Source organism: Chanodichthys erythropterus, chromosome 12, assembly GCF_024489055.1.
Source record: "Chanodichthys erythropterus isolate Z2021 chromosome 12, ASM2448905v1, whole genome shotgun sequence".
NCBI lineage: Eukaryota > Metazoa > Chordata > Actinopteri > Cypriniformes > Xenocyprididae > Chanodichthys > Chanodichthys erythropterus.
Genome location: NC_090232.1, coordinates 16,104,597 through 16,248,775, shown reverse-complemented (window position 1 = coordinate 16,248,775; position 144,179 = coordinate 16,104,597). Strand labels below are relative to the sequence as shown.

Below are 144,179 nucleotides of genomic sequence, written 5' to 3'. Positions count from 1 at the left end.
TCTGAAGCCCTTAGCTAGCCAGCTAATACACGTGTGCCTAACACAATGCACTGCACACACACAAACATGTACCTGGACACACTGTCTACTGCACATCATTCCATCCATCCATCATCTGTCTGTCTGTCTAATCATGTAAGTTATTTTATACCTTCTTTATTGAATTTTCGAATCATTGTCATGCTCACATTCTGATCAATGGTCTGATCATATAGGCTAATCCGACAACGAATCCAAACTTACTGTCTGTCTGTCTATATGTTTGTATGTACTGTATGCCAGAGGAGTACTTAAGCATGTTCCAGGGAATAAAGATCAAGATTTTGATATCTTGAACCTACAAAACAAAACAAAAAATCATTTTATATATTGTAAATATGTGAGAAAAACTTAAATAATAGATAAATAATAAATTTTATTCAAAATTAACTAGATTTTAGGCAGATAAGGTATGTCCAACTCAAACAATCACTTAAGTGATATTCAGAGATTATACTAAGGTAGCATAGCTATTTATTACTGTGATATTTACAAAGCCACTGTATTATTTTAAGAGGGTAGACAAAGATAGTCTGTTTACAATGTTTATACCAGAGATATTGCATCTTGATAAAAATGTGAGTTCTTGCTGTGTCAAAATTTGGAGTTTGCCAGAGGGTCTAGTGCATATGCTTTGCATGCGCATTCATGTGTCTGGTGCCTTTAATTGTGGCGATTTTTTCTCTGTTCATGAGCAAATACACTTAAAGAAGAACAACACCACCCCTCTGTGCTCAGAAGACCTCACTGCATCCCTTTTATATTCAAAGTTAATGTCAGTCACCAATTGCAACTCATGTCAAAAAATCACAATTAATTTAGATTGGAACAGTTTTTCAATTGCAATCTGAGCATAACAACTGTCAATCACATTATGGGTGCTATAATAACTGCACGTCTTTGTTGCCCCAGGCATGGCTAAAAATTACTATTTAAATCTATATTCCTCCACATGAGATTTTTATTTTTACCCTTGTTTTAATTTCTACTCTAAAATGGAAGCAGTGGGTGGAAACATCGGTGTTGTGGTTTAACAGCACAGTGGCAATGGCCTTGCTGTCAAAATAAAGCAATAGTGAATGAGAAGACTGGGAGAACACAAAAGCCAGAGGAGGGTGGGGGAGGGGGGTTAATTAACTGCAGCCAAGAGGGACACTGTGTTGTATCTGCTCACAACTACCAGACAAACACATCTGAGCACAAACAGAAAGCGAAAAATGAGGAGATGAATAGTAAGAAAGAAAGGAAGAAGAAATGGAGCCCTGTGCTTTTTAACAAATACAGCTTGAGCTGACCACTACGGCTCACGGCTACTATTTGTACTAATGATAGCCTACCAACACATAGTTCCTTTTTTTTCTCTCTTTTTTTTTTTCTTTTTTTCATATCTTCTTGTCAGAAGATATGTCTTGTCAGAAGATAATGGCATAAAAGGAAGTTGGTGGTCAGGGTGTTGAATGGCTCCAAAAACGTGTGCTCACTGCTCAATGGTCTTGTGGGAGCCTGTTGGTTGGGTAAAAAGAGAAAGTACACAGATGAGAAGAAAAAGAACAGAGAGAGGAGAAGAATGAGGACAGAGAGAGACTAGATTGGATGATATCTGAAGAGAGAAGAAAGTCATTAGGGTTTGACTTGGGTACTGTAACAATTAAACTTTGCCAAAAATAGCGCCGAATGCACGTGCTGTGCATCGCAGTCCACGTTTATGACAGCCCTCGTGCCCAGCGAAGAGATAATATGAGGATTGTTTGATGCAAAACATTTGATTATTATAATTATTTGATATGATCCAGCTTGGCGATTTAAAATATAAATCATAGACTTTCCCATAGTGAGATACCAAGTGAATGTTTGAAAGAGAAATGGGAGCGTTTAGCGGAAGTTCTACCCGGAAGACTCTAATGCACGTCATTGCTCATTATCTAACCAATCATTACACGTCCCCTGAGTATATAAGATCTGTTCCACCCACTATTGTGTTCGCAGATACCATCGCCGGCGTTCACCCCCATCCTCCCCACCACCACCAGGTCGGTCCCTGTCCATACAACGGGGTTAGGCTCCGCCCCTGCCTTCATCTTAAGGCAGGATCTGCAAACGTCTGCTACCCTCCGGATTGTACTATGGACGGGGCCTACGCCAAAGAACTTTATCATTTATCATTGATATTTACATTCATACTGTTGAATAAATCGTATTCAAACGTTTCTTTGCTTCCCAGGTCTTTCTGGTAGAACTACATATAATAACAACATATAGGCTAGTTATGTCACAAAAGAAGTAATGATGTTTTGATGAACGAGATTCTAAGATCTAAACTAATAAACTAATCACTTTGCGCAGCACATACAGTGAGCGCCCTCGATGCCATATAAGGAGAAGGTGGGGTAAAATAAATTGCGCTCAAAATTCATTGGTTCCCACGTTTCATCGACATGGGGTATATTTGAATGTGTGTTAGAGAACAAGATTTCAGAACTAGTTAAGGACGTAAAAATATTTCATCTGAACAGTTTTTTTTTTTTTGTAATGCCATCAATTCTAGAAAGATTCCCTTTGCAGTCAGATGCTGTAGTTAAGGAATCAACCAGCAGAAGCCATGCAAACAGCAAAACCTTGGGCAATCCACTCTATGTGCAATTTAACAGGCTTTTGTTGGCCACTAATATGACTGATATGTTTATTTGAGTGTTTTCTCTTTATTTAAATTAAATTTCTGTTTTGGATAAAACTCATGTGAGTGCATATTTAATTGTTAATTCACTCATGTTTTCATATGTAGAGATGTATTAAATGATTACACCATTCAGTGCTTTGCATGTCTTTTTAGATAGCAACTCATTTTTGAACACTGGATAATTGTTCATTAATTGAAGACATTGCAGAGTGACATTAATTCCCAGACTCTTGTATCTCCTTAAAGGAACACTCCACTTTTTTTTTTGAAAATAGGCTCGTTTTCCAACTCCCCTAGAGTTAAACAGTTGAGTTTTACCGTTTTTGAATCCATTCAGCCGATCTCCGGTTCTGGCGGTACCACTTGTAGCATAGCTTAGCATAGTTCATTGAATCTGATTAGACCGTTAGCATCGCGCTTAAAAATGACCAAAGAGTTTTGATATTTTTCCTATTTAATACTTGACTCTTCTGTAGTTAAATCGTGTACTAAGACCGACGGAAAATAAAAAGTTGTGATTTTCTAGGCTGGTATGGTTAGGAACTATACTCTCATTCAGATGTAATATCATTGCACTGCTGCAGCCATGATACAGCAGCAAAGTTCCTTGATTATTATGCCGGAAAGAGAGTATAGTTCCTAGCCATATCAGCCTAGAAAATCGCAACTTTTCATTTTCTGTCGGTCTTAGTACACGATTTAACTACAGAAGAGTCAAGTTTTAAATAGGAAAAATATCAAAACTCTTTGGTCATTTTTAAGCGCGATGCTAACGGTCTAATCAGATTCAATGAACTATGCTAAGCTATGCTAAAAGTGCTACCGCCAGAACCGGATGTATTCGAAAACGGTAAAAATCAACTTTTTAACTCTAGGGGAGTTGGAAAATGAGCCTATGTTCCTTTAATGACTCAGATCAAACCATTGATCTTTTTCAGCACAGGTCATTATTTTCTGCATCATTTATTCTGAAGTTGTCCCATAATTGTAGACTTTTTCATGCTGACCTATAGAATGAGGTATGAGCATTCATGTACATGTGAAATCAAACATTCTTTATTCTTATGGTGTATGTGCCATATGGTGAGTGTTTGACTAAGTATTTGTGTGTTGATGACACTCACAGCTAAAGTGCAAAATACCAAACTAACCAAATTTTACATGGGACCTCAAAGCAGAAAATGAAAATGAGACAATAAAGATGCTTGAATAGTATTTATAATAATTAGTAACTTGTTTCTCAAAATATTACTACATCTTTAGTTATTAATTTGTGCAAAATTACAAGTAGACAGAGAAGACATTAAAATTATTTGCCAACATTTAATCCCACGTTAATTTAAGCATGGATTAAATATATAATTTTATTTCAGAATTTTATTAATTTCATCATATTAGTTTCTTTCAGTTTCAGTACTTTCAGTTACAGAACAGTTTCACTGCTGAAAAACAGTACATGTATGTCAGTGTTATTGTGTGTGTTAATACTCTTCTGACAAGAATTCACACAAGATGGCAAAACCTTATTCCAGAATTGTTTAGAACAATAATGGGTAGGTTTAGGTGTTGGGCTTTATGGTTACATTTAGGTTTGAATCATACGCTGTAGAATTTTGCCATTTCATGCGAATTCTCATAACACTGGGTTAGCTCTGTGTGTTTTAGCGTTTTCTGCGCTCCAATGTGATCCAAATGCCTTGCTCTGGTCGCAGTACCAGTTCGCCCAGTGGCCGGAGTTCCTCCCTCTTCTGACATGCCACTATGTTAAAGTAGCGCAGAATGAAAGCCAGAATAACCTTCTCCTCCATTATAGCAAACCGCTGACCTGAATACACACAAACATAATTCTGGTTATGTTTATATATATATATAACAGTCAGCAGTCTTCCCCATGATTGTGTAGCCTACAGAACTAGACTGAGAGACCATTTAAAGGCCTTTGCAGGTGTTTTGAGTTAATTAGCTGATTAGAGTGTGGCACCAGGTGTCTTTAATATTGAACCTTTTCACAATATTCTAATTTTCTGAGATACTGAATTTGGGATTTTCCTTGGTTGTCAGTTATAATCATCAAAATTAAAAGAAATAAACATTTGAAATGTATCAGTCTGTGTGTAACAGATGAATATAATATACAAGTTTCACGTTTTGAATGGAATTAGTGAAATAAATCAACTTTTTGATGATATTCTAATTATATGACCAGCACCTGTATATGATGTTTGTGTGTAGGTCTCACCAATGCAGTTGCGAAGACCGGCAGAGAAAGGAAGGAAGGCATAAGGATGTCGACCGACGCAATTCTCTGGCAGAAAGCGCTCAGGACGGAACTCTTCAGGGTCAGGGAAGAAGCGTGGGTCACGGTGAAGGGCATAAGTTATGACGATGGCATTTGCTCCTTTAGGGACTTTATAGCCATCTACAGAAGATACACATACATACACACACGCACACAAATATCATGTCAGATGTCCATCCTTACAGCTCACCAAGAGATTATAATTATATAATTTAGAATATAATTTATATAATTTAGAATATAATTATAATGATATTAATGTTGCTTCAAACATGTATGCTGTTATTTTCTTCAGTGGAAAGCAAAAGATTATGCCCTCATAATCTTCAGTCAAGATAACTTCCCCTCCCTCTTGCAATGTCATATCTTTTCTGACAAGTTTACTGGTGCGAGCGTGGGACAACCTGTCACTCACATGAGATCACAGCAATAGCAAACCTCAACCATCCAGTCAATTTCAGATGGACAAAATTAAGCCTTGTTCTACATTCTGTCTTGTTTGAGAAGCCTTTTCACTCTGGTATACATCACAATAGGGATGAAAAGACCTCAGTTTCAAAAAAAAAAACAAAAAACTTCAGTTTCATGCTGAATTTATTTTATTAACTGATGGATAGACAGGGCAAAATGGACACACAAAAAAGATACTAAACAGTGTAAATTAATTAAATGCTCAATGCATGCATGACTTAAAGAATTAATGAATATGTGAGAAGACTAATAGAAGCAACTCACTGATCTGTGTATCCTCACAGATGGTTCGGGCAAAAAATGGAACAGAGGGGAAGAGACGCAGAGACTCCTTTATCACACACTCCAGATAACGCAGTTTCTTCAGATCCTCTGTGTTAACAGGCCTCTCAGACTCGCCTGACACACACACACACATAGCAAAATGTTAAAATGGGTTCCAAGTTGTTTCAGGCTCACAAAAAAGTTTCAACTATTCTAAATGTTTAACTGCATAATATGAAACACAATTGGGCTTAACACACCAAAAACTTCAAATAGTTCTTGTTGTGCCTTTCTTTGGACTTCAGGATGGGAACCTAACAAGTGTATGGCCCAGTTCATGGCAGCCGCTGTAGTGTCATGACCCTGCAAAATGTTGCAAAAATGCTAATTGGAATCATGCCATCAGTATATAACAGCACTCTAACATGAATATATTGTAACAGTTCCTGCCTCAAACATAAAGGTGTCCACTTCCTCCTGGATATCTTTGTGAGTTAACTTTTTCCCATCCTCATCTGTTGTTTTCAACAGCATGTCCAAGAAAGCCCGTCTTTTTTTCATCCCCTGATCAGATTCACTGTCGGACTCAATGTAGTGGATGTACTCTGCCCTCTCATAAATCACCTGTGTGACAGGAAAAAAAAACAAAAAAAAAAAACAAAGGCAATCAGAATGCAGCCTTGACCAGAATTAATGTGGACAGATATCACATTGATACTCACACTCTCTGTGAAGGAGTGGAGGATCTTCAGACTACGGTTGTGTTCTCTGCCTTCGCCAAAATAGTTATACACAAAGTCAGGCCAGTACCAGGGCATCCTCTGGCGCCTGGTGATAATGTCACTCATTCTGAAACAATGAGAATAAAAAAGAGACTTGCAAGCAATGAACCCTTTTCCCAGACTGTGATGATGTGTTTCCACAATTCTCAACATAGCAAATCTAGTAAAGTTTCATTTTATTTTTTAATTAATATACATGTATAGTGGTAAACTTTGTCTTGTATTACCTTGGCAATAAATTACAAAAAACAAATTAACACCACTGCGAGGGTGTTACTAATATAACGGTTAAGGGGGTGATGGCAAATTTCACACCAATAATAAATCTCTCAATATATTTTACCTCTTTTAGAAGGTTGTGGAAGCACTATCATGGATATCAAGGGTCCATACATATATGCATGTATAATTATTTAATAATTTAAGTTTTAATTTAATTTAAGGGTGGTCACATTGCACTTTTCATTCCATTGACTTCCATTCAAATTCATGCAAATGCATCAGACCGGAAATGCAATCTTGTGCGAAAAAAGTTTGCATTTCGCTGCATTCCAAAGTTCAAGTTTTGTGAACTCTGACCTGCAAATTCGCATCATGTGAAGATGTGCAACCAGTAGAAAATCAATTTGTCACGGCACGAATTATATTTTTGCAGTAAAGTCGAGTATGTTCTATATTTTTTACATTTTGAAGGTATTACTTTAAGTTATATGTTGAATTCATGTTTATAAAAAAGACCCTGTAGACCGTGAGGTCATATCACAACCGTTACACCATCCGAAGTAGGGATGGGCGATACCACTTTTTTTTGTTTTCGATACGATACTGATACTTTCAAGGCCAGTATCACCGATATTTAATTATTGAATTAAAATTGAATTTAATTGAGTAAAATAGGTAATGATATTGACATATTAATGGAAAAAGTTTCATTACACTGTATTCAGCACAAACTAGGCTACCATAATATGTGAGGAACATGTATGCACATGTTTGTGTATTTGAAGGAATAACATTTATGCGTGGTTATTGAAAAAACAAAAAAATTAAGTCACTGAAATAAGCTCAAAATATATATTAAATCTGAGTTTACAAGACTTCTGGGTATTGGAGGTTGTAGGCTAGAGTTTTTGCTTCAAAATTATGTAAAAATTATAATGCCTACTTGTTCATATAAAACAATATATTGATTTAGTTTTTGTAAGTCACTTTTTGTCAAGAAACACAGTATGCGTGGAGACGTGAATGATCATGAATAATGGGTCATTTACACCTAAGAAGACAAAAGAATCACATAATAATGACCTGAAATGACTTGCATATAAATGAGGCCTTTCAGTCAGGTAGGGTGTGAAAAAACCCTCTGTAATCATGTCTCGGCTCAATTTAAAATAATGGTATTCTATTATATTCTTTAAAATATAATGTATTTTTGTGATGCAAAGAGTCTGACTATAGGTTTTTAGTTTAAAAGAAGCACATTTGGAGAAATATTGATGGATTCTCATAAGTTTATGTCAATTTTCTATACAGATTTTATTCTATACAGAGTTTATTCTGTATTCATTGTCATTACTACGAGCACTGGTGTTTTCAATTCATACTTGCAGCCGGAGGGCGCTCTGTACACCTTTAGTCCACAAATTATTCTAAAGAAGAAGAGGACATTTCAGGAATGGTGTTTTCAATTCATACTTGTAGCCGGAGGGCGCTCTCTGTGCACATTTAGTCCACAAATTATTCTAAAGGAGAAGAGGACATATCAGGAACTAACGGTATGTCTTCCAGAGGTCGTTAACCATGGCTTTTACATACAGATAAACACTTTTCAAGACAATAAATACATGATTGAGACGATGTATGCCTGTATTGCCTCTGAATAGCGCTGGCTCCGTGGGCGTGGCCGCATTAGCGGATAATTAGCTGAAACACGGACTTCTGACATGGCTCTCTTTTCATACAGATTACATAAACACAGAATTTTTGTTTTCGATTTGACTTGCACGATTTAAAACCTGACATTTCAACGTTTCTTTTGACATAAGTCTAATTTTTTTGTCATTAGTTACAGTTCATTTTCGGAGAATTGGATTTTCAATCAGATTAGACTTTGTTCAGAGGGAGACGAGAGATCACGCATCATGTTAGTTTTCTTTATTTTGCAAAAAGCACAACATTTTGTTTTTACTCTGAGTGTACACAAATAAAAGAAGACATTCTATAGTTTCAATTGATATATTACTTATGTCTCTATGACAAAAAATGACGGAGTATTTTAAGTCTGTTTTGCTGCAATGTGAAAAACCTGCAAAACGCGCCGGCACGTTTTCAGACCTCAGGGAGTTAAAATGTTTACTTGTAGTGGTAACCATATGGTCACTGTAGTAATGGTTCATTATCTTTAGGGACTGCCAGTGACAGGCTGTTGCACCCTTAAAATGCAACCTTTGTATTCTGATAGTGTATCAACATTTGTTACAGAAGAGAATATCAATTTAATGTCTGGCTGGATTTTTTGAAGAACCAAATCCGAAGAAATCGTGGTAAACCAAAACTTCTCTACCCGCAGTACATAGGCAAACTGATCAACAGTGAGATACCACCATCAGTTGACGAAATGAGAACAGCAGCAAGAAACAGAACGGAATGGAAAAAGATTGTTGACGCCTGCAAACCACAAATATTTGCAGCCGACTGATGATGATGATGACATCAATATAAACCTTTAACGTTCAATGTAAATAAATGTAATTGCACAAACTATGTAGGCTACTATTTCATTTTGTTTATTGTGAAATAACATATGTTTTTCTCTTATCCCAGCATTGTTCTGGGCTGTGTTTCCCAAAAGCATCAATGGTTTCTTACAATACTAAACGCAGCCCTGTTTGAATGTAATGTCAGAATTGAGCATCAGATGGGCAGGAAATAGTTCTACTACACAATTATTCGCTGACATAGGTTATTTGTCCAATGCATTCAATTTATTGTTAAATAAAATTTAAAAAAATAAAAAAACACACCTTAGTATCGATATTTTTATCCGAGTATCGATATTTTCGATAACGTCAGTATCGATATATTGATACTTCATATCGATACGCCCATCCCTAATCTGAAGAAATTTCGCATGTTCAAAGTCTAGTGACTGCGGCTTTAGAGTGTTTGAAGTGTTTTGAAACTTTTAGAACACTGACTGCAGACTATTTGATAAAAACACGGTAATCTGTTGCATGGCCTTTACTCTATTCAAACAAACATGACGAGTAATAAAAGCGACCTTGTCAAACCAGATAAATACACACAGTCATTTGCACAGTTACAAACCAGTATTGATTTGTACTCAGATGGATGGTCCTATATCTCTTTAGTATCCACCTTATATGTCCCTGACATATTAAAGGATTAGTCCACTTTCAAATAAAATCTTCCTGATAATTTACTTACAACTTACAATAAACACGGAACCAGTTCTGTTTTTTTTTTTTTTTTTTTTCGTAAGTAGAATAGGGAAGGCGTAGGACATACAGCGTAAGCTTTTTGAAGAATACAGAAAGCGGAATCATGTGCAAGACGATCATTTGTGTTTATAAATCATATACAGTTGTATTTTGTTTCGAAAATGACCAATCATTTCACTAGATAAGACCCTTATTCCTCGTCTGGTATTGTTTAAAGCCCTTTGAAGCTGCACTGAAACTGTAATTTTGACCTTCAACCATTTGGAGACCATTGAAGTCCACTATAAGGGGAATAATCTTGAAATGTTTTCATCAAAAACCTTAATTTCTTTTTGACTGAAGAAAGAAAGACATGAATATCTTGGATGACATGGGGGTGAGTAAATTATCAGGAAAATGTTTTTTGAAAGTGAACTAATCTTTTAACAATAATAAATGTAAAAAATAAATAAATAATAATTATAATTATAATAATAATAAATAAACACACTTACTTGTACACACTGCGCACATACTCAGAGTCAAAGTTGCTCTGTGCATAGATCTTCTTTCCCATGGCAGTCTCTGAAATGCAACAATATCTGTTTTGAAATTTGTCCCTTGCCCCACATCCTCAAACAATTATTTCACATTGTCATCAACACTAAAAACTAAAACCACCATAAACACACAAAAAATGTGTCAATTAGTTGTGTTTAACATCAGTCCAAAATGTATTTGTAAATGATCAACCCTGAAGCATACATATCAGACTGTCAGTACCCATCGCCTGTTAACTGTCAGTGTCCTGGTAGCGTGATACTTGGGGCCCTTTTTTATTGACTTTATTGCCTATCACCTATTTGAGTGATCCTCATAATTAAGGTATAATTTGAAGCCTTACTTGAAATTCATCCTATGAAAACAGTTTTGAAGTATCAACTACTAATTAGGATCATAACTTGGTTAGACATGGCTTTGATTTTCTAGCAATTTTAGAGTCTAAATTATTTTGTAAAATATATATTTTGTATAAAAAAACGTTTAGTTTGTACATTTGTTTTACAGTAAACTTGAAGTGCATTCACTTCTGCAATGATCTGCTGAGTGTTCTTTCAGATCTATGTTTAAAAAGACGGGTGACAGTTAACAGGTTAAGGTTAAAATGTACACTGCCAAAGGTTAAACTGCACTCAGAAAATCACACAAACCACAGATGATGTCAAGGGCGCAAAGAGTGATGTGGTTAAAGCAGTTGAAAGGTCCTTTTCCAGCTTGCTTCTCTAGTTTCTCTATGAGAACCTCCGCCTGCTCATTCATCACCTCAAGGAACTCAGTTAGTATAGAGAAATGAAATGTTGGAGTCAGCATCTTACGTCTGCGCCTCCACTTATCCCCAGTACTAAGAGAAGGAAAAATAAAAGGGGATTTTAGACAGATCCAGTATACTTTATTTGAAATGAATGTATATATATTTCATTATGAATATATTCACTAATCTTCTTTATGGATAATTTGATAATTATTTGCAATTTTTGCATAATAAGATATCTACACTTTTATTAAGATTAAGTTAGTAAACTGTTTACCTGGTGAGCAATCCTGTTCCCAGCCATGGGTGCAGAAATTTGTATGCGTAGGCCTTGTCCATGTGAACAGGGTTGTTCAGCAGGGTCTGTATAAGTGGAACATTTTTCCAAAAACAACATATAAAACAATTGAGGACTTGAGAAACTTTGTAATTAAACTTGCATTAGTGTTACCACAGGGTTAGAAGATATACTGAGTATTCATGAGTTGTCTGCAATGTAAGCATTTTGTTAGCAATATAAAATTAAGCAACATTTTGAATTTTGCATTAAGTTCCCGAAAGACTGTCATTAGACTAGTTTCACAAGTGTGAGACTATTTTAACAGCAAGCAAAGTATCCTGAGATTATTTTAAACTAGATTTTTACTGTATTTTGTTCCTTGCATTTTGAATCTACTTTGCACTAACGGCTGCTGAAATGAACTGAAATAATGGTTCCTCTGATCCAGAACCCAAAACTAATCTATAAACATTTTTCTTATCCTGTTGCTGATATGTGTGTCTTTGGTACACAGTGAATCTATTTACACTTTACCATGTAGGACCTTAATATTTTACTGGAAATTCTCTGAATATTCTCTTCTGAACTTTAACACCATATGTCTTTCTTTGTACATAGATAGATAACATGCATAAATTATCTTTTCCTGATATTTAATGCATACTTATCAACTTTGTTGTGCCGTCAGATAAGTTCACTCACCAAGGTTAACTTAATCTTCAAACATTCGCACATATTATGAAAGATAGTGATTCTAGGCCAGAGACTCTGATCATAACAGGTGTGTGTCTGTGTCTGTGTGTGTGTGTGTGTGTGTGTGTGTGTGTGTGTGTGTGTGTGTGTGTGTGTGTGTGTGTGTGTGTGTGTGTGTGTGTGTGTGTGTGTGTGTGAGTGTGTGAGTCTTTCTGTCAATACCTCAACAGTCTCAAGTATTGTAAGTATTGTATTGCGTTTAGTATTGTAAGAAACCATTGATGCTTTTGGGAAACGCAGCCCAGAACAATGCTTAACATAAGAGATAAACATATGTTATTTCACAATACCTCAACAGTCTCAGCATGGAATAAGATGAGAAATGGGACAGGTCCAATCCATAATTTAAGCAGAGGAGAATTCTGGAATTCCTTTGTGTAGCCAACCAACTGGCAAAAGAAATCTGAAAGACATGTTTTCAACTTTTTTACTCAAAACCGAGTTTGAATGCATTTGAAGGGTTACTTTAAGTCAAGTGCAACTGACATTGTTGACAGTATCATGGACATGAACTTTTTATCTTAAAATTTATAGAGACTGGGGGCAGTTGTCATATAGGAATGTTGTCACAATTATTACTAGATATTTCAACTACAAGGTTTGTGTAAGTCTAATTATCGCACAAGTTTATGCAAAAATATTTACTATACAGTAAATAGTATATACTATATAAATAGTATATAAATATACTGTACTATACAGCTTACTTTTAAAATTTAGTGAGGGAAACTGTAAATTTTAGATGTTTTGACTTGTTATCATTTCTTTTATTCTCTTTTATAATGAATAAATTATGTTTGTATTTTTATTGGCCAGGTTAAAGCAGATTAAAGTAAACGACCTAAAGATGCAGGGGGTAAAGGAAAATGGACCGATATAAATCTCCTCTTACCTCCCGCGTTCGATTTAAACTGCAGCGCATTCCCAATAAATGGATATGTGTTTCCAATGCTCGGGATGGGCTTCATCTCTTTCCAGTTGTGCAGGTAGTTTTTCAGCAGCTGGTAGGTGATATATGTCAAGAGAACAACGCATACTGTCGCAGCCACAAACCCAAAAGTATACACACCGACAAACACAACCATCTTGACAGCAAGATGCACAGTGAGTCGCCTGTGTCTCTGTCACTATCAGCTCTCCAGTTCATAGTGAATCTGCTGGACTTTGGATCATCCTGACAATAATTCTGCAAGTGCTGTTACAACCCACTGAAATTGCTAAAGCAGTGCAGAACAGATCAAAATCAAAATGTCCTCTGAAATTAAGAAATGGGAATTATTGGAAGGACTACAATAGAAAGTAGAAAGTACAACTGACACATACTGTAGAAGAATGTTTGGAATGAATGACAATAATTTGTAGAGATCTGCCAGAAGAAGCAGCCATGATGAACAACTGATTCGTACAGAGGCATTTGATGACCAAACTAAATTGCGAATTTTAAATCAAGTGATCCTGAAGCAATTTGTGTTTACAATGCAGGTTTTTAGCGACCCATACTCAGACCACCTCCCAAGATGCTCTCTTGGTGGTTCGCTGATCGTTTGCTTTATCATTAGGGGTCAAATATACAGCGAACAGTGCTCGGATACCTGAAAAGAACCAAGTGTAAAAACACGTTTAAGGGTGTATTCACACTTGTTGATATCACACGTAGGCGTAAATCACGGAGACGTCCAAATGATCTCTGCATCTTTGCTTATCTGTAATGTCTCTAAGATGTTTCCTGTCAGATATCAAATAGACTACATGTCTTTAAAATGTTCATGATTTAGAATACAGATGTTTTTTTCTCTTCAGCAGACATCTGTTGCATGTTCTAATCAGGTTCTTTGGAAACAGAAAATTATACATTCCTGGTTCACTTAGCATTCATACTCTCATTTTAACACAGAACCTTACAAACAAACAAACAAACAAACAAACAAACAAAAAAGGCTTTTATGATGTATATTTTCAATGGAACTTACTGAACATCCAAAACATGATACTGTGTGCCGGGCTAAATGCAGTCATTAATGTGCGTACATTCAGTAAGGTGGTATTTTTACCAGCTGAGAACTCACAAAGAGCTTATAAAAGAGTCAAAACAGCACCAGGAATTCCACCATTACACACACATAATGAAGATCTTCCACAAGGAGACCAAACTCCAATATCTGTAACAAACTCTAATGGGCAAGGGCAACGTAGCTCCCATCATGAGGAAAACCTGTCCTTTTTAGGTTCGCATTTGTGACATCATGTCCTATTTTTTGTTTGTTTAGAAGTTTTGGTTTGTGTTGTGTTCATATTTCAGTCAAACCGCACCAGAGTTTGTTTGTAAGCAGGCCGAGACCCACCTTTTCAGGAGTCTTGGTCCGCTTGTTTGGTGCGCACCATTGCTCGGATGGCAGTGGTCATACATTAAATTGAACCGCACTAACAGAGCAGTCCCACCAGAGTTTGTTTTAACCCTCTGGTGATGTTCATCTGGGAGTCACACTTGTGTTGTTCACGGTCAAAAGCGAACACCGAACACCTGAAATGTAACTTATTTTTATCCTGAAGTATCCTGCTCAAAAACTGAATTTACCTCGGCATAGTTAAATAACAATTCAGTACATGGAAATTACATACAGTGAGTCTCAAACTCAATTGTTTCCTCCTTTTTATATAATATATTTATATCTCATTTGTTTAAAAGACCTCCGAAGAACAGGCGAATCTCAACATAACACCGACTGTTACGTTACAGTCGGGGTGTACGCCCCCAATATTTGCATATGCCAGCCCATGTTCCCAACATTATGAAAGGCATTAGACAAGGGTAAAACATCTGGATCTGTGCAGAGCTGAAGCAGACTAGGTAAGCAAGCAAGGACAATAGCAAAAAATGGCAGATGGAGCGATAATAACTGACATGATTCATGATAACATGATATTTTTAGTGATATTTGTAAATTGTCTTTCTAAATGTTTCATTAGCATGTTGCTAATGTACTGTTAAATGTGGTTAAAATTACCATAGTTTCTTACTGTATTCACGGAGACAAGAGCCATCGCTATTTTCATTTTTAAACACTTGCAGTCTGTATAATTCATAAACACAACTTTATTCTTTATAAATCTCTCCAACAGTGTAGCATTAGCTGTTAGCCACGGAGCATAGCCTCAAACTCATTCAGAATCAATGTAAACATCAAAATAAAAACTGTACTTGCGCGATTAGACATGCTGCATGACGAACACTTTGTAAAGATCCATTTTGAGGGTTATATTAGCTGTTTGAACTTTTTTTTAATGTTTATGTTTTTATGTTAAGCTCTTGGGTCATGGAGCACCAGATTTAAAGGGCCACACACCCTGAATCGGCTCATTTCTAATGATGCCCCAAAATAGGCAGTTAAAAAAAATGAATTAAAAAAAAAATCTATGGGGTATTTTGAGCTGAAACTTCACAGATACATTCAGGGAACACCTTTGACTTATATTACATCTTTAAAAAAAAAAAAAAAAAAAAAAAAAAAAAAAAATTTCTAGGGCACCTATAAGCTGTGAATATTTCAATTCAAAACATTTCACACATTTTCATTGTCGAAAATGCAATAATCCATATTCAGATTTCACTTCCAAAATATTCATTTTGTTTAAAAATACAAACTATATTATTCAGCAGGCAATTTTCGGTCCATTTTATTTAGCATTAAAAAATTCAATGGTTCAATTTTCAACATTTCACATCCGGGAACTGCAGGAAAAGCAGTAGAGTACCAAGCATAATCTGTAGAGAAAGCTGCTTACATGTAGGCTACACAGGGAAAGTAACAGTAAAGACATTGAATTAAATGTAAACAACATTTGTCTCTTTTTCAGCTTTTATGCATATATACTGTCCCAGATAATCATCACACATGCACTTACTGTTTGCTCCGTTAATGTAAATCCATTTAAACTGTTGCTCTGCTCTTTGTTAACACACGCTTGCACCACCTGTTGGTGAGGTCGACTAACAGCAGATGGAGATTATGCTCTGTACTCTACTGCTTTCCCTGTAGTTCCCAGATGTAAAATGTTTGAACCATGGAATTTGTGGACGCGAAATAAAATATATAAGTAGTGCTATTAAAGATGCTTTTTGTTTCAAAAACATGTGGCATTATTTTACTTCCATACAAATATGAAAACATATTTGGATTCTCGCCAAATGAGATCTCATTTATATTTCTAGTTTTATAAGTATACCTTTTTAAAAATTAATTACAGAGAAATGAACAGCCATAATAATGATCAGGTAATCACAAAACTGCGCACATGCTTTTTCTTGCAAGGTAAAAAGATAGGCCTAAATACCCGAGGCCTTTGCTCTCTTATTTCAAAAGCATATTAGAAAAGAGAGCCGCAAATGCAAAAACACTGAGAACATAGCCTACTTCACTGTATATGGCAGCAGTTTTGCAATTAATCATTTTCACTTCTTTTTCGTGTTGAGACGACTGTGAAATTTTAAAACTTGATAAAAGTTGTGGCTGTTAGTAACTCTGAGAGGGTGTCTGGATTTAATATCTAATGTGTGAATACTCTATTAAAATATTCATATAGTTTATCTAGCTACGTGCATGTGAAGCATAACCTGAAGTTTGGGTATGTAATGCTATTATATAATTTTCCTCCGTCATTAAAACATGACAAAAGAAAGTTCTAGGTTGCCAGGATACGGCCATTAGTTGCAGTTATTCAGCTCTGCGCAAGAGGGAGGCATTGTCCTCGTGAAAGTCCTGTTGGGTCGCCAGGGACAGACAAGCGCATTCCATGACATGTTTTGTTGGTTTACTTGTTTTTTACCATTCGTACATGTTTATCATAAATGGTAAACTATTTATTTTTAATTTTAAATAATGTCAGAATGAACTAAACTAGCTAAATTATTATTACTATTACTAAATTATTATATTATAGGCCTACTTTAGTTTATATTATATCCTGTAACGATAATAATCGTATTATTTGCACTTACCTCTTCTGTTAGACTTAAAGTTGAGCGCGTTGCCTAGGAATGGGTAAGCTGGACTAATCCCGGGTACAGGTTTTAGTTCTCTCCATTTATGCAAATAATCTTTAAGCAACTGATATGTTGTGAAAATCAGCACCAATAAAATTGAGACAAAAATTACCAATCCGTTCAACAGTTCCCCAACTTCCACATTCATTTTGATGTTGTGTTATATGTGTAGTGTAACGGGTTTTCAGAGCTCCTCGCCTGTTAAATGACTTGAAAATGTGATGGGCTACACCCCCTTAAGACATAGAACGTGCTTAGGTTTTCAAATACACAAGACGTATTTGTTCGTTGTTTATTCTGCACAAGCATTTGACCACAATTTTTATTTTTTTTAATCTTTCATGAAAAAAGAAACACACACACACACACATACATACACACACACACATATACATTGTATATATATATATATATATATATATATATATATATATATATATATATATATATATATACACACATACATACACACACACAGATATATATATATATATATATATATATATATATATAAAATATATATATATATATACACACACATACATACATATATATACATATATATATATATATATATATATATATAAAATATAAAATATATATAAAATATAAATATATATAAAAAAAAAAATAAATATATATTTATATATATATATATATATTTATATATATATATATATATATATATATATATATATATATATATTAATTAGCATTTTTGAATTTCAAAGCATGTGCCTAGAGAAACAGACAAAAATAAAAATTTACCAAGTAAACAAATGAAATGGCCACTAGGTGGCTGCATTGTACAAAAAAAAAAAAAAATTAGTTGGTTTTCTAAAATACTCATACATAAGCTTCTTTCTTAGCGACAAAAGTGTTTGGCATAAACACTGATACAATACAATACAAACAACGAGCAACATTTATCCTTTTTTTTTTTTTTTTTTTTTTTACTAATTACCCCTTCTCAGTCTGAAACAATAAAATAATTAGTACCTGCCAACATGCCAAAACTATTCAACTTACAAAAACGTATCCCCCGCTGGTGTATTTTGTTGGACTTAAAACTATTAATAAACTGACCTGACCTGAAAATTCTTTTAAACTGTAAATGTGTTAAGAAATGTTAAAGTGATGGAACAGAGAATCCAAGTAAGGACTGTAGTATAAATATTGAGGACCTGGCACAAAATAAACATTATAGGAAAAATCATTTCTAATTAACTTTGTTGGTAGAGGCTAATGCTGAGCGGAGTTTCTCATGAAAAGCTGGGATACGTTCCTTGTGTAAAGGCCAGTAGAGAACACAGCGAGGTTTCAACATGCCACGGCGAAGATACAGAGAGCGGTTCAAATTGTAATCAGTTACATCTTGCAAAAAAATCAGAATCAGGGAGTCACGATTGTTCTCCATTACCTGGTGAAGTGCATGATGTGCTTTGAATCTGCAGAGAAAGAAGGAGAAAGTGTAAATACTTCTGAAATGTTTAAATGGCTAAAATATCTGTGCATTTCAGTAACTTGCTGAAAAGGAAGCTTGTGTTTGGTGAATATCTTTCAGGATCCAAATCTTTACCTTAAAGAACTGAAACTGGTCAGTGGTTTGCATTTAACTAATGGTGACTAAATATTATTGTAGGTATTCCTTTTTTAACAATTTAGAGATAGAAGAGATAGAGTAATTTTACTTACTGCCTACACCATGGATCCTTTAAAAGCATTTCTGTGATAACAAAAATGATCTTCCTGGATTGTCCCATGTTTTCAATAATGGTGTTAAGTTGAGAAAAGCCAGGTATTGCATCTCTGTCTTCAAGGAAAAAATTAAATTTTTCATCCTCTAGGGGGAGCAAGCTTCGTTCCACCCATGGTCTGTCCTTAGCAGTGTGAATGATATAAGCATCGTACACATATCTACCTTCAGTAACACTTTCATCTTTCAGCGACCCCAGCATGCGGTTTACTATTATGTTCCAGAAGAACTGGATTCTCCATCCCTGGAAGTGCATCAGGAAAGCTGTAAATAACAACATTAAAACAGCTGTGCTAGTCAAAATGTACAGTGCCTTAAAAGGTGTCATATCCTTGCAGGACAATGGGTCAAAGTACATGACGGAGCGGTTAAAGTAGGCATTTGGGGTATTGCAGATGTAACTTTTAGGAAATCCAGGAACGCTTGTGTTGGTGGAGTTAAGCCACTCGGAGAACCACAGGATGCTCTCGCAGGTGCAGTCAAAGGGGTTGTGGTCCATGTCAAGTACTGTCAGGTTGGACAATGGCACACCAAATGTGGCACGTTGGACGGATGTTATAAGGTTCTTCTGAAGATGAAAATACTTTAAAGACTGTAGGTCATGAAAAACAGAGGCATGCAGCTGATCCAAGAGATTACCACGGAGACTTAGCTCATGTAACTCAGAGAAGCCACGCAAAGCATCAAGTGGAATCTCATCTAGGCCATTGTAATCCAGATCCAGAACAGACAGTTTTGTGGCATCCTTGAGGAAAAACACTGGACCACCAGGGTTGGCCGTCTTCCACAACCTAGCCAAGTTGTTGTGCTGCATTTTCAGCACTTTCAGATTATACAGCCCTCTCAGCATGCCAGCATTTATGTTTGCAATATTGTTATTACTGAGATCTAGAACTGTGAGGTTGACTAGTGGCCTGAATGGAGATGGTTCAATATCTAGGGTCCCTTTTAGGGCACGACCTAGCTTTAGAGTCCTCAACATAGGAACGTGGATGAATGACGTATTTGTAAGGGAAATACTTTGTTGGTTTATAGACATGTCAATCTCTTTAATGCTAGTTAGGCCCTCAAACTCATCCCCTTTCAACTGCTGATTAATGAAGTTTCGGCCAAGTAGGAGTGTAGTGAGGTTGCCCAAACTTGAGAAGGCACCAGGCCCCAACTTGTTTATACCCATAGCTGTAAGATTAAGCGTCTCAAGCAGTGGGGATTTGTACAGAGAAGCAAAGGTTTTGTTTGTGACTGTCTTCAACCCTGTGCTGCTCCAGCTTAAATCCAGTGTCTTCAGGTGCAGAAGTCCAGAGAAGATGTGCTCCGTTATCTCTCGGAATGCAGTATTTGCCATACAAAGATGCTCCAGTTGGACTAAATGGTGAAATGAGAAGTCTTCAATAATTGGTAAGGATGATGTATGGCTCTTAATCAGTGCTTTCTGCAGGTTAAGCTGCCTCAGGTTTCCCAGTCCACTGAAGGTGTCCTTAGTTAGGTGTCTAAGGGCGTTATGCTCCAGGGATAAAAACTCCAGTCGGGGAAACCACTGAAAGGCACCATCAGCAATCTTGGACATTGTGTTGTAGCTGAGGTCAAGCACTGAGATGTTAGTCTTGTCTAGACCTTTAAAAGTCGTGTTTGAGAGTGTCACCTGGAAAGTGTTCTTAAGGGAAAGGTTTCGCACGGCTGTGCTAGCAAGTTCTTCACAAAGATTAGTGGTAAACTGAGTGCTGAGCTTGCTCCAATCCAGAACCAAGTCAGATAGTCTAGCAATAGCCTGGAAACAGCCATTCTCGATCTGAGTTAACAAAACAATTGAAAAAGAAGACAAAGTTTGTTGGAGTGAGAATGGTAGAGCTAAACCAGGTTCAAGAAACTACACTTTTTTAGCATGACATTGAGTTTGTTTACATGCAGTTATAATCCAAGCTACAGCAGGTTTGTGCATAGTGCAGCAAACAGTCTCACCTGCCTGTCCAAGTATTTGTGACAGTGCATAATCTAATATTTGTAGGATTAACCATGCATGCATGTCATCTTTTGGAGCAACTTTAGTCTCATTAGTGTGTATACATGTTTTACAAAGCCAAGCTACAATCACATTATCTAGGTTTATTAGGCCGTGTGTCCACCAAAGCGTTTTTAGCCAGCTGAAAACGCCTAGCTGTGTGTGCTTGAGTGCTCCCATTGAAAACAACTGGAAAAATATGCTAGCCTTGGAAAAAAAAAAAACACTTTGGTGGACACACGACCTTAGTTCAACTTTGTAAAAATCAGACAATTTAAACTGGACTAGAGCGTTTATATGACTTTTTAAAAGACAAATAATTGTTTCAAGTTCAGCTAAAATTGAACATTTAAAAATGCAAATAAACATACTAATTGCCTTTTAGTTCAAATTGAATTTGTTTTTTAAAAGTCTCATGTTACGCAAGCATTTGGTAATATACACTTCATAAGTTAACATGAGATTTTTAGGTCATGCCAATAATCAGTCTCAAAATTAGTTATTCAATATTATTTCACCATGAAAACATCAAAGCAAAGTCCAACTGTCGCCAAAGATAGAAATATCGTCCCAACAGCTTTCCAAGAAAGATAAGAGTAAATTTGAGTAAACACACTGTGGCAAACATGTATATAGAGTCTGAAATTCTGAAAGGGTTTTTATACATAGATTCTGATGTGCAGTCAGTGAAAGTAACCTGACATGTGTCAGATTCTGTTCCTCTTACCTTCTTAAGAGACAGAGACGAGAGTATCAGAACCCGAAATGCAGAGGAATTACTGAGGAATGAGAAGTCATTCTTTTGCAGTACAGAAATTTCATTTCCAGAAAGAATAAGGGTCACCAGGTTTGGCAGCTGAGGTTGTGTGCCCAATTTAGCAGATTTCAGTTTGTTTCGAGATACATCCAACCATGTCAAATTCTACATAGGGAGGAAATATTAATGAAATGTATTATCTATAAGACCATAACAGACTGGAAAATGATATTTCTGGTTAGAGGCTATAGCAAGAAATCAGTAACTGGTTTATCTGTGTTAGTCAGGATTTTAATACTGGTGCTTCCTTATACCAATAAACAAAAAACAGGCAAGAGAGGAAGGGGTAGAGTGTCTTAATTGTGGACAAACCATTGAGATTGCAGATACAATTTTCAGTTATAGGGTAGACCAGGTACAGTTGGTACACTTTTTGCTTTCACCGTTACCACACCAAAATTATGGGACTGAAAATAAGTGAAACGAAGTGATTTTTCATATGGCATTTCTTGTCTACTAAAATATTATTAGTAATTAACATCCATAAGTAGGTCATATTTTTCACAATTAGCTCATAAACACAAGAAGCTTTTTGTTCCAACTGTACCCATGTCGAAAACAGTCAGGTACAGTTGAAACAGTACCCTAGTACAGTTGAGACACCCATCCGGAATGCTGTAAAGCTGCCTAACCAATTCACTACAAATGTAAAATACCTTTAAAAATGAGAATTTAACAGTTTTTATTTCCATTTAGTATTTTATTTTATTATTTTGTTTAGTTAAATGTAGTCCATTTGTAAAACATAATGGCAAACAGTGATACAATATTTAATTTTAGGCCATAAATGTAATATTAACAGTTGAAAAGTTGAGTAACAGTAAAAAACATTGAACAACTGCAAACAGCAATAATAAAACAGATGAAATCTATTAATTTTAATAGATTTATAGATCTTAATAGAACTTACATCGTGCAACTAAACTGCATGTGCCGCAATGGTGTGGGTATGTGTCTCAACTGTACCCCGCTGACCACCTCGAACATTTCTCTAGATTTTACGATGACCTTGTATGACACAAAGTCATGCAATATGTCAGTGTTTAGAGCACAAAATAAGGTTTACGAAAATGTAAGTTAACTTTAACAGTCATGTAAGGATGAGAAGCTATTCAATGTGGAAGCGACGTGGTGAAGTGAAAAAATTACCTTAGAAAAAAACTTTCGCTGATATCTTCGGACTGGAGAAGCGCATGTACTTCAAATTTCACACGATTGAAGAGGGTGCTAATATGCATGTGCTAAGAAAATTTCACAGATCAGACTTGTTGCGAACGCAAGTTATTTAAGGTGTTTCAACTGTACCCTATAACCAACTGTACCTGGTCTACCCTACATTATTATCATTCAGAGGTGACAGTACTGACTATATCTTTTCAAACACTTATAACGTAACCCATCCCTCTATGCAAATATTAGTGAACTAGCTGAACCTGAATGAATTATGCTTTAAACATAGCTCAAATAATTCAATCAAAAAAAAAAAAAAAAAAAAAAAACAAGTCCATAAAAAGACACATCAAACTTTTGATTGCATTTCATTTTTTTTTTTCCCCCTGCGTCTTCATAAACATACCTTTAGAACAGAGAAAGGCTCCCCTTGTAGCTTCAGCCTATTGACTGACAGGTCAAGACGCATCAAATGAAAACAGTTTTTCAGGACTTTCTCGCTCATCAAATACACTTCATTGTGTTGCAGATTAAGAATTTGCAGGTGTGGCAGAGAAATACATAGATCCTTTTCTATTGCAGTTAAAGAGTTGTAGCTGGCATCCACATTCACCAGATTTGAGTACAAATGCAAGGAAGACAGATTTTTTAGTCTATTATGAGACACATCCAATGTGGTGATATTTCTGGGTAAGTTCGTTGGAACTACATCCAGATTCATATGACTACAGTCTGCTTTGGCATTTTCAATCGTACATGTTGACTTGTGTGGATATGCAGAGCCTGCACAGTGGGCATGGAAGCAAGTGTAGAACAGGGGCAACAGTATGAGTTTCATCAGTTCCATATATTTTCCTTTCTTCCAAGCTTTTTTCAAAGTCAAACTGTAAAAACATAACAATACTGTTGACATCAATATTTCATTCACAAAGTATAAGTTTGCCTTAGACAATATGGCTTGTACCATAGAAAATATCTAAAAAGGTCCAGGGCTAGTTGTCACATGGGGAAGTTGTCACAAGATTTTAACCTAAAGTTAAAACCTCAAGATAAGTGTACTTCTTTCTTATGTCTGGTTGGGTCAGGTTGTCACACTGGTAATTTTATACAATACAATACAATACAATACAATACAATCAGCTACAATTAATATTAGTTATATTTTATGGTGCCTTTTCCATTTTTGCTGTTTCGTTAGTTTCTTTATAGCTATTTGCTGATACAAGTCATTAAATTTAATATACTTTAATGCTGTTTAAATACATGCATTTATACTTATGAAATAGCCTACTGTGTATTTAAAGTATTTAAATTTCACAAAACGTGTTCAAAGCAAAAACTTACAACAAGCCATCCACTCTTACCATTAAAGAAATATTCTACATCTCAGAAAAGTTATAACAAAATAATTGTTTACTCTTTCCAAAAAATTTAACATGATGCTGCACATGAACGTATTCATTTGAGACAAAGTGCTGCTGAATTTAGCATGTGTTCATTTATCATGGACTTACTTGAAATGTGACGATCTAATTTCTCGCGTTCAGCTCAAATATCTGCATGGTTAAGTGGTTACAAAGTGAAGTAACTCAAGTCAGTCTTCTTGTATAGCAATATAGTCTTTGCATGGTGGAAAATAACCTTCAGTAGGGAACAATTCCTCTTTCTTAAGAAGTGAAACAAACAGAGAGGCGGATCCTTCACGCAGACGTGTCCTAGATATCAAATTTCGTCACTCAGATTCGGCAGCGAGGTCATATAAAATATATGGCAGATATTACATGTTCCCCTTATGATTTGAATGCAGATTTGATCATGTTGCAAAACCCTTAATGACAATTGCATTCTAATCTTCTATTTCATCTGTCAGCGACTAAGATAAAGATATAGCTACCAAAACAGCTTCCTCATGTTGTCATAAGAACGTGCGATTAATTTCATATCACTTCTGCTTTTTCTAATATAGTTTTCCCCCTCAATATGTTTTATTGGCCTCCCAAACGAAAAATAGGAAGTGAGTAAACTGAGAGGGATTTCCCCCTTCTCCCCCCCTCAAAACATTCGACGAAGAAGAACAAGAAAACTTGATAAATAATTAATTGCAATAACTATTTTTTTAGTTTAATTAGAATATTTATTAATTAAAAACTGATTGTTTAAAATCATTCATATATTATTTTAAATGCAACATCGCTTCAGCAGTCATTCATTACAAATATCCGGCTGGGGGCGCCAGAGATTTCAAAATGAGATCACGTTGGTCAAGATTCAAGAAAATACTTCGTAATAACGTTTAATAAATCAGCATTATGTATTTGAATATAAATATCAAAATAAATATGAATCTGGTATTTATTACTATTTGAATGTATTGGCTAGTTAAACAAATGTCTTGCTACTGCTCAAATGGCTGAATTCTGAGGTAGGCTATATGTGTTCACAATCTCTATAATAATTTTGATTAAAATTTAAATTAGAAAAATTATTAGAACTGGTCTTTCGTTTCATAATACTGCAAAGAACACCTTGGTGTCAGAGTTCAGCAGGTGTCTGGAGGAATAGCCTACGTGTGCATGCAGTTCCTAAGATTTTGGATTCAGATGTGTGTTGTTACCTAGCAACTGCAGCAGGAAGTGGAACAGCACCTGGAATCTGATGACTCATTGACAAACAGCAGGTTACCACTCTGCATCAGTATGCGTGCGAATAGCATTTGGCCTTAAGACAGTAGACCTTTCAGGGTGTTTATTCAATTTAGCATTTTTAAAATACAGATAAAGTGACAAAACAGATGTCATGAGCGCCAAATATGTATTGGTAAATATGTTTTATGCTACCTATTTAATTTCAGCCACATCAATGTAGCCCTTTCTTTCTCTTTTTCACTCCATATGTAACCCTGGACCACAAAAGCAGTCATAATGGTCAATTTTTTGAAATTGAGATTTTTACATCATATGAAAGCTGAATAAATAAGCTTTCCATTGATGTATGGTTTGTTAGGACAATATTTGGCCGAGATACAACTGGAATCTGAGGGTGCAAAAAAATCTAAATATTGAGAAAATCGCCTTTAAAGTTGTCCAAATGAAGTCCTTAGCAGTGCATATCCACTCACAAAAATACATTTTTTATATATTTATGATAGGAAATTTACAAAATATCTTCATGGAACATGATCTTTACTTAATATCCTAATGACTTTTTGGCATAAAAGAAAAATCGATAATTTTGACCCATAGAATATATTGTTGGCTATTGTTACAAATATAACAGTGCGACTTATGACTGGTTTTGTGGTTCAGGGTCACATATATCTCTCCATGCTATAGTGACTGAACAGTGCTGGACAGGTACAATGTATTTGTGTCCTTTCATGGTCAGCAATTATTCACTCCACACAAATGATCAATATTCTGCTGGTCAACCTGTGCATGTTTCGCTGACACTGTTAATAGTAACATGCAGCTATTCTCACAGATAGTTACTGCAGGCAATCCATCAGTCCAGGCACCCACACAGACTCTAAAGTATGCTCTATGATTCTGAAAGAATCAGCGGTAGGTAATGTCTCAACCATTTGAAATTTTGCATAATTTATGGGGTGTATAAATTTGCATATAAATGAGGAAAAAACGTTTCTGTGCAGATCAGAGCTTATATCATTTTGTTTCCACATATAAGAGCATCAACTGCAGGAATGAAGATGTGGACTTTGCATTACAAGATGTATATGACAAAGCCCTTTTCATATATACAGATTTTATTGCATCAATCAAAACCTTTTTGATCATTCTCAAAACATGATCCATCAGGTTTTGCATAGACTTTGCATAGAGTTCAAAGTGCATGAATCTGTCATTAAAGGAAATACTGAGGCATTCTTAAAAAATGGATAATGCTCTGCTGATAATACAATTTGCAATGAAAAACAGAGAAATATATTAAAGGTGCCCTAGAACCAGTTTTTACAAGATGTAATATAAGTCTAAGGTGTCCCCTGAATGTGTCTGTGAAGTTTCAGCTCAAAATACCCCATAGATTTTTTTAATTCATTTTTCATTTATTTTGGGGCATAATTAAAGGGTTAGTTCACCCAAAAATGAAAATTATGTCATTAATGCTCACCCTCATGTCGTTCCAAACCCGTAAGACCTCCGTTCATCTTCGGAACATAGTTTAAGATATTTTAGATTTAGTCCGAGAGCTTTCTGTCCCTCCATTGAAAATGTATGTATGGTGCACTGTCCATGTCCAGAAAGGTAATAAAAACATCATCAAAGTAGTCCATGTGACATCAGTGTGTTAGTTAGAATTTGTTGAAGCATCAAAAATACATTTTGGTCCAAAAATAACAAAAACTACGACTTTATTCAGCATTGTCTTCTCTTCCGGGTCTGTTGTCAATCCTAGGGCACCTTTAAAGCTGCAGTCAGTAAGTTTTTCCTCTTTGCCGCCATCCAACGCTTCAAATCGGATCACGTCAAACTGTGCAAATTATTATAATTGTTATACTTTGTTCTCAAATTGCTAATGATCCGCCATCCTCACGATATAACCTACTAGCTGGGACTCGTTCTTTATGTAAACAGACGTGACGTAATGACGCAAAAACGAATGACTGCATGCTCGAATTTCCTGCGGAAACCCACCAGTACCACCCGAATTATAAAACATTATTACAAGCTTACCGTTGTGAATCGGGCTAAGGAAATGAGATAGTTTTGAATACTGGCTGGTTATGTAGTTGCTCAAAAATTGATTTTGGATCATTTTTAACCAAAAAAGTTACGGACTGCAGCTTTAAATAAATAAAAACCTTTCACTTCTGGTCTCAGGCTTTTGGATCCTTTTGAAATATATTTTATTTTAGCATTAATTATAACATATCCATTGTAATTTAATTTTACAATTTTACATTTATACAATTTTGAGTATATATTTTGTCTTTTCCCTGTATGGTCTAAATAAAAACCTGCCTCTATACCTGTTCAACTCATGCATAATTGAATTGATAACATAATACGCTTTCTTTCTCTTCATCTCTCTAGACTCTTTTGTCTGCTTCTTTTATCTCTCCTCTCAACAACTTCTTTCAGTTTGTTATTCCCAAGCATTCTTTCAGAGATCAGAACAGAGAGATATGACCTTTGATTGACCTCGAAGTGATGCCAGTTCTGTGTACTCTGTTTGCTGCTTACTCTGTATATTCTACATCAATATATTATACATCCATAATGTGTATAATATATTGATACATTATATATTCATTATAAAGTACATGGGCACTCAAACAGTATTCTACTGTAAAATGGGTCTGTACAATGCAGATTTAGCATGCATACACACAGTCTTTATAATAAGTTTGCACATTGTATAGGCCAACTCAATGTATACTCTATACTAGTCTCTATCTGAGAAGAAAAGTCAAAATTGCTACATTTATACACTACCAGTCAAAAGTTTTAAATAATTAAGATTCTTTAATTGCTTTTGAAAGATGCCTCTTATGCTTGTTATTGTATTTATGCCTTTTATTTATTTATTTTATTTTCATTTAATTTATTATCACAATTTAAATGAACAATTTTCTATTTGAATATATTTTAAAATGAATATATTTGTGATATGGTGATTTGGTTTCATAAGAAACATTACTTATTATCAATGTTGTACAGTTGTGCTGCTTAATATTTTATGGAAACCGTGATACACCACTGTTTAAAAGTTAGGGGGGTTAAGTTTTTAATTATATGATTTAATAATAAGAACCATTATTGATAATTGAGCACCAAAAATGTAATAATTGTCACGGTTGGGTTGTAGTCTTCACACGCACGATGAATGAGATATCTTCAAGAACATTTAGTGGAGTACTATGAACAAGGAAAATCACCAGGAAAATAACTTACAACACCATGTAACATAAATAAAGCTAAACAAGGACTAGACAGAAACTGAGGGCTTTTATACAAGGAGAACAAAGGACTAAACGAGACTAATTAACTAAACACACCTAAACTGGAGCCACTAATTAAACTGTAACCAAGGAGACAAACAGACGGGCATACAAGGAGAAGTGAAGTTCCGGGGTTTTTTTTTTTCTGTAATTTGAATACGGAAGGTGGTCTGGTGGAAGCTATATATTATACTTCATAACTTGTTAAATATGTATATATTTTTTACACAAATGCATCACTTCACTTCAGAAGGCCGGAGCCTCCCAAAGCCGTGTGGAGTACGTTTATGATGGATGTGAGACACTTTCTTCAGCTCATACTCGTTGATCCTCACTCACTGCCATTGTAAAGTTCGGATGTGTCAGGACATTTAATAATATTTCTCAGATTGTGTTCATCAAAAAGAAGAAATTCATATACACCTAGGATGGCTTGAGGGTGAGTAAAGCCTGAGGCAATTTTCATTTGAAAGTGAACTAATCCTTTAATAGAAAAAAAGTTGCATTAACTCAAAATTTAATTGTAGTAAGCTGAACTTAATATGATTGAGTTGAGGTGATTTTTTTGTGTGTTTGCACAAAATTAAAATAGGGAGACATACGTTAGTGTTTAATGTTGTGTTATGTTAGGATATACAGGGGGTTCTGTTATGTCAGTTTTGTAGGTTTACTACTGTGGTTAAGAGCAGAGCCAGTGGTTAGGTTGAGGATGTGCTGCAGAACTTTTAAGACCATATACTGTATGTTGTTTGATTATATACAACTATATAATGACAGTCTCTTTGATAGTTATAATAGCATGTGTTATTTGCTATCTAACATTTAACCAAGATCTGAATGTGATGCTTATATAAATGAACTGTATGTACAGAAATTAACATTATGATGAGTGGGGCGAAGCTGAGAACTGTGGTAGCGAAGGGATGCTGGTGACGTGATTGTTAATGAGAGACACATGCACCACACTGACCTTGCTCCGCTTCCACGGCTCTCGGCCCCGCCCCACTTGTCAAAAAAATGTAAGTTCTACTAACTTAAAAAAAGAGGTAATTTACTTAAATGTTTTGAGGTAAGACATTTCCTCAGATGTTTTGAGTATTCAAAACATTTTAGTTTTACGGTGCAGTAATTACGGTAGAGTAATATTAAAAAAAAAAATTACTCCTAACCTTTGACCGGTATGTAATTTCAAGGCATTGTAAAGTACCAATGTAAACCCCCTGGCAGCATCCCTCCATCTCTATTGTTTCACACAACCTGGAAAAAAAAAAAAAGGAAAGCAGTTCTATGTCTGTCAGATTTGATCTGTTGGCATTTATAGTACAGAGATCTAGATTTAGTACAGAGATCTGCACTGTGGCCTTTTACTGGTGGAAGGATACAGGTAAAAAAAAAATATTCCTACGGGGAGAGAGGAAGAAAAGGGAGGTTTAGAGAAAATTGATGGACAATTAGGTGAGAGAGAAAGGAAACTGAGAGAGCGAGAGCAAACCTTGCAGAAATCAGCTGTGCATTGGAGTCAGCAATGGAGAGGGAGACAGAGAGAGCTGTTGTGGGAAAGATTACTGTCACATTCACAGGCTGGAATCTACTTATGAAGAAACACATACTTGGATACAGTAGGACATTTCTGGTCTGAGTGCACGTGTCAAAAGTCCACTCATGTAGATGGAATAACTACAGTGGTTGCTGCTGAATCAGAGTATGTTTCAGAAAGACACAGAGAGAGAGAGAGAGAGAGAGAGAGAGAGAGAGAGAGAGAGCTAGTGAATGCATAACAGCGTGTTTAAAGTAAACCCTCAATCTGAGCTTCACACACACTCATACAATATAAACGCTTTTTGGATTTGGATCGTATTGAAACTCTAGACAAGGTAAGAGCTCTGTGAGTTTGTGTGTATGCATATTACTGTGGACATGTAAAGCAGACATATCTGTCTATCTATCTATCTAGAAGTGTATGTGTTTACACTTTTCCTAGAATATTACACTGCGGTAGCAATTCCACATTCTCATTTGCTGACAAAGAGCGCTTAGAGGTCACTGTATGTGATTGTGGGTGTGTATAGAGTGTTATGTGAATGTCATGCTGAAAAAAAATTGTGTGGGTTATTAGTGGTGGGCAATTTCAAGTCCTATTGGTTAAGCAATGGTACTGAAATTGATACAGGGCATGTAGACAAGGCAGATCTACTGTCAATATCTAATAACTGAAAACATCTCAGCACAGCATCAATCACCTGATAAAATGTCTTTTCAGTGAAAGGTCAGGAAGACATTACAGTATGGGCCATAAAAATCTTATAGCTTTATATGTGGATAATTGGTGGAGTCAGTGCTTTGTGATGACGTGTGTGTATGTGTGTGAAAACAATAGCTCATGGCGCTTTTTTTCACATCAGGAGCTGCAGTGCAAACCAATCGCTGACTCAGCCACACAAACACACACTGACACACACACACTCACACATAATGTGCCCACTGGGGCAGCAGAGCATCAATACTACACCCAGATCAGCAGCATAGCTCAGCATAGAACAGAGCAGAGCAGGAACACAGCCTCTAATACAACACAAAACAGCAAGAGTAACATTAAACTAAATAGGAAACACCAGTCGGATTTCATTGAAGGCTTTTCATGACATGCTCTGATCTACAGAAAGGCCCTGGATCATCCTTGCATCTCATTTTACATCTCTTTTTATGTTAATATTTACTTTACCTATTGTGTTTAGGGTCCCAGAGCCCTCATGATTTTTTCAAATTAACTAATAAATATTATTATTATAATTTTTAATTAATTATAACAAGTTTAAATGTTTAATATTAATTAATATTAACAATAATAATAATAATACGTAATGTTGTATTTAATAATTATAAATTATTATAATTATTTTCATTTTTAATTGATTATAACAAGTTTAAATGTTTAATAAGTTCTCATAAAATTATTGACAAATGATATTATTATTATTATTAACAACAACAACAACAATATTAATAATATTAATGTTATATTTAATAATTATAAATTATTATTTTAATTTTAATAGATTATAACAAGTATACTTCATTTTACTTAAGAATCAGTTCTCATAAAATTAACAACGGGTATTATTATTATTAATATTATCATTATTAATGTTGTTGTATTTAATAATTCTAAATTATTATTTTGATTTTTAATCATTTATAACAAGTTTACATGTTTAATCTGTTTCCATAACATTTTCAGTGGGTATTATTGTTATTGTATTTAATAATTCTAAATTATTAATATTTAAACTTTTAATAGATTATACAAGTTTACATTGTTTAATCAGTTCTCAAAATTATGAAAAACCTATGAAAAACCATGGATTTTGTACTCAGTATGCCAAATTTAGGATTTTTATTATTATTATTTTTAACTAAGTAAGCCTTGAAGTTTCTCAAAATCCAAACAGAACATGAGGGTTAACATGTTCAATAGGTGTATCCTTTCTTACACAATCTGATTTACAAGTACAGAGAATAAGCATGTCAAAATGTTTTTTTTTTTGTTGTTGTTGTTGTTTTTTTTTACTTTTTCTTTTAAGTATTATTTCCTCCTCTCTCATCTCTCTCATTTCTCGCATGAGAAGGTCAGGCACAACAGATGCTATGAAACATGCCCTTTTATTCTGATTAGGTAAAGGAAGTAGTCTAGTTTACCCTCCCAGGAAATTCCACTTTGTTCACTGTGGAATGTGTGGGAATGCATTCTTCGATCCATTCATTGCATTTTTGTCCTGCTTGACTTCTGGTTCTATGAAAAACATATCCGTCCTCAATCCCTTTTTGGATGACAATAGTGTGTATATGATAGGATCATTCTTTTAGTCATGTGACAGATGATATATAGAGTTGCTACCAAAGAAGGAAAAGAAAAGAAACCAGATTCCATTTAGTACAGCTGCTCAGAAGACCCCTAATCCTGTTCATCAAAAATCTTTAATTTATCATGCTGAAAGAAGATTTCAATGGAGAATGGGAGATTTTACATTTTTACATTTGTTAATAAATTCTGTATTGTAATGCCTCTTTTGTAGTGGGTTGCTAGAATTGATTGAGCCTATCTAGTGGAAAAGTCAGCACACATAAGTAATGTCTTTGACCTTGTGCTGTATCTCCCTTTTGGTGACCATGATTTTGCCATGTAGGATGTGTTCCTGGATCAACATTCCTAAATAAACATGTTGTTCCGTATTAAAGGGATAGTTCAAAATAAGATATTTTCAAGAATGTTGGTAACCAGACAGTTGATGCCATTGACTTCCATTAAAAAAAAAGTCAAGGGCTACCGTCAACTGTCTGGTTATCAACATTCTTCAAAATATCTTCTTTTTCAACAGAAGAAAGCAATTCATACAGGTTTGGAGCAACTTGTGGGTGAGTAAGTCATGACAAAATTTTCATTTTTGTGTGAACTATTCCTTTAAATGTCATCTTACATAACCAGAACTTTTACTAAAAGCCATAAAGTCTGGTCCACAGCTTATTCTGGCCAAGAACCATGAACTTAGACAGAAAGATACCATCTGGTTGACATGTTGTTACAGGCCATTAATGGAAATCATTTATTCCTCAATAATAGAATGGCATGAGAATAAATATTTCAAGTAATGTAGCATCAGCCCTGCATGGAAGCCAATTACAGAGTAAAAAAAAAAAAGCTAAGTGGAACTTTATTCCTTGTAATTGCAACTTTATTTCTCGTAACTACAACTTTATTTCTCGTAATTGTGACTTTACTGTGCATCTCACACAATTGACTATAAATAGCTTGCAATCTGTAATCTGAGAATGCAATGTTATGTCTTCCACTGTGACTATATCCAACACAATCTCATGGCAATTTGTAACTATTTTACATTTTGGCGAATTGGTTGCTATTCATTCCTACACTTTCATATGAACGCCTTTCATATGTTCATATGTTATGCTTACCTTTTTTTCTAATAATTGTATGGTTTTGTATGATTCACATCATACAAATTTATTTCGGCTTGCTATCTGTGTTTCTCATAATTGTGACTTTAACTCACAGCTGCAATTTTATATCTCATGTGACATACTGTATCAATGTGATGCACTGTATCAATTATGTCTCGCAGTTCCAACTTTTTTCTCTCATAATTGTGACTGACTTTCTTATTTTAAAATTTGTCAAGATTATCTTCTTTTTTCTTTCTTTCTTTCTTTTTTTTTTTTTTACACAGAGGTGGAAACAGGCTTCCACACTCAGTTGTAAAAAAAATGTTTACCGATTTTTTTTTTTTTTTAATTTAAATTTCTTCCCATCCAAAATGAATAAGTACGGACTAATTCACAGGCATAACTCAGAAAACAAACCAAAATATATCTTAGGAATATCTAATTATCTATGGAGCTAGAAATATGACAATATGATCTGAATTTGAATTGTGTAAATTTGTGTCATTTAACAGAATTGAATATTAAGTGCCCTTCCTGGACATTTGATATTTAACAAAATTAATATCGCAGTCTAAGAATTCAGAACAAAAAATACACTGTTTGAAATTTGTAGAAAATTATGCCTTAAAAAAAAAAAAATGTGTTAAAAATCAAATGTCCAAGATTCAAGTTAAAAAAAATTCAAATTCAAAACTATATAAGATGGCACTTAATATTAAATTATGTTAAATGACACTTGTCTATAATTCAAATGTACTTAAAAGTATCTCAAACAAAACTGAATATCTTTATAAAGATTTGTTTCCATTAATCTAGCAAATCTAATGATTTGAGGTTTCATCCTCAAAAGCATTTGTTGTATCAACTCTATTCCTTTTTAAAAACAATTTTACAAGTATATTAATAATAATAATAAAACTAGTCCTAACCTAAATTTAAAATCTGGTTGACAGGAATGTTGTTCCAGGACTGCAAAGGATGTTGATGTGGGAACACATCCTACTTGGCAAAATCACAGTAAGCCTTTTGTCTCCATCTGTGATTCAAGAGAGATAAGATGTTCAAACAGACATGCAAATTTGACACTCATACAATGCTTTACTACAACAGAAATGATGTAGTGTTTTGTTTGCGTGTATGTGTGTGGGTGTATTTACATATTGTGGCAGAGAAATCCAATTGGCAGCTTCATCTCCTTATGCCAGTGTGCCAGTGCCAATCCACAGCATCTGTACTGCTAATGAGAGAACGGTAAGAACAGGAAAAATGCTTCTTTCTATAGTGAATTAATCTAAGTACAGTTCACCGAAATGACCTGCAGCTCTAAACAGTGTGCATATGACCAGACTGAGTGTGTGCGTGTCTCACTCTGTCTAAGTGTGTAGGTGCTAGCCATCATAAGTGTGGGAGAGAAGCTGATTGCTAAGTGCCGCTGAGAGCTGGCTCTATTATTATGCTCTATTATTCTGCAGAGGTGGCTTTGATGCCTTGTGAGTGAAGTATGGTAAGTGTGTGTGAACCACACCCTGGCACAGCAGACAATTTATTCCAGACATTTATTTTTACATTCATCACAGATACGAGATATGTGAATATATACTTTGAATTACCCAAAAATGGACAAAGAAAAATGTCTTTATAAAGAAAAGAAAAATAAGCTTGCATCAAACATTTGAACATCTTAATACATGCTTAGTTACAACAAATTGGGGACATTCAGGCAAGTTTGTCCTGTTTAAAACCTTAATTCAAATTCAGAAATGTAATTCTCAACTCAGCTCTGAATGATGATCTAGGTTTGAGTTAGCCTATGAGAATTATAAATTACTTTATATTAAAGGCACGCTATGTACATTTCCACCACTAGAAGTCGCCTATTTAAAAAAAGGCGTAGCTTGATGACACTGAGATTGAGCGCGAAATCTTGGGAGTTGTCGTCTTTACCTCGCAGCTGGTGGAAAAGAATCGGGATGGGACTCGGGCAGAAATCATGTTCATGGATGAGATTATTAACGTTACTATAGTATGAAGCAGAACAGTGCAGAGTGATTTCGGAGCTGATCGAGGCCGCTGGAGTGATTGCTAATGAGAGACGAGCACAACACAAGCCTTGAGAGCAGCTGAACTTTTATTATGCCACTTTCGCTTCTTCCAGTCAAGCATATGTTGGGTAACGCAGCTCTGTTTTATCATATTAAATACATTTGAGTGTGTTAAAAAATTATGTTATAACGTTAGCATTCGCTCGGCGGCTGCTATGAGACACTTGTGATCTTCCACTGTGAAGGCCTCATCGACACGACAGCCAGTGCCTCAGTTCCTCAACAAACCATCCATACCGGCGTGATGAATACGATCCTCAACTGGATGCAACTGAAATAAATACTTTGAATGTTGCGATCCTATCATGTGATAGCATGATAGCAACCTGATTCGTAACAAAGCACTGTTCGCCAGAGGAGAACTGGCCCCCCGACTAAGCCTGGTTTCTCCCAAGGTTTTTTTTTTCTCCATTTTAACACCTATTTGCCACTTGTTTGTCACCTGATGTCACCTGTTGGAGTTTGGGTTCCTTGCCGCTGTCGCCTTTGGCTTGCTTAGTTGGGGACACTTGACATTTGACTTGACTTTTGATATTCAACAGTATTCTTGACATTTATTCAAAAATGATGTACCAGTTATCAATGTAAAGCTGCTTTGATACAATCTGCATTGTAAAAAGCGCTATATAAATAAAGGTGACTTGACTTGATTTGACTTGACTTGCAGTAATAGAATATCATATTAATAAATGCTGGATGGCTAAATGGCATGCAATTCATTTAAAACATATTGTATGATGGGGAAAATACTGTATTACTGTTATTAAAAATAAAGCTGTGTCTGATTATGCTATGTTAGTCACTTGACAAAATAGTGTTTTTCTCTGAGGCATGATGAAATCATGCAGTCGCGGAAAATCAAGGAAACTAGATTCAAACAATAAGACTAAACATGTTGAGTTATATAACAATAATTCGTTTTCTGTCTATAAATGTAACCAAACAGTTGTTCCCTTGTCTAATAAAACATGTAATATATTAAAGTGTCTTTGGTGTTTCTGTGGTTTCTACAAAATAAAACCAGAAATCGAGGAAAACGCAGGTACGTCACTGATAGGCGACGCACGGACACGGTCCATGTTCTGGTTAAAATTGCTTATTTCTCTGGATTTAAACATTCTTGGAAACATCTGGGATAATATAAGTACACAAGTCAACAAAATATATAACACTGTTCTTGTGGTTTTTTGGATATTTTAATCCAAATATCTTACATATTGTGGCTTTAAAACAATAGAAGTCTATAATATGCCCTTATTTGGATAGTTAGGTAAACATGTTTGTGCAAGAGTGCATTCATGTGTGAAAGTGGGAATGATTCCCCTTCCCCCAAACACTCATCTCTCAACTGTGAAAGTGATAGAGATGTTAAACATGACAGAATCTTACTTCTGTTCCATTCTCACTTCTGCTCTCTCCTCTCTTCTTTCCTTCGGTGTTGTCGCTCTCATTGCATCCTGTCATAAGAGTGTCTCTCTCTTTCTCTCTCTGGATCACTTTCTCAGTATCAGGCACTGAATTTATTTTATATTCAGACTGAATGCTTTCAAGACTATGTTTTTAATGAGAGTTGAAGTAGATGGTATAAATAGGCCTTGAGGTCTGTACAGTGGGATGAGTGTGTTTGAGAGGGTAGCCTATTATGTATAAAAGAATAAAAATGAAAGAATTAAAAGGTAACTGTGACCTTTATATTCACAATTGCAACTTTATATCTCCTAATTGACAATAGGTTTCTCGTAACTGACTTTATCACACAATTTAATTTTATATCTTATTGCTTTTTATCTCACTGTTACAACATTGTTTCTCTGTTTCTCATAATTGCGACTTCTAAGTCACAGATACCAGTTACTTTCATAGGTAGCAGTGCAAACATGCCCACAAATTTGACTGGTGCAGTTTTGTATTTAACCTTCATTTTTTTCTGAGAGAACAAAGAAGTGGGGAGAGGGAAAGAGCGATAATCCACTCCTGTATAGCTAGAGCAAGATCAATACTGCTCAGTTTAATTCTGCTTGAATGCAGAGTCAATAAAGTTCAATGTGATGGACAAAGGGGATGACATAAAGAAATGCAGAGAATAAGACAGAAGACACCAAATTAATCAGCTGAGGACAGAGGAAGTGCTCGACCGATATGGGATTTTTTTTATGAATGATGCCAATATCTGTAATTCTCAACCACAGCCACCATCTTTGAATTGCAGATAGTTTAGTGAATAAGCTATGTGTACAAATTTGCATATGTTTATTTACAGTCTTATAAAAGCTGTTATATTTTATATGTAGCAGGTCACTGCATGGAGGCACCATTTAGAGATCACATGACTAGCTGAATGCTATATTTTATTTCTATAAACCCCCTGTTATTGGACACTCATGCTCACAAAAATAAATAAATAAGATAAAATAAATTAATAATCATGACTGTGAATAGCGCATTTCTACAATGGCTTTGTTAGCTGAAAACCTTTGCTTTTGGGTGAAACCGCTTGGTGTCAGTACAAGTCCAAAATGGCTGTCATATTGGCCAGAACAACATACAAAAGTGCACATTCAGTAAAGATTCCACCATCTCAAGATCAAAGGTGAGCCCAAGTGCTCTTGAATCCATTACTCTTTGGAAAATGACCTCATGCTGGAATGTTTCTGTCTGGAATGCTATGTGGCTAAAGCTAAGCAGACAGAGATAAAACCACACTATCAAGTGCAGGGAATGCAAAGTGAACAGTAGCAGGAGATAAGGGTGTTATTTTTTTCCTGTGTATTTCATCACATATGGAGACACAACAAAGTGTGGCTGTGTGTGTGTGTGAATAGAAAGCATGCAAGCCACATTCTGTGGTATTTTTGGTGCTCACATGCGAGATAATTAGAGACTAGGGCATGACGTCGTGCTGTAAGTGGTGGGCTGTGACATGTGCCATGCTCTGTGTATGTGTGTACTCATGCATGTGTTTTCACCATGTAAACTAGGTTGTTTTCAGAGTGTATACTGTGCCACAATCTAAATGAGGTAAAATGGAGGCACAAATGTTTAGATAAAATTGTGCTTATTTAAACTTGTCATTCAGCAGATAAATAATAAAATTCTTGCTTTAAAAAGTCACCAGCATGTTGATTTTGGAAGCTAGTGTCCTTTTCCAAATCCTTGAACTATCTTAACCAGCAAAACATTCATGATCATTTAGTTTCACAAGAAAGACCAGGCTGGTGAACAGCATGTCTATGTCAGTCAAAGAGCTACTGTAGACTAGCATTAACTAGCTAGGACTAGGAATTTAGAAATGTACTGTATGCTGTATTTTTGTATGGTAAAGTGCATTGTTCAAATGGTTATAGGTTCTTTCAATATATGTACATTATATTTACATGTATTCATATAGCAGATGCTTTTATCCAAAGCAACTTTCAAACAATGAAAAATAGAAGGAAATACAAGCAACTTACCAGGAATTGAAAACTAAAACATTTGCTTTACCGACCCAGACTCTTAAACAAGTTTACTACCTGTGGAAACGCTTTAAAATAAGGTTAACTACATTATTTAACACAAACTATCAGTGAAAAATACTTATAAAGCTTTATTAATATCAGTTAATGTTAATTTCAACATTTACTAATACACTATTAAAGTCGAAAGTTGTATCTGTTAATATTATGAACTATCAATGAACAGTTGTATCATCAATTAACATTAACAAAGATTAATAAATACTGTACCAAATGTATTGCTCATTGTTAATGTTATTTAATGCATTGCATTAACTAACTTTGCTACAAATCCTGTCTTGTTTCCCCTGTTTTGTGTTTAAGGGCTTTTATTTTGATATGTATTTTCTGTCCGCATTGTTCCAGTGTTTCACTACCTGTGTTTATGTTGTGTTCACGCCATGTTGTAATTACCACAATTGCAAGATTTCAATTTGTAAAAAGCATTCACGTTCTCATAGAGCTCATAATTACAGCTTGAAGGAAGGGAATTTTCTGAGAGCTCCTACTTGTACCACATGACTGCTGTACCACCTGACCACTGCAAATTAATTTAGGCATTGATAGTTTTGAGATAGAAATGCATAATTCCCAGTCTGAGGATGTGTGTTGACATCTCGAGACTATGGTAATTTCGACATGGCATGAACGCAGCATGAGTTCCTGTATTTGGCTTGTTTTCTTAGCTCCCTTGTTTGTTCCCATGCATAGTGATTAATTGCTCTCACCTGTCCCTTGTCAGCCCCTTGTTATCTTTTGTATATATACAGCTGTGTTTCAGTATTTGTTTGTAGGTCATTGTTTTCACATCCCTCTAGTAAAACTGTTGCGTTCGTCTTCTTCTGATGGTTTGGGTTGGTGTTTTTGCATGGATTTTCATCAGCCTTGGTTTGTTGTATGATTCTTGTTTGGATTTTGGTATCTGCACCCCTGCTTGAGTCTAGTTTCAACTCTCCTCTTACCTGTCACTGCGTAACCGAATGACCAGCCTATGAAATGGATATAACAGCAGTAAGCAGACACTCAAAGTAGCCATTGGGCACCATTTATCAAAATTCTGGAGTTGTTGTTGTTGTTGAGTTTCTCAGGTATTGCCATCTTGTTTCTTGGGATGAGGTGATAATAATGCTGACTGATACCAGGGGAAAAACCAGCTGGACCTGGTGCAGTACATGGATCTGGTTCTGGAGATGAGCAGTTCCTCCTACACCCTATGAGAGGTGGAGGAGGACTTGGACACTCACATGCCATGGACCTAGAGCACTAGGTAGTGGGAGTAGGTAAGTCTACTCCCACTACCCACGACACCAGAGTCTCCTCATATCATGGCTGTCACGCCAGAGTCCTCAGCTGTCATGGCCGCTTTCCAGAATCAACAAAGGCTTGAGGTGTCAGCACATGTGGCTGTGAAAATGTTGCTGTGAAAATGTTGCTGGAGGTTCCAAGTCTAGTGGTCTCCGTGCTTCTAAGTCCAGTTATGTCAGCGCTTCCAAGTCTTGTGGTTTCAGCACTTCCAAGTCTGGTGATCCCAGTGCTTCTAATCCAGCGGTCCTGAGTCTGGTGGTCTTAAAGGTCTATTCACTGTCGGCTGCACCTGTTGTGATGACAACAGCCATCTTGTGTTTAGTATACACACACTTCCTCTGCTCCTCCCCAAGGCAGTGGCAATGCCACAGCTCTTCCCGAGATGGTGGTGTTCCTACCCCAAACTCTCTGCCTGCCCTGTCATGGCCAACAAGGCCATCTATTAACTTTTTGCCTGCCCTGTTATGGCCAAGGAGGCAGTCTCTGAACTCCCTGCCTGACCTGTCACAGCCAAGGAGGCCGTCTTTGAACCCTCTGCCTGCCCTATTGCAGCCAAGGAGGCCGTCTCTGAGCTCCCTGCCTGTCCCGTTATGGCCAAGAAGACCATCTTTGAACTTCCTGAGCTCGCTGTTACGACCAGTGAGACTGTCAATAAAATTTCTGTTTCAGTTCTGCCTTGATGGCTTTCAGGTCCACCTGTTGTCGTGGTGATCTCCTGGTCCGCCGTGGTGGTCTCCAGCTCTGCCTGCTCCACCTTGATGGCCTTCTGTTCTGCCTTGGTGGTCTTCAGCTCCCTGTGCACCTCCATGGTGGTTTCCCATTCCGCTGGCTCCACCCTGGTCACCTGTTTGGCCGTGGTGGTCTTCAGCTTCGCCTGCTCCACCTTGGTGGTCTCCTGCTCCGTAAGTTCTGCTATGATGGTCTGCTCCTGGACCCTGGCTCCCCACTCTGCCTGCTCCACCCTGGCTCCTTGATCCTTCTGCTCTGCCCTGGCTCCCTGCTCTGCCAGTCTCCAGGACCTCTTCCACTCCAAGGGCCTGGCCCTCCATCCCTGGCTCTCTGGTTTTATTTGCCAGAGAGCATCTGAAAGCTACTCTTAAGAAGTGGGTGGGTGGGGTGTTATATGTTCCCCACATGTCAGGACTTTGTTTTTTGTATTTCCTGTTTTTAGTGCCATGTTTGTAGTTTGTAGTTTTCTCTGATTAGTCTTGATTTTTTTTTTTCCCCAGGTGTGTCTTGTTAGCTTGTTACACTTTTTTTTTTTTTTTTTTTTTTTTTTTATTTATAGTCCTTGTGTTTTGCTTGTTCCTTGTCAGTCAATGTTTGTTTGCTGTTTTATTGTAGATTATCTGCGTTCTTTTTTTCCTTATGTTCCCTAGCTCTTTGTGTTCCTTAGCTCTTAGTTCTTTGTTTTGTTTGTTTGCAATATTAAACCCTGCGCATAGATCCGCTCTATGCCTGCCATTTCTTTTGTTCCTACCAGCATTAAAAACGTTAATTAATGGGACCTTGTTTAAGCATTATTAAATCACACACTCTCAGAAACCTTTAATAATATAACAGCTTGTCTGTGGAGCTCTAAAATGCACCTAGAAGTAGATAAGTTAAAAAGTTGTTCTCTGTGTGTGTGTATGTATATTTATATAATACAAATATATAATAAAAAAAAAAAATTATATATATATATCTTTTTTTTGTTTTTGTTTTTTTCCTCAGTTCAGCTAGAGACCTGGCTATCTGCTGAGACTAAACATGCTCATGGTCACTATTACATATACAAATGTAGAGTCAAATTCTATTGCAAAGGTCAGTTGTGAGTGAAGAGATTATATTTGGACATCTTTGATCTGCAGTAGCCAGAGGTGTTACTGATGTGGGGTATTTGAGACTGAGTCTCCACTGCAGCATAACAGTACAGTGGGGCATTTGTGACAGAGCTGAAATCTCAGCGTAAATGCACTCTGTTGTTATTGCTTCTTAGTGCAATTATAAGGATTCAATGTTTTCATATTTAAAATATTCTATAAAAGTTTAGAAATTGTAAAAACTGACAAGTTCCATGCTATTTGCATGCTATTTATACAAGTTAATATATTACAATAACATGAAAACCTGACAAAGCTGTCCTGCATCTACTGTCTTTCAGAATCTCACCAGACTGTGGTTAAATCTCTTTTGTGGAAAAATATTTTAAAATTTCATGACAGCATGGCATTCTGCCATAACCCCCCTAGATTCGTCAAGTCTCTATAATTCTATTCTATTCTATTCTATTCTATTCTATTCTATTCTATTATATTCTATTATATTATATTATATTATATTATATCCACTGTATATCAACCAGAGAAAACAGTACCGTTACACTAGTTTGGTTATTTGTTTAGTGTTATTTATGCAAATATATTTTCCAATAAGATAACATTTTAATAAAATCGAAAACAATAAACATGTTATTTCTTATGCATTAGCATATGTAAGAACAAGTTAGGTGTACTATTTTGCATGTCAAATAGGTAATTATCAAATCTGACCAGATAATGAGAAAAAAGACAATGTGATGCATTGTGTAATATTAGCTTTCAGACTCCTCTCTGTTTCTGTGACATTATAATTATATACTGGCAACAATGAAACCATTCTGTTCTAAATCCTGTATGATAAGATAAACTATCAAAATTCCTCTTAACAGTTGCTCTGAATGATGTATTCCCATTGCTTGCAGTCCTTATAACGCACAAGGGTTCTGAGGATAAATAGACTACTAGTGTTATAGTGAATGCTTTGTGAATTTATTTGTCTGGTTATGCAGTTTAGAGGTTTGTTTGGGTTGGTAGGTTTGTATTTGTGAGGGCTGCATGCTGTATGACTTTGTGTTTTAATATGTGGGTCAAACTGTAGGGAAACCCACCATGCTGCCACTGAATAATATATTACTGTGTGTGTGTGTGTGTAATGCAGAAGAAGCCTTGGTAGAGTTTTGTTTAATGTGTGCACTACTTGCACTGTAAAAAATGTGTTACATGTGGTATCCTCTATTCTAAATTAACTGGTTTTACCTAATGGTAATAATGGCGCTTTCATAAAAAGTTTCACTACTTATGGTATGGCATCATTTGTGCATATCCACATAATATTTGGGATGTCCAGTTTTTTAGACATATAGTATGGAGACAGGTTAAGTAGGACACTTTCTATTAATGTGTAATTTGCATTGTTTAAAAAATAGTCAAAATGTTACAAAACCCCCTCATACAATACTATTTTAATGGTAAGAAATGTTAAATACAGCTATTGTTGGCAAACTGGGACACATTAATAAAGTGGGACAAGTAGTTATTTTAAATACAGCAATATTTGATTGTATATGTAATCAGTAAATTGCATAAATATTATTAGATTTGCAAAATTAGATTTCATTTATTTTTCCTGGCTGCTGTCTTGGCTTTCTTCCCTTTACTGTATTTCTTAATAATAATAATAATAACTATTAATAAACATTACTACTACTACTACTACTACTACTACTACTACTAGAACAAGTCTTGAGCATGCATACATAACATATAGTCTTAATCCTCTAGGCTGAATAGGATTAGAAATAATATTTATTTGATGGTGAAATACAAATAGAATTTATTCCCCCTCTATTAAAATGACTTAAATACTGTCCCAATTTACCAATCAATACCAGTTTGCCAAAACATTGTTGTCAATGTCAACGCTGCATCAAACAAGAATAAAATATTAATTTGAAAATGATTATATTTTATATATCACATACTGTTTGCTGCCAGAAATAATGTCAGAACCTGTATTTCACCCCGTGGAATATGGTTTATTGGAATTCTTTGTTAATAACTCCACATTCCTATAGATGACTAGTAGGCCTACATTGGTGGCAGGTCAAACGGCAGCAATAATATTCTGAGATGCCTCTCAGTTCTACTCTGTACTTACTTTTCATCCAATTTAAAAGACTGATACAACAGTTCAATGCGGTGCTTTTGCCCTTGAGTGGCAGAGGTGACCTCAGCATCTCACATCACAGTTTGTGCTCCCCTGAGCCCGCGCGCTGATTGAAGTGTTCTGGTTGCCATGACTACTGAGAACCTGCGAAGGACCAATGCGCGGCGCTGCTCTCCATCTCACACATGAGCGCGCAGACTCTATAGGCTGTGCTATAAAATACTCCTCTTCCCTGAGAAACAAGCGACGATTGGATTATGTCTGGATAAAGTCTCTATTAAGGACTAGCCCCTCGCGTTCGTGACGTGCTCATAAGCGCTCTCTCGCGCAAGCGTCGCGTCGTTTAGAGTATGCAAAACGAATGTGATCTTGCATTCCCATCTACTCCTCCTCCTCCTCTTCCCGGAGCCGACACGGAGAGGTGTTTCGTCATGAGTAAAGAGACAGTTTTACCGCAATGCTATTCCAATAGCTCTCCAGCTCCGCACGAGAGCCACTGACCCAAGAGGAAAGGGTGGTGCCGCGCAGTGGCATAGTCCATGCGCGTTCACGCGTTTATCTCGAGTCGGCACAGCGGACAAGAACCGAGCGGAGCAGGTGTGCGCTTTCAGTCTGGATTCAGACCTCCTCTCTCTCTCGTCTCTGACTTTGATGGACTTACATGCGGCGCGTTAGTGTGTAACTGCGGTGGATGACTCCATATGCGTGTTTATTACTCAGGGTAAGAAACGCTTGTTTCACGGCCACACACAGAAGTAGCGCAGATGGAATGAGCAGAGTTTGAGATTACAGAGGGAGATTTTAGAGAGAGATTTAAGAAACAACATTTTAGATGCATATTTAGAAGACAAAGTACAGAAACAACATTTTACTGACAAACGACAAACTAGAAACAGCAGTATATTAGAGACGGTAGCTATTTTAGATGTAGAATTCAGAGGTACAGAATTTCAGACACAAGCTGCAGATTTCTAAAGGAACGGCATTCCAAAGGCAGAATTCAGAGGCACAACATTTTAGAGTCAGTTTTCAAAGGCAGATATTAGTGATGGAGGCAGAGCATTTCAGATACATAATTCGGCTGCACATTCCAGAAGCTCATCATTCCAAATGGAGATTTCAGAACATTATAGAGCATGCATGCATTATAGAGGCACAGCATGGACCCTTTAATGGAAAGTCTATATGTAAAGCTAAGCTAAACTGTTTAAGACCTGGTTGATGACCTCAAAACAAACTGTACAGCTATCAGATGTTGCTCATCCACTTTCTCATCACCTATTTTTTATTCTCTGCTGCTTCTCAGTTTGCAGTATATAGCACTGGTTACAGTAGCACTGCTGCACATTTGGATGGTGCTGTATTCCAGCTTCCTTTTAAGATGTTTTGCTCTGTGATGTGTTGTAGTTGACCCGACAATTGTAGTCAGAAGTATATAATTGTGTCGGTTTTGTCCTAATTCCGACGCTTTGGCTTGTGAATTGAGTTTGTGCAGAGAGTGAAACTGATTACCTGTAACTCAATCTAGCATGACCTTCCACAACAACAAAGAGCACTTGTGTCCCAAAATCCTGCGCCAAGATCCTTTGGCTTAATTGATTAACATAACAATTAAGAGGCTTGTCATTACTAGATCATTAGTGAGGTCCAGGACCGATCTAGATATGTATTTTTGTACTTTTAATTATATTTTAATTTAAGTATTTACTTTTTAAAAAATATATTTAAAGGGTTAGTTCACCCAAAAATGAAAATTCTGTCATTTATTACTCACGACTTACTGTCGTTCCACCCTTGTAAGACCTTCGCTCATCTTCGGAACACAAATTAAGATATTTTTGTTAAAATCAGATGGCACAATGAGGCCTGCGTTGCCAGCAAGATCATTTCCTTTTTCAATGCCCAGAAAGGTACTAAAAACATATTTAAAACAGTTCATGTGACTACAGTGGTTCAACCTTAGTATTATAAAGCAACGAGAATACTTTTTGTGCGCCAAAAAACAAAATAGCGACTTTAATCAACAATATAGTGATGGGCGATTTCAAAACACTGCTTCATGAAGCTTCGAAGCTTTACGAATCTTTTCTTTCGAATCAGTGGTTTGGAGTGCGAATCAAACTGGCAAAGTCACGTGAACTATTAACATTTTGAAACACTTATGATGTAACGAAACCTTGTTTACTGAAATCATGTGATTTGGGCGCTCTGAACCACTGATTTGAAACAAAAGATTTGTAAAGCTTTGAAGCTTCATGAAGCAGTGTTTTGAAATCGGCCCATCACTAGATATTGTTGAATAAAGTCGTTATTTTGTTTTTTGGCGCACAAAAAGTAATCTCGTCACTTTATAATATTAAGGTTGAACCACTGTAGTCACATGAACTGTTTTATGTTTTTAGTACATTTCTGGGCATTGAGAAAGGAAATGATCTTGCTGGCAATAGAGGGCCTCACTGAGCCTCACAGATTTTATCAAAAATATCTTAATTTGTGTTCTGAAGATGAACGAAGGTCTTATGTGTGTGGAACGGCATGAGGGTGAGTAATTAATGACAGCATTTTCATTTTTGGGTGAACTAACCCTTTAATGTTTTATTTCTACAAACCTGTTTCCTTTAATAGTAGTATCTTCAAATGGTGCATGTACTGATGAACTCACTGCAGAAGTCAGATTAAATTTCTTGTTTAAATGGTGATGTTTCTGTAGTCAAATCTGATGAGCTGACTATGGCCTAGGGACAGGATGTTAATGTGTCAGGACAGAGAGAATAGAGATGCTTTAATCTCTTGTGAACTAGATCTGTGTGATATTGTATAGGATGATGTAATGATGGTAAAGAGGTTATTTGGATTTCCTTCCCTCTCTCTTCATCTGTATTACACATTCATTGTGGGAGATTAACTAGCATGGAAAGGTCATGCCAGATCACACCATTGACCTCACACACAGAGATGTGTGTGTGTTCAGCAGTTCCAGAATTATGCAATCAATCAACTGTAAAGATTTTCAATACATTAACTTGAATAACTTTTATATAAAGATGCTTAATTGCAACCCTAGTGGCTGCCTTTCTGAAGTATCTAGAACACATGAAACCGAACGCTTTCAATCACTGTCAAAAGCAGCTTGGGAGGGAAACTCCTGAGGCAAATGAACTTCTCTCTGAAGTTACTTAAATTGAATTCCTCATCATTCATATTTAATGCAGGCTTTATGGCTTATTCTCAAAGTTTATGAGCTCAGTGCTGTACAAAACTGCCCTAAATTGGCATGTTCAATGAGAATATAATTTGCAGGACTGTGTAGACCAGAACTTCAATAAGACAGACAGACAGACACATGCAGTGTCCATGTCAAAAAGGTGTGAAGTGCTAAAGAAAGCAACTCCGTGAACCCAACGCTGAGTGTTTGTGTGATGAGATCTGCATGCCTGAAGCCAAGGTGCCTGTGTACATTTGTCTAATGTTACTGGGTAGAGATCCCTAGAATAGTGCCAGATAAATTGCAGATTACTTGTAGATATGGTGATTTTAAGTGCTACTTACTTATGATGCTTTTGGGAAACAGGCCATAAGGCTAAGATGATTTTATGGTTTCTACTACACTTACAATGATTTTGGTAAATGTGGTCCAGAGCATTCTGATTTTTGGTTAGATGTTTAGTTGTACATTCCATTTATCATCTCCATATAGTGCTGCCATATACGTATAGGGCATATGGCAATACAGTAGCAGTGACTGCTGTATCGACCCACAGATATATGATTATACATGTGTTTACTCAACAGCAACGCTTTTTATAACCTCTCACTTTCCGTGTCAGGAATGTTAAGCTCGTATTCACTGTGATAATGGATTGAGTGTTGAGATGGTTCAACAGAGGTAATGTCTATCTATTCCCTCCACTGTGTTTGAACTTAAGTTTGTTTAATCGTAGACATTTAATAGTGTATGTGTAAATGTTTGACTATTAGCATTTGTAATAGTTTAATGATATAATGAAGACACTTATGTGTGATTCCCTTGTGAAAACAGGGATACGTTGTTAAATAATTTTTAAATATAATTTTTAATTTACACATTACCTTGTTTTCAGCATTTTGCTGCATATAGCTTATGATTTGGCAGTATTTTTTTTTTTTTTTTGGGAGATTTAAGAATGCTGTGTCAGAGTATCATGTTCTCCGGTGAACTGATGATGTAAATTAAATAACATAAATCAGTGGCTTAGGATCAGCTTTCCTCTTAGCCATACTTTGTTGCCTTTTATCTGTGTAATCTCTTCTTTAGAACAGCTCTCATTTGTATTGTTCATGACTGTAGTTTTATCAGGCTACTGGAACATTTTCTCACCATTACATCATTGTTGTGCGTAGTATCAATTTGCAGCTTGTTGCGATATCACAGTCATCCTTGGCATGTACAGGACCTGTGATCGAGTCCTTTTTCATCTAGCTGACCAGCCAGCAGGCCGTTGTATCAAAGGTCGTGTCATGCATCACTTCAGACTAAACTCACACACCGACCTACTTACAGATGTCTGATTCTCTACACCTCACATTGACTGATCATATAAATAATGGACATTATTTTTGCTAAAAAAGTTTTTGAAATGTATTAAATATTTTAGTAAATCAGTTGTGCATTGACCAGGGAAAAACAGCAAATTAGGCAACAGAACTGAATTCATTCTCCAACATTGTTTAAAATGATTAAGCAAATTAGTTTTGTAGTGGATTTAAGTTCACTTCACACAGGGTTGCCAACTTTGGGACTTTGGCTGGAGTGAGACTTTGTAAAAATTCAGTTTGCGCGTGTGCGCGGAGAAAATGTTTGGTAACCCTAATTTTAAAAATCAATGTCAGTCCATGTTTACTTAGTATCATTGGGGTGAAATAATTTATTTTATTTTTTGTCAGTTTTGTTACCTGACAGGGGCGGAGCCAGACATTGTAAACATTAGGGGCTTATTCCAAATCTATATTTGTCCAAACACATTTGAATTTTCTATGAATAGCTTTACTGACATGAAAGGAGCTTTTGTTGTCGTATGAAAATGTACATTATTTGACACTGTAATTTGTAAAACTTTGTTGGACGTACCTCCGCTAGGGGGGTCCGGGGGTATGCCCCCCCCCCCAAAGAAAATGTTGTACATTTACATTGTAAATGCATCAATCTGGTACACTCTGGAAACTCAAAATTAAGAGCTTCAACCCATGTACAGTGTGCAACTTGAACAAAGAAACAGCATTGACTTGTACCTGGACATTAAAAAGGGTTCAAACATTTTTTTTTTTTTTTTTTTTACAATACTTTTGTACTCATTTCTTTTTAAAAGATATCCTTGAGCTTTTATTTTGATCACCAGCTGATCGCGTGCGCAAATGCGCTCACTTCTCTTTAAAACACGCAGCACAGACATACTGTATATACAGTATACTTAATCACTGTCTTTTGCTGTTTTATAAAGGCACAAAGCCATATCACAGTTTCGATTTTAGTTCGTTGGCAAACGTAGTATGTTTTAAATTTTCAGTTCATTATGAAACGGTGGCGGCAGCAGAGGGTCATTAATGGAAAACACTGAATGAATGTATGGCTAAATGTGCAAAAGTTGTCATATCGGTTGTTATATAACAAAACGTATATAACGTACTCGGTTACTTACGTAACCTCGGTTCCCTGAGAGATAAGGGAAAGAGAATTACGTTGCAAACGCTATGAGAAAACTCCTTTTCTCGAGAAAATAACGGCCATGGTGTGTAAAGCAGAAGTTCTGTGCTTGACGCTTTGGCCGCTCTGTATATTGAGTGCGCGCGCGCCGCCGGGGCTCTCTCTCACTTCTCACACGCAACTGACGTATCAGGTGCAAGGTTTTCAGCCAATCAACGATCAGAGAATACTGCAGTGAGAACGTTGTAGGGAGATGTAACAGCTGTGGGCCTTAAACTCCTCTTCTGTCATTAATACGCTGTGGTCTAGTCATCAACAGAAAGTAACGGATTGAGAAGAATGGATTTTGGCGTGACATTTCTTGCGTGTGCGTGAGAGCGTGAGATTGATGCTGAAAGCGTGAGTGTCACGCCAGATGCGTGAGAGTTGGCAACCCTGTTTCACATGCATAATTATTACGTCTAATCATAGAATCCTATGAGATATGTTACATAACCTTAAATGACAGTTTGGTACCACAACATCAGACCTAAGAGCACTACAATATAGTTGTTGAACTTAAGATTCTAGAACTCAAGATATTAATATCATAATTCATTACAAATGTATTACCATTGTTTAGTTGATGTTTATTGCATAATTTTAGTGTTTTGTTGTGTGTATGACACTATGCACCATCTATAGGACTGACCACAGTATATGGAAAGATGACATATTAAGAATTTTAAGTCATCATTATGGTGGTTATTAGTACTATCGGGAGTATGCTTTTTTCCATTGCATTTGTTCCTGTCTTGACCTAGGCTGCATTCAAAAACTTAGCTGACTTGTTGCCTCGCTGCCTTACTTCTGAGGCAGTGTAAGAGTTTAATGATCTACAGCAAAATAGAGCAAGCTTTGGTGAGAACTAAACAAATTTTTAATTACTACAGTAGTCATTTCTCTTTAGAAATGACATCAGAAGTGGAAAACATTGGTCAAAAATGTACATTTGAACACAAACTGACCAGAAACTATAACTTTCAGATGACCATCTTTCTTTTTCAACTGTCACTGAATGGAACACATAGGATTGTGGGATATCAAAGGCAGCGAAGAATACATCTATGCTGCCTTTAAAAATTGATCAGATTAAGGTATCTCAAGAGACAGAATGTAAAGCTAACATTGGATTCGGATGTGCCTTGATGCCTTCCTACTTTGGAATGCATCCTCCGAAGGCAGCATTTGTTAAGTTTTCAAATACAGCCCCAGTTTCTGGTCTCTTTCATTTAGTTCACTTGTTGTTCATTAATTAACTCATTAGTTCCCTCGTTTAGTTCTGGTAATAAGTACTCCCTATTTTGTTTTGTTCTTTGTCCTGTCTCCTCAGTATTAAGAGGTTGCTTCCTGTGTTTTGCTTTCATTGTTGGGTTAAAGACTATTTCCTGGTATTCTCATTTGTCGTTCACTTCCTTGCAACAGCCACCCCTGACAAGTACATTTAGTTGGAATATTAAGCATATATTTAATAAATTGATAAAGTGATGCAAAATACAGTCAAAATTACACTTCTACAGGAATGCATGAAACAAAACGTGAGAAACAGTAGAGGAGAGGAGATTTCTCTCCTCTCATAACTGAAACAAACATAGGGCTATACACAGGGACATCACCAAAATGTGACATCACCAAAATATCTGTAATGCCAAAAATATTGTTACCATATTTTTTTACAGGGAATTTTTGGTAACAGCTGCTAGTGTTTATTAAAAGTTAGACTTTTCTTTCCTTTTTTTTTTTTTTTGGTATATATATTATATATATTATATATATATATATATATATATATATATATATATATATATATATATATATATATATATATATATATATATATATTTACAACACATATTCACACATATTAGCCTGAATTCTTCATTTGCAGACAACATTTTGATGTGGTGATGTATGTCTCTTAAATGATAGGTCAGTAGATAAGGCATGTACATTTCTAAAACTGCCCTGTTGTACATTAGAGTCTCTCTTTGGGACCATCATTTAAATGTGAAGCAAAATCGCTTGACACTTTAAGGTGCTTTATGGCTTGTTAAATTTCCCTGAGGTCATTGAGACGCTTACAGCGGATGTGAAGAGGTTGGCTCACTGATTCAGACATGACAGGTGTAGCCATGCAGACCCCAGAGGGGAACTTTCTATCCACCACAGAAGCATGTCCAACTACCAAAATAGACCTATCTGATCTCTCCCTTTTTCTCTCTCACCATACCTATCTTTTGCTGTCTAACTCTCCTGTCTCCCCAGAGTGGTGCTCTGCTCTGGATGGTAAGACTTGACAAGCCTGAATACAGAAAAAAAAGAAAAAAAAAACCTAATTAAAACAAAGAATCAAAGTGGTTCAAGACAAGCAGAAAAGTGCCATGCTGACATTTCCCTGACTTTTGAATAAGTGTGAGAGTGGAATTTATATGACGGTAGGATCATGCTTGTTCTGCTTGTCTCTGTCTCTTTTTATTCCCCCCATGTCTTACTTTCTCTTATTGTGCTGATCGTGCATCTTTACTTGAATGGAATGGTATTGTCTCTTCGTGTATCTGACTACATCTCTATTATGATAAAAAATCTTAATAATCTTAATCCAAATAGTTTTACCATTTACTGCACTTACTTATAGTGGCTAATGAATCGGATGACTCAGCAAATGGCGTACTTCCGCATTGGAAAATATTGGATAGGCCTACTAGTATTGTGTTGTTAGCTTAGCAATATGTTCTATTGAACATTATTGTCAAGTTGTCTATGCGAAGCACTATTTGAGTTGCTGCCTATGTAGAGCATTCTAACTTGAACACTATGAGTTTCCTTGACACTTGGATGCTGTTAGAATGTACTTGCCTATGTAGGAGGAACTCAATAGATTTTGAGTGGCTTGGATATTGAAAAAATAACGATCTTTACAGTATTACTGAGTCACTGAAGTCAGAATTAAAGAGCAAGTACACCTTTTAATGGAAAATATTCAGAGATGTGACTAGTGAGTAGGTCAGCACAGTGCAAGTCATAATGCTGCAAAAGCTGCATTAAGTCTCCCAGGGAGTATATGCAGCAATCCAGTCTGTGCTACTATATGTAAGAGGAAGTCTATGCTAATACAGCAACTGAACACAGTTGTCAGAATTGTTTCAGGGAGCTTCTAATACACTTACTTTCACATACAGTGACAAAAGATATGTTTCCAAAGTTGCAAATTTAACTTATGCACAAAATTGGAACATTGCATAAATCATTTGCGAATAAAGCACTGTTTCTATCCCATGGGTTAAAGAGAACAAAATCATCACTTTCTGGGAAACTAGTGGAAAATTTCTGTAATAGAAATGGAAGTTGCTGCAATCGGAGAAGCCAACTCTTTTTTCTTACATCATGAATGATTTGCACCTCAGAGCGGGCAGATACACAATAAACACTGTGATGTTATCTTGCATTGGAGGCGGATACCTGATGTTATGGGAGATAATTATACCCAACTATTTTGATGACAGACTTTGGCTCAGGCATTTCAGAATGACCAAATCAACATTTTAGATACTGTGCAATAACACTGGTTTGCTGGTTAGTCCAGTTATCCAATCACACCCTCTGCCGAGTTTTTTGTTGCACATCGAGTGATTTATTTGGTAAATGTGTTTCCATTGTAGTTTATGTGCATGACGTCCAATTGGATAAAAAATATCAGCCTCAATTTATGCACGTTTTTAGAATTTTTGTATGGAAACATAGCTAATGAGTTTCTTTCTTTCTTTCTTTCTTTCTTTCTTTCTTTCTTTCTTTCTTTCTTTCTTTCTTTCTTTCTTTCTTTCTTTCTTTCTTTCTTTCTTTCTTTCTTTCGATTACAGAATAAAGCCAGCGTCAAAACAAGGTTGTGGTTCTAGCCCAACACATTCCTAGAAATAGAACACAAAAAGTCAGCCTGCATTTTAGACCAGAGACGTCAAACAAAACCAAAAGACTTTTTTAAAAAATAAATCTGCCCATATGTGGAAATTCTTTCATTTTATGAGATAAATTATACTTGTTTGCATGCACTGTTAATTGTTTAGATATTTACAATTTGTTCCATAAAGTAATATTATTATTATTTTTATTTAATTTTGGCCTTCATTCATGAAAAGCGAGGAGGACTAATTGCGGCATAAATCAGTCCATTCTAACATTGTCACATTCAGTTGAACAAAACAATGTAAAACTGAGATTGTTTTACAAACTTTCTCGAAAGTCCATTGGGAGCACAAAATGCTATCGGATGAGAGCTGTCTCTGTCTTTAGTCTTATTTCTGTATGGGGAGTATGTAACTGTATGTTCTGGAATGTATGTTCTGGTGATGAGGTCACCTTGACCTTATCACCCCTAAAGTACATAGAAAGTGAGATCTCTGATAGCATTATACACACACAAACACACGTGCACACCTGCACCCAATATCGAATACAGCATCCCATTTTCTCCCAGGAACAGGTGGAATTCTGCCATTTTTAATGATTTTTCTGAAAAAAACAAACAAAAAAAAAACTTAACCTACACCAACATTTTTTTTTAACTTTCTCTGTGTTTGTGTAGTAGAGATACAGCAAATGGGAAGGATGTGTGTACCGGCTCTTTATGTGTATTTTCCCACTCTTCCTCATTCCTCTGTTTGTGTGTGATTTGTTTAAGCTCTGTGGCTCTCACCACAACAAAGGCCTCAAAAGGGAACACAGTGAGTTTGAGTTTCAGTGGTCTGGGAATACTTAGAAACCTGGCCAAACAGGGCATGCAGGCACACAAACACACACACACACCTACACACACACACACACACACACACACACACACACACAGGTTTGTTTTGCTATCAAAATGAGGACATTCCATAGGCATAATGGTTTTTATACTGTACAAACTGTATATTCTATCCCCCTACACTACCCCTAGCCCTAAACCTACCTATCACAGAAAACAATCTGCATTTTTATGTTTTTAATAAAACATTTAGTATGTTTTTAAAGGGTTAGTTCACAAAAAAATGAAAATAATGTTATTTATTACTCACCCTCATGTCGTTCTACACCCGTAAGACCTTTGTTCATCTTCAGAACACAAATTAAGATATTTTGATTAAATCCAATGGCTCATTCACAGCAATGGTACTTCCTCTCACAAGATCCATGAAGGCCGATTTCAAAATCAATTCCGAATCACCCGTTCGATTCGTAAAGCTCAGAAGCAGTGTTTTGAAATCGGCCCATCACTATAATGTTGAAAAGTCATTATTTTGTTTTTTGGAACACAAAAAGTATTTTCGTCGCTTTATAATATTAAGGTAGAACCACTGAATTCACATGAACTGTTTAAAATATGTTTTTAGACGTCTGCCTTTACATGCATATGAACTTAAATGACATCCCATTTTTAATCCGTAGGGTTTAATATGGAGTTGGCCCACCCTTTGCAGCTATAACAGCCTCAACTCTTCTGGGAAGGCTTTCCACAAGGTTTAAGAATGTGTTTATGGGGATTTTTGACCATTCTTCTTTTTGCACTGGTGTGCAGTCAAGTTGGAACAGGAAGGGGTCATCCCCAAACTGTTCCCACAAAGTTGGGAGTATGGAATTGTCCAAAATGTCTTGGTATGCTGAAGCATTAAGAGTTCCTTTCACTGGAACTAAGGGGCCAAGCCCAACCCCTGAAAGACAACCCCACACCATAATCCCCCCTCCACCAAACATTACACTGGGCACAATGCAGTCAGGCAAGTACCGTTCTCCTGGCAACCGCCAAACCCAGACTCGTCCATCGGATTGCCAGAAAGGGAAGCATGATTTGTCACTCCAGAGAACAGTGCTTTACACCACTTTTTCCGACACATTGCACTTGGTGTTGTAAGGCTTGGATGCAGCTGCTCAGCCATGGAAACTCATTCCATGAAACTCTTTACGCACTGTTCTTGAGCTAATCTGAAGGCCACATGAAGTTTGGAGGTCTGTAGCTATTGACTCTGCAGAAAGTTGGTGACTTCTGCTCACTGTGCGCCTCAGCATGCACTGACCCCGCTCTGTGATTTTACGTGGCCTACCACTTAGTGGCTGAGTTGCTGTTGTTCCCAATTGCTTCCACTTTGTTATGATACCACTAACAGTTGACCGTGGGATATTTAGTAGTGAGGAAATTTCATGAATGGACTTATTGCACAGGTGGAAACCTATCACGGTACCACGCTTGAATTCACTGAGCTCCTGAGAGCGACCTATTATTTCACAAATGTTTGTAGAAGCAGTCTGCATGCCTTGATTTTAAACACCTGTTGCCATGGAAGTGATTGGAACACCTGAATTCAATGATTTGGAGGGGTGTCCTAATACTTTTGTCAACATAGTGTGTGTATATATATATATATATATATATATATATATATATATATATATATATATATATATATATATATATATATATATATATATATATATATATACACTCTATTACAAATAAATGCTGTTCTTTTGCACTTTCGATTAATCAAAGAATCCTGAAAAAATAGTATGCATATTAGAATGATTTCTGAAGGATCATGATGTGACACTGAAGACTGGAGTAATGGCTGCTGAATATTCAGCTTTGCCATCATGGGATATAAACTACATTGTAAAATATATTAAAATAGATAACACTTATTTCAAATTGTTTTACTATTTCATAAAATTTACTGTATTATGGATCAAATAAATGCAGCCTTGGTGAGCATAAGAACTTCTTTAAAACAAAAATAAAAAATCTTACTGATCCCGAACTTTTGAACGGTAGTTAAGTATTATCAGTTGAATCAAAAGTATGCCCTCCAAACACTTGTAGAAATGTATTTTTGTTGATGATTGAGCATGCTTTTCAGACAGGACAGAGGTGCAGGGCTTTATATTTAGACTCATCATATCAGTGGAATTTGGACTGGAGTGGCTGGGTGACGTTATTCACAGACTGAAGTATGATGGATGGATTGCAGGTGATTCTGTTCAGGCTTCCTCTGTCTACCTATTTTACTGTGATCAAAGTTAAGCATGTGATGGCCTGTACTGTCCAGTGACTGTTAGGACTTTCCCATCTGAAGTAAGTTTCAAGTAAGGAGTGTTTGTGTACATAGTACATAGATGAGAAGACAACAAAATATTTCACACCTTTGTGTTTTGCCAAAGCAGAAACACTGTATTGCACTGTGTTTTAACAATAATCTACACATTTAGACTTTAGTCTGTGGAGTATTCTGTTTGGTGCTTGCGTGCATGTGTGTGTGTGTGTGTGTGCATGTGCGTCTGTGTGTCTGTGGTCCATGTATTCCCTACATTGTGGGGAATAAGGATAGTATAATCTTTCCCCATAAGGATAGTAAACCTGAAATTTTTGATGCTGTCGGGACAAAATTTCTGTCCCCATGAGAAAACAACTTATAAATCATACCACAAAACCCATCCTGTGCGTGTATGAATAAAAGAGATATTGTTCATGTTCCTTTCATGAGCCAAACTCTTATTGTCTTTCATGGTGCACACAAACCACAGCAATTAGTGCAATTAGCACTGAGCCCTAATGAAGTTTACGCTGTGGTGTGTATGTGTGTGAGGAATTTTGTTAATATCATACACCGAAGGAACTCATTCATCTTACATAATACTGCATGCCACAGGCTCTCACTGAATTTCTAATTTCTCTGTCCTTGTGGTTTCTTTTGGTTAATCACCCTTCTCTCTCTCTCTCTCTTTTTCCCTGTTTTCATCCTCTTCATATTCTGCTAAAATATATTAATTCCTTTTCCTCTACTGCATAATACAATTTGATAATTTTTCATTTCACCAAATTAGATTTTACAAAGCTCAGGGCTAGTACTTGTTTATTTGTATTCTCTTTCTCTGTCTGACATGCTTTTGTTGTCCCCAAGCTCCCTAATTTCCCTTTTCATCAAATCATCCCTTTTTTACCCTAGGCATGAATATTTTGTCAACTCTGTGAAGAGTAACAGGTTATCATGATGAATATGTCATCAGGCCTTACATGCTCTGAGGAGATGCTGAATTACATAATCATATCACCCTACAGTACAGTGGCTTCAAGAGTCCCTGCCATGTGTTGAGTGTGCATGCAAGAAAGTAGAAAATACAATGAAACATTGAGCAGTTCTATTCTATTCTATTCTATTCTATTCTATTCTATTCTATTCTATTCTATTCTGTAACATATTTCAGATCTAAAATCAGATTGGATGAATAACATCGGATCCAATCAAAGACATGCATTATGTTAATTTGACTATCTTTAACATCGAGTGGCCTTTACACCCATTTTGCTTTTGTAATCTAACACACTTAGGAGTGAAACAGGATATTCCATATCAAAAAATGTAGGACGTAACTTGATTGTATCCATTAGGAATTGGTTGAATTTTGAAAAGTGGGCTGTACGTTCTAGAATGGAATTGGAGAGGAAAATTCAGGTTTCAAAAGTAGAGTAAATTGTTATATTTTTATTACAAATACACACACAGTTTTTGTCCATTTGGAACATTGTGCACTGATGAGAATTTGGAAATTGCCCACAATAAGACCGGGGATGTGCAGTAAGAAAGTCAGTAGGGCCAATTTTGATTTCATATTGACTTTTAGAAATTCGGATTTGCACTGCACCTAAAAGTAACTTTACAGTTGTGAAAAGAATGTAAATCACAACTTTAAATGGTTATATTTAGTTTAACACAGCAGCAGGGACAAAGACTGTAGCAGATCATTATTTTGGATTTAATTTATCTGAAAACACTCTTTTGGACCAGCAGTGTTTCATTAGCCTTTATGGTCTTGTTTTGTTTTGGAGATCATAAGGGTAAAGCTCCAGGGAAACAGAAGTGCCTGGTTGCAGTTAACTAGAATATCTGTGGTCATTTGGGAAACCAAGAGAGCAGTCTGGACCCAGCAACAGCAGCTGGTATTTAACCACCCAGAGTCTCCTCAAACTCCTTTCTGCAACTCCTGACGCAACGTTTTTAAGTTATGAGGCTTTGACAAATATCCCAAAAAATATGTACCAAGCAAATATCTTGGCACTGTTTCAGAAGCTAGCTCCGAGACAAAACAAACTGAATTCTTCCTTATTTGGATAGATCTTGTGTTTGGTGGGAATCGAGACATGCTATGTCTGCAATCAGATATATATGGACTTCTGATGGAAGGATACTGCCCTCAGAATTGAACTGAATTTGTATTTAAGTGGTATGTGTTTGGTTGGTGACTGGCAAAATTGACTTAATGCGAAAATAAATGTAATGTAACTCACATCCAGACATAACTGCCTGTTCCAAACTTATCAAAGAATGAAAACTGTACAGATAGGTGAGTCTGGTAGTTAAAGCAGTTTATCTACTGCTCTTTTCTTGTACAGCTTTAAATAGGAGCGTACACACTCACACACACACTTATACACATGCGCACACACATACTCTTAAGTGGCGACAGTCTGCGAGTGTGCCCGCCACGCATGTCATGACCTTTTCCCTTAAAGAAAGAGTCACCTTATCTCCACCACATATTTTTTTCAAGGTCTTCCCTTTCAAGTAAGTGCACTGCAAAATGTCTTAACTTCATCTGTATTCTGTCTTGTTTTCCAGTAAAAATCCTTTGAACAAGACATTATTGAATTCATTGAATTTAGTTATTTTTAACTTTTTTTTTTTGCAATGAATGCATGTTTCTTACTTTAAAATGAATATAACACATGGACTGACTGTGTTATGATTTATGAAGGTTTTTTTCTGCATGCAAAATCTCTTTGTGGTTGTGGCTTTCACCAGTGTAGGCTTTTCTGTGTCTGTCACAGTAGCAGGAATCTGGATCATGTTCCAATCATAACGGTTAAAATAATATGAGGCTGCACCAAACTGAATTAAACTTGACTGATGGAGCTCTGTGTTATTTCACAGCGTTATTGCTTTCCGAGTTCCTCGTGTAACCATACTGGCCTGTGTCACATAATTAACCACATGATACAATAAATATAATCTACTGCATTCTACTGTAAACCACATTGCACTTTAAAAAAGAAAATAAATAATAAATCACTCTGCAGTACTGGAGTACTGCCAACAGAAGTACTTTCTAGAATAATTTTGTCAATTTGCTCTAACATATTGTTTGTTTGATGATGGCTCGATCTCAATCACTATGAAATATATCTGGTAAAGTAGGCAATAGGGCAGTATTCCCTGTACACAACAATATTATGGGCACATTGTTCATTTCCTGCCTCTAAACCTTCATTAAACAATAAACAGTGTCAGTTGTATTTATTGTTTTGATCACCTGTTAATATAATTATTATCGATGTTGAAAACAGTTCTGCTTCTTAATATTTTTGTGGAAACCTTTTTTCATGAATATTTTTGATGAATAGAAATTTCCTTGAGCAGAAAAAGAATAAAAAGTTCCTTTTTAAGCTCCTTCCTATAGCATTTAGCATTATGTTATTATTAGCATTTAGCATTGTGTTCATAAAAAAACACTGCTTGAGCATAAACTCTGATCTGAAAAATCTGGTTTAGTTCAAAACATTAGTGTAGTTTACATGTTGTATACTGTACCAGACGCTTCATTGCACTAATAGGAAGTGGAATGTGGTTTGTGGCGTTACAGCTGAAGCCACTAATGAATCAGCATCTCTGACAGAGGGAGGCAGAGAGTCTGTGGTTTGGGCAGGGATGGAGCGTAAAGGATCTACAAAGAAGTTTTAGAAACGCACATTCATTTGGGCATCCAGTAGTTCACTAATGAGAACTTTTGTATAACTTTAGAAACCCACACGGCCTCCACATCTCTCTAATGGCACAAACACACACGCACAACAGCAAAACAATCTCTTATAGCTTCCTTCTCTCACTCCCACTAGTTTTAGATAGAATAGCTAATCTGGCTGAACATCAACATTCATTTTGTTGTTCCAGCTCAAGTTTGATTTCTGTCCTCCCCTGTTTTGTAGATTCTATCATCAGGTTATGCAGAGTTGATTTATTTAGCTGACTTAAATTCTCTGGCCCCTTTAAATCTGTCATGGTGGTTTAAAAATATTCCAAATCAAATTCTTTGGCGGTCGATGGTGGCCTATTCAGAGTGATTTTATTTATGCTTACAAGACACACACACACATTCACTTGTAGACATAGCAGATTCGTAATATATCACCGTCCTACATTTAACTCAACGGCTGTTATAAATATATGGGATAAAATATGACCTTATTACGCACACATGCTCTCTGCCACCAGTTCTGTCATATAAAGATGATTAAATGTCACTGCTTATTAGGGGCCATTCTTTATTGTGCCTCCTAAGAAAATATCATCAATACAGGTCATGCTTGATTAAGTACATAACAGTCCTAATGCTGTTTCTATTAAGAATTACATGGCATTAATAGGTGCTTATACATACTTACAAATTCTGCCAAATATTCTTAAATAATGATGAATCATTGTAAATGCATGAGGCTTAAAGGAATAATTCACCCAAAAAATAAATGCAAAAAAATAAAAAAAGACATTTTTTATACAGAAAGGCACAAGTTAATTATTTTCATTTTTTAACAAAATATCCCTTTAATGGAGAGACTGATCTAAATGTAATAAATCTGTAGTGCTGTCAAATGTGAAATATTTTCTATCATGTGGTGCATATTGATGTTCTCATGGTTTTCGGAGCCCCTCTGAATCAGCTATCAGATCAGTTTACTGCAGTTACGAGCACGTTTTTGAGAAGCATGCCAGAAATGTATAATGGATTTCACGGTTTAAGATTGTCATATTGCTTTCTATACTTTACTTTTCCCTAGAGAATTGGATCATACAAGAGACAACACTGCTTTATCTAACTCTTCAGAATTGGAAAAATATACATTACCAGACAAAAGTTTGGAGTCTGTAGGATTTTATTTATTTATTGAAATAAATTAATACTTTTATTCAGCAAGAATGTATAACATTGGTCAAAACTATCAGTAAAGACATTTATAATACAAAAAAAAAAAATCTATTTAAAATAAATGCTGTTGTTTTGAACTTTCAATTCATCAAAGAATTCTATAAAAATGTATCACAGTTTCCACAAAATAAGAACCTTTATTAATAATTGTGTACCAATAATAAATAATGGCAATTGAGCACCAAATCAGCATATTAGAATTTTTTTCTAAAGGATCAAGGTCCCATGTGACTTCTTTCAAAGACACTGAAAAATCTTACCGACCCCAAACTGTTGAACATTAGCGTATATTTCATCATATGCTTGTACAGCTGTTGTGACGCCTCCAGTCTGCCCATTGAAACACTATCCATGTACTGTCCTGTCACTGTATGCTGATCTATAGTGCCGACATTCCAAAGGCAGTGTGAGTGTGTGAAAGAGAGAATTTAAGAGGCCATAAATGTGTGTGTGTGTTACCAATAACCAATGGTGAAATGTCAAAGCCTGCATGTATATGCTGGGAAATGGCAAAGGCTAACTTTATTAGAGTCTAAGAAAATCTCAAGAAAACTGCAAACAAACACTCAAAGCTACTGACAAAATCTTTACTGAGCTGATTCTGGCTATTTGTTCCACAAATCCATCTGAAATATCTTCCATCTGAGCCTTGTCAAACAATAGAGAATTACAGTATTCATGGGCAAGTGCACAGCCGTGGCAGCTTGTCTATTACATAACGGAAATGCCAGCTTAATTGCCCTTTAACACAAGCTGCAGATGGCATTGAATGTTTGACACACTCAAGTACACCCAGAGGGCTTTGCACTAATATTGCCAGTAACTAATCAGGTGCTCTAAGCTGCAGCTGTGGATCAGAATAAAACATTTTAAGGCACGATGGACAGGACTTGATTTTAACCATTGGGAATTAGATTGTGTAAAGGTTGGAATTATAAATACACCACAATGAAGTCAGGTGGATGCTGGGAAGGAGTTGAAAAATAAGAAAAATTAATGTTGTTAGTCAGAGTGCAATATGAATGTCAATTTATATGCCGTTGAGTTTTCTGAACTATGAAACCCGATCTCATGAGAAAACTATTTTACATTTTGATGAATTGGTTGTGAATTTGTACAATTTAAGTCATATGAAAACACAATTTTTAGAAAAAAAATAACCCTGAAAATCCACCCCAAAAACCAAACCTTCAGCGGGGTGTAAGCAGATTGTACGAAAACATAAAAATGTAATTTTACAAATTCATTTGAATTTGTTACTAATTCACCAAAATGTAAAATAGTTATGCATTTCCATGAGAGTGATTTGGGAATAACACTTGGTAATAAAATAGTAAACTGGTCTGGATAGTGTAGATGATCTTTAAATAGTCTGTGTTTTGCTTCCTTTTCATGATAACCCAGAGACTCATTCTTTTTAAAGAAGCACTACAGACTATTTTAAGTGCTTTTAGTGTCTTTATTTTAGGCCCTACAATTCGAGGAAGAAACTTCACGCCATTAGCTGGTTCATGCAGCATGTTACGAAAATCCTTCATTAGGCTTTCTGCGTTAGTTTCAAGGTATAGAGGATGATTAAAATGGACATATAGCCACTAAGTGAATGCCATAGCTTCAGTTACTGAGACACAAATAGTGTTGACAGCGTTTTCACTCCCTGAGTGTAACACATCTTTCTTGGTAAGTTATAAATCTGTCAGTGGCAAAGGGATATCTGACAACTGCATATTATTTTTATGTTTAAATGCTCTCTCTCTTATGCTCTCTCTACCTCTCTTTTCCATTATGTCTGCTCCCCGTTAGCCTCAGTGAACGAGAGACACATTATCAGTTATTGTAAGGAGTGTTTGGAAATCATCGACTGCTATTCTTAAGTGGAGTGACATTAATTTCCCAACATAATTTCTATCTGCTACTGTCTGCGTTATCATGTTCCTGCGAACAGGGAACATTCTCAGAATTTTGGATAACATTCTGGCAAGGTTCTTTTAAAGGTATGAACAAATGTTCTTCCATAGTAATGTTCTTTCAAAGTTATTTGCTATTTAATAATGTTCTCAAAAAGCACGAAAACATTATTTGTAACTTTTTTTTTCCTGAAACGATTTAGTTGAATGTTCATCTAATGTTTTTTCAATGTTATACTTGTTACTTTTGTATGTTTCCTTAATGTTAGCATAACCAAGAAATGTTTTTTTTTTTTTTCTTTAAACATTCAGAGAACATTCAAACATAACTTTGTTGGGAACATTAGCAAAATATTCTTAGGGGCCGTTCACACAGAATGTGCTTTTCCATTCCACTGTGCTACTTTTTCATGGTTTTTCTACGTAAATGCATGCTAGATGGACGTTTTGACCATTGCGCCTCGTGTCTTTTGCAGTGTTTTGTACGATACAGCATTCTAAAAACGCGGCACTCATGATAAAAGTTCAACTTTAAAATAATTAATCTCTTGTCCCTGCATTTTTCCCCCATTCCACTGACCTGCTTTTTAACCTCAAAAATATGTTCTGTGTGAACTGGCTGTGTGAACTTTTGTTATCTGGGCTAACATGTCTGTTGAGCAATATTATTTAGTATTCATATGAGACAGATACAAATGCTATGATTATCCCACCACACACATTCCACACCTCATATTTGCAAATACTGATAGTGATGAGAGAGAGTGAAATATGTGTGTAGCACACTGTAAAATTAACACATAGCAGGCACAGCAAGAGCATTCCTGGTGTCCAGACTGTCTGGTGTCAGTCAGAGTATTACTACAAGTGGGCACACACCGACGCCACCGTTTCTAGCTGTTGTCTGTCATGGATCCATATTAAGGTCTGTGTCTCCATTTGATACACATCAAACATGTTTAAAACAGAATAATTCTATATCTGTCACACAGAATAAATATAACCTGTGCTAGTCATAGAACAGCTAGGTAAAAACACATGGTCACCAAACAGTTTAGGCACTTTAGCACGCGGTAATGGGCATTAAACAACATAGAGAGATCATGCTAATAAATTAGCATGCTAATTCATTTTTCAAAATAAGGTTTACTTTTAGCATCTATTTAGATCTAGAAGAATTGATTTTGACATTAAAAATGGTTTGATGTGTTTTACAGGTGAAAGTGTCCTTTTTCAGAACACAGATCAGTGGAGATCATCATCATGAATACAGGTACTGTAAGTCCGTTATTAAAATACCTGCATAATAATCTTTGCCATTAGTGCATCATTATTGTCCATTTGTAATCAGATTTTGTGTAAAAATGTCATAACATTTGGTAGTCTAATAAGATATTTTGTCAAGAGATCAGAAAGAGGTGAAGTATGTTCTTCTTCTTCATATTTTAAATAAAAGGTCAAATCAAGTACATTGCATTGTGGGATATGTTATAATATATCACACATTAAGCTGTGTTGTATACTGCTCAGTTTGGAAAATATGGAGCTGGATTTCAGACCAGTTTTATTACTGCATTTACTAACAGTTAGCAATTCCACAAATGCACCAATGGGAGTGGGAGTTTTGCACGTGATCTACTGCTGACGTGCAAAATAAAGAACAGACTCAAATCATTTATATAATTACCAATGCAATCTACCAAGAGCAGCACAAATTAGTGTTGGGTCGCAAGTAAGCAGAGCTGATGCTCATCAGGTGCGACACAGGCGCAACTTGCTGCATGTAAAATACGGATAACATATTCCTCTGGCATTCCAAAGAAATTAATACAAGTGGAAAATATTTTCTCCCTTCTACCACGTGCTCTCTGTTCTCTGCGGTGTCTCATCCTAGCAGCAACAATTGCAGCCATGTTGCAAAATTGGTTAAGACATGCTTTTTTGAGCATTAAATGTGCACTTTTACTGTCAAAAGAGGGTTTGCGCTGGTGCAAGCTGTTAGTAAATCTGGCCCCAAATGTGTTCACATCTCATGCTTTGTTAGGATACAATGTCATTAGGTGTGTTCGACTTGAAGCAGTGCTGCGCACACCAATTGGTGAATTACATCAAAGTACTGCGAAAGCATTAGAGAGCACATCTCGTGAGTCATACACCAATCGTCTGCAGAGCACCACTTCTAGTTTAACACATCTAAATTTGGTATAATACATGACTATTCTAAAAATTGGGGTATCAAAATGACCCCAAAATTTTGAACAATATTGTACATCATTTCATTTTATTTACTTTTTAAAAAATCTTTTCTTTTTTATCTATTATCTTTTGGTGCAATATATATAATGCTGCATTTACAATGCATGTGCTTTGCTTTCTGTTTGTTTTGCATGTATGCTTCTGCGTGTGTGTGTGTGCAAACAAACATACTCCAGATAGCGGAGGACGTGCTCATAAAAGAGCATCCCTGTCACTCACTCTCTGGCCTGTGAAGAGGGTCCAGAGCTCACCCAACCTGTACGCTGCTGCAGGTATCAGTAACGGAGCAGGGCTGTCTAACAGACAAGATCTTTGAAATAGAGTTTTTAGAATGTCTTTCTGCATATCATTGTTTCATCTTTCTAAGTTATTTAGATGGGTTTTCTTCCCAGTGTTCTGTTTATGTGTGCATCTGCATGCGTACTTGTTTTGCATGTGTTCGCAACATCTGTTCTGTTCCATATTTGTCTTTCTAAGTTTGTCTGTCTCTTTGACTCTGTGGCTCTCAGGAGAAGATAACAGGGGCAATAGATTTAGGCTTTTCTATATTGTGTGTGTGTGTGTATATATATATATATATATTTTTTTTAAAGGAATAGTTCACCCCCCCAACCCCCCACCCCCCAAATTTTTTACTTACTCTGACTTTGAATATTCCTCAAGTATATTCATAGCAGAGTTACAAGAACAGAAAACACTGGCCTGTGCGAGACAGTTAACATCTTTAAATTAAGCCTGTCAATTTAACATGTTAATTAAGTGTGATTATTATGGTGGCCCAGTAGTGCACAACACAACGAAATTAAAAAAGCAAACATATAGTACAGTCCAAAAGTTTGGAACCACTAAGATTTTTAATGTTTTTAAAAGAAGTTTCGTCTGCTCACCAAGGCTACATTTATTTAATTAAAAATACAGTAAAAACAGTAATATTGTGAAATATTATTACAATTTTAAATAACTGTTTTCTATTTGAATATATTTCACAAAGTAATTTATTCCTGTGATGGCAAAGCTGAATTTTCAGCATCATTACTCCAGTCTTCAGTGTCACATGATCCTTCAGAAATCATTCTAATATGCTGATCTGCTGCTCAAGAAACATTTAATGTGTACATTTGTACAAAATATTTGTGTACAATATTTTTTTTCAGGATTATTTGATGAATAGAAAGTAAAAAAAAAAAACAGTGTTGATCTGAAATCTAATCTTTTGTAACATTATAAATGTCTTTACTGCCACTTTTGATTGATTTAATGCATCCTTGCTGAATAAAAGTATTCATTTCTTTAATTTCTTTTCAAAAAATAAAAATAAAAATTCTTACTGACCCCAAACATTCGAACGGTAGTGTATAATGCTACAGAAGCTTTGTATATTAGAAAAAAGTTTTCAACATTGAAAATAATCATAAAAGTTTATTGAGCATCATATCAGCATATTAGAATGATTTCTGAAGGATCATGTGACACTGAAGACTGGAGTAACGATGCTGAAAATTCAGCTTTGCATCACAGGAATAAATAGCCTGGGTGCCAGCCCGAACCCCGCCCACAACATTTTTTGGACGGGAAGTTCGGTCTGGACTCGATCCATTGTGGAGTAATTATGCTCGGCTCCCAGAAGGCCGAGCCAATCAAATTGCCAGGGCGGGCTTTAATCGATGATGGACAGGCTATCTGCGGTTACGTAACCACCCACGTCATCAAAGAGAGCTTGGGGAGTTTGATTGACAAGCGATCTAACCAATCAGAACGCCGCATCCGCCATTTTGTCCAACAAAGCAGTCAGGAGTTAGAAGATTTACATCGGTGGAGTTAAACTTGAAAAATTGTGCATATTGACGTCTTTCCGCGTTTGAAAAAACATTCATTCTCATGTTCATTCATGTTTATTTGATGCTATAAATGGACTAGTAGGAAGAGATGATCGGTTCACGAGCCTCTTGAGCTGAGGCGCTACAGCAATCTGTCACGATCATGATCACAACACATTAAAGAGCCACAAAACGTTTTTTATTTTTTGAATTTTTTTTAATAACTACACAGTTTGAAAGCTGGGACTTTGTTTAATATCATAAGTAACCTGCTCTGTCTCGTCTGTCGATGTGTTGTCAGTTTCTTCTTTGCTCCGCAATGTATTTTCCACTCTGTGTGGCGTGACAGCACCACGGCTTGTCGGACAAAGCAACAGTAACTAAGGGGGACGAGTCTTTGCAAAAGGTCAATTAGTTTATAACAATGATGGCTGTTGAAGAACTGAGATGTGTAGATTCCGCCATCGCGTCCGTTATAGAAGATATCGACAGCGCATTAATTTTAAAAGAAGAACAGAGGACCGCGATCAAGGCATTTGTAGATTGGAAAGATGTCTTTGCCGTCCTTCCTACGGGATTCGGCAAACGTTTGATTTATCAGCTGGCCCCGATGGTCGCTAAGAAGAGTTCTGTTGACAACTATGCGTCGCTCAACATACATCACTTACTCTGTAGCTCTGATTGGTTGTAGGTCTTTCCTGGATCGGTTGAAATACGCCCCCATAATCAAAGCCCAATGGAGCAGTATCAGACTCGTATTCTGACTAGAATTGAGTATGACCACGTCAGGCTAAGGAATAAATTACTTTGTCAAATATATTTAAATAGTACACAGTTATTTTAAATTGTAATAGGCCTACTGTAATACTGGAACTGCTTGTGATCGGTGCAAACCCAACACTTCATCACAATCTTTCAGTTCAACTTGGGTCTTCAAGCATCACTCCTTCCAGGACAGCCAGAAACCTTGGAGTGGTGATGGATGATTGTCTAACCTTCAGATCATGTTGCAGCAACGACCCGGTCCTGCAGATTTGCCTTGTACAACATCAGGAAGATTAGACCCTTCCTATCGGAACATTCCACACAAATTCTTGTCCAAGCTCTTGTTCTATCCAGACTGGACTACTGTAATGCTCTCTTGGCTGGCCTTCCAGCATGCACTATCAAGCCTCTGCAACTGATCCAGAATGCTGCAGCAAGACTGGTCTTCAACGAACCGAAGAGAGCGCACGTCACTCCTCTCTTCGTCAGTCTGCACTGGCTGCCAGTAGCTGCTCGCATCCAATTCAAGGCTCTGATGTTTGCCTACAGAACGACCGCTGGCTCTGCACCGCTATACCTTAACTCACTACTTCAGACTTACGCGCCCTCCAGAAACCTGCGTTCTGCAAGTGAACGGCACCTTGTGGTGCCATCACATAGGGGCACAAAATCACTCTCACGGACCTTCTCCGGGACTGTTCCTGGCTGGTGGAATGGCCATTTTCAAAAAAATGCTAAAGACGTATCTTTTTCGTCAGCACTTGACCCAGTAGTAGTAGCACTTACCTTGACTAATATTCTTCTCCTACACAGCAAAATCTCCAGAGTTAAATCAACTCTGCTCAGAGTACATATGGTCCCTCTCTAAATAGTGTTAAAATAACACTAAAGCAGAGGAGATAATTGAACAATTAATTAAGTGATGATTGTGCATTAGTGATGAACACCTGCTGTTAACAAGCAGAATCAATAAAGAAAAGAGAAACACAAGAACTACAACTGACTTCAGTCACAGCCTTATTAATTGCTTAATTATCTCATTAACTTTAACTCTGCTTCAGTGTTACTTTAACACTATTTAGAGAGGGACCATATGTACTCTGAGCAGAGCTGATTTAACTCTGGGGATTTTACTGTGTATCTGTGTATTTATTTAAAAAAATAAATAAAATAAAAATTCGCTATGAGCACTTTACTGACATAACTGTGACTTCACTCAGCACTTACATACTGTTGTTTTCATGTTGATTTGATTGATTCTATTACTCTCATTTGTAAGTCGCTTTGGATAAAAGCGTCTGCTAAATGACTAAATGTAAATGTAATAATATTTCACAATATTACTGTTTTTTTACTGTATTTTTAATTAAATAAATGTAGCCTTGGTGAGTAGACGAAACTTCTTTTAAAAACATTAAAAATCTTAGTGGTTCCAAACTTTTGGAATGTACTGTAAGTTCACAACACAATTAAATAGAGCCACAACGCAATGGAATAAAGCCACAACACAACGAAATCAAGCCACAACACAACGGAAATGCTCCCAACCACTAGGGGGCTCTCAGAGCTCGGTAAAGTTAGTTCCCTTTCGTGGGAACTATCGACGCTACGTCGGATGACGTGATGGGAACCCTCTGTATTTTGTGTTCGTGAAGCACCTCTGTATCCAACCAATGAAAAGACGTGACGTCAGAGGCGGGTGACGTCACGGATCAGGAAGCTATAAAGCACACCTGAACACAAAGCACGCCAGCTTCTGTTGTCTTCAGCAAGCGCTCTCTGTATCTCGTTTGTCTTATTTATTGTTTGTCTGTCTGATATATTCACACAGTGATCTCTTCGTCCGAGGACAAGAGTTTCAAAGCACAATAAAAAAAGACATATAAAGAAATATTATGGCGGAAAAGCAGCAGTTCAAGAAGTGTGTTCCTCCCTGCCCACGCTTCATTGTGGAAGGGGATACACACGACATGTGTGTAAAATGCCTGGGGGTTGAGCATGCACAGGCGGCTCTCGAGGGAGCTGTCTGTGTGCACTGTGAGCGGCTCACCCTCAGAGTGCTGCGATCGCGTCGAGCGTTCTTCGAGGAGGGCGCCGAAGCGAGTGTTCCCCGCGGGTCCGGTCCCGCTGTTGCCGAGGCACAGCGTAGGCTGCGCTCGTGGGGTTCACAGATGGATCTAGCGGAGGGGGAAGAGACGGGCCCTGCCTTATCGCTTCCCTTACCCGCTAGACCCAGTGTCTCTCCTTTGGTGGTGGAAGCAAGCGTAGCGGTTTCTTCCCCCCGAAGAGAGGCACCGATGCTCAATGTATCTTCCTCCGAGGAGGTTGATGTAGAGAGTGTCGATGATGTACCGCCATCAACTTTACCGGCTTATGAGGAGATATTAGAGGTAGTGACCAGGGCTGTTGAAAAGTTGAATATAGAATGGCCTGCGGAGAAAGCCGAGTCCAGAGTGAAAAGTAAACTGGACGAACGCTTTCTTCCCCCTCGGTCACTGCCTCAGCGCCGGGGTCTCCCGTTCTTTCCCGACCTCCATGCCGAGGTGTCGAGGTCGTGGAAGAGACCCGTGCAGTATCGGCTGTACAACCCGCAGACATCGCTGTACAGCAATATTGTTGGCCTAAAAAATCATGGCTATGGGGCGATGCCTCGGGTAGAGGAGACGCTTGCGAGCCATCTCTCGCCCGAGACCGCGTCGTCCCTTAAGACTCCGGCGCTGCCCACCAAGCCTCTGAAAACTACATCCAGTTTGGTGGGCAAGGCTTACTCGGCAGCAGGTCAGGAGGCGGCATGCCTTCATACAATGTCTATCCTCCAGGCATATCAAGCCGACCTGCTGGGGGAAATTGATCAGAGCGGGGAAGCGTCCTTTGAGGCAATCCATGAGTTGCGTAAAGCCACAGATTTAGCTCTCCGGGCCACCAAGGAACCTTCTATGGCAGCCCTGGTGGCCACGGAGAGGCACCTATGGTTGAATCTGTCGGACATTAAGGAACGTGATAAGAACACGCTCATGGACGCGCCGCTGTCTCCTGATGGCCTGTTCGGCGACGCAGTGTCAACAGTCGTCGACAGGTTTCAGGAGTCACGTAAACAGACGGCGGCGTTTTCTAAAGTTATTCTCGGCCGACAGCCAGCTCCTCAGCAACATCCGCGCACAGAGCGCAGCAAAAAGCCAGTGTCGCCTCCCGTACTCCCCCACGCAGTGCCTGGGGACCGGGACGGGCGGCACAGGCAAAGCCTTCCGGAGGTAGGGCGGATCTGAGGACCGTCATTATCTCCCAGAAGGCTTCAAAGAAGAAGTCCTGACACTAGTGTCACAGGACTTCTTGAGGGCAGCCCCCTCAGGGAGGATTCGGATATCGGGTCCTCCTCGGTGCCTTCAGGGGACCGTTCTGCCAACCCTGCCACCAAGTGTGAGTCAGGGCGCAGCGGTCTCCACCGATCCTCCGAGGGGGGTCGGTCAGCACGTGATTCGCCTGTCTGCCAGTGCGCCGCGTCAGATAGACGAGCCAAGTGCTCAAAAAACACCAGAGACCAGTCTCGAGAGACTGGTTCCCTTAGTAGAATATTTGGAAGAGTGGAAAAATGGGTGGGTGCTGCTCATGATAGAACAGGGCTACAGAATTCAGTTCGGTTCACGACCGCCCAGGTTCAACGGGGTGCTTCCCACGGTGGTAACCCCAGAGCAGTCTCTGGTGATTGAGCAAGAAGTAACGACGCTTTTGCAAAAAGGGGCTATAGAAAGGGTTTCCCCTCCCAGCAAAATGTTGGGCTTTTACAGCCGCTACTTCATTGTTCCGAAGAAGGATGGAGGGTTGCGTCCGATCATAGATTTACGTGTGTTAAATCGATCTGTAATGAAGCTGAAGTTCAAAATGCTTACACTCAGAAAGATCATCCCTCAGATCAGGTCCGAGGACTGGTTTGTAGCGATAGATCTGAAAGACGCATACTTTCATGTATCCATCCATCCTTCACACAGGAAGTTCCTCAGGTTTGCTTTCGGGGGCGAAGCTTACCAATACAGGGTTCTTCCGTTCGGCCTATCCCTCTCACCCCGCACGTTCACGAAGTGCGTGGATGCAGCGCTGGCTCCGCTGAGACTCCAGGGCATCCGCGTGCTGAACTATATCGACGATTGGTTGATATTAGCTCAAACAGAACAATTGGCAGTTCAACATCGAGATGTTGTTCTGTCGCACATGAAGAGACTTGGGCTGAGGCTCAACGCCAAAAAGAGTGTGCTGGTCCCGAGTCAGGTTGCAAACTACTTAGGTGTAATCTGGGATTCCACCACGATGCAGGCGCAGTTGTCCCCTGCTCGTGTGAGTTCCATTCTCGGGGCCGTGAAAGGGGTGAAGTTAGGCCAGTCACTCACTGTAAAACAGTTTCAGAGACTGGTGGGTCTGATGGCAGCTGCGTCCAACGTTATTACTTTTGGCCTTCTGCACATGAGACCCCTACAGTGGTGGCTCAGGACCAAGGGGTTTTCCCCGAGGGGAAATCCTTTTCGCATGATCAAAGTCACGCGGCGATGCCTTCGTGCTCTGGTCATGTGGAAGAAGCCTTGGTTCCTAACCCAGGGACCCGTGCTGGGGACTTCTGGTCGTCGTGTAATGCTTACGACAGATGCTTCCCTCACGGGCTGGGGAGCGGTCATGAGTGGCCGCTCAGCTCAGGGTCTGTGGGAGGACCATCAGCGCTCCTGGCACATAAATCGGCTGGAGATGATGGCGGTGTTCCTTGCACTAAAACACTTCCTCCCCGACCTGAGAGATCATCATGTGTTGGTCCGCACGGACAACACTACGGTGGTCTCGTATATCAACCATCAGGGGGGTTTGCGGCCTCGCCCATTATCAAAGTTGGCCAGCCGCATCCTCCTCTGGTCCCAGGGGAAGCTTCTCTCGCTGAGAGCAGCTTACATCCCCGGGCGGTTGAATGTGGGAGCGGACGCCCTGTCGAGGCAGGGCGCGAGACCGGGGGAATGGAAACTCCACACCGAGGTGGTGGAGGTGATATGGAAAACTTTCGGTTGAGCTCAAGTCGATCTCTTTGCCACAGAGGAGTCAGCTCAGTGCCCTCTGTGGTACTCACTTCAGCACCCAGCACCTCTAGGGCTGGATGCCATGCTGCAGACGTGGCCGAGGCTACGTCTGTATGCATTCCCCCCAGTCTCAATGCTCCCGGGAGTTCTGGAAAAGGTTCGCCAGGAGAAGGTCGACCTAATATTGGTGGCCCGACCTGGGCCGACCAGAATATGGTTTTCAGACATAATGTCTCTACTACACGGCTCTCCCTTGGAGCTTCCTCTCAGGCAGGATCTCCTGTCTCAAGTGGGTGGCACGATTCTCCATCCCCGCCCAGATATGTGGAAACTGTGGGCCTGGCCCCTGAGGGGGCAAGGCTCATAGAAACTGGTCTCCCAACCGAGGTTGTGGAGACCATCCTTCATTCCAGAGCTCCCTCCACGAGGAAGCTGTACTTATACAAATGGAAAGTGTTCGCCTTGTGGTGTGAACAGCATAATTTGGACCCGGTCCATTCCTCAGTCTCAGACGTGCTTCGGTTCCTTCAGGAAAAGTTCTCGGAAGGTTTAACCCCTTCCACGCTGAAAGTATATGTGGCCGCTATTTCGGCTCATCATATCCCTGTAGGGGGCTCCTCGCTGGGTCGAGACCCCTTAGTAGTACGCTTCCTCCGTGGTGCACTCAGGTTGAGACCTGTGGTGTGCACAAAGACCCCGACCTGGGACCTCACTATTGTGCTCCAAGGGCTGGCTGAGGCTCCCTTCGAGCCAATAGAAGAGGTGTCAGACAAGTTCCTGACACTGAAAACTATCTTTCTCTTGGCCGTCTCTTCTCTGAAGAGAATTGGTGATTTACAAGCGCTGTCAGTCGCTCCATCCTGTCTCGAGTTCGCGTCTGGTATGGTGAAAGCCTTTCTACATACCAGGCCGGGCTATGTTCCAAAGGTTCCAACGAAGGTCCCAGGCCCCATTGTACTGGAGGCTTTCTGCCCGCCTCCTTTCACAAATGTGGATCAGGAAAGAAAGAATCTGCTTTGCCCTGTAAGAGCACTAGATGTGTATGTCCACAGAGCTGCCCTGTGGAGGAAAACAGAACAATTGTTTGTGTGTTATGGGTCCCCTAAGAAGGGGGGTCCAGCATCTAAACAGCGGATGAGCAAGTGGTTGGTCGAGGCCATCTCACTTGCGTATGAGACGGTGGGGCGCCCGTGTCCTTTGATGGTGCGGGCTCACTCCACGAGAGGTATGGCCGCGTCCAGAGCTCTTCTGTCTGGTGTCTCTATGGACGACATTTGTGGTGCGGCTGGATGGTCATCCCAGCACACCTTTATCAGATTTTATAATCTTCATCTTAATATCACTCCCGGGGCCAGGGTGCTACAAGATAGTAGCCAGGCACTTGGAGAGACGGCGTAGTTGGGATTGCGTTCCCATCACGTCATCCGACGTAGCGTCAATAGTTCCCTCAAAAGGGAACGTCTCGGGTTACGAGTGTAACCCTTGTTCCCTTAGTAAGGGAACGAGACGCTACGTCACGTGGCCGTATCTCCCGCATACCTGGTGCGCTTGCTTCGGACAACCTACAGAAGCTGGCGTGCTTTGTGTTCAGGTGTGCTTTATAGCTTCCTGATCCGTGACGTCACCCGCCTCTGACGTCACGTCTTTTCATTGGTTGGATACAGAGGTGCTTCACGAACACAAAATACAGAGGGTTCCCATCACGTCATCCGACGTAGCGTCTCGTTCCCTTACTCAGGGAACAAGGGTTACACTCGTAACCCGAGACGTTTTCCTTGCCAATGTTCTATAAAGTCGGCAGTAATATCAATACCACAATTAATTTTAACAGTATGTAAACATTGTATATCGAAATGAAATATTCATTCAAAATCACCTACGTGCAAAATAGCTTCATATTTATACTTGTGAATGATTTGACGCGCTACCACGGCGCATGGTGAAGGGAACGTCTGCCAATTCCACCAAGTGGTTAAAATGTATTTTGTATTCATTAAAATTACTTTTAACATTTAAAAACAGACATTCAAATTCCAAAGCTTGTCAGTCTTACCAACAGGAACTAACAAGCTTTGGAATTTGAATATGTCTGTTTTTAAATGTTTAAAGTAATTTTAATGAATACAAATTATACGTTTTAACCACTTGGTGGAATTGGTAGATGTTCCCTTCATCATGCGCTGTATCGCGTCAAATCATTCACAAGTATAAATATGAAGCTATTGTGCATGTAGTTGATTTTTAATTAATATTTCATGTCGATATACAATGTTTACATACTTAAAACTAATCATGGTGTTGATATCTTTGTAAGACTGTTGACTTTATAGAACAGTGGCAAGGAATACTAATATTACCGATTTCGTTGTGTTGTGGCTTTATTTCATTGTGTTGTGGCTCGATTTCGTTGTGTTGTGGCTTTATTTCGTTGTGTTGTGGATTTATTTCGTTGTGTTGTGGCTTTATTTTATTGTGTTGTGAACTTATGTTTGCTTTTTTAATTTCGTTGTGTTGTGCACTACTGGGCCACCGTAGATTATAACACAATAAAAAGGTTAATGCAATTAATTGTGTGCCTTAATCCATATGTAAATGTCTGTAATATGGAATTTTCTTACCATCAGAACAGTTCATGATTAAAGTTAATTTGACAGAACTTTCTAGTCGATTAACAGCCCTACATTAAATAAGAGCTTTTGACACAATTATGATATTCCAGTGAAATTTAAAAAAAGGAAAAAAGAAAAAGAGATACTATTGGACACATTTTCTCTGAATGTAGGGTGTCCTGTAACGGTTTTCCAATTGAACGTAACCGCCTTCTTAATTTAAAAATAATACTCAGTCTGTATTAAATACTATAGGGTAAATACTGTAGACATTGTTCAGGTTTAATGAAATCATTTACCCTTTTAAAAACACACTCTCTGTTACACTACGCTGTTATCATGTAAAAACAGACTCTTGCTGCCATTTTTCTGTGCTGATAGTTACAAGGATCCAGCAATTTCATCGTTATTTTCTGCTGCTTGAGTGAGTTTGCTGAAAAAGTGACATGCTGTCTAGACCTGTCATGGATATGACAACACATCTTTAAATTTTGAAAAGCTGCTAGCCACTGCAGTGCTGAATGTTGAATTGTTTAAGGCACATACTGGTTTGATGAAATAAAACAGATGTCACTTTGAATTGCAAAATGGACCGTACCCTTCAGCTTCACTTGTAACAGCCCATACAATGCTGAAACCTCTGTCATCCTCACAGCGTGTGTTCATGTATATTTTGCAATAGATGTTTTTTTGTTCTTCCATTCTTCAAGAGTATGTTGTTTTGTGGTTTTAATCATCATAATGAATTAGAGGAGTATGTTTCAAACTTTGTGTGGTCTTTTTAGCTCTCTCTGTGTTTAGTGACAGCTTCTGCTCTTTAATATTCTGTCCTCTGTAATTTTGGATCTCTATTTTCATTCCCATATTGTGCCCATCCTCAATTTAGATGATTTCAGGCATCATGGACCTATTTTTTGAGGGGGCACCAAGGACTGGCTCACATTTTGCAATAAACAAAATATAAGAAAAGAAAAAAAAAAAAGTTAAAAATATAGGAGTAACATAAGATTTTTTTAAACTGGGCCATGTTTCCCCTTAATTTGAATGGGCATGATTCTTCTGCATGCTTTGTATGTTTTGTCACATATTTGTCTTGGTTTTCTGTGGTCATTAGTGTTATAAGTAGTAACTTCATTTTTGGTGCAAAATCCACATCCAAATTGTTAGCTCACTTACGTAGTTGTAATAATTTTATGTTTATATTAATACATCTTTTTTTCCTCACAGGTAGTGATTCCCAGTCATCAGATTCAGGCAAGTGTTTGCTGATGCGCATGTGTTTCTGTTTTCAGGCATGTGTGTGTGTGTGTGTGTGCTGGTATTCCCTGTTATGGGGACCACAAGTATAATAATACCAGTACATTAGGTCCCCATGAGGAAACAAGATTATAAATTAAACAGAATAATGACCTTTAAAAGTTGGGAGTTTATCACACTGAGCATCTACAATGGCACAAGCACCCTTCATCTGATGGTTTACTTTGCTGGATATAGCAAATGATGGCAAAATGAACATGTTAAACAAGATAAATAGTGTATGCTTAATTTCTTGATAAGTGTGTGATCAATATATATATTTGTGTGTAGATGCCTGTCGTTCACGCAGTGTGACTGAGGGGTTGAGGAATGGAGATGCCAGCAGCTCGTCCTTGACTGCTAAAGGCTTCCGCAGTGTTAGACCGAACCTACAGGATAAGAAATCTCCTACACCGGTACATATTATGTATATATATTTCTTGATCATACTGCTGTATGTATATATGTATATATATATTTTTATTGTGCTTCACAACTGTTTAGTTTAATATTGGTCATGTTTTCCAACATGACAACTTTTTTTTTTATAGGTGTTTAGACAAGGGTTCATATCAAGTGTGTTTTCTTGACACTTTAAGAAGTCAAACTGAAATTTCTCTTTAGAAAATCTACTCTGTTTTTATATATTTGAATTGGCCTTTTTTCTGTCAGGTCCCCTTGCCGCCCCCTCGGAGAGAGAGCTATCGCATGACCCCTAACCCCCCATCTTACAGTTCCCTCGCAATACTGTCAGACACCTTCCTCTCTTCCCCACAGAATGATGATGCCATTTCCACAGGCTCTTACACTATCCAATCTAGCGCCACTTCCTCATACTCATACTCTAAGACCACCCAAACCGCCACGAGCACCTCTGAAGCCCCCCTTGAGGAGCCCCCCTCGTTCCAACAGGCTAATGCTAACAGTTTTATCACTCGGGTTCTTGGGAGCAAATTGTCTTCTTCGAAATTCACAACTGACCATCTAAATGCAACACCTAACAAGATGAATATGATTAAAACTGACCCTAAGTCTAAAACTAAGCTGAAAGGAATGTCCGCTCCCCCACCTCAAGACCCCACTGCCACTTCTGAAACACATGTAGCCTCTCTCTCCATCCAGTTAGCTCCCCGCAGTCCAGAACCCCAAGCAGTGACCCAATCATGGCTTGAGACTGAATCCAGGACAAATGCATTGGACCCCGCTGATCCCACGCGAGCCCCTGTCGTACCACCAAGACCAGCCGGCAATTTGGTGGTATTACTGTCATTCATTTACAGTGAAAATGTACACTTACTGTACCAGTCAAAAGTTTGTAATAATTTAGATTTTTTTATAAATGTTTTTGAAAGAAGTCTCTTACGCTCACCAAAGCTGCAATATTGTAAAACATTATTACAATTTAAAAATCTTAATTATTCCAATCTTTTGACCAGTAGTGTATCTCTTATTCTCAAACTAACTGTGTAAACAGCACCCATTGACCCTCATCTGATGGAATAGAGTGAACAAACACAGACAGCATGATGAAAGAGCGTGTGTGTTTACTGCTAATTACTCATTTCGTTTTATTTTTCCAGCCAACCTTTTATTTCTTCCCACAGATTTTTCTTCCCAGTTCTTCTTCACTCAACATGGTTCATTTGCTTCAGTCACTTCTTGCTCACTGGCTTTGTTTTGTGTTCACTTTAATTTCTTGTCTTCCTTCCCTTTTATTCCCACCCACCTCCATCAGCGTGAGTTTTCCCCTGTAAGAGGGGGCACTGGAACGCTCTCTTCTGGACCCTCCTCCCCAGACCCATCAGCTCGTCGATCACCATATAGCCGGGCGAGTCAGGATTCCCCCGACTTCCTGTCGGGGCTATTGCCCAAAGTCCTCTCGCCAACACCCTACACCCCTTTGGAACATTCGGGGCTAATAATGGCCTCACCTGCTGCGTCACCGGTAACCGTGTCTGCGCTGAGTCATTATTCATCATCCACAGCCGGGCTGGAGGAGCTGCAGATCTGCGGCATGGACTCCTCCGCCACGGCCACGCCCACCCCATCCCCCACACTCAGCCACGCCTCCAATGCCCCTGACGAGCTTCCTACCGCCCCGTCAGCTGCCACAGGCACTAACGTAACTATCACGCTCGACTGGCGCACCTCACCTCAGTCTGCTGTCACGTTTGTTTGAATCTACTCGTGTTTGTATGTCCTCACTAGTCTTTCAGCGCTATTGAATGTCTAACTTTGAGTCATATGCTTTGTGTCAGCTTACAGCAGGTGGCTGCTTTGGTTTTCACTTTGTACGCAGTTTTTCAACATGCATGCATAATGTGACATGCTTTAAAATGTAAAAACTGTAGAATGATGAGACTTTGATTTTATCCATCTGGAATTGAAAAGTGAGAATCCTTGGCAGAGTGGAGCCTGTCATAAATGTGAGTTTGTAGTTGAGGAAGAAAATTGGGGTTTTTGGTGGTGTTGAAAGAAGATTCTTATATGCAATGTTGCATTTACTTAATCAAATATTACATTTTTTTTAAAGATTACAAACTTTTTTGTTCAAAGTAATGTGCACTGATACATTTTACAGGAATATGTTTGAAGAAAGGAAAAATGTAAATTTCATGTTGACTTAAAATAGAAATAAGGTACATTTTAATTTCATGTTGACTTTAAGGTTCCTATGATGACCTCAGATTCTCCCTGTGACCTTTCATGATGTTTGTTTGAGATTAACATCATTCTCATCTTTATATTGTCACCGTTGACTGAAGACTCGAACATCATTGGAATATGAGTTTATAATGGAACCATATTCCTTTTTTACATAGATTGTCCTGCACTTATTTTCTACTATATGTCCTTTTAATGTGTGTTTGTTGTTATGTGGTCTAACAGTTTTTCAGTTACCTCTGCATTTGTTGTCCATAATTTCTTTAACGTTACTACAGAAGCACCAACCTCATTAATGACATCTCTCAGATGCATTTGTTGTACAGTATCTGTTTTTTTTTTTTTGTCTTTTGATGTGTACTCTCATGTCTTGCATTTCTCATTCTTCTAACTTCTTTTTGTCCCATAGTTTTCACCCACTCATAATTATTTGACTTAAAGTGACTCTATAAATTACATTACCCACAGTTTCATCTCTTATGTTGCCCAGGGTCAGATGGCAGTGAATGGAAGCTCTCAGTCTCAGAGGCCCTTCTCTCCACCTGTGTACCCCCCTCCACCCCCAACCCTCAGTCCAGGCCTGGTAAAGATCCAGCAGGGTCGTAGTTCAGGTAAGTGGAAAGCCCCACCCAGACCTCCAGCTGGTATCACTGGGCAAAGTTTTGACTGTCGGCACAACATTGCTTATTTAGGCAAGAACCAGCAACTTAGACTAGAATAGGATGTCTACAGCTGCTTCTTAAAAGACATGACCACTTTTGAAGCCAGACTGGTTGTCTTCAAGTAGGTTGTTCTGTGAAAGAAAAGCTGAGAGCTGACTGAAAACCACTCTTTCAAGCGTTTTAGACAAAAAAGGCAGAAGAGAGAGGTTAAGTGTTGGCTTTTTGAGGAGTGAAGTTACCCGAGCCTGCTTGAATGTGGTGGGAAATTTTCCAGTAGATAGGGACGCGCTGAGGATGTGAGTGAGAGCAGGTAGCAATGTTGGAGAGATCTCCTGTAGTAGGTCGGAGGGGATTGGGTCTAAGGGACAGATTGGAGGATGGCTGGCACAGAGAACTTTGGAGACCTCATTCTCCATAATGGGGGAAAAGGAAGAAAATAGTGGAAGGTGTGTGGGTATTAAGTTTGCATACAGTATATATACAAAATGTTCATATACTGTATATATTTAAGTATTTTGAAAGCATGACTCGATTACATAATTTGTGGTGCTTCATGAGAAAGGGTGTTCCCAGCCACCCCCTTTGCGATTTGCTCGCTATGACTCTATGATTGGTGGAATTTTCCATATGGAGAAAATTAATGTTTTTAATTTCAGAATCCAACTGTTGCACCTTATTCACAACTCCTCTCCCGTGGCTTCATATGATGGTAAAGTGACCATTAAACGTGTACTCCAGAATCTCGGCAGAAGTAGTAGATCATCTGGGTACTTTTACCAACTATTTTTCAAACACTACTGTATAAATTCTGACATACTACTCTTTGGGCATACTGTTTTTTGAATACTATGTTGGACATATTCAGACGCAGTAAATCTTTTATGAACCTAGGCTTTCCTCGATTGTCTTTTTGTCCTTCTATTGATTGACTCCTAGTTTTGGCACTCTGAAATAATGGTTTTATAACGCACAGTTCTTGTTAGTGGATGCCGTATTGGCAGTTAGCGGTGCAATCCGGTCCTCAGGATATGATGCATTTGCATCCATTAGGCTAGACAGGAGCAATCAATACCCGAACAAAGGGAAACTGAGGAGAGGCAAAGCTCTGACTCTTTGGTGGGGAATTGCTTAGGATGGCAAATTCATACAATTGTTGTATTAGTTTAAAGAAAGATGCTGATAAATAGTTTGCTGTAGTATTTCCTCATGTCATTGTCTTTTTGCTACCGCAAACCTGCATAGATGTGAAGGAATAAATGTAGCTGTCTCATTTATGCTGCGTCATATGAGTTTCATAGTTCAGGGTGCTTAGTCAGAGTGAGAGCTTGTGCCATGTCAGTGTTCCTGCTCAATTAGATTAGATTAGATTTGACTGTGACCGTCAAGCTCAGACATACTATTAGTTTCTATTCCCAATTTCTGTCACTGTACTGTATATATATTTATTTTTTTGTCCGGACACGGTGTGATATGTGCCATGATTTTGACATTTTTTGGGAACATCATAGATTTCTTTTGCTGAAGGCAGTCTTTGATTGCTTAGTGTGACATGCGCATGGACAACCAATTAATTGCCTTTATGATAAATCTTAGCCTCAGACAAAATCCTGACAGTAACAAATTTTGAGTCCTTTACTGTGACTGTATCTATGGAAGCAGTCTAATGAAGAGCCGATAGCAGCACAGCAATCAATTATATGTGTGAGAGAGAGTGGCAGAGAGGGAGATACGTTCGTTAAAAAAGTTGACACTAGGTTGTTGCACTGTCTGCATTTACTGTTACCCAGGATCTCATCGGGGTCATATACAATTTGAAGAAACAATTGTCAATGACAATCAGTTTTTTCTAATCTGTTTCCAACCTCCCCTGTCCCTCTCTCTCTCTTTCTCTCAGAGGGTTCAGAGACGGTCAAGAGAGAGACTGTTGTCTCTGGTCAGACAGTGGTCAGTAGCTCTGTGCCCATCGCTCGTTTCTCGGAGGAAGAGAAGAAGGTGTCTGTCATAAAAGCTCCCCATTACGAAGGTATTGGACCAGTGGATGAGTCAGGCATTCCCATCGCCATCCGTACGGTGAGTGATATCCAGGCATTTTTAAGGGAACTGACAAAAATTACAAACTACATTTTATTTTTATTTTTTTTAAAGCAGTAATTAAAATAAAGATTATTAATGGCACGTGAGATTTCTGTTTAGTTTGTACTACTTAGGATATGTTCACACTTTCAGTCCAAATCTTATTATTTGTGTATCTGATTAAAATCTGATCTAAAATGATTGACGTCCACATTGTGTATCACAACTGTTCGGATCTAATTTTTGTGTCGCTTTCGTTTTCTGGAATATCTGCATTTCCTTCTATGGCAATAACGTTGCATTGGTAGGCATATGGCAAAAACAACAACAACTGCAACATGGAGGAGTTTGCAATACAGATGTTGTCTTATTTATAACATGACAATGTGTAGCCTCCACGCTGGACTACTGCATTTTATGAGGCAGCAGCAGAAACATAGGAGGCTGGTATGTGCGGTTTTATTCCATGCTGTCTCTGCCGGTTTCAAAATATGTCTCCGTTATAATCTCATTTTCTGCAACACTTTCTGTTTCTGCGGTGGTCCTGAGCTGGAGCTAGTTGCTTAGGACCAGCTTAGGACCAGCACTTGACCAGCTTAAACCAGCTCATGACCAGCTAAGGACCAAATAAAGACCAGCTTAAACCAGCTGCCATGCTTCAAAACATACCTAACCAGCATATGCTGTTTTTTTCAACAGCCATTGTAAACATGTCAGATGTTGTTATAGGAAACATGCTGAAAGTCACTACACAAACAAGGCTTTGTTGTTGAGCCGGTCAAGTAGAAAATTACAATACAATGGAGACATGTTTTTAGACCGGCAGAGATGACAGCACGGAATAAAGCCACACATTAACCAGCCTCCTACATTTCTGCCGTTGCCCCAGAAGACGCAGTAGTCTAGTGTGACGGCTACACATTATCATGCTGTATATAAGACAACATCTGTATTGCAAAACCCTCCACATTGCCAACGCGTTGTCATTGCCATAGAAACCAATGCAGATATTCTGGAAAAAGAAACAGCGCCATGGGACACACAAATCAATACATATGCAATACATAGTGTGGACAGTCAATAGTTAAGATCTGATTCCAATTAGATACACAAATAATCGGATTTGAACTGACAGTGTGAACATAGCCTTAGTAGTATAAATAGCTTAAATATAGCTTATAAATTTTAGTGTAAATTGTCCGTTCTTGTTTACGTTATGTTGGTTGCTGTTCTCCTGTTTCACTTGTGCTCCTGCGTGTTTGTTGTTTTGATAATATTGTTAATAAACACGACTGCTGCAAGTAGATTCTGCCTCAACTCTCCTTTTTGTAACCTGACTGTATCATGGCGTATCTGGTTAACGGAACAAAACCAAACACTCATCCTCTTTTTGAAAGTTGAATGAAACGGAATTTGCGATAGTCTTTTCTTCCCTATTGTGACATACTATATCTGACTGAAAAATGTTGGGTGGGACCTGATTTTGTCCATCAGGAATTGATTGGATCATTGGATCATTGTAGTTTGCTGTTCCTGCAATCTTATATGAGTGACAGGTTGTCCCCACCATGCCAGTAGGCACATCATCAGAGAAGACATGTTGCTGCAAGAGAGAGGTTATTTTGATTAAAGATAAAATTCAAAAGAAAGAAAGACATGCATGGATAATTCATTTATAATAAATACTGCAATATTCCATTAAAAAAATAAGAATTGTCCATTTTGTTTTAATGGTGACTTTAAAAAGTATGACATCTGTTGATTGTCACTGATCATTTTAAAACAACAGATTAGCTGTTAATGATCTGTTTTGAGGGCATTTTTCTTGATTTGTGTTTGAGTTGTTTTGACATTTGATCCTCTTATTGTGGTTAGAGGAATGCTTTTGAGCTCTCAGCAGTTTAGACTGTCTGTGAATGTGAGTGTTTGTGAGCAGAAGAGAACATTCCTGGCTCTTTGCTGGCAGGTTACTATGATACTCCCTGTCTGTTTCTCTCTCTGTGCTCTGGTGATTTTGTTGGTTGTCAGGTAATGACAAATGCTGTTAGCTTTTGTCCGTCTAACCAACAAACTGACAAGGCTGCTTGTTTCTGTGTGTGTTTGTGTGTGTCTGTGTGTGTGTTTGTGCTTCTGTTTAGACTGTGGACAGACCCAAGGACTGGTACAAGACCATGTTCAAACAGATCCACATGGTTCATAAAGCAGGTGTGTATGATGGAGTGAGTGGGAGGATAACAGAACATATCCTGAAGTATTCATTTAAATTGACAAACACATTTTTAGACTTCTTTTTGATTTTATTTCTGTTTAATGCCGTTTTTAACAGATGATGACTATGCAGACACATATAATGCAACATATGCTGTCATAAACAATGGTAAGTTTTGTGAAATCTGAAGAGCTGATGTAAACTTCCATCTGCTTGCTTAAAATCTAACACTGTGTAACAGTGTGATAAAAGTCATCTTTTAATCATCTGTCTGTGTTTCTGCGTTGTGCATAAGAAGTGTTTTTTAGTTTTTAGGGGTTTTTTTGCATTAAATTGTACAATATAACCATTTAGATGTTATAATATTTCTATATGCATATACATATCTACATACCACATAAAAAAAATGGAGTTACAATCATGTTATATATATATTAAAATGTTATTTTGTGATATATTATATTATATATTAAAATAAATCCCTTTTTTGAAAGAAATTATTACTTTTATTCAGCCAAGAATGTGTTAAATTGATCAAAATTGTCAGTAAAAACATTTAATGTCACAAAAATATTTATTTTTTAAATAAATGCAGTTCTTTTGAACTGAACTTCATTAAAGAATCCTGAAAAAATGTATTGCAATTTCCACAAAATATTAAGTGGCGCAACTTTTTTCAACATTGATAATAAGTAATGTTTCTTGAGCACCAAATCATAATCTTAAAATGATTTCTGATGGTCATGTGACACTAAAGACTGGAGTAATGGTTGCTGAAAATTCAGCTTTACATGACAAGAATAAATTATATTTTAAAATACATTCAAATAGAAAACAGGTCATTTGAAATGTATACATATTTTACAATACTACACAAAAAAATGCTGGGTTAAAAACAAACCAACTTGGGGTGAAAATGGACAAACTCAACAACTGGGTTGTTTTAACCCAGCGGTTGGGTTAAATGTTTGCCCAACGTGCTGGGCAGTTTTATTTAACCCAACTATTGTTTAAAAATTACTATATGGCTGGCTTAAAATTAAACCAAAATAGGTTGAAAATTACAAATCAGACACATAATTAATAGAGGCAGCAATAATAATCAAAAGGTGATTTAATAGGCAATTTAATAAATGTTTATTGTTTAATTATTATTCGTTTAACGTATTAATAAATGTTAATTTATTAAACATATTAATAAATGTTCATTTCCAACAAACTTTGGGTTCATTTTAAGCAAGCAATACAGTCAGTAAACAATAGTTGTGTTAAATAAAACTATCCAGCAGGTTGAGCAAACATTTATCCCAACTGCTGGGTTTGTCCATTTTCAACATAACTTGTGTTGTTTTTTAACGCAGCATTGTACTGTTTTATTACTATATTTTGATCATGTAGCTTGGGTAAGCATAAGAGACTTATTTTAAAAACATTAAAAAATCTGCCTGCAAACTTTTGAATAGTACTGTATATTAATATATTTTATGTTTTCCAGTAATGTAGCCACTCTACATATGTTTTGATCTGTCATATTACTGTGATATTCATGTCTCTTTCTTAGACAACTATCCTCCTGTCCATGCCCATCCACCCCCTCGAACACACACGTACCGGCCTCTCTCTAGAAATACCTCAGACTCGCCAGACGGTGCCGCCCACCGGGAACTCTCACAGTCACCTGTGCCCCCGCCACCCCCTCCAATGCCGTCTCTCCTTCAGCTCCGCTCGCGGGACATGGACAGAGAGAAAGAGTTCTCACACGACCCGTAAGACACCTAACCTCATGCTATGGGCTCCGTTTCAAAGGTGGCCGAAGACTCTCATTGGTTCTTATTCTCATTCTTATCTGCAGAAATGAGTGGGGTCCTCCAGATCGTAAAGTGGACACACGTAAATACCGGGCAGAACCACGGAGCATCTTTGAGTATGAGCCTGGAAAATCCTCCATCCTCGAGCAAGAAAGACCTGTGAGTAATCATATTTAATTAAATCATTGTATTAAGTGATTTTTGTTCATTAATTTATTTTAAACTGGTATAAAAATCCTCACATAACATGAACTCCAAGTTGCTAAGGTCTAAAGGAAATTCTGTTCTTGCGTTCTCCTTCATTTTAGAATAATTCATTGCTGTTCCAGTCTATTTAATCACAAAATCAAATATACAGGGTCAGTCTCCTACATGGATTAGGCCTTGTCCTGGATTAAATTGCTCTGTCAGCAGAGACTTGCCTTTTGAAAATCTTTTTTAGCTCTGCGTAAAGCCAAATTTGTGTCCCAGAAACTGTAGTACGTTTTAAAGAAGTTGTCCACACAAAAAAAAAAAATGAAGATTCTGTCGTTATTTACTGTACTCACTCTCACGTTGTTCCAGATCTGTCTTTATTTTTTCTGTGGAACACAAACAGGCACATTCAAATGACATTTAATGATGCTTTCCACCAGGTTCTATGAAGATGTCACAAGTTGTCATATTTGTCATAAATTTTAGTCTGTTCCTCAATCAAAGTTGTCATGACCTCAGACAAACTGAAATATAGTGCACACATCATTCATCTTATATAGTGCAACGCATATGACAACTTTAATGAAACTTTTGTGGTGCTTTTTTTTTGTCAACTTTTTTGTTAAGTGTGTAAAATGATTCACTTTCATTTTATGGAAAAGAACATCGTAAACATTTTTCTACAACATGTTTTCTGTATGAAAGAAATATTTAGATAAGTAAATATTTAGAAGCATAAGTGAGTGAACTGATCATATATGACAATATAGAGTTTTTATTTAAACTGTTATTTTAATTTCTGTATTTTTTGGTGCACCTCTCTCCCTTTCTGTCACTCAAATGTATACCACCTTTCAAAAGATTGGGGTCAATAACTTTTTTTTTTTTTTTTTTTTAAAGAAATCAGTACTTCAGCAAGGATGCATTAAATTGATCAAAAGTGGCAGTAAAGACATTTATAATTCTACTAAAGATCATTTTTTAATTTAAAACATTTTTTTTATTATTTCAAATTGAATCTCCTATTCCTATTAAAATTGCATTTTATATTAAAATTAATAGCAGTTATTTTAAATTGTAATGTACTATATTTTTTGATCAAATAAATGCAGCCTTGATGATCATAAGAGACTTCTTTCAAAGTCATAAAAAAACTCTTACTAACCCCGAATTTATGAAAACATATTCAATTGTATTTTTTGTTTCATTGTTTGTGTTTGAATTTACCTTTATAAAGGTGTCACTCACAGACCTAACTGTTCAGTACAATGTCAAACTGCAGTTTTCCAGCCTGCTGATTGGACATGTGTTTTAAGGCTGTTTTTTTCTCCTCAGTTTCATGGATCATTTGACCAAATAATGGACCATCAGCCATGAGTTTTCTTATCATGAGCAATGCAGTGCTATAGCAAGCTTTTTTTGTGTGTGTTCTTTGTGTATTAGTTCATGTGGTAGGTAAGATATTGGTAAAGGTTTGCACTAAAAGCAATCAATTGGAGCTATATTGTTGTGGTTAACCTGAAACATAAACTCTTGGTATTCATGCGAACGATGTAGGTTTGCATTTTTCCAGCAATACAGCATGTCCTAATCCCATTCTCCCCCTAATAATGTCACATGTATTTGTCTAAAAAAGTGGAACAAACAAAATGGCTCAGTTGAGGATTTTCCTTCGTGTTTTATTTCTCCTTTGAGAGCAGCTGAACTTTTGTTTTGCAATGCAGATGTAAAAAGCTGGAAGGGTGTCAGACAAAGCGACGCAGTTGTAGCCAGCAGCTCGTTTCACAGGGAACAATGGGTCAGAAATGTCAGGAGACTGAATCACAGCACTGCCCTCAGCACAAATGCAGTGGATGTGGCAGTGGGAGATGTCCCAGGTGGCAAAATGAGTGGGCAGATTTCTCAGCATGTGCAGTCATAGCTCTAGGATGAGAGAAAGAGACTTTAGAGAGAAAGAAGAGAGGAAGAAGCATGATGTCTCCCCCTTCTGGACTGTACTGAGAGGCACAACTCCTATTGAAGGGATAGACCACCCAAAAAAAAAAAAAAAATGAAATCATTTACTCATCCTCATGTCATGTAGTTCCAAATGATTGACTTTCTTTTGTGGAATGTTGACAACGAAACTGTGTCGGTCTGTACAATGGAAGTCAATGGGAACCAAAACTGTTTGGTTACCAACATTCTTCAAAATATATTCTTTTGAGTTGCACAGAAGAAATAAAGTCATGAAGGTTTGGAACAATATTAGAGAGTAAATGTAGACAAAATTTTCTTTTTTGGGTGGACTATACAAGTCCTAAGTAACGTTATGATTTGAAGCTACATATTTTGTGTGTGTGAGAGAAAATGTGATGACCCACAACATCATCCTTTTGGGTTCTTTACCCATCATGCCTTGCAGCATATTTTGGTCCTAACCCTGACTGCTTCTCTCTTTTCCTCTCATTGTTTTTCCTCTCTGTTTACCTCTATTCTATGTTGCTTCTTGCTCCAGACGTTTGATTTAAACCCAGATGACATAGATTTAGAGAACGAGCCTTGGTTTAAATTCTTTTCCGAGTTGGAGTTTGGACGGCCGGTAAGTTAAATGAGGGTGCGGCAGGTTGGCATGCTGTAGGCTATAATCTCCTTGTCCGGCACAAATGCTGTTGTGTAATGACAAGCGTCTGTGTGTGTGTGTTGTAGTTCAAGTTCTGACTTTTGCACATTGGCTTTAAAAACTCTTATTTTTAAAAAAGGAATTTGTTTGCACACTGAAAACAGTAAAATGTCATTTAACATCACCATGATAACAATTAGCACAATAACAATGCTAGAGACAGCAGGTCAGACATCAGACACATGTCTGATGTTAAACCACAAGACAAGTAAATAATCACGCTCTGTTCTCAAAACACTCACCGAAAGAGCAACATTGTCTGTACTTGTGCTATATTTATGGGGTACAGTGTTTTTATTAGTTTTTAATCACTTTTAACTTTTAGTGTGAAACACTGTGTTTTGCTTTGGCTCTGTTTGCTTTTTCACACACCTGCACTTATACAGTACAGCTTACCGCTCTTATAGCTGCAGAACCTGTGCAGAAAACACTCTGACATGTCTAACTCTTTTAATGAGAAAGATGAACAGATGTTGGATAATACAGTGGTCCTGAATGGGATTTGGACACTTAAAATAAGCTGAACAATATCACATCAAGAAGTTCTAAATGCTAAAACAATTATAAAACTGTACAAAATTATAAAAAGAATTCAAACACTCAAAACCTGCTGTTTTCAAATTTCAAATTTAAACTATGCAACTAAGATGTTACTAAATATTCACAATTATAGGTGACCAAACATTAAAGAATAGTTAATTGAAAATTTTACACAAATTAATGAACACTAATCTGAAAAATACAGTAAAAATAGTAATTTTGTGAAATATTATTACTATTTAAAATAACTCTTTTCTATTTTAATTTTTAAACATGTAATTTATTCTTGTGATGGCAAAGCTCAGTTTTCAGTATCCATTACTCCAGTCTTCAGTGTCACATGATCCTTCAGAAATCATTCTAATATGCTGATTTGGTTCTCAAGCAACATTTGTTCTTATTATTGCAGTTGAAAACGGCTGCTGCTTAATTTTTTTTGTGGAAAACATTTTGCATTTTTTCGATTAATAGAGAGATCAAAAGAACTGCATTTATTTGAAATAGAAATTTAGATATTTTGTAATAGTTTGAACATCTTTACTGTCAATTTTGATCAATTTAATGCATATTTACTGAACTAAAAGAGTTTTTTTTTTAAAGTATAATAGTAGTGAACATCCAATAGTTGCAAATGCCATTACAAAAATAATGTCATCATTTATTTTATCTAATGTATTGAATGCAATGAAATTCATAAACATTTTTAACGTGTGGCCATATATTTTGGAGGCTACTGTATGTTCATAAATGAGATTTTATGCACAGTTCCTCCAGCTTAGAACACACTTCCTGACTTGTTTACTGGTTGAGTTTGCTACCACCATGAGTAAACAAGCAAAAAATGTGTGAAGCCTTTTGCAGTTTCATCGTTGTGTGTATTATATGTACACACAATCGTCAGTGTGTGTAAGGTAGGTGAAGCATGCGTGGGCACTGTAGTCGAGTACTTTCGACATACTAAGGTTCACTAGTATTCACCCTTTGTTTGTTTGTACTCTGTGCGTTTTGTGTGATCTCTGTTTCTCCATGTCCTAACGTTGTCACTCTCTCCACATGTGTCTTTTTCCCATGATGCACCTGCTTCTCCACCTCATCTTCACCTCTTCACTTCTTCACCTCTGTGCTGTTCGTTCGTTCGGGTGGCGGGGCATCCAGCCTCCTAAAAAGAGGTTGGATTATAATCCTGACTACTCCACACATGCTGTGGCACAGGTAAATCTACCTTCCTGTCCATCCATCCATCCTTCCTTTGCTGTTTCTTTGCTCATCCTACAATTTGCTGGTCTGCTTTTCACTTTGTCATCTATTATCTATATCTTTATTTTCCTCTTTTTCTTTCACTTTACCTCCTGCCCCATCATTTATTTTCCAGATGGCAAATAAAAATCAATTTGACCCACATATGTAAATTCTTCAAAGTAAACTATTCAAATAAAACAAATATCAAATTAAATGTTCATGTAATAAAGGTCACTTTAATCGAGGCTTTCATGGAGTATCAGATGAAAACACTACTGAAAAGTATGAAAAAATCTTAGGAAAACTGAACGCTCACATATGCATTTTGTGGTTTAAAATGCTTTTTCATATCTTTTAGAATATCCTTTTGTATTATTTATTTACTTGCTGTCAAGTTTACTTCCTCACTCACCAGTTTTAAGTTTTTAGTCTTAAAGGGATAGTTCACCCAAAGTTTCTGTCATCATTTACTCGCAGACTTGCTATCTCCTGCAGAAAACAAAAGAAGATATTTAGAAAAATGTTAGTAACCAAACAGTTTTTGGTGACAATTGACTGCCATTGTATGAACAAAACCATTTCTCAAAGTATCTTAATTTATTTTCCACAGAAGAAAGTAAATCATACAGGTTTGGACCAACATGAGGATAAGTAAATGATGACAGAATTTTCATTTTTGGGTGGACTATCCCCATAATTTCTTTGGAATTTTGGGGGATTTTCTTAAAATGTCCTCTGATGAATGAATGTGTTCATATGCATGAGATCATTTTTGTTGTAATTTTTTTTTCTTTTTTCTTTTGTAAATATGTTGTTTTGAAAAGAGTCACATGCTCACACGTAATATTGAAATGCACATTTCCTGTGCCTGTGATTTGACTTTTTATTTATTTTCCTATCTGGCTTTTATTTATTTTCCTATCTGGATCATCTCATTGGTGTGTTAAAAACACTGTGTTGTTAATTGTTTTCCTTTCTTTTCTCTGAACCAAGTCGCATGGATAAGCCTGAGTGAACACCAGAGACTGCTGTATTGTACTCAGATTTGTTGTAATTCACCCCAGGCTGTGTCAAAGGAAAGGAGGCGTGGCAATCTTGGACAACATAATAGACCGGGCTTCTTGTGACCTGGTGCCACGTGCAGCCTCTCTGGATCTGTACTGTTTTGTTTGCTGGCTTTTGTTGGGCTCTGGTTTCTGTGGGGCCCTAGCCCCTTTTTTATTCTTACAGGAGGTCACAGTTCATTTTCACAGTCCTTCAAGGTGGGATAGAGAGATGTGGAACCCTTCTCAGTCATCGCTTTCTTTGCGCATGCGGGGGGAAGGTTGTGAGCGAGGCACAGGACGGGTGCATTACACTTCTTTGTTCCCATGGATCTCACTCTTCCCTTTTATTGTCTGCTCTCTTTCAGTCATCCCTCTATCTCTCGCCTTCTGAACGGCCTGATGGGCCTTCAAGGTAAGCTCCCCTTTCATTCTTATATCTTATTTTCTCACTTTCATTTTGGAGAGAGATGCTTATTGGATATCCATTGAAGGACAGAACCTGAGCATCCTCTGTGTAATTTAATTTGTTTATGTTTTAAAAGCTCTGCCACTCTTTATTTGAGTCACTTAATGTGTACAGATGAATTTTACATCCCATACTGGTGTGTGTATTTGAATATTAAGGGTTTTCATACCTCCTACTGCTCTCAGATCATATCTAGCTCAGTGACATGCTGTTGTACATATGGCATCTATAGAGTACAGGATATGAGAACTGTTATTTAGAACTGTTTAATGTGTAGACCCTGTAATCAGAGTGTCATTGTCAATATATGTACTAGAGTATGTTGTCCACTTGCTGACCAATTCTGGGTGTTGTTTCCATTTTTCAAAATAGCATAAACACATAAACAGTTTTTTTCATTTTAGCATTGTTATTGTGCTAATTGTTATCATGGTGATGTTAAATGACATTTGGTTTTTACAGAATCGTTAAAATAGTTACACAGCTAGTTACACAGCTATTCCTTTGAAGGGATAGAAATTATTCTAGAAATCATTCCATGATTTACTCACCCTCAAGCCATCTTACTGTATTCATGAAGACAAGAGCCGTCGCTATTTTCATTAGTCTTGCAGTCTGTATAATTCAGAATCAAATGTAAACATTCAAATAAATACCATACTTACGCAATTAGACATGCTGCATGACGAACACTTTGTAAAGATCCATTTTGAAGGTTATATTAGCTGTGTGAACTTTATGCAGTGATAGAGCTCAGGAGGGGGCAGAGAGCGCAAGCAATTAAAGGGGCCGCAGCCTGAATCAGCGCATTTCTAATTATGCCTCAAATTAGGCAGTAAAAAAAAATAATAAAAAAAAATCTATGGGGTATTTTGAGCTGAAACTTCACAGACACATTCAGGGGACACCTTAGACTTATATTACATCTTGTAAAAAAAAACGTTCGATGGCACCTTTAAAAATATCCTTAGTCCTCCAAAGATTATAATGGTTGTGAATGGTAGGCCAAATTCTGAAGACAGAAAAAATGCATCCATCCATCCATAAAAAAAGAAAAAAAAAGTTTTGAAGTAAAGGGATGCGTTTTTGTAAGAAAAATATCCATTCAAACAACTAGCTTCCGGCGAAAGACCGCACGCAGAATGCGCAAGTCGGCTTGCGCTAAATGAGTAATCCTCTGACACAATGTATGACGCAGGATGTAGGAGTATCATAGGCTTAGACGTCTCTCACGGTTCAAACAAATACATCTGGGCAACAAACTCAAGCTCCTCTTCTGTTAAATCGAAATCCTCCAACATTTCTCTTTAAAATTTCTCATTTTAAACTTCTAATTCAGGATCAGTGTTTTGTTTTGCTCTCTCATCTGCGCCTCCACATGCGTCATTGCGTCAGGTCAAAGCCTGCTCTTCCGCCCAAATTGACGTGCACAGTATGTGTACGGTCGTTCGTCAGAAGCTCGTTATTTGAATTTATAGTTTTAAATATGGATATTTTAAAAAGGCCTTTATTAACCCTCATGAGTCGTATGGATTCATTTTTTTAATTTTTTTTTTTTATGGATGGATGCCTTTTTTCTGTCTTCAAAATTTGGCCTAGCATTTACAACCATTATAAACCTTGGAGGACTAAGGATATTTTTAAATATATCTTGGATTGTGTTTGTCTGAAAGAAGATAGTCATATATACCTAGGATGGCTTGAGGGTGAGTGAATCATGGGTTTATTTTCATTTTTTGGTGAACTATCCCTTTAATTATGAATTTTTAGGCATAAGAATAAATGATTTCTCTGTTATCTTATGTACATATATAATATGTAACAAGTTTAGTGTTATAAAATCAATAATATAGTCAGTAGTCAATAATAATGTTTTTTGATCTGGGAATTTTAGTTCTGCAAGTGACTATAGGAAAAGGCGAAAGTCAGAACCATCTGTCACTCAAGCCAACACAGAAAGTGACCAGAATGCCAGTCAAGTATCTTCCCGACCTCTGGATTCCCAGAAAGCACAGACACTGAAGAAACCCACCATACGTTCCTCCCCCTCCTCACCATCCAGAGCCAAAGGTAATTTCAGACAACACTCAGACAACTACCTATGCGAACAGAAGGTGTTAGACTGATCAAATTTGATGGATTTGTTCTATTACAATTTCCTAGTTGAATCATTTATAAACAAATTCCTATTTATATGTTTTGTTTGATTCATGTCAGAAACTGAAAATACTAATTTCTCTTGTTCAATCATGGTCACATTTGTGGCTAGTCTGTGAAATGTTTGAATTTTTGTAGAAGATCATAATTCCGTGAGACTGCACATTGTCCTCTTTCTCATTTAACTATACTGACACTTTCTCACTGATACCCGTTTTCTCTCGCTTTGTCATTCTCTGTCTGCTGAGCTCACTAACCAGCTTTCCTGTCTCCTCTTTGTCATGCTGCATTGGATGTTATTTTAATTCACAGCTGGAGACGCTAGTGAGTCACTCTCTTCCTGTATGAGCTCTCCAGGTATGGAGCGTCCTTCCTCTCATCTCTCCTCAGACTCCCTCACTATCTCCACACCAACCTGGCGTGGCTCCAAGCGCTCCATCTGCTTCAAGAATGGTTGGCAGACAGGCCGACATGAAACTACAGAGACTTGGAGTAGCGTTGACGATGAATCGGCCTTGACCCCTTCATCACCGCGGCTCAAATCACGCAGCTGTGATGACTTGTTGTCGGATGGACATGCTGCTAGTAATGACGGTAGAGCATCCACTTCTGTGACTACCACTCGCTCTGAAAGTGCAGGTTCATTGCTCGATGAAGACGCTCCACAGAAGCCTCAAGTAAAAAGTCTTACCTCATCTCCCAGGGGGCGCCGACATCACCGACGTAAGATGGCACATGATGCTCCAGGTTTCCTTCAGCTCTACAAGAAGATGCACCACATAGACCGTGAGCAACTGTTGCCCTCAGAGGTAATTCGTTCTGTACGTGCACGAATCCTCGAGTTGGAACGGCTACAGCAACAACAGAGGCACAACCTCCACGGTTGGGCACCTTTCGGTCATGAGGTGCCACAACACATGGTCCCAAACCGAATATCGGAATATGAACAGCTCATCCAGAAATCAAAGTCCATGCCAGACCTTGGTGACGAAAATGCCCCTTCGGGCACCACCACACCAGGGTCCTCAAGGGCCAGCAGCTGTCCCAAACGACGCTTTTCTGTTGAATCACTTTTGGAGGAGGAAGATCCTCCAGAAAGGGCTCGAAGTCCCCCTGAGGGACAGCCAAGACTGGGACCAGACAGCAATAGTCTGGTGCCAATTCATGCGAAGAACCAGAGGCAGCATCAAGACTACTCGGACAGTGAACAGGACGCCTGTGCCTCAGAATTGAGTGACATCCACATAGAAGGGTCTTCATTGTGTAGCGAGAGTGACCTGGATCATTGCTCGCTCACCTCATCGGAGAGCTTCTATGGTTCTGGGCAACATCACCATCATGGACACCATCACCATGGACACCATCACCACCGCCACCATCACCTGCACCAGAGTGTGGGTCAGAGTCAAGGTTACCAACACCGCCACCTCATCAGCTCCTGTAAGGGCCGCTGTCCGGCGTCCTATACACGTTTCACCACCATGCTAAAACATGAACGACAACAGGAAAGGGCTCGGCAGGAATCCCACCCTGCTGTTACATCTCCACTAGCCCAACAGTCACCAAGTGAGTCAGGCCTTTCCAAACTGGCCTTCTTGGTCAGCCCTGTGCCTTTCCGCCGGAAACGAGGCTCCCCGCCGACCCAACGACGACATTGCAGAAGCGGACGACCGAAATCCAAAACCGCAATTTATGAGGCTTTAGATGCTGCTTTGCAGGACATTTATGACCACATAAGGGCGGAAAAGGGGCAAGGACCAGCAAGGATGCCAGATGATAGCATATTACGGCGGTTATTGGAGGAGTTGCTACCAGACGTGCCCAAGCGTAGCTCCTCCTTGCGGGCTCAAAGAGGGTCCGGCTCCCCCTCCTTGCCGCACGTCCACCAGCCTTACCATGGAGCCCACCAATGTGCCTCCTACCAGCAGCAACACCATGCAGACGCCTCCAACAACAACCAGCATAATGTTAATGCTAATGTACACTGCTACTCAGGTGCAGCTAGTTCTCTAAAGTTGTTTTTATCCTTCCGTATCATTATTGCAGAATCCTCATGTCTTTACCTTAGATATTACCAACTCAAAAACATGCAAACGCTTTCACTTCTTTTCTACATAATCAGCATGCTTCTTCAGCATTGCGTCATCCAACTTGAATGTATTAGGTAAATCGGTTGTCAGTGGTTTTAGGAGAAGGGACATTCTCATTTTAAAACATATTTGATTAGGCAAAATTTGTTTTCAATATTTTGTACTTTTTAGAGTACATTTGCTAATAGTTAGCTTTAATGCTAACACAAAAACTCAAATTATGAATACATGGGGAATTTAACTGTGTTGTTTTTCTTAATGCCTGTCTCGTCACTGCAGTTCATACTGTTTATGGGCAATGATACAAGTGGAAAAGAAGTATTAGCAGTTCATGTTACAATTAATGCCTGTCTAGTAGGCTAAATGCATGATGTGTTTACTGAGCTTAATTTTATGTTTTGATTTTGTGCCCTTTCCTGTCATTGTTTTATTTTGTTTTTTCATTTGCTGATGTATGAAATACTGTTGTTAAACTGCTTATTTATTTCCTTTTTTATAAGTTTTCTATGTTAGGTTTTGGTTAAATACAAAGCTGTGATGATATTTAGGTCCTTTTTATGTCAAGCGCATGCCATTTTAAGTCATATTGTGCTGTTCCAGGTCATTCCTTACTTTTTGTTTGTCCCCAAATGTGAAATAAATATTTATAAATTTTTAAATAGTCTAATTTTCCTTTTGACACCAATAGATTGCATGTGGTGCCACCATGGACACTACACAAGTGTGTTTTCTTTCTGTTGACATTTTCTGTTTCCACAGATCAGGGCTCTGATACAGGACGTCTCACACCACAGAGCAGAAGACCTACTCCAGAAAGAGAGGTAGAAATGCTGATATCCCTCGTATCTATTTTTACATGAACAAGTTTTCATTTCATAGAACCATGATTTGAAACCTGCAGGGAAAACATCAATGATTAAAGAGTAGTGATAGGAATAGTATTTTAAATCCTGAATCCGTATTGTACTATGCAGTAAATCCCATGATCTTGTAACCTTTATTTTGGTTGTCTCAGAAAATATGGCTTAGACGTGCATATGTTGGTTGATGGTCTTTTTGCTTGCCTCGTAGGTCTCCTCTAAGCAGATGACCTATCTTATATTGTCTTCTCTCCTCCATCAGAAACAGTCTGCCAGGGCTATTTATGATTTTAAAGCTCAGTCTGCCAAGTGAGTATATATGTAAAACTCTGAGAGACTCCGCCTGGCGCATGATAATAACATCACAGCATCTCTCTGAATTTGAATCTGCAACATGGGCTGTGGCAGCTTTTTGTTTTTCAAAGTGCATTTAATTTTACTCTTGTCCCGCCACTCAAAACTTTTTCTTTCTTTTGTTTTGCATTTTGTTATGTTGTATTTTTGCTCTTTGGCTTCTGCATACTAACTTGCCAATGTCAAATTGGTCTCTACGTCGCAATTGAGCTCTGAGCTGTCAGTCATTGCACGAAAGTGTCAGCTTGCATGAAAATCCATGCTAATAAAACCATTAGAGAATTTCCAATGAATTTCAGCCTGAAAATTAGCATATCACCAAAATTCATTGTGTAACAAAAACAAAAGTAAAACACAGCTTGCAAATAACACAGTTATTTATATATATATATATGTGTGTGTGTGTGTGTGTGTGTGTGTTATAATATCATGGATCATTACGATTAATGAAATTGGTGAATATTTTTGAATATTGTACCTGTGTATAAATAAATAGGTATAAGTATATTCCCTTTACTGTGTACATAATGCATGTTATGCCTGCACATGTGTGTGCATTTACAGGGAACTTTCCTTTAAGAAAGGTGATCCAGTCAACATCATCAGACAGATAGACAGTAACTGGTATGAGGGGGAACATAGAGGACGGATTGGGATTTTCCCCATCTCTTACGTTGAGGTTAGTGTCTGTGTAACCTATTGAGTTAAACTAAACCCTGACACACACGTAATCATATTCTGTCTTGCTTTCTATCTTTTATTCTCCCCTTCAGAAGGTGGCATCTCCTGAGCGGAGACAGCCTGTCAGGCCTCCTCCTCCAGCTCAGGTTCGAGAGATGGGAGAGGCCATAGCACGATACAACTTCAATGCAGACACTAACGTAGAGCTTTCTCTTAGAAAGGCAAGTGTAAACACCTATAACACACCCTACCATCTCTCAAACTCTAGTCTAAAACATGTTCTTACTAACTTACCCTAGCCTAAATAGTGTATTTTAAGCATGCAGGAGTTGAGTTATGATGTTTCAATTTTAAGTAAGCAGAACTATCAAGTTTTAAATTTGTAGTACTCATGCATGTTAATTGCTCCTATCTTGAAGTACTGAGTTCACTAACTCATACATTTTGAGAGCAATTAACAAAATATTTAGTTAATTAACTTTTTAATTTTTAATATCCATTATGTTATTTACTCAACTTATTACTTGTTTACTGTAGATCCTATTAAGAAAATTCAGAAAATGCAACTTGCTAATTTGCTAACATGTTAACAATAGCATAGTATAGCACTTACTGAAAGAGTACAGTGAAAGAGAACTTACCTGCTCTCAAACCAAGCAGCATGCTCCACTTGTCACCATGATGGTAACACTCTAAAAACCCACATTAACAGAAACTCTTCTAAATTAACATACCAAAACATTAATCACTACTAAATCTCTCTTACCATTAATCTTGCACAAAAAAGTGCCACGAGTGCCATGGGCAAAGTATGCTGAGGAATTGAAATCCCAGCCTAGCTTCAGTTAAACTTAAAATTCCCCTGAAATCAAAATTTAAGTTTTTTAGCTTTCAGTATGAATATGCTAACCTTAATGTTATGAATAAGCTGGTGTGTTCCAAAACAATGACAAAATTCACATTTAGGAGATATAAGCATTCAAAACTTACTATCTCTTCCACTAAAATGGATCACGGATTTTCATGACCACAAAAGGTATCGGACCCATTTCAATTCTGCTCAGAATGTTATATTTTACAGTGATATAGAGGAGATTAGGAGGATAAATGGTTAGATATTAAAACGAAACAGAGGTTTTACTGAGTTTAATGGCTCTGGCCAAGCTGTGATATAACAAAACGCTATTGGCTATTTTAAAAAAGGGGTGGGGCTGTTCGATATATCGCGCTGTTTTCCTGTTTCAGTTGAAATGACGTCAACATATTGAATAATGCTGCACATTCCAAAACACTTCTGCGGGCCTTTAAGTTAGTCTAAATTAAAAGAAATGAGTTCATACAACTCAAAACAATGAAACAGTTCAGTTTACTTAAAATATGTCAGTGTTGTGAACTTGAAAGAAAAAGAAAGTTCTAAATACTCATAACAGTTAATTTAACTGAATTAATTGTTCAATTTAAGTTTGTCCCACTAAAACCAATTAAGTATTTTGAGCGTTAGGGTTTACAGTGCATTGTTTTTGCTGTTGTAGGGGGAGCGAGTGATCCTCCTAAGGAAGGTGGATCAGAATTGGTATGAAGGAAAGATTCCTGGCTCAAACAAGCAGGGCATTTTCCCTGTGTCCTATGTCGATGTGATCAAAGGCTCTCCTTCCAAGAGCCCCAGTCACCAAGGAGACACGCACACATATAGGGCACAGAAGGTAAGTCTTGGACCAGTTTTGGACCATCACACCCACAAAGTCTGTCCTACAGACCTTATTTAATCCAATAAGTTCATAAACCAGTCTTTCTGCTTTTTTTCTTCCTTGCTCAAGCACGATTCAGACTCCCATTTCCAGTGGCTTGATTCTGCCACTAGGACACACCTTCAAACGGTCACTAGTGAATGGCTGTCCCTCACATTGGGTGTGTCCACCATTTACCCATCTTTCTGTGGCAGTCCAGTGCCACCCACCCCTCCTCCCTTACCCAGAAACCTACACTACATAGATATCCAATCCCCTGCTCCAATTGTGCAAAGGGTTACCCCACCACAAAACCTTTCCTCCCCTTTTTTCAGTCATGGACCAATCACTTCAGAGTCCTCAAATGTTTCCCATGAACTTCTCTACAGAGATAAACTGACAGAAATAGATTTAAAAGAATCGTTACCCATGAAATGGATCACAGACCAAAATCAACAGCTATTAAGAATGAAACAAAAGGAGCATGACGGTAAAAAGCTCTTAGTAGATATGTATGGAAAGGAGCAAAGCTTGAAACAAAACTATAACCCATCTAGGATAATAAGTGAACCTGATCCATATGGTGAGCTTATGTCGACATTTCTGAAAAAACAACTCCAAAATGAACTTGAATGCAGACTGGCCAGTCGATCAAAAAACATAGCTTTTCAAGATGTATTACCTGATAGGTCACTGTCCATCAGTTCATGCCACAAATCAGAAAATAAGCTGGATAAGCATCATGACATCTATGAGAAAAAGGCTGAGGAGATGCTGTCAGTCATTCTGAATGAGAAAACAGAGCTTTACAGTCCAGTATCTGCGATAAAATGGAAGGAGCTTCCGGAGTTGTACATAAAGGAAGAGGATGATGAAGTGATCAACAGATCAGCCTTGGAGGCTGTTTCAAGAAAAGAGGTGCAACATGCAGTGTGAGAGAAGCATGATAGTCTGGTGTGCAGAGAGTAAAAAACTCTTAATCCTTAAGTTTAAAGAATTTATTTTTTTTCATTTCTGAAAAAAAAAAACAAAAAAAAAACATATTTGCATGCTCTTTGACTAAATTAAAGGGGCCATATCCAACATGTTTTTAAAATGCATTTTTTTTTCTCTGAAATCCACAAATGTACAGTATAGTGTTTTTCAGTGTTTCTTAAACAGACTGGTTTTGCTACTGTTCACACCAACAACCATAACTATAAAGATAACTATAAATTTAACAATAGCAGCATCCACACACCAGCTGATGATAACATTCTGTTATATTATAAGCGTACGCTGTAGTTATTGTTGTCTGTCGCTCAAGCACTTTAAAGTGAAGTGGATTCTGTTTGGATGTCAATATTTTTATTGTTCATTAGTTGAAAAAAAGACATTCTGAAAGTGATTCCAATGTTATCATTCCTCTGTGCCATTATCGTTATAGTTGTGGCATGGACTTCCCTATTCTCCATTAGAACAATTATAGTTATTGGCCCTGTTTCCACCTGGTATTACGATGCATTTGTTCAATCAGATTACAAGTGGACAAAGCTAAATACAGAGGTAGTCGAAAACACATTCGACCGGATTGCTTTCGCAGTGAAAACGCTCATGTGGTTGAATGTGTTCGAACAGCCACAAAAGACCACATATTCTCCGCATACTGTCCTAATGCGTAGAAATTATGGGAAGCATACTAGCCAGATGGATACTGAATATGTGTAGATATGTAAACATTGATAGTTATATGGTTCTGACCAGAAATATATAGTCAACATCAATTCTATTTCAAAAGATCATGGAAAGTCCTGTTTACCATGACATGGCCCCTTTAAATAGTTAAAAGTAGTTCACCTCAGTAGTAGAACACAGTTTCACCTTTGTCCTTCTCTTTGCCAGGCTGACTCCTCCTCCATCAATCCATCTCTCCCCTTCTCCTCCTCACTTACCCCTGATTCCTCCCTTACTCTGTCTTCCACTAGCTTTTCTCCTCCACACACTGAATCATCTGCCTCTGCTGTTCACTGTTCTCTGCCGTCTTCTTCCAAACCTTCTCCATGTTCTCTTGCTTCACCTCTTCCTTTGGTGCCCTATTCCTCCTCTATCCCCCAAACCTCAGTTGTTTCTTCCCCTTCAGACTCTCCTCTCCCTCCATTATCTCTCTCCACTCCTTCACCTCCTCTGTCTCCTCCAAACTCCCCAATCCCTCTTCCTCCTCCTCCTTCATCGACTCTCAATATTTCTCCTTCTTCCACCTCTTCTTTGCCTTCTAATTATCAATACATTTCATCTCCTTCTCCTCCTGCCTCATTTCCGCAACCCCTTCTTTCTTCCGTTGTTCCTCAGCTATCTTCTCCTACTTCCACTCTTGTTTTCTCAAATATCCCCTCCTCCCACTCTCCTTCTCCTCCATCCTCTCCTCATATCTCACCAATCCCACCATCTCCTCCTTCATCTCCTATTCCTTCTTTCCATCCGCCTCTTTATTCTTCCTGCCAGCCTCTTCTGCCAACTATTCCAGCCTCCCCACCCTCCTCTCCCTCTCCTCCTCCATCTTCTTCAGACCGCATCCCATCTTCTGAAATTCCCCCTTCTCCTCCCAGATCTCCTACACTCCTTTCCTCTCCTCCTCCCTCCTCTGTACCTGCAGTCTCCACTCAGCCCTCACCATCCATCCCCCCGTCCTCTACCTCTATTTCTCCTCTCTCCCCACGTTCACAGCCTCGGTCTCCTAAGATTAAGGTAAAAAGAATGTTCAAAACAATGGCTTCAGGGGTGACGTGTGGTGCATGCACGTGTGTATTGATGTGCGTAGAATTTTTTGACATTAAGCAAACATTAAAAGATGTTGTTGTAAGAGGGAGGGGAAGTTATTTTGATTAAAGATTACGAGGGCACAGGAATTAAAATAAATCAACAAATAAATAAATATAGATGTGCACTGCACTGATATGTCTTTTATAGTAAATACAGCAATATTCCATATAAAAAAAATAAGAATGAATTGTCATTTTTGATTTATTAAAAAAAAGAACTGAAATATCACATGGTCCTAAGTATTCAGACCCTTTGCTCAGTATTTAGTAGAAGCACCCTTTTGATCTAATACAGCCATGAGTCTTTTTGGGAAAGATGCAACAAGTTTTTCACACCTAGATTTGGGGATCCTCTGCCATTCCTCCTTGTAGATCCTCTCCAGTTCTGTCAGGCTGGATGGTAAACGTTGGTGGACAGCCATTTTTAGGTCTCTCCAGAGATGCTCAATTGGGTTTAAGTCAGGGCTCTGGCTGGGCCATTCAAGAACAGTCACAGAGTTGTTGTGAAGCCACTCCTTCATTTTAGTTGTGTGCTTAAGGTCATTGTCTTGTTGGAAGGTAAACCTTCAGCCCAGTCTGAGGTCCTGAGCACTCTGGAGAAGGTTTTTGTCCAGGATATCCCTGTACTTGGTCGCATTCATCTTTCCCTCGAATGCAACCAGTCGTCCTGTCCCTGCAGCTGAAAAACACCCCCACAGCATGATGCTGCCACCACCATGCTTCACTGTTGGGACTGTATTGGACAGGTGATGAGCAGTGCCTGGTTTTCTCCACACATACCGCTTAGAATTAAGGCCAAAAGTTCTATCTTGGTCTCTTCAGACCAGAGAATCTTATTTCTTACCATCTTGGAGTCCTTCATGTGTTTTTTTAGCAAACTCCATGCGGGCTTTCATGTGTCTTGCACTGAGGAGAGGCTTCCGTCGGGCCACTCTGCCATAAAGCCCCAACTGGTGGAGGGCTGCAGTGATGGTTGACTTTCTACAACTTTCTCCCATCTCCCGACTGCATCTCTGGAGCTCAGCCACAGTGATCTTTGGGTTCTTCTTTACCTCTCTCACCAAGGCTCTTCTCCCCTGATAACTCAGTTTGGCCAGACGGCCAGCTCGAGGAAGGGTCCTGGTCGTCCCAAACGTCTTCCATTTAAGGATTATGGAGGACACTGTGCTCTTAGGAACCTTAAGTGCAGCAGAATTTTTTTTTGTAACCTTGGCCTTCTGTCTCTGAGCTCTTCAGGCAGGTCCTTTGACCTCATGATTCTCATTTGCTCTGACATGCACTGTGAGCTGTAAGGTCACAGGTGTGTGGCTTTCCTAATCAAGTCCAATCAGTATAATCAAACACAGCTGGACTCAAATGAAGGTGTAGAACCATCTCAAGGATGATCTGAAGAAATGGACAGCACCTGAGTTAAATATATGAGTGTCACAGCAAAGGGTCTGAATACTTAGGACCATGTGATATTTCAGTTTTTTTTTTTTTTTTTTTTTTTTAATAAATCTGCAAAAATGTCAACAATTCTGTGTTTTTCTGTCAATAATTTAATTTAATACATTTTAGCAAATGGCTGCAATATAACAAAGAGTGAAAAATTTAAGGGGGTCTGAATCCGTACCCACTGTCTATACTGTATATATCGGTTAACTGATTGACCGATATTGCATATTTAACTGTGCATGTCCCTATTTTTACATTTAGTTTTATCTTATTTTAAATTAATTTATAAAATCTCAAAATGAACACCCGATTGTGATGCCTATTTTCACTTATAGCATTTAAAACGATTGTCTTAGTGTTTCTTTTTAATTTAAACAAAACAGTATACAATTTTAATATCAGCATTTTATCAGTTATCAGCCATAACATGAAAATCGATATCAGCTTAACGATATCAGCCCGATTTTTAATATCACATGCATTCCTTATCCTTATTTTTGGCTTAACAGCCAGTGGTTACTGTTTTTACTGTAATATCTGCGTTCTGCATAAATCGTCTTTAAAAATTCTAATAAAATGTTCTACATATTTTTTTTTACATTTTTTATCCCCTACAACACATGCTTTCTCTGTTTTTTGTTCACTGGAAATTTGTTTTCAATAATTTTGTTGGTTGAATGATCGACAAACTGAATGAAACTATTCCTCATTCCGTTATTTTAAATACTGTTTCTAAGGTCAGTAGTGCAAGTGAGACAGTTGTGTTTTTGCATGTATGTTTGTGTTTCTTACTTGCCCAAAGTTGGACTGTACTCGAATACCTAATAATTCAAGACTTTGGAATTACTACTAAAACTGAAATGGAATTCACAATATTATTTATAACCTCATTCATGGTCTTAATTTCAATACCAGCAATGGATTTTGTATGAGAATGCTGATCTCTGATTGGTTGCCTTGCATTTGATTCTTGCAGACAGTATATAGGCAGGAAGTGGTGGTTGAGGGCAAGCCACCACGTAGCCCCATTTCCACCAGGCGGCGCTGTTTATCTCCCTGTTTATCACCCAGTAAAGCACGAAGGGTAGGATGGAGTGTGCTGTGACACTAGCAGCAGTGCAGACTGGGAAATGAAGTCCTTTCTAATCTCTTTTATAGTCATCATGGGTGGATTTCCTCTATGTGTGTATTGTAACAACAGGTTTTCTCTAAGCTCTGTGATGACGATGAAGACTGACACCATGTGCCTGGATTTGGCATGATATTCTGATGCATTAAAGTGTTACATGTACACTATAGTGACACTTTCCACTCTCTTTCTCTGTCTCTCAGAAAATGATGCAGGATTCCCAGCATGCAGGTGGTGATCCGTAAGTACATTTTACAATTTTTGACACTATCTGTGTTATTTTGTCTATTCACTGTCCAACCATAAACAGCACATTTTAAAAACATTATTTTAATATTGCTCAAGCTTCCAAGCTGTCTACAACTATGTGCCTCGTAATGAGGATGAGCTGGAGCTTAAGGAGGGGGACGTTGTTGATGTCATAGAGAAATGTGACGATGGCTGGTTTGTGGGTATGTCTTTTATAAAGCTACTACAGAACCTCTGCAAATGGTATATCATTTTCATTAACAACACTTGATTGAATACTGCTCTTTTGAACGTTCTATTTCTATTCATAAAATGTATCATGGTTTTTACAAAAATATTAAGCAAATATTAAACTGTTTTCAGATTTTCCACCACAGGAATAAATACATTTTAAATAGAGTTATTTTAAATTGTAATAATATTTCACAATATTACTGTTTTTACTGTATTTTTGATCAAATAAATACAACCATTGCACATATATGTCTTATTGACCCCAAACTTTTGATCAGTAGTTTATATACTAAAGGGTTTTATGTGCTAATGAGTGGCTGGAAGTACATTATCCCACTTATTTCAGATCTACTGTTATTACCAGATAAATAAATGAATGAATGATTAGAGTTGAAGTTACTTTATATTTACTACACCGCTAGGTATGTATGAAATCAGTTACTTTGGCCAGTAGTGAGTTATACAGTCTAGCCATCATTATACTAAAATATTTGACCAAATAATGTGATTGACCGATCAGAATCAAGAATTCCAGAGTAAATTATTATAATATATACAGTATATACATTCACACTTTAGATTAAGGTCCAATTCTCACTATTATCTATTAACTACCACTTTTGCCTCAATAAACTCCTAATTACTGCATATTAATAGTTAGTAAGGTAGTTTTTAAGTTTGGGTATTAGGTAGGATTAAGGCATGTAGAATACGGTCATGCAAAATAAGACATTAATATGTGCTTTATAAGTACTAATAAACTGCCAATTTCCTAGTTATATAGGTAAAGAATAATTGACGACGGGCCGTTGAATTCTTAGAAAATAATGCAGACCCGAGGTGGTAATGCGGCCACAACGCGAAGCGGAGCGTTACACCTCAGGTGTGCATTATTTACTAAGAATTCAACGGCCCGGAGTCAATTATTCTGCTTAAACTACAGTTAGCACAATTCAAGACACTGTTCAGATGGTGTATTTCAAGACATTTGTCAGGTTTTTGTCCTTAAAGGTGCCCTAGAATCAAAAATTGAATTTACCTTGGCATAGTTGAATAACAAGAGTTCAGTACATGGAAAAGACATACAGTGAGTCTCAAACTCCATTGTTTCCTCCTTCTTATATAAATCTAATTTGTTTAAAAGACCTCAGAAGAACAGGCGAATCTCAACATAACACCGACTGTTATGTAACAGTTGGGATCATTAATATGTATGCCCCCAATATTTGCATATACCAGCTCATGTTCAAGGCATTCAAGCCAGTATTAACATCTGGATGTGCACAGCTGAATCATCAGACTAGGTAAGCAAGCAAGAACAATAGCGAAAAATGGCAGATGGAGCGATAATAACTGACATGATCCATGATAACATAATATTTTTAGTGATATTTGTAAATTGTCTTTCTAAATGTTTCGTTAACATGTTGCTAATGTACTGCTAAATGTGGTTAACGTTACCATTGTTTCTTACTGTATTCACGGTCTGTCCTTATTAAGACTGTCATTGTTTTCATTTTTTTTAAACACTTGCAGTCTGTATAATTCATAAATACAACTTCATTCTTTATAAATCTCTCCAATAGTGTAGCATTAGCCGTTAGCCAGAGAACATAGCCTCAAACTCATTCAGAATCAAATGTAAACATCCAAATAAATACCATACTTCCATTGCCATTTTAAGGGTTATATTAGCTGTGTGAACTGTGTTTATGCTGTTTAAGGCAAGCGCGAGCTCCGGGGGAGGGGAGCGTGAGGAATTAAAGGGGCAGCAGCATGAATCAGCGCATAGTTAATGATGCCCCAAAATAGACAGTTAAAAAAAATGAATAAAAAAAATCTATGGGGTATTTTGAGCTGAAACTTCACAGACACATTCAGGGGACACCTTAGACTTATATTACATCTTTTAAAAAGATGTTCTACGGCACCTTTAAAACACTCATGTGTGGTAATTATTTCTTATGCATCTCATCCCAAGCTTCCGTTGCTAATTCCAAAACGTAATTTCGGAACTAGTAACGGAGGCTTGAGCCTTGATAGCAGACTAATACAGTTGATACTCTTATTGACACAGTTGAGAGAGAGAGAGAGAGAGAGAGATTTGTGAATTAGCCTACCTAAGTCTGTGCATCTCTTACGGCAGCACTGTCTCTACTAATAGCAAAACTATGATTTTGTCTTGCTCAAAAACTGCAGAGTTATTACTTTGCTGGTAAAATATGCCATGTATCTTTTAAGTTGCTAAACTAGTTTACTGATTAATTCATCAGAGCAGCACTGACAAAATGTTTCAGTGCAAGTGTGTGTCTGTACTACACAGTACGTGACGTGTGTGAAAGAGAAAGAGAGTGGGAGAGAGTGCGCTTTCAGGATACATTCAAACATATTTTGTGGCAAAAAAACCTGACAATAATTTTTAGTTTTGTTTCTTTTGCGGTTCTAGGCTGTAGGACCTATTGAAATAACTAAAAACATTTGGCGAAGTGAAATGGAACTGCAATGCGGTCGAGACCTGCCTAGACCTACTTTACTACTGTGCGTTTCCCTGAAAATAATTGCACACCTTAGAACGTTCGTCAACCAATCAGATTCGAGCATTCAACAGCCCTGTAGTAGAAATGCTTATAAGCAAATAGTTAATAGCGAGAATTGTATATGAAATATGTAAATGAAAACATAAAATATGGTTGAAAACATATGTTTAATGACATTTTTTTGGCTATATTATGCATAGTACTATAAAAGTAAAAATAAAAATAAATGTTTATGTGATGTACAGTGTAATCATGTTGGTTAAAACTGTTCATGAAAGTTATTGTATTGTATTGTTGATAATCTGTTTGTGTCTTTGTTTTCAGGTACGTCTCGTAGAACCAAGTTATTTGGAACGTTCCCAGGAAACTATGTTAAACTGCTTTAACAAAGAGGAAACAATGGCACAAATACGGCCACTCCAGTGCCTACTGTGTAGGGCCAATGAGGCACCTCACCTTTGAGAAAGTGTGTGTGTCTTTATGTGTGAGTGTGTTCACAAACACAACATTTTTAGCTCTGCCATTTCTGCACAGACAAACCACTGAAGTTAATTTCACTTTGAGCACTTTTTTGTGCCATCACACAGTCTCTTCACTGTACCTTCATCTGCTATTCTGACAACAGCACATTCATCAGTGTTTTTCTTGTTATTTTGACATTTTGTTATTTTCCAGGATGCGGTAGCTCAGAGTTAGTATGGTGAGAATTCAGGTAGCAAGGTATTAAGTGAGGTCAGTAGAACAGTATAAACAGTACTGGGGAAAAACCTCAGGCATCAGTGTTGAACTGAATGTGTGTGTGTATGTCTGTGTGTAGTGTAATAAACAGTGCACGGTTAATAGCAATATAGAGACCACTGGTTATAGATGAGGATGTATAGTTTCATTAAAAGGAGCTACATGTGATATCATGGACAATTATGAAATTGCTCATTCCCCTTGTGTGGCCAAAATAATGAAGTGATAGAAACAGATGTGTTTTAACCATTAATTGTATAGGTAACAATACTTTTTGCCATACAAAATTACAAAATAACTGTCATGGAGCAATTTTGCTATTGTATAAGTGGCAATCATTCATATAGGATAATGTTTGTATAATTATCAGTGCATTGTGGGTATTTGTATAAACTGTCTTTAAAAAGAAAGCGCATTGACATTCTGGAAAGGAAAGATGCTTTTATGGAATTTGGTAACAAATATTTGATTAATGAACTTGTTTTCTAATGTTTACTTGAGAATTTTATGAATGGACTGAGTTTTAGAATTGTAAACCAGTTGTCCGTGAACCACTCGACTTTGATACAGTAAAATAAAACAAAAAAAAAAACAAAACATGTAAATCAAGATTAAATCATTGCTCGTTTTAGTAATGAATGGCAACAATTTTACAATAACAGCGTGAGCCTGTTATAACGTTTTTTTGTTTTTTTTGTTAACCTAAATTAACTAATTTATCTAAAAGGTAATTTCTCAATTTTCCAATTTTTACTTTTTTGAATCTCTAGTATAAAACTTAAATAATGTCATTTATCTGCCACATTTCTCATGAGATTCACTCATATAGAGATTGCATCAAATAATGTAATAGAGAGAGTTGTTGGTCTTTGATGAATGTTGTAGTTTGTATGCTTGTCTGACGTTTAAAAGTTCACGTTTCAGTTTTGAAGGATTTGTATATCAGTATTTTCTGCACTAAGTGTATCACTTGAGTTCTCATCTGAAAACATAGCTTGTGTTGCATCGGCTTTTACAAGTACGTATATTCAGTATATGGAAAAGTGTGTCTATGAATTTCACAGACAGCAGAGCAATCTTAAAGCACCTTAAACATTTATTAGTTCAATTATTTTTGTTTTCTTTGAAGTTGAAGTGTGTAAGAATGTTAATAATGAAGTATTGTTTCCTCGCATAACGTAATATGCTGGGACAACTATAAGGAAAGTGTGAACACTGTGGCACTTTGTTGATTTGAGCACAACCAATAGTTTGAGTTTGGGGTGAGGTTTTCTGTTTGGCTGTCCAGTGGCAGACGGAAAGGCTTTCAGAAACCTGTTTGAAAACATTTGCAATTACTCTTGTTGGTGCAGAAATATTACACACTTTAGCTTTAAATATTTTAATCACACTGTTTGCATTTTCCAGCCTCACGGCTGTGTTTGCTCATACTTTATATGTCATTTTGTATTGTACTGTACATGAGTTTCACTTTCATTATAAAGCCCTTCCTTTCTCACTTTTGGTTTCTTTCATCTGTTTTTTAGTCCTTTTTACTTCATCCCATGTGCCAAATTTATTCTACACACCCAACTTCTTTGGTGCAAAAAATAAAGAAAATGTATGCAAAAAAGAAATAAGCAAAGAACATTTTTGGGGACTAATAAAGGACTTTCTTCAGCACAGGATGGATACTGATGCACACTGTAGTCAAACTGCAGTCACTGTTTGCCTTTGCTACAGCCACAAACTACTTTCCTCTACTAAAGACAGTGGATTTTTTGGAGGATATTTTTTGCCTTTTTCTTTATAGGCATATAGTGTTAGTGTTTACACTATATAACATATAGTGTTATTTGATGTGTGTGTGCTTGATGAACTGGTGAGCTCGAGAGGATCTTTAACCTGCTCACTTTCAAATAAAGCTTTCTTTCTTTCTTTCTTTCTTTCTTTCTTTCTTTCTTTCTTTCTTTCTTTCTTTCTTTCTTTCTTTCTTTCTTTCTCTCTCTCTCTCTCTCTCTCTCTCTCTCTCTCTCTCTCTCTCTCTCTCTCTCTCTCTCTCTCCCTCTGTCTCTGCTTTTTTTTTGTTCTGTATCCAATAAATTTCTGCTCAGTTATTTGAGCTTCTATGTTTATCCATTGCCTCCAGTTCTGATATTTGAACACTGGAATTGTGATTTTTATATTCATTTCAAGTATTTTGCAACCTTTTTAGGTTTTTCTTTGCACAACTAAAAAGTGCAAAAACGATAATGAAATAAAGCAATTGTTATTTATTGTAAAGTCAACACAGGCAAACTTGTCAAGAAAAGCATTTCACTAATAGAAGTTTATATATGATGATATATTATAAAACAATATTTATGTTTTGTTTATTTATGTTTATGTGTGTACATTCAAAAGTTTGGGTACGGTAAGATTTTTTTTTAAAGAAGTCACTTCTCACCAAAGTTTCAGTTATTTGATCAGAATACAGTAAATATTGTCAAGTATTATAAAATAATGTTTTTCTATTTTAATATATTTTAAAATGTAATTTTTTACATTAGCCATATTTTTAGCTTCATCTTTAGTGTCACATGATCCTTCAGAATCATTCTAATACTGATTGGGTGCTCAAGCAACATTTCTTTTTAATGTTAAAAACAGTAGTGTGGCTTACTATTGTTTGTGATGCATTTTTTCAAGGTTCTTTATTGAATAGAAAGTTTAAAAGAATAGCATTTATATGAAATAGAAATTGGTTGTAACATTATAAATGTCTTTACTGTCCCTTTTGGTCAATTTAAAGCATCCTTGCTGAATAATAAAAGCCCAAACATTTGAATGGTAGTGTATATTTCTAATGTAATGACATTACAGAGTTATTAATCATTACCACGGTTATCACCCTCAAGTCATTCCAAACCCGTAAGACTTCCGTTCATTTTCGGAACACAAATGAAGTTCTATTTGATGAAATCTCAGCGCTTTCTGTCCCTCCATAGACTGCTACGAAATTTTACGCTTCAAAAAGTTCATAAAGAGATCGTAAAACTAATCCATATGTATTGAGCAGTTTATTCCAAATTTTCTGAAGAGACATGATCACTTTATATGATGAACAGATAAGGTTTTTATTTACATATAAACTTGCATCAACTCACACATCAGTTGTGGTAAACAGAAGCTCAAGCATGTTTGCTTTACATTTTGCGAGAACCAATGAGGCTCATTCTCGTGTGTTACGCAGCATGTTTGAGCTTCCAAAGTTTGTTCTTGTGCGTCAATCAGGTTCGGTTGCGCTCCGAAGATAAACAAAAGTCTTATGGGTCTTGCATGAGGGTGAGTAATTAATCACAGAATTTTCATTTTTGGGTGAGCTTTAATATATTGGTTAGTGTCCAAATAACCTTGCCTCATGTATAATGTATAATTTACCTGGTACTTCAAAAATACTGTAAACCACAGTACAAAGTACTATGGTGAATCTCCAAAAATAATTAATTACCATAATATTGCGTCCAAAAAAAAAAAAAAAAAAATATATATATATATATATATATATATATATATATATATATATATATATATATGTATTACCAAGGCATATAGTATTTTTTAATACTATAACAACTGTGAACACACAAGCCAAGGCTTTAGTGTAGTTATAGCCAGAGAGATTTGAACATCTGATTTATTTTCATTGACTTTTATTTTGTTTGGCCATATCCCCAAAAACCTTTTATGGAACAAATTAATCAGGCCTGTCTTTGGGGTTATATTGTTACTCTGTTGTAACAGAGGTATAAACTTGTAATATAACAGAATTCTGTCATTTATTTTTATATATTTAATGTTGACTGAACCAAAAGATGGAGGAATGAATCAGTCAGATAAGACGAGAGAGGGAGGAAGCCCAAAAAAAGCAATGGAAAGAAACAGAGAAGAGTTTACATTTGGATCCATGTCCACTGCCTTGAGTTTATTATTGCTATATCAACAAAGTGGAAGTATAAAATTAGGCCACATGAGAGGAGAAGATGTAAAAATGAGACAAATTGAACAGGGCTTTTCTTAACTAAATGTGAGATACAGTGAAATCCAGATTGGTAATAAAAGAATGTGCCTGTGAGACTTCACAAGCCTCCACTTCGTTCACTCACCAAATAAGGGCAGAAGCAGTGAGCCCTGTCTCTAGGCCCATATACAAGCACCCGGCCAGCCATGAGGACCAGAGAGTCCTCCTCTATCTCTGGTGGATGTAGCTCTAATCTAAGATCAGTCTCCCTTACCAGAAATATGGAAGAAGATTCTTATATTATCACAAAAGTGAACCTTGAACTATTGCTTAACCCTCCTAGGCAGGACAAAAAGTTTGGCTGTTTGTGGTCATTTTTTAATCTTAAATGACCAAGGTACGACTTTTTATGGGTGTACTTGATTTCATCAAGTATAGAACATGTTCAAATAACATGTTTTCCAACCAATACTCCTATATAGGTCGTTTGTCACTTCCCTGAAATACGACCCATAGGAGCTTTTACTAATGTTGCGCCCCCATCGACAACAAGACACTTTCATTTAAGTTCATGAAATACGACCCATAGGAGAGTTTGCTAAAGCTGCGCCCCTATCGACAACAGGAGACTTTCATTTTAATGCATTGTTCCCATTTATCTGCATCATATTTCGGGTTTTGTGTAGCTCAGTTGGCAGAGCATTGCAATATATTACAATATGCAATCATGTGATCATGCGATCGTGGGTTCGATCCCAGGGAACACATGTGCTCATAAAGAGAATATCACTAAGGCTAGGTTTAGGGGTGGGTGTAGTCATTAATAAAAAAAAAAATGAGTTTTGCTAAATGGAAATAGGACAAATGGTGTAAAAAGTCCACACATTGCATTTAAATGAACACGCATTTTGATTGGTAACGACAGTCATAGGTCATTTCATGACGACAGACGTAACATGACACTGTCATTATTTTTACGCCAGCTAGAGGGCACATAACTTTAAAACGTAAATATAGGTTGTAATAAGGAGGTTGAAACGCGACCTATAGAGTCGTTTTTGTGGAGGACAGTCTCCAAACTGCCAAAATTACGTGATTTTAGTAAACGAGGCTTCGTTACATCATAAGTGTTTCGAAATGTCAATGGTTCACCACTGGGGGGCGTGATTTTGACAGTTTGATACATCTTCTGAACCACTGTTTCGAAACAAAAGATTCGTAAAGCTTCGAAGCTTCTTGAAGCAGTGTTTTGAAATCACCCATTACTAGATATTGTTGAATAAAGTCGTTATTTTGTGTTTTGGTGCATAAAAAGTATTCTCGTCGCTTCATTACATTAAGGTTGAACCACTGTAGTCACATGAACTGTTTTAAATGTGTCTTTAGTAGCTTTCTGGGCATCTGAAAGTGTTAATTACCTTGCTGAGCCAACAGATTTTATCAAAAATATCTTAATTTGTGTTCCGAAGATTAATGAAGATCTTACGGATGTGGAACGACATGAGGGTGAGTAATTAATGACAGAATTTTTGGGTGAACTAACCCTTTAAGGATCAACAAAAGATATTGATCCCAGAACACTTGGCCATATCACGGCGATCCTTTTTTTTATTACCACTTTATGACCATTTAGATTGCATATCTAAAAATAGATACCAAGTCACTTAGATTGAGGAAACCAGTTGTATGAAATCAACAAAAAATCTTTCAAGAATGTCTGAATCTCATGTTGTATAAAATAATTTCTTTCTTACAATATAAATGAATTATATAACATGTATCCAGGCTACTATGGAAGCTATGGAAGGCCTGCAATCTAGAAATCATCTAGAAAACTCTTTCCTTAAAGAGATAGTTCACCCAAAAATGAAAATCCTGTCTTTATTTACCAAGCCTCAAGTTGTTCCAAATGCATATGAATTTCTTTCTTCTGCTGAACACAAAAGAAGCTATTTTGAAGAATGTCGGTAACCAAAAAGTTGATGGGACCTCATTGAATTCCAGTCTTTTTTTTTTTTCTTTTTTCCCTTCCCATACTATCAATGGGCCCTATCAACGGTGTGGTTACCCCAATTCTTCGAAATAGCTTCTTTTGTGTTCAGCAGTTCATTCAGGTTTGGAATAATTTGAAGGCGTGTAAATGATGATTTAAAAATAATAATAATTTTTGGGTGAACTATCCCACTGGGAAAAAAAAAAATCTTAGTTCTGAAAATGAATGTGTAAACATGGCTTGGCCTACCTTCTGATACAGAATTGAAGTGGTCAAGATAAGTTGTGATAAGGCCGATTTGATGTAAATGGATTTAGAGAGAGTGGCACAGAAATGTAGTGAGTAAAATGAGAACTTAGTGGAAGGGAGCAGAGGGAGATAAGATGGAAACAGTGATGAATATACAGTTAGAGAGGGAAGAGCATTATTAAAAAGAAAAAAAAAGTGAGAGAGAAAGATAGAAAGAGAGAGAGAGATAGCACTCACTCTGGAGGAGTGGTCTTCCCTCTTCTCAAAAGGATTTAGAGCTGAACACGCCATCAGACTCGAGACACACACACACACCTGCTGTGGATATGGCGTTCACTGTTGTGCTGGATGGACCCGCACCGTGGGGCTTTCGACTTATTGGAGGACGGGACTTCAGCCAACCCCTCACCGTCGCCAAAGTGAGTGTGTGTGTTATCTGTTTAGGATTTAATTCAGTTGTAATTCAGTGAAAAAGTGCATTGTGCGTTATAAAGAACTTTCACAAGTTCAAAAGTGCAGCTGTCTCATTTATGGAAATAGCATCTTACATCACCCATATATACATAAGAAATACACTTAATCAGATGACAGCCTTGACTGCTGAATCACTGATCTGTTATAGGAAGTATGTGTTCATATGCTCTATATAAAATTAGAAAATGTATAAAATATATATATATATTTTTATATATAGCTCAATTAGAAAAGGACCCCTTCAAAATGCATGGCAATGAAGAATGGGGAATAGTGAAGGAATAGTAGAATAACACAAAAAGTGTGCATAAAAGAAAAGACATAACAATTTGATACCAATATTGTATAAAACAAAATCTGGCATGACTTGAGGATTGCAGTATAAGATGCCTTATAAAGTGAATGTTTTATAGGGAAGAACAATGGCTGTCCTCATGCTCTATTTATGTTGTGTGTAGCTAAAATTGTTGATGAATCATTCATGCTGGAACTAACATTTGAATCCTCACACCTGTTGTGGCAGTGGATTTGTGTATTCTACATCTAAACAAATGTCAGAGAGGGCCCAAAAGAAAAAGAAAGAGAGATAGGAGAACATATTTATTCAAACAGCTCTGTCTTTTCAGCCCTTAAAGGAATAGTTCAACCAAAAATGAACATTTTGTCATCATTTACTCACCCTCATATTGTTCCAAACCTGTGTGAGTTTCTTTCTTCTGTTTAACACAAAAGAAGATACTTTGAAAAATGTTGGTAACCAGGCAGTTGACGGTAGCAATTGACTTCCATAGTATTTTTTTTTCCCCTATATGGAAGTCAATGGCTACCATCAACTGTCTGGTTACCAACATTCTTTAAAATATATATGTTTTTGTGTTCATCTGAACAAAGAAACTCAAACAGGTTTGGAACAACTTGAGGGTGAGTAAGTGATGACAAAACGTTCATTTTTGGGTGAACTATCCCTTTAAAGAGAGAGTTTGCCCAAAAATTAAGACATAATTTCATTCCAAAAGGTGACTTTTTGAGGAATATCATGGCTGCTCTTATCCAAATGGGACTGGAGTTTTTGTATTCCATCAAAGAAAGAAAGTCAAACAGGTTTGGAACAAGATTCATATTTGTGTGAACTCAAGTCTTTCAAAACAGCTACTTAAAATTCACATGATGTGATACAAACTGAATCTTCACTCAATGATCAACTTATTCTTCATCCCGAGGTATTGTTTTTTAAAAAAATGGATAGTTCCAATAACTTTAAAAGGTTATGACCTATTACATGATCAAAGATCCAGTATTGAAATACACAATGAAGTTATTGTGCTGATCTGTTTGCACAGAGGTTTTATGCTTTTGTTCCCTGTGCAGATCTAGTTTTGGATTTCTACTTTGCTTTAATGAGATTTCACACTTGGAACATTCTCTGCTCACTCTGCGGGTTCAGCATGACACTGTTACCTAATCTTAACATCGCGCAGCCATTTTTGGTCAATCGCCCTCCTGTCCTCTGTTTCTAGGCTTTGGGAATTGTTTTTTACTTACGGCTAGGATTGTATCCTGGACTTTATTAAGTATGTTTGGAAACCAGGCCTGTTTTACCAGCAGCAGGTTGTTGGACTGTGCTCAGAAAGTAAGAGTGGGATTTGTTGGCCTTCAGACTGTGTGGAACTGAGGCACGAGAGGGATCCTTAGTAAAAAAGTAATTTATTTAAAATACATTTATTTCATACTAAGTATAGTTAAAACATATTAACATATTTACTGACATATCGCTTGAGACTTACTGATATAAAAAATTATAATGAAACTTTATTTAGAGTACTACTTGTGCACAATGCCATTTCTAAATATTAAGCCTAAAATGTGTTTTAATGTCAGTATTGATAAGGCTTGAATGAACTTTGAATAGTATTAGTCTTTAAATGCAAGATATTTAAAGTGTACCCAAAGTATACTTGCAATAGTTCCCTGTACACAATCAAGTTTATCTTTAGTTAGATCTCAGCACTACTTCCGCACAATTAAGGTGCATTTAGTACAAAATTTAGCAGACTTTAAGTGTACCAGTTTAGCATACCAAAAGTACAATTGCAATTGCAGGGTATTTTTTAAAGGATTAGTTCAATTTCAAATGAACACGACACAACGGCAGTTCCGGTTTTTCGTAATTTGGATACGGAAGGTGGTCTGGCGGAAGACTGCTTTTTTTTTAGGATAGCTGGTCTGCATTATTGAAAGTACATCTGGGATGAATGGATAAGAGACTATAAGGAACACACTGAGTTCTTGATCCTTCTTTCTGCTTGCTGATAAAGAGCTCATTTAGCAGTCAGGACCTGATCCAAAGCCAAACAAGTGCAGTTCCACTGAAAATGTATGACTGATATGATGGATGCACCTTTACATTTGGTTCTTATACCATTATACATGCCATTCTGTTCATGTAATGCAAGTCAAATAATGCAATGCATGTGTAGTTTCATATATTTCATCTCTAGAGCTTTAGCAGGACTGCAGACCTGCTCTGGAGACAGTTATGTCCTCCAGTATGTTTACTGTAGAGTAGTTTACATGGGTGCACATACCAATGATGACAAGAACCTAAATACACACACAATCTTGAGATAGTAAATGGATAGTTCAACCGAAAATGTCATCACCTTTATGTTGATTCAACTCTGTTTGAGGGCCAATGGCAAATAAGAATTTTCATGATAAAGAAAAGGAAAAATCTTTTTAAAAAATCAAAACAGATTTTGTATTATATTTGAAATGATTAATATAAAGCCTTAAAAATGTAAGGTATATTTTTAATATCATGGATTATTAATTCATATTACTTTTTGGGGGAGTCAGTCACATCACATTAGATTTTATAGCCTGAATATTTAAAAAAAAAAAAAAAATGGTTCCCAAATATTAACACTGTAAAGCCTATATGAAATAAAGTCTGAAAACGTTTATTGAAAAATTGACAAAATATTTTATACATTCTGTATGTATTTTTTTTTTTTTTGAGTATCATTTGATAAATCAGGCTTTTATGGCTCATATAGTAAGATATAAGAAAATATGATATGCTTACTCAAGAAGAAAAAAAAAACAAAATATGCAAATCAACTATATGTCTAAGTAAGATTATATTTAAATGCTTAGTTTTATTATCAAACCTCTGTAGTTTTTATTGTGGGGCAAAATATAGAATACAATACAATACAATGAAAATTTAGAGAATATAAATGTTTTATAAACCTGATTTAAAAGTCTGATTTATCATATTTAAAAATGATTATTCAAAATATTATTATGGCTGATCAAGTCAACTTAAGTGGCTTCGGTCCATTAAGTGTTCATACTGAAATATTACTAACAAATATAAAAGTTATTCTTGTTTACTTTATACAAATAAGTACTACTACAAACTCAAGGTGGACATTTTTTCTGTGTTTTCAGATATTACCAGGAAGTAAAGCTTCCAGAGTCAACCTCTCTCCTGGAGACATCATCTTAGCGATAGATGGAGTTTCTGCATTAAACATGATGCACTCTGATGCTCAGAATCTGATCAAGAATGCCACCTATCAGCTCACACTTACTGTTGAGAGGTCAGAGGTCACCTCTAGGTCCATATGAATGTGCTTGAGTACAACTTGACCAAATGCTGCACACTGCACCCACATATTAACACTACTTCAAGAGTTATCATGATTAAAATGTATTCAGAGCAAAAAAAAAAGAAAAAACAGAAATAATTAAAAATGTCATCACATTATTGTTTTGCAGACCAGAGACTAAGCTGTGGTCACCAAATATCACTGAAGACAACATAACCAATCCATTTAAAATGAACCTAGAGGCAGAGAGACAAGTATGTGTCTTCATAGTTAAAGGGGTAGCTCACCCAAAAATGAAAATTTGATGTTTATCTGCTTACCCCCAGGGCATTCAAGTTGTAGGTGACTTTGTTTCTTCAGTAGAACACAAATGAGGGTTTTAACTGCAACCGTTGCTGTCTGTCAGTCAAATAATGGGAGTGAATGGGAACTCTATCAATAAGAGTCAAAAAAACTTGCATAGACAAATCCAAATGAAACCCTGCGGCTCGTGACTGCACATTGATGTCCTAAGACACAAAACGATTGGTTAGTGCGAGAAACCGAACAGTATTTATATAATTTTTTACCACTAATACACCACTATGTCCAACTGCGTTCATCACTCGGTTAGTAAGGTCTGATCGCTCTCTGACAACAGCAGTGATGTCTCGCACTTATACTTCAATGAGTGCAAGACATCACTGCAGTTAAAAATCATCATTTGTGTTCTATTGAAGAAACAAAGTCACCTACATCTTGGATGCGCTGGGGGTAAGCAGATAAACATCAAATTTTAATTTTTGGGTGAACTATCCCTTTAACATATGATGTCTAACTGCACAATTGTATTATACTTTGATATTGTCATTGATGCTTATAATTTTGGTTGACAGGAGTACAGACCAATAGGAACAGGCCATAATCGAAGGGCTTCGCCCTTTGTGGCTGCAGCCAACATCGATGAAACGCGTCAGGTGGTGAGTCCAACCTACAACTCCCCTATTGGCCTTTACTCTTCAGGCAATATCCAGGATGCCTTGCAAGGACAACTCAAGGGACTCATCCATAACAAACCAGAAAGGTGAATGCTACAGTCCTTCATACCTGAACCTAAACTACTTAAAGGATTAGTCCACTTTCAAATAAAACTTTCCTGATAATTTACTCACCCCCATGTCATCCAAGATGTTCATGTCTTTCTTTCTTCGGTCGAAAAGAAATGAAGGATTCCAGGATTATTCTCCTTATAGTGGACTTCAATGGCCTCCAGACGGTTGAAGGTCAAAATGTCAGTTTCAGTGCAGCTTCAAAGGGCTTTAAACGATGCCAGACATGGAATAAGGGTCTTATCTTAGCTTTTTTAAGAATACGGAAAGTGGAAGCATGTGCAAGGCAATCATTTGAGTTTATAAAGCATATACAGTTGTATTTTTGTAGAAAATGACCGATCGTTTCACTAGATGAGACCCTTATTCCTCGTCTGGTATGGTTTAAAGCCCTTTGAAGCTGCACTGAAACTGTAATTTTGACCTTCAACCATTTGGAGACCATTGAAGTCCACTATAAGGAGAATAATCCTGAATGTTTTCATCAAAAACCTTCATTTCTTTTTGACCGAAGAAAGAAATATGAACATCTTGGATGACATGGGGGTGAGTAAATTATCAGGAAAATTTTATTTGAAAGTGGACCAATCGTTTAATCTAAATCCTTCTAGTACAGTAAAAGAGAAGGCGAGCAGCCATGTAAAGCTGCTGCTACTTACATGTTTCAGATGATAAGCCATATTTGAGGTTGATGAATGATAAGCGAGTGTTTGGATGTCCTGCCCGATGTACTGTAATTACCACATAGGCCAGCTATTGATAATTCGTCCGTCACAGACTGCATGACTTTGCCACTTCCTGTGGATTTTTTCCCGTGTCTAATGCAGTTATGGTCGACTAAGCCTCTTCTCGTCTACTCGTCTAACGGTTTGTCGACTATTAGGGGGCGGCCCTATGATCAGAACATGGGTATTTTTCTAAGAATGTTAGTAGAGCGGAGCTCACCAGGAAACATTGTTAGGGTTCCTATCATTATTTGAAATATAACATCTAAGCAGCTGACAGGGAACGTTCTCAGAACTGAACAAATGGATGTCCTAACATTTTTTAAATGTTACTACTTGTTTTACAATGTTCAGAGAACATTCAAAAGTAACATTTGTATAATGTTAGCAAAATTATAAAATGGAATGTTCCCTTAAAAAACATTTAAAAACAAAAACAAAAAAATGGCCATTTGAATGTTCAGGGAATATTCATAAATAACATTTTCATAACATAATGGGAACGTTAGCAAAATGTTTTTAGAATATATTTTTGTTAGCTGTGTAGTTTGATTCTATGGAGGGGAGTACAGTAAAATGTGTTTTGTAGTCCCAGGAAGCTTAGCAATATAGAGGATTCAGATGTATATCGGATGCTGCAGAGAAATCAAGATGAGGACGAACCCCACGAACCGCGACAGTCTGGATCCTTTAAAGCCTTACAAAGCTTTATCAACAGTGAGGGTATGACACACATGAGCACACACAGAACTATACAGTATCAACAGCAATGTTTAAAGAGATACAAAAGAGAAGTTAATATATTCTTTTCATATAACAATATTAGCCATGTAAACCTTGCTAAAAAAGATTTCTGACATTGAACGCAAATATGCCAGTTACGTTTGTGTTTAGTTACATGTTCTTCTGAATAGATGTAATACACATGTAAATGAATAGTATCCGATTGCAACATTTAGGGTACATATAAACAATACTTTCGAAATCTGCAGTCGGATTGGATTTATTCAGTAAACATGGCACTGGGATTGAGATCTTTTTGATCTTTGACAGGTACACGTCCATTAGTGACAAGGAAAGTTCGTGCCCCCATGATCAAGCCATCTGCTCCTGCGGGGAACTTGCACAAGTTACCAATGTGTGATAAGTGTGGTAATGGCATAGTGTAAGTCAGGTCATTGAGCCATTGCATTGTCAAAACATTTATTTACACTGAGCAACATTCTTGATAATACGAGCCACATGTGTTTCTTAGTCTCTTGTGTCTTTCTCTCTCTCTCTCTCTCTCTCTTTCTCTCTCTGGTTTTCTCAGTGGGACGGTTGTAAAGGTTCAGGATAAGTTTCGTCACCCGGACTGTTTTGTGTGCACAGAATGTGAGGAAAACCTAAAGCAGAAAGGATACTACTTCATAGATGATGAGCTATACTGTGAAACCCACGCTCATGCCCGGGCAAAACCTCCCGAGAGTCCAGACCTCTGATTGCATGAGGGCACTAACTACAAGTCAACTACTCAGTGCATGAACATCATGTTTTAACTACAGACACAAAAGTTTTGCCACAAATTATGCACAATTATGTCAACCAGATTCCAAGGGATACAGGTTTATGGATAGTGCATTGTCGTGTCATGTGTGCTGGGATGCAGTATTTTGCACTTACTTTATAGAAACAGGTGTGTTGCCATTGCCTGCCGTTTGTATAAATAAAGGTTTTGTTTTTTGAGAATCATAATTCTCTTATCTGTGTTTAAACAGGACAGGGGAGAGCTTTCCTAGCACATGAAACATAATGTCCAGCAAGACTCAAGTGGTTTCATGTCTACATCATTGCCATCATGTTTAATTTGCTTTCAGGTCACAGGAAGAATTTCAAAATGTAGAGTTACAAGAAAGCATTTCTTAATTTCGATTCTGAATCCTTTTGTTCTAATGTCAATCTTACTGTAATCTGGAGTAACGAAATGAAATTTACCTTATTGTTGTGTTTTCTGCATGTGTCACATTTAAGTGTGCAATATGTAAGATTTTTGCAGTAAAATATCCAAAAACCACTAGGCCAGTGTTATATATTTTGTTAACCTTAGTACTTACAATATCCCTAATGTTTCCAACTATTTGTAAATCGTGAGAAAATTGCAATTTTAACCAAGGATACGGGACGTGTGAGGAGTCGCATGTCAATTACGTCACCCACGTTACCGTCGGTTTTATTTTGTAGAAACCATGGAAACATCAAAAACGCTTTAATATATTACATGTTTAAATAGACAAGGGAACATCTGTTTTGATATATTTATAGACATAAAATGAATTGTTATATAGCTCAACATGTTTAGTCTTAATTTCTTGATTTTTTTTCGAGTACCATGCTTTACCATGCCTCAGAGAAATTTCTATTTTGTCAGGTAGCTAACAGCATAATCAGATGCAGCTTTATTTTTTAATAAAGGTAATACAGCATTTTCTCCATCATACAATATGTTTTAAAATTAATTGCATGCCATTTATCAACACAAGCCATCCAGCATTTAGTATGATATTCTAAAATCCATCTAGTTTACTGCAGTGTGCAATTGTCTCACAGCAGCCGCCGAGCGGACACATAGAGTAACGTTATAACATAATTTTCAACACTCTCAAAAGTGTTACCTCATACTGGAAAAGCGGAAGCGGCGCCGGCGACTGTGGCATAATAAAAATTCCGCTGCTCGTGATGCGTGACTCGGTCCTGCTCTGCTTCATACTACAGTAACGTTAATAATCACATCCATGAACATGATTTCTTCCCGAGTCCTATCCTTATTCTTTTGCACCATCCGTTGAGGTGGAGACTACATGTCCCAAGATTCCGCTCTCAAACTTGGCGTCATCAAACTACGCCTTTGTTTTGAATTGGCCTCTAGCGGCCTCTAGTGGACAGAATTCTGTATACTGCATCTGCATCTCTTAATCTCTCTTCATCTCAAGCATGCTCTCACTGACACTGCTTGGGACTTTTGATTCAACTTTATTAGTGACAAAAATTGTTCAGTTTGCTGGAAATAAAATAACTGATAGAAATCAAATTTTATTGAAAGTCTGAGTTTGGCACGATGTTAAGACACAATCTATAGGTTACATAAAAGTAATTTTAAAAGTAGCAAAAATAAATGTCATGGTAAAACCTTTACAAAACTGTTTTAAATATGACATTTAAACATAGAAAAATTGTTTTAATGAAGAAAAAAATTGGAACATTGAAGTTGCTTATAATTGTTATTTTGTCAGATAGATAGGTTAGTCCATCCATGTTACAATTTACATTTAAATGTTCCGATCGTCGTCAATAATATTACCCTTATATAGTTATCAATGACGCGGTTAATATGTTATCGTAGCTCACGAGGCGACTTGTTGTAGAGACGTGAACAGCACGAGACGCACGAGACAAGCATCGCCTTGGTTACCAGAAACATTCATCAAACTTGTAACGTTAGCTACTGTAAATGTGAGTCGAAGCAAGGAGAAGTACCTTCGCGGTATGTAGACTAGTTTTTCAAATACAAACAGACTTAGGCCTAGAGAATGTCCTAAAATGGTAATTGTTGGCTATAATGTATGCTAAATGATAGGCTACAAAATACGGCATGTTATAAATAAATAAATATCTTGCTCTGTTAATTTTAAAGTAAATTCAAAATGATATTAGGATATTAAAATATAATATGCCTATTATAATTAAAATATATTACATTTGAACTCACATTTGAATTTTAATGTAGCTAAAAAGAACCATATTTGCTTCTTTTGAAATTAGCAAGAAAGTGTATTTACTGTGTATTTGTGGAGTGCCATTCTTTAGAGTTCAACAGCTTTGTTGTGTTGTGTTGATGCCACTAAAGTAGGTTGGTTCTATAAATAGCCTTCATTTGAGATAATTATCCTTTTCAGGAAATCACACAAAAGAAAAGAAGTCGCTTAGTGTTGCATAAGTGACATCAACAGGTTGAAGGAGAAAGTGAAAAGCTTTACGTAGACCAGATAAAGGAGACACAGCAGAACTCTTAGTGTGACGGACATCATGGAGAAGTGCAAATTTTCAGATGGTAGTTTACCGTGTGGGTTCAATTCTGACCCTATCATGCAAGCAAGTGAAGGTGGAGGAAGAGACCATTCCAGTGTTATGGACAGCAAGTCTAAAGCAACCACTGATCTTAAAGACACTCTGCAGAAACTGAGAAATACAATGGCGCCTGTTGAGGAGGACAAATTAATACTGAATAAGAAAGAAAATAAAGCCAGGAAACACGAAGCAAGCTGCCATGACAACAGTCTTGCAGCTAAGCCAACTCGTCAATGTCCATTTGAGATTTATTTACAAAAGTGCACGCAATTAGAGAAGGAAAACCTAGAGGTTAAGAAGAAGCTTAAAAAGACAGAGAAGTATTCCAAGGAATGCACAACAGAGCTGCAGAGATTTGTGAAGAGGTTTAAAGAGTTTAAAAACATAAACAAAGACCTGGACTCGAAGAACAAACACCTTCTCATTAAAAACCAGCAAATGAGGCAAAGAATTACAGAGGTCTTAAAGCAGAGCAGACCTCAGTCCACAGATCTGAAAGTCCCCAAATGCTGTGAACACCACTGTCAGGAGAAGCAGCAACTAAGAGAAACAGTTGTTGTACTCAAAGAGGGGCTAGAGAACTTAAAAGAACCAGTCGAATCTCAAAGATTGAAAGAGGATTCAGAAAGTATCGAAGAGAGGAAGATTGTAACTCGGCTACAACAGGAAAACCAAAATCTAAGAGAGAGACTGGACCACAACTGTCAGGTCATAAAAGATGCTGAAAGTAGAGCCGAGAGAGTTCAGCAGGAGCTGGATGAGCTCGAGTGTTGTCTGCTCACTGTACAGACGGAGAGAAATCTGCTGCGACAGGAAGTAAAGAGGCTCCATAAGGAATATATCAGTCTTACTAACAGCATCTCACTGCAGCTGAAAGGAAACAACAAAGCTGCTGGTCTCACAGGGTTTTCAGGGAAACCCCATGAGAGCAATGCTTTACAGTCCACCATGGCAAAGTTTACCATAGGATCCTGTAAGTAAGACTAGTTAAAACAAGACAATAAAAATTGTAACATAATTTACATTTTGATGATGATCATTATTTACAAGTTAAGTTTTTTTTTTTTTTTTTTTTTACTGTTTTCTTACTGATAGGAGGAGACACAACATGACAGATAAAGGTGCATTTTGAAGACAGAACCAAGGAGAATGAGGGAATACAAGTGTTTATAGTTATATTTCCATACTTTTTATTATTATTATTATTCATTCTAAAATGAATCTCCACTGGTAAAAAGTTAATTAACAATATTCTGTCAATATGCTGTTTGTTTATTGTTATTTTTTGCTCTCTCCCTCACAAATTCTGTCTGTCTTTACTGTTACTGTTACATTCTAAAAATAAAAAAATTAAAATCTCAAGCAATATTACTTGTTCTGAAAGTCTAGAAAGAACACATCTTTACTTGCTATTCACAATTACAAGCACTTCTAAAACGGCAAAGTAATATTGTTTACACATTGAGTAGTCAGTTTCGTGTCAGCAGGGGGCAGTAAGAGACTTTTTTCCCTGTGATACGACATCAAGTATACGAGGAAGATGTGGACATGTTATGATACGTCATCAAACATGTCAACCTCCTGGTGACAGCAGCTGAATTTGATGCTTGATCGAGGGAATTAAAATGGTAATAAGCTTCTTTTTTTAAAAAACAAAAAACAAACAAACTGTAGTTGAAATCAAACCGCATGTATTCCGTGAAACGTTGTTTGCACACTATGTTAATGTAATATGAACTAGCCTTTTGTCAACATATGCTTCTCAGAGAAGTGCATACTGTAATGAACAGCAATACCTATGAACTCAGTTATTTCTATATTTAGTAGTTAATGGTGTGTATTTTGATTTCCTCAGGTTTATTCAGAGGAGTGCGCCATTATTTTTCGAGTGAAGGGAATCTTGGAGTTTTCATGCCAGCTTGACAATCCAAATGGTAAGTCTCAAATTATAAAAGAATGAACTGGATTTGTATTGGATAAAACTTTTAATTTTAGATGTCTTCATGAATTACATCTAAAAAAATATGCTGGATATGAAAAAAAGTGTCTATGTTTTTCAGGTTCACAAAGTCAAAGCATCATATCAAAAAGTTTTCAGGGTCTTCGATCCAAGGTTTCATCCAAAAGTATTGTTTTCACTGTCTGTAACAGTCCAATATTAATATGGCCCAACACTGGTTTCCGGTCAAGCATGGAAAGCTTGACAGAAGCATCATCATGTGGAGACATACTCCAGTATATAGAGTAAGTGATCTATATTGATAACTGCACACACTTACTTGTTTTTCTCATTATAAGATACTTTCTTGTTGCTTTTCACAGATCAGATGATGGTGGGAGCAAGAAGAGCATAAAAAAGAAAGATAAGAAAAGATCTGGACCTGTAAGAGAATTTCTCTAGATCAGGGGTTTTCAAACTTTTTGATGCCATGGATCCCTAAATTTGATGTTCCCTTTACGAGGAACCCATTTCTTATATATATAATTAAACCCATAATTATACCCATCTGGGGGTTTGAAAACCCCTGCACTATTTGAAGGGTGGTGACTGTTAACAGTCCTTCTAACAGAAATTCTGTTTTTCTAGACTGTAGTGAATATGAAGCTGTTGTTTGAGGTCACAGATCCTGCTGGGAATGAAGCTCCGAGTCTTATCCAAATGAGCACACAACAGCACTTTGTGAAGATGCCATTGCATTTAGACTGTGTTTTGTCTGTGACCACCGATGAGAGCCTGACATTGTGAGTGCTTTTTTGTTTTTTTTGTAAGGAAGTGGTGTGTTAATTACAATGATTTTAATGCTAATATCTGGATGTGAAATGCAGCAGAACGATTGTTTGTGTGTGCAATTGTTCAGTGTGTGTACAGAGCTGGTGGAGACATTAAGGAAGCAGTTAGCAGACATGGAAGAGGTGGTGCTGCGGTACAGGAAGGGCTCCTCTTTTCTTGTGCCACAGCCATTTCACTTTCGACTGCCTGAACCAGCTGGACTCACCACTGTGATCTACCCAGCAGGAGTGCCAGACAGCCAGTTACAGGCTATCAGAGAGGCAAGACATGCACAGATTCACTACCATTCAAAACTTTTTGGAAGGAAATTAATACATTATTCAGCAAGGATGCATTAAAGGATTAGTCAATTTTTAAATAAAATATTCCTGATAATTTACTCACCCCCATGTCATCCAAGATGTTCATGTCTTTCTTTCGTCAGTCGAAAAGAAATTAAGGTTTTTGATGAAAATATTCCAGGATTTTTCTCCATATAGTGGACTTCAATGGCCTCCAGACGGATGAAGGTCAAGTTTCACTGCAGCTTCAAAGGGCTTTAAATGATACCAGACGAGGAATAAGGGTCTTATCTAGTGAAATGATCGGTCATTTTCTACAAAAATACAACTGTATATGCTTTATAAACATAAAATATCGCCTTTCCGCATTCTTCAAAAAGCTACACTGTATGTCCTATGCCTTCCCTATTCTACTTACAGACAAAATCGAAACTGGCGCCACGTTCGTTCTGTAAGTTGAATAGGGAAGGCGTAGGACATACAGCGTAAGCGTTTTGAAGAATGCAGAAAGCGGAAGTACAATATTTTGTGTTTATAAAGCACATACAGTTGTATTTTTGTAGAAAAATTCCAGATCGTTTCGCTAGATAAGTCCCTTATTCCTCATCTGGTATCGTTTAAAGCCCTTTGAAGCTGCAATGAAACTTGACCTTCATCCGTCTGGAGGCCATTGAAGTCCACTATAAGGAGAATAATCCTGGAATGTTTTCATCAAAAACCTTAATTTCTTTTCGACTGACGAAAGAAAGACATGAACCTGAATCTTGGATGACATGGGGGTGAGTAAATTATCAGGAAATTTTTGTTTAAAAGTGGACTAATCCTTTAAATTGATCAAAATAGATGACAATAAAGACTTTTATATTGTTACAAAAGATTTCTGTTGCAGATAAATTGTTCTTTTGAACTTTCTATTCAGCAAAAAATCCTGTAAAACTTGTATCACAGTTTCCACACAAAAATAAAAAAAGCTACACAACTGTTTTCATCATTGATGATCATAAAAAAAATTTCTTGAGCACCAAATCAAAATATTAGAATGATTTCTGAAGTATCATGTGACACTGAAGACTGAATGTCTATGTCAGTCCTAAGCATTACTATTTATTAGTGATGCACATGGGTATTTTCTAAATCATGTCAGTTTCCTTTGTATGTAGGATCTGCATAGGAAGTTTGAGTTGCCAAGTGACAGGCCATACCTGAGACGCGCCAATGCCTTTCATTTCCCCGATGCAGCCTATAAAGACGGTTACCTCCGCAATCCCCACGTACATCTGAACCCACCAAACATTGAGGATGCTAAGGTGAGACTGTGCTTTAAAGGAATAGTTCACCCACTTAAATTGATTTTCTTACCTCATGTCATTCTGTTATCTATTTTTTTTTTTTTTGCTAAAAAAAGTATGTTCTATGTAGAATGAATGTGTAGTAGTATGAATGTACTCCGGATGTACTTTGCTCGCCATGTTGTCAGTCACTTGACCTACCAGTATCAGTTGTGTTACTTCACTGACATTCACAAATCCTCTCCCATGGCCTCAGGGGAAGTGTATGCACACTTCAAAATCTTGCCAGAATTAGTAGGTCTTCCGGGTACTTTTTGCCTAGTCTTTCATGGGTACTTTGAATTTGGACATACTACTCTTGTAAGTGAGTAGTGACTTGGGGGTGAGTAAATAATCGGAGTATTTTAATTTGTGGGTGAATTACCCCAATAACCCCATTAAAGGCGGATGAATGCAGTGGCATGAAAAAGTATGTGAACCCCTTGCAGAATCTGTGAAAATGAGAATTACTTTAATAAAATAAGAGGGGTAATAAAAAATGTTTAGTACTGTCCTGAGTAAGATATTGTACATAAAAGATGTTTGCATTTAGTTCACAAGACAAAACAATAGCTGAATTTATTAAAATAACCCCATTCATAAGTATGTGAACCATTGATTCTCAATACTGTGTGTGGTTCCCTGATGATTCATGACTGTTTTTATTTTTTGTGATGGTTGTTCATGAGTCTCTTGTTTGTCCTGAGCAGTTAAACTGAGCTCTGTTCTTCATACAAATCATCCAGGTCCTGCAGATTCATCAGTTTTCAAGCATTTTTGCATATTTGAACCCTTTCCAGCAGTGGCTGTATGATTTTGAGATTCATCTTTTCACACTGAGGACAATTGAGGGACTCAAACACAACTATTAAAAAAGGTTCAAACATTCACTGATGCTCCAGAAGGAAACACAATGCATTAAGAGTTGGGGGGGGGGTGAAAACTTTTGAACAGGATGAAGATGTCACAATTTTTCTTATTTTGTTTAAATATCATTGTTTTTCATTTAGTATTGCCCTTCGGAACCAACAGAAGATACTTGCATGTTTCCCGGCAGAAAAATAAAGTACAATTTACCTTGATATTTGAATTCAAAGGTTTTTACCCCTCGGGTGTAAATGTTCATGAGCACATTTTAAAGTGCCAAATCTCTTGATACCAATAGTAGTACGTTTATCCATTAACTTTCTCTTGTCTCTCTCTCTAGCTGTATCTGGTGCAGGGTGTGTACAGTTATCATCACTACATGCAGGATCGTGTGGATGATGATGGCTGGGGATGTGCATATCGTTCTCTTCAGACTATCTGCTCCTGGTTCCAGCAGCAAGGATATGTGGAGACAGCTGTTCCCACACACATGCAGATCCAGCAGGTAAACACAACTGTCACTGTATGGCAGGGGTTCTCATCTCTGGCCCTCAAGATCAAAATTTCCTGCAGTTTAGCTCTAATCTCGATTAAAAAAAAACCTCACATGCCTATAACTTTCTAGTAATCCTGAAGACCTTTATTAGCTTATTCAGGTGTGTTTGATTTGGGTTGGAGCAAAACTGTAGGAAAAGGAACATCAAGGGCCAGTGTTGAGAACCCTTGCTGTATGGGATGGAGTTAAAGTTATGCTGTCTTGTTATATGGATTTAAGAGGTACAGCCCTTCTTATAATCTATACATTTGTTGGTTTGTCAGGCTCTTGTGGATGTTGGGGATAAAGAGCCACGTTTTGTTGGATCACGTCAGTGGATCGGCTCCATTGAAGTTCAGGCTGTCCTTAACCAGCTGCTGGGGGTCACCTCAAAGATCTTGTTTGTCAGGTAGACTGAGGTTTTGTATGTTTATTATTTAGGGTGATTATGCTTTTTCTTTTTTCTTTTTAATGGCCAGACTCTGAAAAACTTACATGTTTCTCCTGTATACCACCTCACACAATTGAGCTATGCATTTTGGTTAAAAGCTGGAATACTTTACACAACTTTTAAAATCTGATCAAATTTTAAAACACTAGATAAATATATTTGCCGACTTAGAAAATGGTTATAGACAAAAACTGGGTATCATAAACTGAACTACTGAGGATCACATGCTACAAGACACAACAAACTCGCAGAAACATGTTAGGAGATGCATGAAAAATACAACAATGTGAGTTCTAAAATCAGTTAAATATTAAACACATTTGATATCCTCCAACTGGATGGAATCATAGTATGATGTTAAAAAATTGGAGTTGGTGACCATTGTATACTATGCGATTTTCTGTGAAAACCCTGACTCCGACTGGCCAAAGTCTGGCTCTGATGTCTGATAACTAGCGTCAACTTCTCTAGACTGTAAATCAGGGCAAATATCTAGGCAAAAGTTTTGTGGTGTATTCCAGCCTTAAACGTAACTAAAGCAGATGCTAGATTATGCTGAAATAGATTGACAATAAAAGTTTCTGAATGGATTGAATTGTAAAAATGTTTGCCTTTCTGTTGAAGTCAGGGATCTGAGCTGGCAACCAAGGGCAGAGAGCTGGCCAACCACTTCCAGACTGAAGGAACTCCTATCATGATTGGTACGTTAACATTATCTTTAGCGCCTTCCTTCAACTTGGGATTGAATGGGAGCATTCATTATCATTGATTATGATAATATATAATGTATATAATAATAACAATATATCATAATCAACTTCTGATATAGCATGTGTTGTCATCATTGATAATAATCAGAACTCTTTCTTGAGAGTTTTCAACTGTATAAACAATAATACTGTTTTTACTGTATTTTTAAGATGTCTTGACATTATGTAATTTGTTGTTTTGCTATTTTTAGATGTAAAAGCTTGGTAATTCTTTCTCACCAGGTGGGGGGGTACTTGCACACACTATTCTAGGTGTAGCGTGGAGCGAGAACACTGGACAAATACGCTTTCTTATCCTGGACCCTCACTATACTGGTGGAGAGGACCTGCAGACCATCACTGACAAGGTACATTTGACACCATCACTACTCAAGAGTTTTTATTTTAATAATACAAAGTTAAACTTTATATTCTGTCCTAATGAAACAAACTTCTGCAAAAACAATAATAATAATCACCTTTTATGAGTCGTTCCTCCATTATACCCAGACACGCATGGGATTTAAAATGTAACATGGTGTAAAACATCACTTACTTGTTCAGGTATTAGCAACTGTTAAAATGTTGTCTGAAAGTCAAGTAATGTATATCAAATATGAACTGACAGATTTTGCTGCACCTAGAGCTTCCCTAATATCCTATTTATATTAGTTAGTGTATTATGAGTTATCATTTGTGAATCGATAGCTCAGTGTTGTTGTTTTTTAAGTAGGTCATTTGTTAATGTGTGTGTTTTCTTCAGGGCTGGTGTGGATGGAAGGGACCAGAGTTCTGGGATCAAAATGCATATTACAACCTCTGCCTTCCCCAGAGACCTAAGACCATCTGAGTCACATGCAAGACACTTATTCACTCGTACTACTCCTGCAAGTCCATGAAACCACAGGAAGTCTCATTGTTTAACTTTTTAATGAGTACAAAACTATATTCCACAGTAAAAAAAAAAAAAAGAAGTGATTTATCATTTATTACCCATTGTCCTCCTTACAATGTTTTAAACATGCGTTTTCAGTCACGCTAAAGGTTACAATGATTTCAGCAATGTCTTGGATTTTCAGTCAAGCTGTATTATTATAATATATTACAGTTTTTTTATTTATTTATATTTATTTTTTTTAAAACCACTAGGTTACATTTCTCAGTACTTACAGTAGGTCTCTTTTTCAAAACTCTTAACACAGTTCTCTTAACCAACTTCCAGTTTGGCACAGCAGTTAATTTCAAATAAAAAAATGCACAAAAACTACCAAAACACTTCATAAATGTCTCAAATAAGCAATAGCACAGGTTGTCACCCAACAAACACACTTTGTCACTCATAAAACATTATGGTTTAAAAGTACAGTATATATAGCATTATGGTTTTCTTTTATAGCATTTCTTTACAGAACAAGAATTGCATCTCTAGATTTTCAGCTTCATCTAATTGTTTTCTAATGTGTCTCTTTTTTTGCACTATATTTCAATATTTTTGCATATATTTCAATATGGTATTACTGTAGAAAAACGTAGCAAATTGATGTTTTATACAGTTTAGCATTATGTTTTGATTATAAGTTCTGAAAAAAGTATTTAAACGTGCAAATTGTCCTGTAGGTACAGAGGGTTTTTTTGTGCCGAAGTAATAGAAAATGATCCAGTTTAGCCCACATAGACTGCTGTTGTGCTTACTGTGTGGAGAGTTGAGAAATGTCCTAGCGACTGTTAAAAAAAAAAAAAAAAAAAAAAAATGTAATGACATAATATCCTTGAGACTACCCAAGTTTACGAGTTCATCATACATCAAATTCACAAGATATCTTTGAACCATCTTCACAAGACAAGGCTTCCTGCAATTCAATAAAAGGAACAGCAGCTAAAATCTCTTTCTTTAAGATCATTTCTAAAACAGCTAAAAAAAAAAAAAAAAACATCGTCAAAACGTCACATACTGTATTCTCTTAATATTTGCCACAGCATTTAAGTCATGTTTTACCTTAGTTTATATATACCAAAAATGACTAATCTAGCCTCATAAAGAATGTCTTGATTAGCCAAGCTTGGCAGCAAGTCAGCTGTCTTCTGTTTTGCTCATTTATATCCACTCATTTCCACGGTCCCCAACTGACTGTCATAAAGTCCTGAGAGCATTAATTGATTCATAAGGCATATGTGATCGAAGTTAAATGTTGCACGTTTTCCAGTGAGAAACCCAGAAGTTGCGATCTCCACCAGGAAATTCTCTGCTTTTGCCTTGATTGCCGTCTGCTCTGTGTTGGCAGGTATATGTGTGTGAAGCTCACTCCACTCTGAGCAGATTTACAGTGTCAGTGATTCCACTTGAACTCAAGACCCCAAATCACTGATCCCAGAACAGGGTCAATTTCTCTTCACTGTTGAGGCTACAGTAGGCTCAATACCAAATGTCCACAGGTAATTCAGATTCTGAGAGCATACTGAAGCATTATCTGTTTACCATTCACTTCAGTGGTTAAACAGCCTATATGTTACTTGAAATTCTCTCTCTTTATGAGAGCATTGATCACCAGTCCCTTGCTTTCTTCCCGTCTTGAGCGCTGGAGACTGTGCGGCCTCTCTTCTGTCCTGCGAGAGTGCTGCTCAGCACATGCCGCTCAGCGAGAGGGGATGATGATGCGTTCTTTAAGTCCCGTGTTCTCCGATGCATGTTTAAAAACCTTCCACATTCCTCAAACCCACAAGACCATGCAATATCTTCAGCTGTCTGTCCAGCATTGTTGCAAATGCTGAGCGGAAGGGAAAAAATAATTGAAGGCTTATTAATATTCATAATTACAGGTAAATAATGCTTGAGCTCTTTTGAAATTTTTATATGATGCACCAGACTTTCAGATATGCACTGGGACAATCTTAAGCACATAAACTCTGTTAAAGGGATAGTTCACTCAGAAATGAAAATTCTGTCATTTATTCACCCTTATGTTGTTCCAAACATGTATGAGTTTCTTTCTTTTGCTGAACACAAAAGAAGATATATTGAAGAATGTTGATAACCACACAGTTGACTGTATCAAGTGACTTCCGTAGTACTTTTTTTTCCTTTTAAGGAAGTCAATGGCTACCATCAACTGTCTGGTTACCAACATTCTTCAAAAGAAATCTTTTTAGTTCTACAGAAGAAAGAAACTTGTACAGGTTTGGAACAACATGAGGGTGAGTAAATGATGACAATTTTAATTTTTGGGTCAACTATCCCTTTAACTGGGCATGTGGCTTGATTTTTTTAAAACAATGGTAACAAGAAGAAACAAAAAAAAGTTAGTCAATTTTCAGTGAGGGATTGAGAGTTAGCTTATAAGTCTACAATATTTATTTATTTTTAAAAAAAAGAAATTTGAATTTTTATTCAGCAAGGATGCATTGGATTCATCAAAAGTTACAGTAAAGACTTTTACACTATTTAAAAAAATCTATTTCAAATGCTGTTGTTTTGAACTTTCTATTCATCAAAGAATCTGAAAATGTCTAAATGTTTCCACAAAAACTGTTTTCAACACTGATAGACTCCTAGAGTAGCTAATTCAGCTTTGCCATCACAGACATTTTAAAATATATTAACATAAAACTTTTAAATTGTAATATTTCACAATATTAAGATTTTTTTAAATAAAATTTGGTAAGATTAAAAGACTTTCAAAATCATTAAAAAAAAAAAAATCTCAAGGACCCAAACTTAAGAATGGTATTGCAGTCTATATGAAAGAAATATTTTCTAAATAGGCCACAACATCAATGTCTTTTTATTGCAATGTTTTTGTAAATTTGGATGTATTTTACAATTTTAAAATGTCCTTTTCTAAATTTTTAAGTTCTGTCATTTTATCTAATATTTAATCTATTTAAAAGTAAGACAAACCATAAAACGTCACAGAATTATCTCTCTCTCTCTCTCAAAAAAAAAAAAAAACAAAAAACAAAAGATTAAATTATTTGAAGTTCATATAGCCAATGCTAATTATGATATTGTGATTTCCAACCAACATAGGGACATTATTGTACCGCATAACCGCACTATAATATTAATTTGTAAATATGCAAATAATGTGGATATACAAGTTTCTCTCTGTCAAACAAACACAGAAAGGAGGAAATATTCAACCTCCCATGCACACACTTACTCGAAATGTGCATAACTTGCCATCAGCACACTGATGCACTCCAAACTGCCCGCTCTGGCTGCTTTATGAATAGGCGTCTCTCCACTTGCGTCCTTAAAAAACACAGACAATGGCATTATTTACAACAGAAACCCAAGCAACACCCGCTAGGTTATTAATTTATTTATTTTTTTTGTTGAAGTTTTAGAGACAGCGTAGCCTACCTGCTGGTTTGCATCAGCACCTGTTTGCAGCAGCCAAAGCAAGCAGAAAGCCTGACCTCCGCATGCCGCAAGATGCGCAGGAGACTGTCCGTGTCCGGGACCACTCAACTCTCCATTCACAGCATATCCACTTTCAAAAAGATTACTCGTGCAGTCCAGCTGAATGGATATTCAATGAAACCACATTTGAACCAATTGGACTATTATTTTCAAGGAGTCTAAAGCGCGTTATTTAATGTCTTTTGACATACAGAACAACTTTCGTTATGATCTCTTACATCTCTAAAACAGCAGTTTTTAGTGACTTGGTTAAACATAGCGCTTTCTTTTTATACTCATAATAGCATTTTAATTAAATTGACTTACCGACTCTGTCTCAAGCAAAAACATAGCTGATGTCCGGATAATTCAACAAAGAATAATGCCGTCTAAAAGTTTCTCTGGGCGTGACACAGCTATTCCGCTGCTGGTTATCAGTGTTCCGCAATCAAACAAGCACACATGCATATACAATAAAAAGCAGAAGTATAAACGCTATTTAGACCACATGGTTCTTTGATACTGACCAATCAGAATCAAGAATGGGTAGTCAGTGGCACGTGACTATGCATCAATCCGCCTACAGCTCGCGAACAAGCTGTGTGCAGTTCCACACGTAGGCACTTTGTTCATCAGCTCACACATACTCGGAGACACTCTGCTTTAACAAGTAGATTTAATAATGCCTCTGTTTACATTATGTTGTTCTGGAAATGTATTTGTCTTATTTAAGAAAATAAATAAATAAATAAAACTAAGTTGAAGTGAGATTTGGTCAAGAGACAAAATTACACCAATGATTTTGTTGGGATGTTCTTAGAAATTATGTTTTTTCTTCTTGTTCATGCTTTCGAGTTCATTGTTATTTGGCATCTACTGCTTTCACAATTTATATAAACTTTTCTTTGCTGCAGAAACACAATACAGGCCTACATCACAAGTGAGGTTGAACAAAACTGAACATGTAAACCCTTACAGCCTGTAAACTGCTGCTGCGATGTGGCACTGTTCGGCATTGTCCTTCACTTGGTCATGTACACGTGTATTTCACAACATTTATTGTAATGGCAAAGGGTGGTATCTGGATAGGGACTGTGGACTTGCAGTCTGGCCTTGCATAGTGTGAGGATGATGGATCATCTGTCATGCCTCTTGTGCCAAGCAAACATGAAAGGGGCTTTGAGGCAATGTTATGTGCTACACGCCCACAATTTAGCAGAATGCCCTACTTTAAGACTGTGCTGGCAACAGCATCATTAAACATGCACAGTGGTCACGTACTATAATATCAGAGACAAAGGCAATGCTTGTTTAACAGCTTAATTAATATTATGAAACAGATAATGCAGCTTTGGTGGTTAATGTGGTTGATTTGTCACTGACCTCACCAATTGAATGAATGCATGCAGATTTAGGATTTAGACCAAAACAATATTTAGCTAGTCCAAAACAATATTCGACAGTGAAAATGAGTTAATGACATTAATGAAAGTACATCATTTGACTTGCATTTAATTGTTGCCCTTAATTTTCTTTTCTGTTTTTAATTTTTTGATATCAATTTAATAATGTTGTTCATTCATTCATTCATTCATTCATTATTGTTCAGGAGCAGGGTTTTCAAACTGGGGGGCCAGGGGGCCACAAGGGAGTGCTAAAGTGTCTTTGGAAAAATTTAGAGAAAAAACAGTGATGAATTAAAAAAAAAAAAAAAAAAAAGTTTTAAAGGTGCCCTTTTTTAAAAGATGTAATATAAGTCTAAGGTGTCCCCTGAATGTGTCTGTGAAGTTTCAGCTCAAAATACCCCATAGATTTTTTTTAATTCATTTTTTTAACTGCCTATTTTGGGGCATAGTTAGGAATGAGCCGATTCAGGGTGTGTGGCCCTTTAATTCTCTTGCTCCACGCCCCAAGAGCTTGCGCTTGCCTTAAACAACATAAAAAAAGTTCAAACAGCTAATATAACCCTCAAAATGGATCTTTACAAAGTGTTCGTCATGCAGCATGTCTAATCGCGTAAGTACAGTGTTTATTTTGATGTTTACATTGATTCTGAATGAGTTTGAGGCTATGCTCCGTGGCTAACGGCTAATGCTACACTGTTGGAGAGATTTATAAAGAATGAAGATGTGTTTATGCATTATACAGACTGCAAGTGTTTAAAAATAAAAATAGCGACAGCTCTTGTCTCCGTGAATACAGTAAGAAACGATGGTAACTTTAACCACATTTAACAGTACATTAGCAACATGCTAACGAAACATTTAGAAAGACAATTTACAAATATCAATACAAATATTATGTTATCATGTCAGTTATTATTGCTCCATCTGCCATTTTTTGCTATTGTCCTTGCTTGCTTACCTAGTTTGTTGATTCAGCTGTGCACATCCAGTGTTACGTAACAGTCGGTGTTATGTTGAGATTCGCCTGTTCTTCGGAGGTCTTTTAAACAAATTAGATTTATATAAGAAGGAGGAAACAATGGAGTTTGAGACTCACTGTATGTCATTTCCATGTACTGAACTCTTGTTATTTAACTATGCCGAGGTAAATTCAATTTTTGAATCTAGGGCACCTTTAAATAAATAAATTTTAATTAATAAATAGATTTAATAAATAGACTATAGCAAAACAAAGCTATGAGTGGAAAAAAAAAAATTATTAATTTATTATAATATTTAAAATATTATTTTTCACATAAAAACTGGGTCTTTAAAAAAAAACTATGTGGCATATGAAAGATTAAAAACGCATCACTCATGGCAACTGAGCCATATATTTGTACAGTATCACAGTTTAAGGGGCCGTTCACATATCGCTTCTAAAAACTTTCTCCTTCTTTCCAAAGTGCTTGCGCTCCTGTGCCGTCTGTCATTGCAACAATGAACTGTGCTCTCCAAGAGGACGAGTAAGTTTCAGCAAAGGATTAATTGATTTCTAGCATCAGCTTTACTACTAGATATATTTATGGAGATGAGCTGATCGGTTGGTTCTTTTCACATGACCTGCGGTGTGCTTGCGGCATTCTGAAAAGTTGAGAATTTTTCATCTCGATGCGCCTGGAAAACGCACCGCATGCGCGTTGTAACCATGTTGCTTCCATTATTAGCACGGCTACATTTGAAATAACAAATTTGAGCGCAAAATAGACGCAATATGTGAACGGCCCCTAAAGCTGCAGTCCATAACTTTTTTGGTTAAAAATGATCCAAAATCAATTTTTGAGTTAGTACATATACAGTGTTCAAAACTCTCTCCTTACCTTAGCCCGATTCACAACGGTAAGCTTGTAATTTTTTTTGTTCATTTGTTAATGCTAATTCGTGGTACTGGTAGGTTTCTGTGGGAAATTGAGCATGCTGCCGTTCATCTTTGCGTCATTACGTCACGTCTGTTTACATAAAGAATGACGCCCAGCTAGTACGCTATATGGCAGGTGATGATGCTGAAGGTGGCGGATCATAGCCTTTTCTAACAGCAGCTGAAATAATTAAACTTATCATATTGATGGCGGATTCTATGGTGTGACAAATGGACAATTAGAGATTAGATTGAAATCTACAGGTAACGCTAATACACACAATGCTGATGTTGTTAACATTAACAATTTGAGAAGTGTAACAATTATAATAATTTGCACCATGGTTTAATGTGATATGAGCTATGAGATCGTTAGATTTAATCACCATTACTAGCTCAATTTATTGTAATGCTTTTTTTCTCAGTTGGTCAGAACAAAAGAAGCAAATTTGTTACTTGTTCAGATGACTTTTTCTGGTGAAAATTCTTATTTTGGTCATACTTCCAAGACTACAATCTGTGATTCTGAAGCACCTGTACAGTATCCACCGGTGCGGTGACTGACAGCCACACATTCTCCTCAAACCATTAGATTCATCCGCGCTGAGGAGCCGTGCCGATGCACAACCCACATAAAGATGATAATTGCACAAATAACGTACTCGGTTACTAACGTAACCTCGGTTCCCTGAGATACGGAACGAGTACTGCGTATGGGGAAAGGTCTCCCTTTTTCCCCGCTGCTGAAGCCTTTTTCAATAACGCAGTGTAACTGCACCGTCATTGGTTCACTCATAGACAAGTTGTTGAACCAATGGCGGCGCGGCATAGCTGCGCGGCCTATGGCGACAAAGCGCGCGAATATTCCCGCCGAAATGGGCGGGGTATAGGGCTATATAAGCAGGCGTTTCGCCATAGGATTTCAGTGTCAATCGACTGAAGCGACGACCCTGAGCCGCAGCCTCGTGGCACGGCAAGTGACGCAGTACTCGTTCCGTATCTCAGGGAACCGAGGTTACGTTAGTAATCGAGTACGTTCCCTTTCGATACTTCACTCGTACTGCGTATGGGGAACGAATTCAACCACGCCGTGCCACGGCTGGGAACGATATAGCTTGCATTTGGCCACCCAGAGGGGGGCAAAAAGGACAAGCGGAGGCAAAGCCTAACCGAACCCATGGTTACACTGAAGGAAGATACTTCCTATGGTGGCGTGAAGCGGGACCTGTTGGAAGCCGCTAATCACACCGACAGGACCCGAGCTTGTAAGGTCGGGACATCGAGGTGATAGAACCTGACAAAGGTGGACGGCGAAGACCAGCCGGCCGCCTCACAGATGTCTTGGATGGAAACTCCGTTGGACCAAGCCCACGAGGAAGCCATTCCTCTAGTGGAGTGGGCCCTGACTCCTATGGGGCAATTAGTGCCCAGTGAGGAGTAGCACAGGTTAATAGCATCCACTATCCAACGGGGAAATGCGTTGTTTCGAGACCGGAGACCCTTTGGTGCGGCCGCCAAAACAAACAAAGAGCTGATCCGACAGTCTGAAAGACTGTGATCGGTCTATGTAGGTCCTCAATGCCCTGACTGGGCAGAGTAGCTGCAGCTCTGGTTCGTCCGCCGAGGGAGGAAGAGCAGAGAGCGAGATGACCTGAGCTCTAAACGGAGTTGAGAGCACTTTAGGGACGTAGCCATGCCTAGGTTTCAGAACGACCTTAGAGTCACCAGGCCCGAATTCGAGGCATGCAGGGTTCACAGAGAGGGCCTGCAAATCGCCAACACGCTTTACCGATGCTAGTGCTAGTAGCAGAGCGGTTTTTAGTGTTAGGGGCCTGAGGTCGGCTGAACCCATTGGTTCAAATGGGGCTCCTTTCAAGGCCCTGAGGACCAACGAGAGGTCCCAGGAGGGAATAGTGAGAGGGCGAGGAGGATTCAAACGCCTAGCACCTCTCAAAAAACGGATCACGAGCCCGTTTCGTCCCACCGATTGGCCAGCAATAGGAGCGTGGAACGCTGCAATGGCTGCTACGTAAACCTTAAGCGTGGAAGGGGAGCGCCCCATTTCCAAGCGTTCTTGGAGGAAAGACAGTATGGAAGATACGTCACTCTCCACAGGGTCTATGTTGCGTGTTGAACACCAATCAACAAAGACTGACCACTTCTGGTCGTAGAGGCGCCTCGTAGATGGGGCTCTAGCCTGAGAAATGGTATTTAGGACGTCCTCGGGAGGCTAGTCGGCTCCCATCGAGGGACCAGAGGTGCAGAGCCCAGAGCTGCGGCTGTGGGTGCCAGATTGTTCTGTTTGCCTGAGAGAGGAGGTCCCGTCTCAGGGGAATCGGCCACGGGGCTCTTAGAGAGAGCCTGAATAGCTCTGAGGACCAAA

The 144,179-nt window shown here is 37.4% G+C and overlaps 9 protein-coding genes across 17 annotated transcripts; 6 read left to right on the top strand and 3 right to left on the bottom strand.

Moving 5' to 3' along the window:
• Window positions 1-3,847: 3,847 nt before the first annotated feature.
• cyp4v2a (cytochrome P450, family 4, subfamily V, member 2a) lies at window positions 3,848-13,461 on the bottom strand. The gene is made up of 11 exons (XM_067403976.1): window positions 13,210-13,461; window positions 12,608-12,720; window positions 11,562-11,647; window positions 11,184-11,374; window positions 10,488-10,557; window positions 6,473-6,599; window positions 6,201-6,374; window positions 6,011-6,113; window positions 5,751-5,885; window positions 4,956-5,135; window positions 3,848-4,541 (listed from the first exon to the last, which is right to left on the bottom strand). The coding sequence occupies exons 1-11, from the start codon at window positions 13,400-13,402 to the stop codon at window positions 4,378-4,380; spliced, it is 1,536 nt and encodes a 511-aa protein (XP_067260077.1). The 5' UTR covers window positions 13,403-13,461; the 3' UTR covers window positions 3,848-4,377.
• Window positions 13,462-18,141: 4,680 nt separating this feature from the next.
• Window positions 18,142-24,804, bottom strand: tlr3 (toll-like receptor 3). Its single transcript, XM_067402987.1, has 5 exons — window positions 24,615-24,804; window positions 23,507-23,984; window positions 21,841-22,035; window positions 19,054-20,903; window positions 18,142-18,806 (listed from the first exon to the last, which is right to left on the bottom strand). The coding sequence occupies exons 2-5, from the start codon at window positions 23,945-23,947 to the stop codon at window positions 18,578-18,580; spliced, it is 2,715 nt and encodes a 904-aa protein (XP_067259088.1). The 5' UTR covers window positions 23,948-23,984; window positions 24,615-24,804; the 3' UTR covers window positions 18,142-18,577.
• A 6,078-nt stretch (window positions 24,805-30,882) lies between these two features.
• Window positions 30,883-112,958, top strand: LOC137032079 (sorbin and SH3 domain-containing protein 2-like). Of its 8 annotated transcripts, none has more exons than XM_067403602.1 (26): window positions 45,201-45,609; window positions 64,414-64,604; window positions 64,830-65,442; window positions 65,735-65,790; window positions 78,243-78,269; window positions 78,603-78,727; window positions 78,984-79,568; window positions 80,047-80,256; window positions 81,466-81,586; window positions 83,532-83,707; window positions 85,849-85,915; window positions 86,037-86,087; window positions 87,481-87,685; window positions 87,772-87,886; window positions 90,420-90,503; window positions 92,280-92,336; window positions 93,775-93,821; window positions 95,770-95,945; window positions 98,882-98,943; window positions 99,194-99,291; window positions 99,901-100,015; window positions 100,110-100,238; window positions 101,550-101,720; window positions 107,312-107,349; window positions 107,454-107,560; window positions 110,453-112,949. In XM_067403602.1, exons 4-26 carry the CDS (start codon window positions 65,781-65,783, stop codon window positions 110,512-110,514), a joined length of 2,838 nt encoding a protein of 945 aa, XP_067259703.1. In that variant the 5' UTR covers window positions 45,201-45,609; window positions 64,414-64,604; window positions 64,830-65,442; window positions 65,735-65,780; the 3' UTR covers window positions 110,515-112,949. The 8 variants fall into 8 exon arrangements, with proteins under 8 accessions (XP_067259705.1, XP_067259703.1, XP_067259701.1 ...); XM_067403607.1 differs by lacking the exon at window positions 45,201-45,609 and adding exons at window positions 57,045-64,290; window positions 96,345-98,027 and having other exon boundaries at window positions 64,414-65,442; window positions 110,453-112,958; XM_067403600.1 differs by having other exon boundaries at window positions 64,414-65,442.
• Window positions 74,620-75,829, top strand: LOC137031513 (uncharacterized). The gene has a single exon (XM_067402521.1). It carries the CDS (start codon window positions 74,620-74,622, stop codon window positions 75,802-75,804), a length of 1,185 nt encoding a protein of 394 aa, XP_067258622.1. The 3' UTR covers window positions 75,805-75,829.
• On the top strand, window positions 101,732-107,300 carry LOC137032080 (uncharacterized). The gene is made up of 2 exons (XM_067403608.1): window positions 101,732-102,662; window positions 103,626-107,300. Exons 1-2 carry the CDS (start codon window positions 102,174-102,176, stop codon window positions 104,607-104,609), a joined length of 1,473 nt encoding a protein of 490 aa, XP_067259709.1. The 5' UTR covers window positions 101,732-102,173; the 3' UTR covers window positions 104,610-107,300.
• Window positions 112,959-117,240: 4,282 nt separating the features above from the next.
• On the top strand, window positions 117,241-125,035 carry pdlim3a (PDZ and LIM domain 3a). Of its 2 annotated transcripts, XR_010896685.1 has the most exons (8): window positions 117,241-117,506; window positions 121,015-121,166; window positions 121,345-121,429; window positions 122,051-122,238; window positions 123,578-123,711; window positions 124,042-124,153; window positions 124,301-124,663; window positions 124,746-125,035. XR_010896685.1 is itself a non-coding variant. In XM_067404276.1 (7 exons), the coding sequence occupies exons 1-7, from the start codon at window positions 117,414-117,416 to the stop codon at window positions 124,467-124,469; spliced, it is 933 nt and encodes a 310-aa protein (XP_067260377.1). In that variant the 5' UTR covers window positions 117,241-117,413; the 3' UTR covers window positions 124,470-125,035. The 2 variants fall into 2 exon arrangements, 1 of the variants encoding a protein (XP_067260377.1); XM_067404276.1 differs by having other exon boundaries at window positions 124,301-125,035.
• Window positions 125,036-127,050: 2,015 nt separating this feature from the next.
• Window positions 127,051-128,073, top strand: si:dkey-256e7.8 (coiled-coil domain-containing protein 110). The gene has a single exon (XM_067404067.1). It carries the CDS (start codon window positions 127,051-127,053, stop codon window positions 128,071-128,073), a length of 1,023 nt encoding a protein of 340 aa, XP_067260168.1.
• Window positions 128,074-128,593: 520 nt separating this feature from the next.
• ufsp2 (ufm1-specific peptidase 2) lies at window positions 128,594-135,850 on the top strand. The gene is made up of 12 exons (XM_067403079.1): window positions 128,594-128,720; window positions 128,948-129,026; window positions 129,153-129,336; window positions 129,415-129,475; window positions 129,680-129,834; window positions 129,951-130,143; window positions 131,325-131,471; window positions 132,700-132,864; window positions 133,179-133,303; window positions 133,970-134,046; window positions 134,338-134,462; window positions 134,858-135,850. Exons 1-12 carry the CDS (start codon window positions 128,718-128,720, stop codon window positions 134,942-134,944), a joined length of 1,401 nt encoding a protein of 466 aa, XP_067259180.1. The 5' UTR covers window positions 128,594-128,717; the 3' UTR covers window positions 134,945-135,850.
• Window positions 135,802-139,140, bottom strand: ankrd37 (ankyrin repeat domain 37). Its single transcript, XM_067403080.1, has 4 exons — window positions 138,821-139,140; window positions 138,455-138,613; window positions 138,252-138,343; window positions 135,802-136,859 (listed from the first exon to the last, which is right to left on the bottom strand). The coding sequence occupies exons 1-4, from the start codon at window positions 138,842-138,844 to the stop codon at window positions 136,637-136,639; spliced, it is 498 nt and encodes a 165-aa protein (XP_067259181.1). The 5' UTR covers window positions 138,845-139,140; the 3' UTR covers window positions 135,802-136,636.
• Between the last annotated feature and the right edge of the window lie 5,039 nt (window positions 139,141-144,179).

What these genes read in the sequence shown, in the direction of transcription:
- pdlim3a (XM_067404276.1), top strand. Translation starts at nt 117,414, where the DNA reads ATGGCGTTCACTGTTGTGCTGGATGGACCCGCACCGTGGGGCTTTCGA. An exon ending in ATCCATAACAAACCAGAAAG is followed by an intron (nt 122,239 to 123,577) that starts GTGAATGCTACA and finishes TGTGTTTTGTAG; the next exon opens with TCCCAGGAAGCTTAGCAATA. An exon ending in AAGCTTTATCAACAGTGAGG is followed by an intron (nt 123,712 to 124,041) that starts GTATGACACACA and finishes GATCTTTGACAG; the next exon opens with GTACACGTCCATTAGTGACA.
- LOC137032080 (XM_067403608.1), top strand. Translation starts at nt 102,174, where the DNA reads ATGAAATGGATCACAGACCAAAATCAACAGCTATTAAGAATGAAACAA. An exon ending in AGGCTGTTTCAAGAAAAGAG is followed by an intron (nt 102,663 to 103,625) that starts GTGCAACATGCA and finishes TCTCTTTGCCAG; the next exon opens with GCTGACTCCTCCTCCATCAA.
- LOC137031513 (XM_067402521.1), top strand. Translation starts at nt 74,620, where the DNA reads ATGGTTTTCAGACATAATGTCTCTACTACACGGCTCTCCCTTGGAGCT.
- si:dkey-256e7.8 (XM_067404067.1), top strand. Translation starts at nt 127,051, where the DNA reads ATGGAGAAGTGCAAATTTTCAGATGGTAGTTTACCGTGTGGGTTCAAT.
- ankrd37 (XM_067403080.1), bottom strand. Translation starts at nt 138,844, where the DNA reads ATGTTTTTGCTTGAGACAGAGTCG. An exon ending in TTTTGCTTGAGACAGAGTCG is followed by an intron (nt 138,614 to 138,820) that starts GTAAGTCAATTT and finishes ATATCCATTCAG; the next exon opens with CTGGACTGCACGAGTAATCT. An exon ending in GTGCTGATGCAAACCAGCAG is followed by an intron (nt 138,344 to 138,454) that starts GTAGGCTACGCT and finishes GTGTTTTTTAAG; the next exon opens with GACGCAAGTGGAGAGACGCC.
- ufsp2 (XM_067403079.1), top strand. An exon ending in GACATACTCCAGTATATAGA is followed by an intron (nt 129,337 to 129,414) that starts GTAAGTGATCTA and finishes TGCTTTTCACAG; the next exon opens with ATCAGATGATGGTGGGAGCA. An exon ending in CACACATGCAGATCCAGCAG is followed by an intron (nt 132,865 to 133,178) that starts GTAAACACAACT and finishes TTGGTTTGTCAG; the next exon opens with GCTCTTGTGGATGTTGGGGA.
- tlr3 (XM_067402987.1), bottom strand. Translation starts at nt 23,947, where the DNA reads ATGGAACTGATGAAACTCATACTGTTGCCCCTGTTCTACACTTGCTTC. An exon ending in AGCCTTTCTCTGTTCTAAAG is followed by an intron (nt 22,036 to 23,506) that starts GTATGTTTATGA and finishes CTCCCTATGTAG; the next exon opens with AATTTGACATGGTTGGATGT. An exon ending in CGTCTCTGTCTCTTAAGAAG is followed by an intron (nt 20,904 to 21,840) that starts GTAAGAGGAACA and finishes TTGTTAACTCAG; the next exon opens with ATCGAGAATGGCTGTTTCCA.
- cyp4v2a (XM_067403976.1), bottom strand. Translation starts at nt 13,402, where the DNA reads ATGGTTGTGTTTGTCGGTGTGTATACTTTTGGGTTTGTGGCTGCGACA. An exon ending in TGGACACCTTTATGTTTGAG is followed by an intron (nt 6,114 to 6,200) that starts GCAGGAACTGTT and finishes AACATTTTGCAG; the next exon opens with GGTCATGACACTACAGCGGC. An exon ending in AGAACTATTTGAAGTTTTTG is followed by an intron (nt 5,886 to 6,010) that starts GTGTGTTAAGCC and finishes TGTGTGTGTCAG; the next exon opens with GCGAGTCTGAGAGGCCTGTT.
- LOC137032079 (XM_067403607.1), top strand. An exon ending in CCACACATGCTGTGGCACAG is followed by an intron (nt 92,337 to 93,774) that starts GTAAATCTACCT and finishes GCTCTCTTTCAG; the next exon opens with TCATCCCTCTATCTCTCGCC. An exon ending in TAATGTACACTGCTACTCAG is followed by an intron (nt 98,028 to 98,881) that starts GTGCAGCTAGTT and finishes CTGTTTCCACAG; the next exon opens with ATCAGGGCTCTGATACAGGA.